The following is a 121,896-nucleotide window of genomic DNA, read 5'->3' as shown; positions in this document are numbered from 1 at the left end:
GATTGAAGTTTTGTTTTTGTCAAGTTGGGTTTATATAGCCTACCTGTTTTGCATTATCAAAATGAAAATATGGGCCTATTCCTTGTACTTTTCATGCTAGGTTAAGATACTTGTTTAAGTCTAATAGTTTTTACAATATAAACCATTGGATTTGTACCACTAATGCTATTAAAATATAAATGCAACTCCTGTAACCTATTAATGTGAAGTTCCAGGATGTACGGTGTTTGTGTCCATGTTTTTCTTCACACTGAACTGAGGACACTTCCTTCAGCCTTTCTCTTTAATCAACTCCTTTGGAGTTTATTTTCCTGTTTTGAGTTTTGATACTGAGCTCACATAATAAGTTCTGGACATCAGCTCAACCTTCTAAGCAGACCGGAAGTGCCCAGGTGTTCCGGAGCTGCCATTTAATCAAATAATACAATCAAAATGCTCTCTAATAGCGGTATTGGTTTCAAACTGAACATCCTGTACTGAAACATGTAAACAAACATGAGGAGTGTTGGCTACATTTGTTTATATTCGAAAAGGCAGTTCATGTTACAGTTTTAATGCAGCATATAGCCTACTGTCAATATTGCATAAACTGATTTATTTAAGTACCCTATTTGTTGAGCACTGACATGACTAGGGACTAAAATATCCCTGAGGTCAAGATTTAAGATGCTCGGTTATGCAAACAACACTACCGGACAGAGCACGACTCCGCGCGGGGGTGGAGCGCGTTGTGCTATATGAGCGCGCGCTGAGAAATTCTACAGCATTCTTCACAGCTCTTCCATTAGATCGTTCATCATATACCACGTTCAGCGATGATAAGCAATGTGAGTACATTTTCTTTTGCTTCTACTTCTACTTCTCCCTTTTTTTGGTGTCATAATACTAAATTTACTTGCTATATCCTTTTTACTCATTATTTTGACGTTTCAGTTGTTGTTTTATTGCTTTATATATTTCATTTTATATCATACAATATATTGATGTAGTTATTTTTGTACTTTCTGTTAATATTATGTAGTTATGTAGTTATGTAATTTTATGTTTTGGCTGAATTTGATTGACTGCACATGCTATGTCATTACTTTCAACAATTGTTCTTACATCAGCAACAGTTCAAGAGACTAGTATGTGCAGTCTGTTACCTTTATAAAGCCTAACCTAACTGAATGAACAATAGCTGCATACTTCCACATGAATTCTGTGCAAATTTTTTAAATATCACTTTTAGTTTATTCCCGAGGTGTGACTCTGGAGGCATTTGAACTGCACACCTGCTTGTGAGCGTTATGTCAGGGGGCTGCAACAGACTGTGATTTATAACACCACTTATATCCTTATCAAAATTTAACTCACCAAGGGGCAGCTTTTTATAATCCAAATCGGCTGTCATAGAGCATTAGGAGTGTTTGAATGCTGTTCCACTGTGTTTGACAAATCCACTCAGTAAGTGTGATTTGGTGCTCTGTCACTGGCCTTGTGAGTGATGTGTTTGAATTATGTAAAGGTCAAGACTTGGCCCTCTGATGAATTACTGTTATATTGACAACAAATTCTCTCTCTCTCTCTCTCTCCCGCTATATATGTGTGTTTTTATGTAAATATATTTTATTGATTGTGTGGGTGCATTTTTCATATCTTTTTATAAATATGTCCTCTTTCTGATGGAGTAAAGTAACTGTTGATGCTTAAAGCAGCTATAGGGAAAATGGTAAGAAACAATCTGTCAGGATGAGCGCTGCTCACATTGAGTCAGTTTTTCATAACAAGCTCCCTACAGGATGTGACTTCTGACCTAATGTTCAGTGTCACGTCTGACAACCTGAAATAGAGACATCAAGAAAGATCAAAGATGGATGATTTCTGTCTCATTTATGTTCCTTTTCTGTACGTTTGTGTGTGTATACACATGTGCGTGTGTGTGCATGTGTCGGTATGTCCGTTTCTATTTTAGACCAGTTACTCTGGTGAATTGACATGAAGGGGTGCAATAATCAATAAACACCTCTCAGAGAATGAAAACAACCAGTGTCTTTAAATGCCACCAAAGCGCTTTAAAATCAATATGTCACTTGTAGGACTTTTGGGCATATATCCTGATTCACCCACGGTTTTGAGTCCAATAAGCTGTGATTTCATGGTTTAAAAAGATTAACAACAATGTGTATTCAGAGGAGATTTTAAAAAGCTTAATTTTAAGAAGAAGGGGATTTTAATGAAAAGACGTGACAAGATGCTCAGTACAAAACACTGAGAAACAAAGCAACAGAGCATATGATAGAAACTTATTGCTGAATATTTAATTTTTTCAGTTTGGTTCACTTTTTACAAATAAGCATATCCTTCCTGGAAAAAGTGATGTGCACAGCTCATCAGGCGGGCTGAATGTGGGAGACTTTAAGTCTGTATTAGTTTTTCTAACATTTCATCATATTTAGGTTTTTTGCGGTGCTTTCCAGATATAGCATGGTTGGTGAATAATATTATTTTCCATGTTCTAGCTTAGAATATATCTTGCAATAGCCTCAGTACTTCATAAAGATGCTTCATTGCCATTGTCTAAGTCTAGTCCTTGACCAAACATAATCTTGTTCAGTGATTCAATATTAAATATCCTCATATAGGCTAATACTGATTGTGCCTTACAGAAATTGTTTGATCAAGCATTTTCATTCTAGAGACACGTAATAATGGTTGTTTAAAAATTATAAACCTACAATAGAAATGTCCCATTTAAACAGCTGAGAGGAGAATGACATTTCCACTTAGGTTTATGAAAATATTTTGAGGCAAATACCTGGAACATTTCATGGATACATATATATTTTATGATTGACTGCATGGTGTCACTATGAGCAAACTATGTTTTCGTTACTCAATTCGTTACCTTAATATCAATTTGACATCAAATATTAAGACTCGATCAAGATGCAGTAACTTCATTTTAAATTCAGTTTGGAGAGCAGTGTCTTCTAGTGATAACTGGGTGAAAGCAGGAAGTTAATCCCACACTGAAATCTGTTTAATGTATATGGAGGCCAATATGTTTGATGTTCAATTAACCTCAAGTCAATGTCATGTTAAAACATTCTGACATCAGTTTCATTTGCATATTTTACCTGTTTTTTGACATCATATTTGACATCAGTTTTTATGTCAATTTGACTGGGAGGTGACTGGAATTCACTTGTGGTAACTAGCTGCAGACCTGTAGGTTGCCAGGTTGTGTGACTTCCAATAAAGCTATTGCATGGCCAGTCTTGCAGGGTGACTGCTCATTTACAATGAGACTCCTTCCAGGAAAAATCTGCTAAATTAATGTGAGAACTCCTAAGCAGGAACTACTAGGCTGTCATCGCCCTAAATGGAAATGGTAGCAAATGCATTAATAGGAAGGATGTTTACATATAGTTCCACCTCAGCACAGCAGGACACATTCATAGTGTTCTTGACTCTATGCTGACCTCCATTGTACCTACCTCTTGTCATGTAAGTGCAAAATGAAGAATAGCAGTGATTGGCCTGATCCACCATATCTGAGGGATTTCCTAGGTTCCCTAGGAAGGTCTTAATATTTCCTTTTCCCAATGTTTAGAGCAGACATTGCTGTCAGTAAAGATGCTGCATGTTCAAGCTGTATTGTGTATCTTAAGCATAATGTGTTGGTAAGGTTCTGTAATTTGTTTTTATGGAAAAGGTATACAGAAAAGATCCTGCTGCCTCAAATATATCACTGAAATATCTCCTATGAGATATCATGCTCAAGTTTTCATAAACAGTAAAATAAACAGTGTTGCAGGCTGGAAACATTTATATATATACAGTAATAGATAATTGCTTCCTCAGAACTTCAAGTTTATATCTAACAATTTTAAATGAACATATCACAGTTATGTGAGATTTAAGTTAACACATCTGAGACAAAGTCAGAATTTTGAGATTTTGGGAACTTGAAGAAATAAAATCAGAAATGTGGGGCATTGTCCAGCAGGCACCCTGAGATCAAGACTTGATAAAGATGCTGTAACATCATTTTAAGTTCAGTTTGGATGCCAATTTCTTCCTGTGGTAATTGGGTGAAAATAGGATGTTATTCCCAAACTGAAATTATTTTAATGTTTATGTACACCAATATGTTTGATGTTCAGTTTACATCAAATCAAAGTCATGTTAAGTTTTTGAGTCATATTTGACCTGTTTTTTGATGTTTTTTTGTTTTTTTTTTTAAGTTAGAATTGCGAGAAGTTAACTCAAAATTGTGATATAAACTTTCAATTTCTAGAAATAAAGTTAGAATTGTGAGATTTTTTTCATTTACAATGGGAAGCCTCTTGTTTTGTACGCCAGATATCAAGACTATGATAGATGAAATTGGAGTGGTTTTCATGAAATATTTTATATATGTTTGGGGTCCTTTTTGCAATTGCACTTATATTTTTATTGTATGTGTGTGTATGAATGAATGCATATTTGTGTATGTATGGAGGGATGTATATGAATATGTGTGCATGCGCATATCTTTTATTATTATTTGGTGTAGTATTTAATATGTTTTTAATATCTGTTTTTATATTTCTTGAATATTTTCTTGCAATTTTATCTTTCTCCAAATATTCAGTCTAATTCAGTATTGCTTAGCAGAAAAGTAAATAAACGTTTTTTTCTGCAATTTATCTCTATTCTTTAAACAGTTTTTACTTTAAAACATCAGATGTTGCTCGCAATGCTTCTGGACATTTCAAACAACATCTCTCTTTCTTTATAGCAGCATCATCTATCTAACACCACCTGTCATCAAACCATGAGTGGCCATTCAGTATATCAGGACATGAACTCCTCAGAGTGGCCCACACTTTCTCCAAACTCGTCTTTCAGTCACACAAACCACAGCGATGAGTCAAGCAGGTCCAAGTCAAGTGCTCCAGCCGCCTGTGAGCAGGTACACATTGCACCTGAGGTCTTCCTTACACTGGGCCTCATCAGCCTACTTGAAAACATCCTGGTCATCCTTGCCATTGTGAAGAACAAGAACCTCCACTCGCCCATGTACTTCTTTGTCTGCAGTCTAGCAGTGGCTGACATGTTAGTGAGCGTGTCCAACGCATGGGAAACAATAGTCATCCACCTGCTGGCAAACAGGAGCTTGGTGATTGAGGATCACTTCATCCGTCAGATGGATAACGTCTTCGATTCTCTTATCTGTATCTCTGTGGTGGCGTCTATGTGGAGCCTGTTAGCAATCGCAGTGGATCGCTATGTGACGATCTTCTATGCTCTGCGTTATCATAATATAATGACCGTATGGCGAGCTGGGATTCTCATCGGCAGCATCTGGATCTTCTCCACAGGTTGTGGGATCATCTTCATCATCTACTCTGACACGAAGCCTGTGGTGGTGTGCCTGGTGGCCATGTTCATTGCCATGCTGCTGCTAATGGCGTCGCTCTACAGCCACATGTTCCTGCTGGCCCGTTCGCATGTCAAACGCATGGCGGCATTGCCGGGTTATAACGCCAACATCAGGCAGAGAGCTAGCATGAAGGGGGCCGTCACCCTCACCATACTACTGGGCATCTTCATCGTGTGCTGGGCGCCATTTTTTCTCCATCTCATCCTCATGATCTCCTGCCCACGGAACATTTACTGCGTCTGCTTCATGTCACATTTTAACATGTACCTGATACTCATCATGTGTAACTCTGTGATTGACCCACTGATCTATGCGCTCAGGAGCCAAGAGATGAGAAAGACTTTTAAAGAGATCTTCTGCTGTGACGGACTACGCAGCCTCTGGAACCTGGTCAGCAAATATTGAACAGGATTCCTGGAAGAACCTGTAGGGATGGACTGATGGATGAATGTGTGTATAGATGGATGGATCGGTGCATAATTGCAGTGGAGGAGGGGTTGGAGGTAAAGAGCCTGAACCTCTTAATTAGGAACAGTATATATTATTTGTACACACATTTCCATGTACCTCATCATGTGAAATGTTTTGATGTTGCAGTGGATGTTTCATGTTGTGTTGTAAAATACTGAAGTGTTCATAATATGACAATTTGTTATACAGTATGTACTGTATTTATTATAAGAATTACATCTTCCTTAGCAGGAGAGAGTTGTCAGGTCAATGCATTTTGTGCACAAAAACAGCTTTAATATTAATATGTTGAATAGAAATGTGTTCATTTTCAGATATTTTCTTTTTTATGAAAAAAACCGAAACAGGACAGAAACACAACCATAAGCAGACATAACAAACAAAAACATAATTACGCAAATCTAATACATGTATGCAGTATAGAAACAGTATAGAAACATACAAACTGTTGTGAATAATATTGTAGTACATCTGGGAAACCATAAAAGTCTTACAATATATGTACCTCAGTGCTGTACATCAGTATGCATGCAAGATTTGTTAAAATAACTGTAATGAAATTAAATATTTCATTGTCATGCAAGCAGAGAATTATTATTTTGTATCATTGTGAGATAAAAGATTCCATTTATAAGTGTGTTGTGCAAATGTGCAATGAATGTAATATAAACATGTACCTGTAAATGGTTGAGATATTTTGTCTAGTCTTCTGATTTTTTATTGCAATTAAAAACCAGCTGGTAATTCTTCTTCGTACAGTTGTATGGGTATACTATGATTTCCAAGTATAGTATCTCATAATGAACTACTGTGTGTGTGGACAAATATATAATTTCCTCCATACGAAAAGATTTTGTTACACTTTATGATAATATTCAATTTATTAGCTTTAGATAATGCACTAAAACTCATGAACTAAAAAATAACAAGGGTCAGGTTTTTTATTTATTGATTTTTTTACTATTTTGGTGTACTTTTTTTCAGCAAGGATGGATGCATTAAATTGATCAAACATTATTTCTGTTTTTATTTAGTTTAACTTCAGGTACCAAAACTGAAACTGGAACTGTATTTAAAAATAATAAGGAAAAAAAAAATTAAAATGAAAGGCACAACAAAACTACTAAACTTTAATACTAAAATGGAAACAAAATATAAAAAAAGAATTCAAAGTTTTAAAACTATAACTATACTATAAACTATAGAAGCTCAGGTGCATAATATTAACAAACACCACTTTTGATTTTAATAATGTACTAGTATATTTATACATTAATATTAACTAAGATCAAAAATTAACTTAAAAGTATTTTTCATTATGTTGGTTTGTTTTAACTAATGCATTTAACTAATGTTAACAAATATTGTGAACTGTTACCCAAAATGTAATAACCTAGGTTTTATATTCATAGACTAATACATTTTAACAAGTTGAATTATAAATGATCACAGTTAAATGTACTGTGAACAAACATATTATTAAACAATTGATAACCAACACTGTTGTAATAAATGTTTATTGTTACCGTACTTATACCTAGGCTAGTGCATTAACTCAAGTTAATGATTGAGTAACAGAGTGTTACTGCACTGTTTGTTTTAAATACATGTTGTTGTGGTCTTTCAATACCTTTAAATTGAATCTTATATGCAGCCTCTTCATTTCCACTTGAAAAAGCAGTTCTGTAGACTTTTTTTATTCTTCAGTAGTGTGAAGCAAGTACTGCTGAGACACACGCGTCTCACTCAGACACATTCTTTAAAGATCCTTGAAGCTGAACACAGGAACATTTTCTTGTAGGTGTTGCGCAGCTCTGTGCTACGGAAAGCATAAATGGCTGGATCAATGACTGCGTGACTCACCAGTAGCACTACATGCAGCTGGAAGAGCGAGCGGTAGCACTCACAGTAGGGGTTCTCTGGACAAATCATCATAATCAGCAGATGAAGACAGAAAGGAGCCCAGCAGGCCACAAACACCCCAATCAAGATGGTGAGTGTCAGCGCCCCCCTCAAGCCACTTTGTCTCTGGCGCGCGTGAAGTCCTGGCATTGATGCAATCCTGTTGGCATGGTGGCGCGCTAACAGGAACATATGTACGTAGAGCAAGAGAATGAAGAGCAGAGCTGTGAAGAAGGGCACAACAAAGAAGATTTTCACTGTAGCGGCCTCGAAGAACCCGATCATGAGCACTCCGCTGGTGCCGCACAACACCCAGATGGTGGACAACATGACCACCACGCGACGCATGGTCATGAGCGTGTGATAGCGTAGCGCGTGGAATATGCTGATATATCGGTCCACGGCTATGGTGAGGATGCTGAAGATGGAGCCCAGGAAGCACATGCAGAGTAGAGAGTCCATGATGTCGTCTATATTTAGCTCAAAAAGACGGAGGGAGTTCAGGTGTCCGGCCTCTTTAAACAGCAGCAGGATGTTCTCCAAAGCCTTGAAGAGGCTGGAGATGGTGTTAAACACGGCCAGGTTGCAGATGAAGCAGTACATAGGGGAGTGAAGGTTCCTGTTTTTGATGACAGCTACGATCACCAAGATGTTCTCGCTCAGACTGGCCACGGCGATGGCCATGAACACCTGATTGGGGACCTGAACCTCAGCGCAGTCTGTGGGGTGTGTGGATAGAGCTTCAGTGCTTGAGTTCATGATCGATGGAGTACACTTGCTTGTTGGATTGTAGATAAGCTGAAGATCTGATGTGAAATGACCTGGGGGAAACATTTTTATTATTATTATTAAGATACAATGGATATAATTTGTTCACCTCTTTGGTCTATTTTTATTCAGCAAAAAGAGACAGTAAAGAAGCTTTCGATTTTCAAAAAATGTTGTTCTTTTGAACTTTCTATTTTTAATGGACATCAGTCAATCAGTCAATCAATCAATCAATAAAAGTATCACAGTTGCCACAAACATATTCTGCAGCACAACCATTTTCAACATTGATAATATTAAGAAATGTTTCTTGAACGTTTCTTGAGTAATGGCTGCTGAAAATTCTAATTTAAAATATACATTTATAAAGTACAAATATTTCAAAAATTACATTTAAAACATATTAATGTTGAAATGTGTTGAATTTAAAAAAGTGAAACAAAACAACAAAAAAACACAAACAGAGCTCCAGACAGACGGCCAACCACACACATCGGCGTCATCTCATATTAAAATATGAAACAGTTATTTAAATTGTATTAACATTTCAAAAATATTGCTGCTTTTGAAGCAGTACTGTATTTCTGATCAAATAAATGCAGCCTTGGTGAACATAAACACTATTTTCAAAATAGCATTATTATAGCCTAGCTTTTACTAACAGAAATAAAAGGAACACATTTTAAATACAAAAATGCAAAATTCTGTTATTTCAGTGAGCTGTCAAGTCAAACATCTCTCATTTTTTAGTTTAACTTGATGTACTAAAAAACTACAACAGAAATAAAAACAGTATAAACATAAAAATGACAAAACACACAACAAAAGTCCTGAAACTTAAGTTAAACCTAAAATGACAAATCTAAAAATAAAACATAATTTAAGATATCATTAAAAACTATGAAAGGATCCCAATGATACTAGAATAAAAGTTTCAAAAACATTAAGATCCATAGAGGTTTTCTATCATCTAATGCTCAAAGAACATGTAAAAGGTATTAATGGTGAGGGAGAGTGGAGAGCCACTGGATCATACATGAACCAGAAGAAAGAAAAGATAAAAAAGAATGAAAAGAAGCTGTTAGTGATAATGAGGCAGAGACACTGTGCCATGGGTCGCAATAATGAGCATTATATGAATCATTTCTCGGCCCCAAGGAGCATCAAATGTTCCTCTAAGAGTGTCACAAATATGATATATATTATGACAATGACAAAATATTATGACAAAATTATACATAAAAGGTTTCTAATAATGTTTTAGACTGCTTTTCCAACACTGAAGATTTAAAGAACATTTTAAAGTATTAAAATTATAAACCAACAAAAACAGTAGCCTATCCATGTTTTTTTTTTTTTTTTTTTTTTATAAAATTGTAAAAAATATAAGCCTAAAAAATTAAGCCTCTACACCTCTTGGAACATGACTGAACAACATTTCACACTGAGAATCCATTAGAAACATCAAACAAAAAAAGTTCATTTGTTTTGTTTGATCCATTATTTATTAATGTATTTCAACCATTAAATCTGCTGTACATTTTTCAGTTATGTAAGCTCAAAGGCAAGCGTAATTAGAACTTGAAAGCCCAGACCAGACAAGAACAGAGCCAGTGCTTAAAACCTCCCATGTCGACAAAAATCCCCCATTCCTGACAATTAAACTTCTATTCATCCATATCAAGCACATGCCCACTTTCAGACAGTTTAAGACCATCTGAAAACAGCTGGATTTGCAGACACCGATCACCAGGTTGAACTAATTTATCAAATTATTCAATATTTGTCACATTTACTTACTGTTTTTCTCAACAAACATCAAATTTTCCTCTGCTTCATGGAATATCTCAGAGACATCAGTCTGGTGGCACCGGAAAAGCTCTGTTCTGGCTGTTAATAGACAGCGTGTGGTCATGCCTGTGTATTTGTGTATCCTTGAATACTCAAGGCTGTGTGAACCATTTGTGTTTATGTTCCTTTTGACCACAAATAAAGCACAACGCAAGGCCTTTCCTCCCTAACACGCTTTATTTATCAAACCTTGTTACACATGTGTTGCATCTGTATTATCTGTTTCAATGATGGGTGAAGTGGCTTGTTGATTGTTTAACCTTGGTCTTTTTAAAGAGCAAAAAAGGAGTTCAGTTCAGATGTTCTGATTATAGTTTCCAATAAGTCTAAAATGAACGAGGTTAAAAACACAGAAACAGTTCCCCATGCATAACTTTTCAGTTTAAACACCCATTCTACTTGAAAAAATAAATAAAAAAATACATAAAATGAATGAATAAATAAACTTTTTGGGTTTTAGAGACTTTTCAAACTTTATTCTACCACATAATCATAATTAAAACCATTATAAAACAAGATGGAAACACTGAACAGGTAGTGAATGTATTGAACGAGAGTAATTGTTGAAGAGCAGTGAACTCTACACGAGCAGGTGGACTTTCTCTTTCAAGTGATGCACTACACTTGTAATTATGGTAAGTCGCCTACTGGATAAATGTTCATTAGTATGTATAATCGTGACAGAGGCGTATTTAATGAAAGTTTTTATTGCAATATATTTGCAATATGCCATTTCTTTCTAAGCTTTTGTGTGTGTGTGTGTGTGTGTGTGTTTGTGTGTGTGTGTGTGTGTGTGTGTGCGCGCGTGCGTGTGATTACGTTTAAGTGTAACAAGAGTTTCATTGTCCAAAAAAAGAATAAAACGAAAAAAAAAAAAAAAAAAAAAACTCAGTGTGAATGCTGCCACCAGCTGGAGAGACTTGGTAGTTGAGTGAGAAGCTGAGAAACTTGTGGAAAGTCTTGAGTGAGACTCTTCGTCGTCAGCAGCAGAGGTCACTAGAGTAGTAGGCTACTAAACCAGAAGGGTTTGGATGTATTACATTGACAAAGTGACTATAAAGACATGTTACAGAAAGGTTCTATTTCAATGAAATATTGTTCCTTTGAACTTTCTATTCAATTTAAAAAATCCTAAAAATGTATCACAGTTTCCACAAAAATAATAAGTAGACGAATTGTCAGAGTTGATGATAATATTATGTAGATAATAATATAAGATAATAAGTGTGAACAAGTAGTAGTATACTAACAATTTTATAAAAATATCCAGGTAAAATAAAATATATTCCAGACTTTTCAAGGGCCCTCTCTTCCTTCGGGGCCCTGGTAATTAGTACTGGTTTTACCCCCAGTCCGACGCCCCTGCACACACACACACACACACACACACACACACACACACACACACACACACACACACACTTATTTATTTATTTATTTATTTATTCTTTTATTTGTAAATTTTGTACATAGGAAAAATGTTTTTGCACATAGGATAATAATTGTTTTTAGAGTGGTAGACTGATTTTTGCACTGAATATGATTGCACACAATTTCGTTGTACTTTTGTATTATGACAATAAAGAATCTGATTCTGAAGTAATTTATGTATTGAAAAATCCAATATTATTTAGGCTAAGTAATTTTAATTTAGTTAGCGCAAGGTACGATAACAGTGCGTATTACTATTTACTGCATTTTTGGCGTATTTTGTATTTGGTTACCATGACAGTTTTTTGGTCAGAGAATGAACTCTGTGTTTCTATTGAGTGGCCAGTAGAGGGTGTTGCACAGTCCATCTGCATTGCCACGGCCCATGCTAGACGGGAGCGTTTCGTGGATCCTTGAACGCCTGCAAACATTTCCTGATCTAGGGATTCGGTAACTGTGAGTCACTATTTCCCGGACTGAGTTTTTGCTCAAACGTTTCATGTTATGCGGTGGTTACTCTAGTCCATAGCAACGGCATTTTGTGGGGTGTTTATAAATAGAAAGATTTGTATGTTCATTGTCAATGCATGACTCAACAGTTTTAACAACCAGTAATGTTACTCAAATATATCCTCGTTGATTCAAGGGAGTTCTCTTCTATAGACCTGATTTAGTCGTTTGGACTGCAATAGAAAGTGTAGGGTGTGTTATATAATATTGTGAATTAACGTTACAGGTACTAATGTCCTTTAATTAATTTGAATAATTCGAAATTTATATGAATGTTATGTAATTTTAAGAAGGTTTTAGTAGTGTAATGCCACCCAAGTGAGTGTGTCTGAATTCCATGTTGTGAAAACATTCTGGTTGGAACCTGTTATGTCTTGTAATTTGCTGCATGTGTCCTAAATCTCCACCCTTTGACCTCCCAGGACCACCACAAACGTTTTATAGGTTTACCCTAAAAACAAAGAAAAACCCTCCAAAGTCTGCAGATTATATCTAGTATACTTGTGTCATGACAACTCATGCCACTCAAGGTGGAGAGACATTTACCCCGGGGAATCTCATTGTTATGTTGGAATGCTGTGGTTGTGTGTAATAATGTGACATAATGCTCACCCTGCAGCGTTACACAGCTCTCTGTGTTTCAGCAGTCAGCGGTCTCTCATAGACTGTAGGTACTGGCATCTCTGGGACTTTTCCACTGATCCACTCATGCCCTTGTTCCAGGATTGTCTGCTTTTTTCATAGCTGTCTCTCCTGCCGTCTTCCCTCATGGTGCTGTTTCTAGAAGAGTTTTTGTACTCAAACAAACAGGGCCCTAAATTATTAGTTTATTTATTAGTTTACAAAATTATTATTTTGTCATATTTATTCCTTTTTTCTGTGTAGCCTTAATTTATATTTGTTTCAGTTTTGCTTTTAGTAATTCACTTTAAAACATATTTATTTTAGTTAGTTTAATTTGATCTAATATTAGTATTTTATTTCAGCTTTATTAACAAAATTATTTTAAATAGTTTTAGTTAACAACACTCTTAGAAAAAAAGGTACAAAGCTGTATCTAATGTATCTTTTTACCTTATTTACCCCTAAAGGTGCCTATAAATATACCATAAAGATGCATATTAGTACCTAAATGGTGCATATTAATAAAAGATATCGCCCCAGTGACAGATTTTGTACCTTTTTTTCTGAGAGTGAATAACACTGGTGTGCAGGTTTGATCCTGAATCCTAATATGCATCAGAGAGTTGATGGAAGGTGACTAGTTAGTGGTGTTTAAGGAATCGAAGCACAGCCTTCTTTCCCAGAAAGGATTCGTCTCATCCACTCCCTCTCCCTCCTTTTACCAAGACACCTGATTGGATAATTCATTTTTAGTATGTCCACCCCTCCGGAATAAATACCATGCAGAGTTTTTAATATAAGGCTGTTTTCTGCGACTTTCCCCTTTAAAGCTTCATGCAACAGCAAATGGATGTATTCTGGGTTTCTTGGATGGACGTACAGTATAAAGGATATTTTTCTTTGGCTCATATGTTTGGATGAGTAGATCTTCGGAGGACTCTTTGGACTAGCTTTAAATATGTGGAAATATTGATTCGATTTTTTTTTTCTTATTTAATTTTAAAATTATAATTGTTTTTCTATTTTTTTTTTGTTTTAGCTTGGGATCAGACATTATTTTATTTCTTTTTTTATTTTATTTTGTTTTGCTGTGGATAAGCCATTAGCATGGAAGTGAGTTCATTTACTGTCATTTCTCACAAGTTACAGATTAGGCCTATATAAAAAATGATAAGGCGAGACGATTCTGTGACAATGTGAAATACAGTAAAATCTGTATTCCCTTGTGTGGGCTTACTGAGTCAGACTTGACTAGCTCCGCCCTCCTTTCCTTCGCTTGCTCTTTTACTCCTGCTCCTCCTGCTCCTCCTCTCATTTCTTAGAGGCGTGAGTTTCTGCCAGAGACTAAGAGCGCGAGTCAGACCAGACACTCTCCCTGCAGAGTTTCAACGGGACACAGCAGCTGTAGAAGCCCTTAGTAACCCAAACTCTCTCTCAGCTTTACCAGGTCAGTGATTCAGGCATTTTGACTAGCAGTACTGCAAATTGTAAATGCTCAAAGCCCAAATCAATTTTTAATTAGTGTTTTTCATGGCTTTTTTCGTAGCATTGCACAGTAGTTACTCCTTGTTACTCCTGTAATTGAGTCAAGGGGGAGTGTCACATGTGCCGTCTCAGCTCATTGTAATGTTTGGAATTACTTCAACGTTCCAAAACAAACATGCAATCACAGCTCTTGTGGATGGGACTTTGGCTTGCATGTCTGTGCTGGTTGTGTTTAAAGTGTGTCAAAGTTTGTGTCGTATCCAAGAAAAGTTGCAGTGAATGCATTTTAAACCAGTCTGACAATTAGATCTGAACCAGCTTAGATTATTTGGAAGTGAACGTATTTTAGATTTCAGAAACAAGTTTGAGAAACGGAATGTTTATTCTTGGAAGTTTGTTGCTGAACGTACTTGGATGTGATCAGAGGTTGGGCGTGGCGGAAACAGTAAGACACAAAGTGAGGGAGAGGGATGGTGGAAAGGGAGGGAAGGGACGGGAAGGAGGGCCAGAGTTTATAATTTGCATCTACTTATTTTTTTGTAACCATAAAGATATTGCATATCAGTTTAAAACTGTAAGATTGTGACCGTAAAAGATGCCTGAATGTATCTGCTGTGAAATATGTCTATTCTATTTCTCCCCATTCTATTCTATTCTATTCTATTCTATTCTATTCTATTCTATTCTATTCTATTCTATTCTATTCACTGTACAGTTTCAGGCTAACAGCACCAAATCCAGTCAGCTATGGAGACTCCAGGTCAGAAACGAAGCTCCCGCGGAGGGACGACCACCGTCCTGTCCCCTACCCGCATCACTCGGCTGCAGGAGAAAGAGGATCTGTGCAACCTGAACGACCGTCTGGCGATCTACATCGATAAGGTGCGCTCTCTAGAGACAGAGAACGCAGGTCTGCGTATGCGCATCACCGAGTCGGAGACGGAGATCAGCCGTGAGCTGAGCGGCATGAAAGCAGCATACGAGGCCGAGCTGACGGATGCCAGGAAGACGCTGGACTCGGTGGCCAAAGAACGAGCCCGACTGCAACTGGAGCTCAGCAAGGTGCGCGAGGACTACAAGGAGCTGAAGGCCAGGTATGTGTGCAGACCATGGATGTTATTCCATGACTTAATTAGCTTTTTTAAGTTTAAAAGTAAAATTTTTGAGATGAACAAGTCCTTTAAAACTGCAAACCAGTGCTATTCCAGTAAGTGGATCCATGTCTGGAGTCAGCAGTAGCAATTACCATGACTCATTCCACCCAGGAGCTTAAAAAAATTCCACTAGTTTTAGTTTCTGAATGGTGCAGGTTACGGATCATAAATCAGGGACGCAGAAGAGCTGCAGACAGTGGCTGATATTAGGGCTCTTTTCCTGTAATTCCTTTCAAACATCCAAAAGATAAGTTTAACCCTAAAGTGTAGAATGGTGCCGACCCCTGGGCTCTTAGCCTAGTCCTCAGCTAAATTTAGCTGAAACATGAAGGCAGTTATCTGCAGTTAACATCTGCTTATTGCTCTTGTCACTAAGGCTGACAGCTCAGTGTTTAGTCTGTTTGATGCATTTTAAAATTCAATTTAAATTGAATTTAATTATAATAATTAATTCAAACAGAAAAAAACAATGCTCCTTTTAGACTTGCACTCTATTTACTAACAGCTTGTTTTCTTAAAAAAAAAAAGAAACTTACACTAGCTTCTCTAATCTTTTTGGATTCTATCTATTTGTTTTCTTTTTTATTTATTATTCAGTTAACAAAAGCAAAAAAAGGCCTCTAACACTAGCTTGCTCTATTCCTTTCCTAGTCTATCTTTTTTTATTTATTTATTTATTTATTACATGATTTAAAAAACCTACGTGTACTGCATTAAGGTAACTGAGACTTGTTATAGCACTTGCATATCATTACTCTTTTATTGATTTTGATTGCTTCCATTGTCATCATTTGTAAGTCTGCTAAATGACTAAATGTAAATGTAAAACAAATCTGCATTGTACAGTAAGTATCATGGTTTGGGGTCGGTGAGTATCTTTGTGCTCATCAAAGCTGAATTGGTTTCAACAAAAATAAAGCGAAAACAGTAATACTGTGAAATGTTTAAAAAAATTGTTTTAATAATAATTGTTCTTTTAAATCATTTTAAATTCAAATTTAAACTATTTAAAATGACTTTTTTCTATTTGAATATATTTTAAAATGTAATTTATTCCTGTGACTACAAAGTGTGTGACGTGTGTGGCATGATCCTTCAGAATTCTCAAGTATCATTCTCAAGAAACATTTATTATTTTTATCAGTTTTTAAAACAGAATCCATAATACACTTTATTTCAGGATTCTTTGATGAATAAAAAAAGTTTAAAAGAACAGTGTTTATTAAAAAAATTACATTATTTACTGTCACTTTCCATCAATTTTATGCATATTTGCTCAGTAAATGTATTCAAAAATGAAATCTTGCTGATCCCAGGTTTTGAAACAGTAGTGTACACACACACACACACCGTCACACACACACACACACACACACACACACACACACCCCGTCTCTGGCTCAGTCTGTTCTACAAGTGTGCTGTAGCTCAGGTATGTGAGGTGTGAATGTGGGAGTGTTGCATCTGCTTGGGAAATGGCTGTTGGATTGGCCACCACACCCTTTACAACAGGTTTATTGTGTCTGTTTCTAGTTTGAATTCACATGACATTTTATACTTCCTGTCTTCTGCGGAAATGCTGCTGCTTGTGTAAAGTTTTACACTGATTAAAGTAAACAGATACAATCATTGTTATATGTAGGTTTAGCCTTTAAGCCAGTGGACTTATATATTTTTTTTTTTTGCACTGCAGTGTGTAGATTAATGATTCATTTGACTAAAGTGTGTCTTTGAAAAAACCTCCCTCCCATAGAATGTCAGATATCTACAACATAGCGATGTGAATTAGGGACGCATGATTGCTCTTCAAATTTTATAATATTTGGTCAAAAAAAAAAAAAAAAAGACAAAATCCAATAAATAAATGAAGTATGTATACAGTATGAAAAATGAATATTCCTTTTGAGATATGCTGAAGATTGCATTATTAAATTAAGCAGTAGATGACAGAAGTGATCGAAGTAATCTAAAAATAATATTTAGTAAATTTTAAATGCTGTATTTAGTTTGACAATAACTTATTGCATTACGTAAGAGAAAAGATTCTCCAAATAAAACTAAGACGCAACTACGCATCATAAAATCTAGTACGCATTCGACCTTTGCACTTGAACTCTCTCATATCAGTGTACTTTAAAGATAATCCAAACTCCACAGAGAAACAATCTCAAACTTTAGTTTATTTTAAGTTTATTAAGAAGCATTGTGATGTAGTTGTCATTGAGTCACAGTGATTCTTATTATAATATGTTGTTTATCTTGCTGTCTCTATGGTAGCAGACTGAGTCAGTGCTAGATTTAAGCAAGAGGTGTGTTGATCCCAAAAGGGTGTGGTTCAAAGACAAATACACATCAAGGCTGAAGATGTGCCGTCACTGTATGATGCCAGACAAGTTGAGAGTTTAGTGAAAGCCATTATGAGTCATGTTCATTCATTTCATAAGGTTTGTGGTTATATACATAAGGGAAGTCAGCAGAACTTCTGGGTTACAGTAGCACTCATGAGTTCCTGTAATCCTCCATCACTCGGTTTATGCAGATGGACTTGTATACTCATTGACGCCGAGCTGTTTGGAAGTATTTGGTTTCCACAGCTACCATGAGGCCTTGCCAGGGTGTGTGAGAGGTTCTGACTGGACTGAGTGGTGACTCATGAGCTTTAAGTAACTGTGGGGAAAGCAATGTTTACTCGCTCTTTAACCCCTCACCTCAGAAAGAAAGCCCTGTGTCCATGTTGGAACAGTAGCCTTATTTTATTCCTGTGAGTTTGATACATTTGTGTTACACTTATGTGCTTAGCAGATGTTTTCTTACTGAAGCAACTTAGAACGCTCCATAAAAGGTTCCAGTTAGAACAAGAATAGGGTTTTACAGCCCTATTGACACAGGAAAAGTTCTACAAAAACTTTTTTTTTTTTTGCATAGTAAAGGATTCTCCATGACACTCCCTCCAGAGCTATGTGAAGTTGCTTGTTTGAAAATGATCCCTCATATACTTTGACCTTAGTTATTGTTTAGGAAGCTTAAGGGTCAGACAAGTTCTTGAATGGGGAGTCGTGTCAGGTCATGCAGTGGAGAGAGATCTCAGTTTTGGCTCACAGGAGCTATGTGAGCACATGCTGTGGTTGTACATGTGCTTGTGGCTGCTGTTTCATTTGGAGCATTTGGCTTCTGGGGTCATTATCAGGTAGAAGAATATATCCAGTGTTTATTCTGTGTGTGTGTCGCTGTCTGAACTCTGTTGACAGGTGCAGTGTAGGAGTGTGTGACTGATATGTGGAAAAACTACAGCTGGAAACTGAGCAGATGAAATGCATCTTTCAATTCATACTGAAAGAGCAGTATGTCATCACTCACCTTTCATTTAAAATGCTGCGAATCCCCTCTGTGTTTGCTTAGACAATACAATGAAACTGTACTTGGTTACGGTCTAGAAAGTGGGGAACTTGATGAGTTTGTTTTTCTCTAAATGATTCAAAATGCTAACTCTAACCCACTTTTTAGTTGCATATCTTCTGACACTACATGCATTTCCAGGTATTTCCTGAGCCCCCATTGATATAATTAATTTTCTGGCCCACGTGTAAGCAGTAGTCAGGACATGTTTGCAAAAAATTAGTCATCTTAGTCTTAGTCATTCCATTATTCCAGCATATGGGGATGAGGAAGTGTGTCCATTAAAAGATTAGAGCATTGATCTTACATACAAGAATCTTTGTCAGTTTTATCATTGCAAAAAATTAACCAGTCTATTAGTCATGTGCTCTTGATGACTGAGATTGTAAGTTTATTCTTGCCTTATCACTTTTACTTTCACAGTGATAAGGCTTTGAGTATAGTGAGGCACATCCTTTCCAGTTATCTCTGGGTCTGGCTCAGGGTCAAGAGTACAAAATAAACTGTAAACCTAAAAGCATCTAAAACATAGCAAAATATAATAATAAAAGCATAATAAAAAGTTTTAATGTGATCTTCATATAACACATTTTTAATAAGAATTTAAAAAAGACCCTTACATTTGAATCACTGTGCCCTCATTCTGTAAACGTTGAGTTTTTTAAAAAATAAAATGATTCCCTTGTTGAGAATGTTTGCATTTATGAACAGTTTTATCAGTTCAACGCTCACTGGCTTTGTGGTCTGCATTTTGTTAAGCTATGTTCATAGCTTAAGGGCAAACGAAATTATATTGGCAGCTTTCAGATGTAAAAACATACTCCAGTGACTCATTTCCCGCCCCTCCTTTACCATCCTGTATGTTTTACATTGAATGGCTTATCTGGTGCCACTTACCCTCACCGGTGCTTATATTATTAGTCTAGTTATGGATATCCAAAAAAGACACTCCACCCGGCCAAAACATGGGTTTTTAATTGCCTATGTACATTCGGCTTTAGAAATTGTAATATTAACTCATGTTAATTTATATAATAAATTGGCTAAAGAGTACAACATGCACAGTGATATTTTTCAGGTACATTGCCTTGTAATATAATGAAAATAACATGGTTCATGAATATGGTAAACACTTAAAATTAACATTTTAAGGTTCATTTACTAGTGTTGTTGCATCCTGTTGGTCTGTTTATGCAAAGTATTTTCTCTCCATCGTCTGGTTTTTACATTATCAGAATAAACACATGGCAATGAACAGTTATCATGCAGTATGCTGCTGATATGTTTCCTGCAAAAGTCATATTTAAAATAGACAGTCCCTCTGTGGTTATGTCATTGTGTCTAACAAGAAAATTACACTTAATGAGTAGATTTTTGAGTGTTATTCTTTAGGTGATAGTTGACAATGAGAAAAAGCTTGATCGTGCAGAGAGAAACACCCTGATTATTAAAGTGTTTCATTGTTTAGTTGAGGGCTGTTCTACCTAAAAAGGAATGAAATGAGATTTTCCTTGATTAGGTTGTTCTATTACTTCTGTCATTTTAACTTTCTATTAAATCTACAGTGAATCAACTTCAGCAGGCACCTGTGTATTCAAACAGTTTAGGACAGAACAAATAGTTCAGTGTTGTTCAGCACAACATATGCATCTGAATAGAGAGCCGTCTCTCCTTTTCCTGTGTAGATCTCTTTCATTATGAGTGGAGTCGGCTCGTTCTCTCTCTTTCCCTCTCTGTTTCTTTTCTTTTTTGTGATGTGATGACTGCCGCAGGGCATTTCTGTTTTCCCTGCTGTCCTGATGACCTCACTAAAGATCAACTGTCCCAACTGTCTAATGTTACAGTAAATAGGGGAATTCAGTGAGGATGCTTTACCATCATTTTGTTTCTTCTTTTAAAAGAACGTACTGTACTATTGTAAGTCACTTTTTTTCTGGCACATAAAAAGCTCTCAAACATGTGGTGTTTGTGAATGATATACTGGCACAAATATTTTTTTTTTTGTTGTTGTTGCTAGAATATGATGCTGCTAGCAGGGGTACACAAATGTTTTAGATTAGGGATATTCAGTTAAGAGATCCAGTCCCTACATTTCTTTCCAAGTTATGGTCCAGAGTCAGACAGTTATTTACTTGCTATGCAATGTGCAGGAATACTGTATTTCTCACTAATTTTTGCAACATTATTTATAAATCAAAACATAATAAATTTAATAGACTATCTCTAAAAAGTAAAAATTGCAGGTATTTTCCTTTAAAAGGTATTTGTAATGTATAAATAATTTTTATTTTGCTGATTTTTTAAAAAGACGTTCATTGGTTTTAAATGTTTCTTTGGACAGATTAAATAAAGATTAAAATAAAGTGGCACAGCACATAATAAAAAGCTGATAGAACATGGTTATGGGTTTGATTTCCAGGAAACACTCATACTGGCAAATACACAAGTTGCTTTAGATAAAAGTGTTTGCCAAATGTGTTAAATGTCATTTGAAGCGTGTGCTTGCATTGTACACAACTTCATTGATTATTCCATGACAACTAGCAGAACTAATTTTTTTCAGAACTCCCGCTGTTTATGTTTGTTAATAATTACATTCATTTATGAGAAATAATTCTCAGTCCAGAATAGGATCTTTGTACTAGATTATTTTACATGGACATTCTGGGGAAAAAAAAAAAAAATATTTTGTTTGATGTTGTGACAATAATAAATAACACACTGTGATGAGTGATTCAAGATGCATTTTATTTGTTTCAGCCTTTGCTTTCTCGGGTACTGAGTAGTATGTGTGTCCAGTTTTGTTACTACTTATTTAAACCTCTCATCCGAAAAGAAAACATCCTAATTTTTGGAGGGATGCTGAAGCTTCTATATTGACCAGAGTAGAATATCACATAGCTGTGATAATCATGTAAAAAGATCTTTAACCACCCAAAGAGCTGCTCCGTGCTACACTGGAGTGTGTGTGTGTTTGAAGAGCTTTGAGTCATAAATAGGGATGCACCGAAAAGAACATTCTGGGCCGGAAACTGAAACTGAAAATTCTGGATGCACTTGGCCCGAAACTGAAACCGAAAATTCTGGATGCCCTTGGCCGGAAACTGAAACCAAAACCGAAAATGCTTTGTAATGATTATTTATTATTTTATTAAATACCACAAAGTAATTTTGCAAGACTTTTTAATTTAACTCAATTTTAATGATACTGAATTAAAAAAAACAACAACATACTTTTTACTGAAAGTAAATATAAAATTGGACAGAATTTATATTAATATTTACACATTACAATAATGTTCATTAGTTAACAATAGTTAACTAATTTAGTTGACATGAATGAATAAACAATACTTCTTCAGCATTTATTTGTCTGAGTTCATGTTAATTTCAACATTTGCTAATGCATTATTAAAATTGTTAACAGTTAATGCACTAATGAACTAACAACTGAATTCTCATTAACTATCATTAGGAAAGATGAATAAACACTGTAATAAATGTATTGTTAATAGGCTATGTTAACTAACACTAACTAATGGATCCTTATTGTTAAAGTGTTACCTTAATATTAAATATCAATGTATTATATTTATATTCAGTTCCATGCAACAGAATCTTAATTTTAAACTAATTATCCAAATAATGTATAATCCTTCAAAGCTATTATTATCAGAGCATGTAAGCAGAGCGTCATTTTACCAGCATTGCCATGTTTCAGCACAGTAGTGCTATTGCAGACAGGAACAGATATACTACAAAGAAATATCCTGTCGGTGCGTTATTTGAGCGGACTTTGCTTTTCCTGTGAGTTTAATTTCAAATTAAATTATAAATCATTTTAAAATAGTGGGCATATAAGATGTCTCTAGTGTGCTCGCCTAGACACGCATACATATTTGGTTAGACTCACACCCACTTCTTTTGGCTTTTTCAGCTCCATATTACAATCCTTTTGTTCTTAAAATGTCAAATGTAAGATGTGGACACACCACACACACTCCCCTACACTTCATCCCAAATGCAGTGGTGCTTCATTTGGTTGTGGTTGGATCTGGAAAAGCTTTGGATGGACTGACTCATTCGCTCTCTTATATAATCACCATCCCCAGACTCTAAACTATATCAAACATGTTTTTCATTTGCAAGTGATTTGTTGAGAATTCAGAGTGAACTTGTGTGCAGAGGTGCTTCCACGTAAAACAAAAGAGTGAAGTTCGGTTAGGCGCCAAACTGTTACTGAAAGACAAATTTAGTTTAAGTTCATTTACGTATAAACAAAGCCTTGAATGTGTTTTTGATTCATTTGAACAGTATGAATATGAATCAGGAATGTTAAAGATAAACTCAAGATGCCAAACTTTTGTACTTAAAGAAATTAGCTGTTTATTTAATAAAAAAATGATGTACACTAACGTGAGATGACTTCAGTCACATTAGCTTAATAAAAGCTATTTTATTTTTGTTTAGTCGAAACACTACTTTCCTACTCATGTGAATACATTTAACATGCACTTTGCATTGAAACACATTTTTTTATACAGTAAATTACCAGCTGTATTTTCTGCATAAAACTGTTCAATAAATCGATGTTACTGAAAGAGAAGGAATTGTCACGTGGCAGTGCCATGTGACTCATAGGCTGAACTGATGTTTGTTTTTTGCCAAACCACTTGTAATGGGGAACACTAGCAGAGTAGTACTGCATGACACACATGTGCACACACACATACAAACACACACACACACCATCTCCATCCCATTCTTAACTGAAGGCAGCTGCAAACAGGCGAATGTTATATTTGGAGAACCGGAGATGACAGTGGAATCTCGTTATGTTTGTTCCGTGGAAAAATCAGTTGAAAACCGTTTATATTGTAAGACTGGAGACCCTCTAACATGCAGATTATGTTAGACTGGGCTTGTATAAAGACAAGGACGAAAGAGGGTAACTGTAATTGTAACTTTTCTGATGGCGTGTATGGGCCACGGGTGTAAGGGAGAGAGTGAGTCATCATCGGCGCCTAAACACAGAGCTGCCACGCTGGCAGAGCCTCGGTCTATCCTCCCTGTTGCAGAGTATGAAACAAAACACATATTTATGCATATTGATAAATGTAGGTCGATTTTAAGTAGGCGTTTATAATCATATGTGACCCTACACACACATTCATGCATGCAGAGATGGAGAGTGGAGGCTACATCTCAGCTCTCCATCACTGTTCTCTCTCAGAAATACTTTTTCATTTGAATTGACATTAAAGACTGTACTCATTTGTGCCAGACTAGACAGAAGGATCAGATAAATCATGTAATGCTATTTCACTCCGAGGGAAATAGTTTTAGCATCTGTCATGTGCTAATGAATCAGGGAGGAGGAATAATGTTGTCTTTGTATTGGGTGTTCAAATTCAGCCGCGGTTACAGGATCTGGTATGATTATAGGACCACACCCTTCAAAACCTCCATTAGGATTTAGTAGAATCATAACTTTTTTTTATTAATAATTTTCCTCAGGCTACCTTTACCATGTCTTAAAAAAAAATCAATATAAGCTGTAATTTTCTTGCTTTTATGTGTCTTTGTTTATTTTTTTGTTTTCAGAAAATATTTAGTTTTAGTTTTCTTTTTATATCTTTTTCTTTTCATTTCAAGATAAATGCTTAAGTGCATTTAAATGCTTATAAGCATAAACCTATTTTATATTATATTATTAACCTATTTTAAAAGACTTAAGCCTAAAATATGGAAAATATAATTGTATATATAAAATGTATGTTACAATATTGAGGTTTATTCTTAAAGCAAGCAAAACTACTTGCCAGTGTGGTAGGAAAAAATAAGCATGAACACATCCAAGAAATAATGTCTTATGCAGTTTTGCCTGTCACAAAATCTGAAGATTTCAATCTTTTTATAGACAGCAAAATTAAAAAAAGACAAAATAATTGGAAAATTACAGTTTCAGAGGTGGGCTAAAACTTAAAAAAAAGAGCTGAAAATATGGACGTTAATGTATCTACAGTATGTTTAACATTTATTGTAATGTTAATAAAAGAAGAATAAATGTAGATTGCTTAAGATGTATTAGATAAGCAAATATAAGCCAGGCACGTCATAATCGTCCGTTGAGACAAACCACTGGGTATCTGCACCAACCTGCTCATGCTTTGATGATTTAGATATGATTTGAATTTAAAATTGGCGACATAAAGTCCTTTAACAGATCAGCTACCTGTATATATCAAATATCAGGTAGTGTTCGAGGAAAGCTTAACTGCAGGAAATAATTTAGACATATTCCTCAGTTAAAATAAAAACTAAATAAAAACAAATACATGAATCTTTAGTAGTTTATGCTTATTCAGTTTTTTCCTTGCTGGTTTAAGACTCTGTAAAGATTTATGTCTTTAATGTTTCAGTGTTATTTTCATATTTCAAGCCATTATAGTTGGCCAGTTCACATTTTGCATTGGTCTATTTTGAGTCATTGTTTATAATAGAGCATATTATACAACTCAGTCACCATCTTTTTTTCTTCTGCCTATACGTTTTTCCTTCTGTATGTTTGACTCGGTCTCCATGGAGGCCTCATGGTGGGCCTGCAGCCAGCGAAAGTGAGTCAGAATCACCTCGAGAATAAAAAAGGAAACGTTTATTCATAGTACAGTGGGAAAATGGGGAACCCCTGTATGAGACGTTTCTGTTTTAAGATCAAGTCACGTGGCCAGCCACTCCACCCGTATAGTAGAAGTGGAAAGTAGAAGTCACATTTACGTCAAAAGCAGTGCATCGTGTATTGTGGAGCTGAATGGAGGGTGAGGAGGTAGCTCTTGAGCTTTTAGTGATAAAGAGTTGAATTGCACCAATATGTTTCAACCCAGTAAAATTTATCGATGCCCTGGAAGACTTATAGACTATATTTCAACATGCTGAAATAGAATGAAAATAAATTATTGTTGTCAGGTTAGAATATGGCAGGATATTGAGGAAAAATGTGAATATTGAAACATTAAACCGATTCCCCAACGGTTTCCTTGATGCTTACACAGACATACAAGCATGAACTTTGCCCAGTTATAAAACAATAAAATGGTCATAAAACACTCGACTGAAGATACTATGGATTTCCATATCTAACATTTGGTATTCTGTGCAAATATATTGAAACTTAGCAAATACAGATTGTAGTAATTAGCTAAAAGAGATTTGATTTGACAGGCTCTAGTCCTTCATCATATTGATGAAGCGTTGTGTCAGACTGTGCGGTTTTACTATATTCTTTTTATGGCTTTACAAGTGCTTTGGTGAATGCCTGCAGTCATTTTTCCTCTCAAAACCTCCAGCTGTTGCAGGTGACGGCTGTCATATGGTGCTTTTTGTAAAGCTTGCAGTTTTAGCAGTAAATATAGTGTTCGATAGACCAAAATTCAGAGGATGCACTCATACACAAGACTATTTTTTCCCTGCCTGAGGGTGTATGTGTGATAGTCCACAGCTTTTTATGAGGTTTATGACTATTAATATATGTCTATCAGTTTTATTTACACTTATTCAATGGAAAATATGTATCTGCTTTTGACTTCAGCCTTTAAAATGGATGGTTTGGCTCCACTGGGTTTTTTTTTTTATGTTGGGGAAACCCTGTTCGTGGTCAACCTTTTCTCAGAGATGGCCACATGTGAAAAGTTTCCATGGCACTTTGGCATGGTAACACGGCAAAACATTCAGAGGGTTTTAGTTTGTGGGTTTCTTTTTCGTCACAAAAGAGGACAAAGATAGCTGTGATTCATAGAGGGGCTGGAGGCCGACCTGGTACATTCCTCTCCTCCTCTATCTCTTTCTTTCTCTCCCTCAACTGGCTCTTTTTGTGCCTGAAATGTTTCCACTGGATCAAAGATGCCAAGCCAAACCCTTTTCCCTTTTCCTTCTCTCACACACATACAACTCTGCACACAAAGTACACACTTTTAATGAAAACTTACGGGAACTGATGCTTTTATAGTTTTTTTTTTTTCTCAATTTAATAAAAACTCAAGTTTTTCAAATGCTTTTTACTATAACACACTTTATAATCCAGTTAGTTTCCATCACTTTAATCTGGATTCATTCAAAGTTGACCATTTGCAGTCAACAAGGACATTGTGACCTGGAACAGAGGTGACGATAACACGTGTTCTTCTATTGTCTGGTAGGTTTGACTTCCTGTGGGTAGATCCCGGAGATGTTGGGAACTAAAACAGCAAAACAAATACAGTAGCAGAAAAAAATGAATGCCAAATCTAAAAAAAATAATAGAACAAATAACAAACGTTAGACCACACGAGGCTCTTAAACTTTTATTGTTTCTTCCAAATGTGGCTTGCTCCACTGCGAGTGTCGTTTTTAAAGCAAAAATAATTATAGAACAAAAAAGTCAATTTCGTGAGCTGACAGGAACAAGCTGGTTTTTAATTACCAAATGTCCTAACCAGAAGAGGTTATGTTTCTGGGTGTGTGTTTACCATTGGCTTAGCACAGATATGCCCACCTGCTATTTACACACCTTTATTGTAACCCACCTACTGTCTGTGTCCATTAAAAGTTTTAATGAGCAGATTTAGGCTAGTTTTTCCACATAAACACTATATTTCGCTAAGGGTCAATGCTTGGTTTTATTTCTGTAGCCTGAACAGCTAAAATACATAGATTTCTAGTTGCACTGTTCCTCAGAAATAGTGATGAATGTCACCTCAAAGGCCTCTCTGCAAAAGCTCTGTCATATTTTCCCTGCAAAAAAAATATATATATATTTTAATATTTTTGAATTTCAGTAACCTGAAATTCAAAAACTGTCAAACCTTCAAAACCTTGAAGTCAAAAACGATAAGAAGTCTAATGACCTTGTTCATTTATGAATAGTTATTGAGTGAGTAATAATGCATATTACTTCTCTAGAAGCCTTTATCTAAGTCAGGGAGGATAACTTTCATGCATCTAACATTTTTTTTTTATGTCCTCAGCCTCTTGAAGCTTTTTAGTGAAGGAATGTGGCTGTAAAGTGAAGAATGTTGACCTAACAGAACCTCTGTTGTTTTGAATGGGAAGTTGGTTTGAGGTACTTTTCTCAGGAAGGAGTCCTGATGGAATGCTCCACTGAACAGAGAAAATAAACTCTAGAAGTTAGTAGGTTTAGTCAGTTGGTTGAGTTTTTAGTTTGTAGTCTGAGTGTACTTCGGTTTGGAAGGAGTTTTGTGTGTGGGAAAGGTGCCTTAGGGACTGAAGTGTGGCAGAGTTTTAATTGTTTCAAGCCATGTTTGGCCATCAGTCACATGACTAATTTTGGAGCAGCTATTTTACAGGCCTTGTGAAATCTGATCTTGGAATGCAGAGAGAAGAACTCTAAACCTAAACACTTGATTTGAGAGAGAACCGATACGAGTGTTGATAAATTGTACTCTCATTTCAGACTGTTATTATCCTCCTATGTTTTAAAACTGCAAACCTGAACCTCACTTTGCCTTAATTCGTTTGATGCCATAAGAAAACCACCAGTCATCTTTTATTTATTGAAGTGTTTACCGTTCTGTGTTTTTATTAGGGTATGTATGGTTCCTTTCTGCAATTTCAAAATGAACAGCACTGCAGTCACACACATATGGTTTAAATTCACTGTTGGAGGCTCTGTTTCAGAGAGAGGGTTATAGTTTACAGATTTTAAAAGGTCCTTGGTTTTGGTATGAAATCCCAGGCAAAATTGTGGGCAGTCTGGTGTTCATTTGCTCTGAACTGATTATTCCAGCTTTCCTACTTTGCAAACATGTTCAGTCAAGCTTATGGATCCAAATCAGATGCATATTTTACAGTCTTAGATCAGTTCTGACAGCCGAAAAGATCTGATCCGCTCCTGGGGTGCTTTACTCCAGCCATGGTGCCACGCTAGTATAGTTGCTCACAATTTTTTGATACAGGGGACTTTCTACTCAAACCATAACATGCATGAATGAATATAATAATCTGACTGTTCAGAATCTAATTGAGATAATTGTATTCCTCTGTGTGCAAAGAGGAAGTAAACGCTCTAATGTCTTTTTTGTATTTTTATAACTGTAGGAATAGTAAGAAAGAGGCAGATCTGGAATCAGCTCTGGCCAGACTGAAGGATCTGGAAGCTCTGCTGAACTCGAAGGACGCGTCTCTCTCCACAGCACTGGGGGAGAAGAGATCACTGGAGGTCGAAGTCAGAGATCTGAAAGCCCAGCTGGCCAAGGTGATGACTCTATAAAAAGCTGCATGTCTAAGTGTTTGGGTGGTCTGGTGCTTTGGTTAAAAATCGGTGTTAGTTACCAAAAGGTTGTAGTTTGTGCCATTATCACGTACATGTGCAGGGTACTTTAGGTTGCTCTGAAGTGACTAATTGCTTGCTTAAGCCAGGGAATATGATTTAGCACTATTTTTGCCAATAATATATTGGGAATATGATAGAGCTAAATCATATTCACATAGGATATTTATACAGGCATGAATTATTATTCTTTTCATATTTATATATTAGTTAAGCTTTCTTAGGAAAAAAAAATGGCAAAATTAAATGAATACTTTTTTTTCTTGAGTACATTTATCTGGTTTAGATCAGTGGTTCTTGACTAGGGAACCCCACTAGCTGCTAAAATGTAATTACATTAATATTATATTAATATAAAAATAATAATAAAAAAAAAAAATAAATATGAAAAAGCGTTAAACTCGTATTAATGTTTTTATTTATTAATTATAAACTTGTGTTTTTTTTTTATTATTGCAATATAAATATCAGAAGTTTAGATAGGGGGCTTTTCTATTATTGTCTACAAAGAGGGGGCTTGGAGTCTAAAAGATTAAATGTTTGGATATATTTTTAAGAAAAAAAAACATAAGTATTTTGCATAGTATGTAGCTTTTAACTTTGAATTTATATCGAATTTATTTAATTGAATATGTGTGTTGCAGCTGGAGGGCAGTCTGAATGATGCTAAGAAGCAGCTACAGGATGAAATGCTACGACGTGTGGATGCTGAGAACCGGATCCAGACCCTGAAAGAGGAGCTGGAATTCCAGAAAAACATCTACAATGAGGTCTCACAAACACATCTATTTATGCTGAGCTCTCCTATGCATATATAGTAAAAAAAAAAAAAAAAAGCTCAACATGAAGACTGAAACAAAGACAGGCAGGACTTTCTCTGTTACTCTAACCTGTTGTCTTTTTTCCAGGAGCTCCGTGAATCTAAGCGCAGGCATGAGTCACGTGTGGTGGAAATCGACAGCGGCCGCCAGGATTATGATAGTAAACTGTCCGAGGCTTTGACTGAACTTCGCAACCAACACGAAGAGCAGCTTCGCATCTACAAGGATGAAATTGAAAAGACCTACAACTCCAAGGTTATACAACAATCAAAGAGCAAACTGTCAAATGTGGTGTCTTTGAGGATCCACATCTCTGTATCTCCCCAGGGGCGGCTTGTTAAACCGGGCCCGCCCTGTATATACATATTTGCTGACTGATCTGTTGCCAGTCGTATTTGTTAAAAAAATTCATATATAAAGACATGCAGCATATCTGTCAGTTAAATGTCATCCTGTGTTATCTGTGTGTAGCTGGAGAATGCTCGTCAGTCGGCTGACAGGAACAGCCATTTGGTGGGAACCGCCCATGAGGAACTGCAGCAGACACGTTTGAGGCTGGAGGGTGTGTCCTCTCAGCTCACTCAGCTACAGAAACAGGTACACACATACATACAAGTAATTATTTCAGTGCTGGCAAGGCGGCAACGTGTTGAAATTCCTCGTACCTGTACATGTGTACAACAATGCTCCTACAATAGAATAACTTGCAATAGAACTACCCGCAAATGACTTTTTTTAACTCCACCCTCAGAAATTATGTTGGTAAAACATAACAAGAAATTCATCCATTAGTTCTATTGTTTTCTAGTGTACTGGAATATTCCTACAAACTTATTATTTTAAATTATTTTAACACAATTTGAATTTTAGTTTGAAAATCAGGCCCATTGCATTTCTTTACATTATTTAAATTGCACGATTGGGCTCTCTTCATTAGTTGTCTGCTCGTGAGGCGAAGATCCGTGAACTGGAGGAGGCTCTATCCAGAGAGAGGGACATGATGCGCCGTCGTATGGATGACAAGGAGAAAGAGATGGCCGAAATGAGGCATCGCATGCAGCAACAGTTGGACGAGTATCAGGAGCTGCTGGACATTAAGCTCGCACTCGACATGGAGATCAGTGCCTACCGGAAGCTTCTGGAGGGCGAGGAAGAGAGGTGAGCAGTGGGATATTGCTTGTTGCACAAATGCAAATGTTGCTACTAGTAAATAATAGAGCTGTCAATTGCTTTAAAAATTGTAATCACATTAATTGCATGATATTTTTTTAAAATTACCAGCAACAGTATTTGCTGAATAAGTTTTGAAAAGTTGTTTAAATTACATTTTTAATATTTATTTTATAATTTATTTAATAAAATATTTATTTAATTTTTATTAAAAATAGATTACATTTTTGCTTGTTGGATTTTTTTCCAGATGCTTTTAATATTAAAGTTAGATAAGAAATATTAATTTAAAAATGATTAATTAATGTCATAATTTTTTGTTAATGTTTTTATTACATTTAGAAAAAATCGAAACAAATTTGAGATAAATTAACATCAATAAAACATACACAAAAGACTGTTTTTAGTTTTAGTATTTTTAATACAGCATTAATGATTCTGATTAATTCTTTTATAAAATGTCTAAATAAAAGCCAAAAAAAAGTGTATTAATAAAACAATTTTAAATTTGAATCATTTTAAATCTAAGAGCAAAAGCATTAATGATGCTCTGATTAATTAATTGCATATATCAATATTTGCTAAGTAAAGCCCTCAAATGAAGATGATTATACTATTTACAATAGGACTTGTGGTGAATATCAGCCTCATGCATTTACTCAAAAACTGTTCTCACATCCTTTGTCCCGCTATCCCTGTTTAGGCTGCGTCTCTCCCCGAGTCCTCCTCCTGTCCGTGGGGTGACTGTAACCCGCTCCTCGGGGTCGGGAACTCATACACGTGTGGTCCAGAGCAGCACCGGTCGTACCTCTTCAGGCAGTGCTAAAAAACGTCGCTTGAATGATAACGACAGCGATGCCTCCAGCGTGGTCGGTGGAACTGTTACACGCACACGAGTCGCCCAGCAGGCCTCTGCCAGTGGTCGCGTGACCGTGGACGAAGTGGACATGGAAGGCAAATATGTACGGCTCAGTAACAAGTCTGACCAGGTGAGAAGGAAAAGGAGCTTTGCCGACCAATAAAAAGAAATTAATTATTATTTAGTTTTTATTAAATGAATCTTCTTCCTCCAGGATCAAACTATGGGTCACTGGCAGGTGAAGAGGCAGATTGGTTCCAGCACTCCCATCGTCTACAAGTTCCCACCAAAATTTACTCTGAAGGCAGGGCAGACTGTCACAGTACGTATCGATTTACCACATTATAGTCGCCTTTAGTTGCTTTTGAATTCCTGACTTATTTCAATGTCTCTCTGCTGTCAGATTTGGGCCTCTGGAGCTGGAGGAATGCACAACCCTCCTTCTGACCTGGTGTGGAAGACCCAGAACTCTTGGGGCAGTGGAGATCTGTTCCAGACCACCCTCATCAGCTCCAGTGGGGAGGTGGGATAATGTTAAATCAAACCAGTCAGCTTTTTTTTTTTTGAAGGTTTTATTTGATTTTTATGGTAACCAAGTGACTCATTCACTTCCCTTTTTTTTTTATTTATTTGTGTTTCTCCAGGAAATGGCCATGAGGAAGGTCACACGCACTCTATACCAGGATGAGGATGATGATGATATGGTATGCAAGCACTAGCATGTCTCAAAAAGTTAATGTAGTAATCTTTTAATGTGCATGCAAACACATTTTCTGTACAGAATAAAGTGTATAATGTGTTACATAACCACATGTTAATGTTAATGGCTGTTTGTTGGGTTTGTTTGGGTGTAGCCTTCTTATAGTGAATCAGAGCACTATAATGAACTGAGAGCAGGCAGAATTCATCTCTTTAATAAGATCCATTACCGTTCTCAGTCTCAGTTGTTCTCGGTTTACTGTCTCCCCCTGCAGGCCGCCCATAGCACATGCGGGGATAGTGAGTATAACCTCCGCAGCCGTACAGTGGTGTGTGGCTCGTGCGGGCAGCCGTCAGATAAAAACAGCAGCTGTGTGACGGCCAGCTCTGGAGTGTCCAGTGCATCTCGCTCGTTTTGCAGCGGAGGGGGGCTGCCTGAAGCATTTGTCTCTCCCTCACACTTTATTGTGAGCAATGACAAATGCAGACAGGTTTGTATTCTTTATTTACAGTAGAGTTGCACCAGTATTTAAACAATTTCTATCACTTTATTTTGAACTTTCAAATATTTTGTGTTAGATGACATACTAAAAATGTAAATAAAAAAGTTTTTTTTAATTGCATGTAGTCATATATATATATATATATATATATATGTGTGTGTGTGTGTATGTATTTATTGTATATTATAATTTTATTTTAATTTTTTTAACAAATATTTAGAACATACCTTTAAGAGTGAATTATTAATAAAAAAATCATATATCCATGTAACCTTATTTTGTCTTAATTAAAAAAATAAAAACAATTTTAATGAATCTGATTTTTGTTACTAAAAAAAGAACATTAAAACTTTTTAAATCAATGAACAAATCAGTGTTATTTTAAGTTAATTAAATATATATAATAATAAATTAATATAAATTAAATCTGAAAAACTTAGTAGCAACGTTTTAATGTATTTTAAAAATCAAATTTTACGATTAAAAAGATTACCAAAAAATCTGAAAAAATGAAGTTGCGATAAACTTTTAATCGATTTGATTCATTCTTTGCTACTTTGATATTATTTAGATTTTTTTGTTAGCACATTAAATTATGATTTAATGTTTTGTGAGGAATTTATTAGCAGTAAAACAGAAGCACTGTAATAAACAAAGGTTTGCAGCAGTTTTACATTCATTTCTCTCTCTCATTCTCTCTCTTAGGCTGGACCCAAACTAGACAACTGCTCTATTATGTAGGCAAGCTGTAGACGGCCCTGACCATCTGTCCTTTCACATAAACCAAGAGGAGTTCATCCAACAATCAGTTTCTTTTTGGATTATGTGTCTTATAACATGATATATTTTGTACTTCAATTTTTGTTTTGTATTTCATAATCTGTGGGGTATATTTTTGGCTTTTGTATGGCATAAGGCTTCATACGCTGGCAGCTTGTAGGCTGTAGTTTGCGATTATTATGTACAGTGTTACTCTGATATATTTGCATGGTGGCCTGGCAGCAGCTTCAATATAATCGTACTGTACTCAGGGAGAGAGGCGAACAGAGCACTTCACACTCACACCATAAGCTCTCAACAGGAATGCTGTCGGAACGCAACACGCACAGTTAATACACTTTCTCCATGACTAAACTCAGATTTTAGCACAGACTGGCTATCTAGCTTATATACGAGGACAAACAGTGAGCATCAGTTAATGTAAGACCATTCGTTATTGTCCCAAACTTTGTCAGTATGGTTTTTTTTCATGCTACCTCTTGCAGTTATGTGATCGAGATGATGTGCTACAAAAGGAAAAGGAAAGTGAGTAATTCTATGCAGTTTTGTTACAATAAAACTCTGGAATAGAAATACAGATGTTCTGGATGTAAAACTGCTTTGTGCCTTGATACAATTGCACAGTTGAATAGGCACTTTGTGTCTTTTGGCAGTGCGTGTACAAGCTCTGACTAGACTGCAGTATGTTGTGTCTTGCGTAATAAGTGTTATGGGATGTTTCTGAAAGACTTGAAGCAACTATAAAACTAATCCAAAGAAAAGCTCCTTAGCAATTTGCATTTGCCAAGACGTTGTCAACATGTTAAACAAAAGCTTACTGATTGTTTTAGAAGGAAAACATTTGAAGTTTACTTGCAGAGAAAGACATATCTGATGTATTATGTTACCGGAGAATCATGTTGTGTTTAAAGTACTAAACTACTGCCGGTTTGAAGAGATGTATTTTTGTTTCAAAGCTTAGAGGCAGAATAATTAAATATGCAAAATGACCACCGTCATTCCCAACTTTAATGCTCTATAATTTTTACAGTTTTTTTTTTTTATGATGACACTTGAACTGTTTGAGTTTTATGAAAAACTCAAATTTACATGTATGCTAAAACATTTGTATTTCTCTATGGGACTGAGTGTTGATTTGCTCTTGTCACTCCTCTCTTGCAGTAGATGATCCAGTTCCTCACCTGGACCGCTGTAAGGCTCCAGTAATCTGAGCAGTCTGTCTTTCCCTTCACTGCACACATGTCCAGTCTGTTTAGGGCAATTTGAAAATCAAATTCAAGACTTAAAACAAAAAAAATTGTTTCAGAAAGTTGGAACGGCTTTAATCATAGGAAATTAAGAACATAACCGAGCCTCCCACAGCTCTCCAGACAGAGGAATGGATATTGCTGACATTATGGCTTTGCAAAGCTTTGGGTTTCTAAAGGAGAATTTTGGGATAGTGTATCTATTTTTTCTATATATACTTAAGAATTGTGGTTTTGTATTTCCACTTAAATAGCCATTGACATTATTGTAATAAGCCCATGTATTTTCGTTTTTGAAACTGATAATGGATTTCAGTTGTTTATTTTTTGGCATCTTTGGCAATGTTACCTTATGCAAAGAAAGACCTACTGATAACCAGATATAGACTGGTAAAATAATAATTTTTCCCTTTATTTTGAAATGTTGTTTTTAGTTAGATGGCTAATTTCATGAAGGCTTTGTATAAAAGAATCAAACAGACTGCAGGGCAATGCAGGGATTTTTTTTATTTTATTTTTTTATTTTTTGGTCTTGGTCTTGGTCTTTATAATTATCATTTACTGTTTTGTGAGAAATTTGAGAATTGTTGTGAAACCTTGTTATAAACTCTGCCTTGAGTTTTTTTTTTCTCAGTTGTAACAAATAAAGCCTTTCTGACTTTTTCATTTGCTCTCTGTGTGTGTCAGTGGTATTGCCTCGCAAACAATATTTGACTCTTTACTGTTGAAGATGTTTTATTGAAACTCTATTTTATTTAATAATTTATTTTTTATATAATTTAGGATATTTTATTCTAAAGTCTTGTTTTAGTACCATCAACGTTAAAAATGGAAGGAGTTTAAATAAGAAGCCTGATTTTATGTATTGCTTGATGAAAGGTTACATGTTTAGGCCTTTATCTACCGATTACAATTTATTAGGAATTACGATTTATGAATTATAAAACGCGCATACATCACGTTTCAAAACGTGCTGACGTTTACCTCAAGCGTGCGCTTACGAACGCGCGGTTAACGGTTACCCGGAAGCGGTTTATTGTGTAAGAAGTTTAACATATTACTAGTGTTTTTCTCACAAACACCTTATAGTTTCGCTTCAGAAAACATTGGTTCATCAACTGCAGCCGTATGGATAAGAGTTGTGTTCGTTTGTCCTGTGTTTTAAGCGTCAACTTGGAAGACCCTTCTATGTACAATAAATAAATCAGAAATAAACTCCGAGATGGATTATTTTTCTACAAGTCTCATCTGGGTCCCCATGAAGGTGAGTAACTTATATTACAAAATGTTCATTTTTGGTTGGAGCATCTCTTAAGGCACAGACAACGAGATTTATGACAAGTTGTGCTTGAGAACTTTGATTTTATTTACACTATTTACAGTTCTTATTGGTTGAACTCAATTGACATTCATAGCAAAATGTTCCCAATATTGGATATTACAAACACGAAAACTGGTTCTGTAGCTGTTAAAAATTATATTATTTACAACCTTATTACCAGATTAGATAAGAAACATGAATAGCATTTAAAACAGAAAAATATGTAGCATTTAACCCATTAATGCCCAGATCGGATTTTCTATCAATGTCTTTTCTCGCACATCTTTTATCTGAGCATATGTGCCGTTCTTTTGCAGTTTTTCACATAAGATTTAATACAGCAACTTGTGATAGGTGAAAAGATTTTTGTATTGAAGCTCCAACATGTCATCACGTGACATCCAGCAAGTTGTCAAAATCTCTTTCTAAGGTTGTATTTTTGTATGCCAGTTGTTTAGCCACCCAAAAATACTGTCGGAAGAAAATGAATAACAAAGTCCTTGGCAACATCCACAGGCCTGAATGGGTTAAATGCCAGTAAATGTGATCTTTTTCTCCATGAACGGTCAATGGTTGTCAGTGTTGTCCAGCAGATGGCAGTATTGCGCAGTTTTGGTGGCATCCATCCATTCATCTGTGGTGGGCAGTATTTCATTATCCAGTTTGTAAAGCAGACTCTGTGTTTGTCAGTGATTTTTGGGAAGAAACAAAGTCTGTAAGGAGATCAGTGGGGCAGTCTTCGTGGCGATGGAGAGGGTGGTCTCCGCACTGGGGGCAGATCATAATGCCCCGGAATGTGGCTGTTGATGGGCAGATCATAATGGTTCTGAGGTTCCTGTTCCACAGCGTTGCCAAGGGAACAGTGTTCTGAAATACAGTGAACAAAGATATTTTAAGTGCTGTACTGGACAACACTCCAAAGCCATCATGTTGTCATGTACCCTTATGGCAAAAAAAAAAAAATTACATTTAAAATCATGTATTTCATATTAACATATGTTTGGTCTTTTTTTATATGTCAATATTTGTATTGTCAAAAATATACATGAAAAAGGCATTTTGCATCTGGCCCTCTGAAGTAAATTTTGTCATGTATTTTGGCATTTGAAAGTTTAAAAAAATATATATTCAATTAAAAAAAAAATTCTCAAAAGCTGTGTTTACAGCATATATATTTTATATTAATATTAATTAATATTTGAATATAATTATATATATATATATATATATATAATATATATATAAGTTTTTTATACTTTGTATGTTTCAAAATATGTAAGGAATTCCAAAATATTGTAATATATAGCCTATATATATATATATATATATATATATATATATATATATATATATATATATATATATATATATATATACTAATTGTAGACATTTTAGTTACTAAAATATATTTTCTGTCAACATTCTAACATCACAAAGCAATACCAAATTCCTTTTAATATAACTACCTCTGTATGACAGAGTGGAGGGAGTCATAACCGGTGGGCTGATTTCAGTGTAGGATCTTTCACGAGGCACTGCAGACTTCATCTCCATGTAGCTGCTCTCCGGAGGACAAGGTGGCAGGCCAGGCAGATCTTTGATGGTGGCATATGGGTTCTCACTGTTGAGAGAGCTGCTGCTCACTGCCACACATGAATCCTTCAACTCTGCAACCACAACAGCATGTTAGACACAACGAAGATATATAGAAGAACATATAGAAGAAGAATATCTGGGGGACTTTTACCTTTGTTGTAGTGCTTTCCAAGAGTGGCACTATAGCTGTAACTTCGATCGATGCCAAAAGCCCCTGCAAACACAGTAAGACCATATTCAATTTACTTGGACAGAACAAACTAAAAATATAGTGTAGTCAAACGGTGAAGCTGTTTCCCATTACCTGGATCTTTAGGTGGCTCCTGGTGTTTCCAGCCTGGAGGAAGAGTTGCATTAGTGTCAGCCACAAACAGACCTCTCCTCTCCCTCTCCATGTTCTTCAGTCTGCAGAACAGCTGGTTGTTGGTGTTCTGTCAAAGCGTGAGACATAAAAGAAAGTTGTGTTTGTTATATGTGCAAAATTCTGCTTTTGTAATCAATACTGCACGGCCCACTACTGCTGACAGAGATAACTGATTAGAGGGTTCTGCATAAATAATTTTATAAATTAAGAAATAACCTATTCTTATGGACGTCAACTTCTGTAGAAGTGCATTTCCACCACATGCTTTGGTAGATCACGTCAAATTCATAATTATAATATTAAAAAGTAGAAATTATGACATACCAAGTCTTAAGAAGAGATATATTATGAATTATGAGATTTTTTTTATTTTTTATGAGAAGTCAATAATGACATAAACAATATTTGGTTTCCCTTTATTTTAAGGTGTCATTGTAACAGTGTAATTATACATTTAAGTACTGTGTAATATTAATAAACTACATGTACTTACTGTATGGTTAGGGTTAGGATTATGGTTCATCTTAGTGTTTCTTGCATGTAATTATGCATAATAATTATTATTAAAATAGTAAGTACATGTAACGTGTAACAAGGACACCTTAAAATAAAGTGATACCAAATATTTTTTGTACTAATGACTTTTTAATCTCATCAATTAGAATTTTACCTCAATTTTAAATTGTACACTTTTTATCTCATGAATTCATTACATTTGAGATGGAAGGTTGAGTTAAATAGACTGCATTCTGTGATACACTGAACCTTTAACTTTTAGCTTTTATCCAAAGTGACTTACATATGAGTAACATTTGAAGCAATTTGTGACAGAGCTAACAAAATTCATAGTGTACAGGTTGGCTAATGACAATTTACATACTGTGCACAATATTCATATAGTAAGAGTGAAATGCTAGTATGCTACTCCGAACATGGTATATAGCATGTTATTATACATATATATAATACCATAGTATTACTCACCTTGATGGCTCGGTCCTGGTTGTTGGGCAGGTGTGGCAGTGGAGGTCTGTTCTGAGACAGTGTGTGGTAACTTGGGTTTGAGTAATAGTGATGGTAACTGTGTGGAACATCTACAAGAAATAAGCAAATACAAAATAAAATACTGTTTATAAATACATCAGATTTTCAGTATTACAATTCCATATCATCTAATTTGTGCGAATGAAATGAGGCACTACTGAAAGTATCAAAAACTCCCGTGGCTCATACCTGGCACAACATACTCTGAACTGACGGTGCGGGTTGAAGAGAAGGACACAACGGGTGTGTTGCTCTGCTTGTCCTGCTGTCTGCGCCGATACAACAACAAAACAGCCAACAGGAGCACAACCAGAATCACCAGCACCACAATTCCTGCGATCGCACCCCACGAGTCCTTCTCCACCGGAGACACGGGCACCATCATACTCAGCTCTTGCTCTGAAAAACATTACACACACTGACAGCCATTAACATTTCAGTGTTTAACATACAGAAAATCAAATGTTTTTAGGCTGCTTTTAATACCTGGTTTGCAGTCCTCGCCTGGTCCAGGTACACACACACAGTCTCCAGTGTGAGGGTCGCAGGAATGGTTGGGGGGACACGAGCAGGTCTGAGCACAGTTAGTGCCGAACGTTCCAGTCTGACACACTGCAAAGACAGACATTTGGCAAATGTTTGATGAACTGGTAGAGTGACAGACATATTGAGCCTGATCCAGGAATAAAAATGTATTTTCAGCTGAGAAGTACAGTATGACTTATTTATTCCGAAACCACATCCAGGAAATCTGGCATACAGTCTTTTCTAAGAAAAACAACTCTTAATATTCGACTTAAGCTTAAAGTCATTTTCTTACAGTACAAATGTAAACATTCTTCAACCTTAGATGCACAATGTTTTGTTTTCTGAGAAATTTCTCAAAATTAAGTGTGGTTTTTGGTTCAAAAAAAAAAATATCGGGGTAAGTAGTGAGTTAACCAAAATCAAGTTTATTTTTCTAACCGCATTGGCAGACATTTTTCTTGTTTTACCTAATTTCATTTTGATTAATTTCTCCAAAAATTAAATGCAACATCTTTGAATGAGATATAAAACAAAGCTAGTGAAATCAAATATTTTCTCATAGACAAGGTCTGTTGTCCAAAAACTCACATGAAGAGCAGTCTGGTCCAGTCCATCCGGCGGGACAGAGGCACAAACCATCCTGGTGATGACATGTCGTATTGTTGGTGCACATGCACACATTGCTACAATGGAGTCCATACCGACCCATTGGGCAGGCTAGAAGTCAAACAAAAACAGCACTTAGAGGATTATACTGTAGATTTGCTGCTATGGAAGTTATAGGTTTAAAGAGATAATTCACACAAAAATGAAAATTCTGACATAACTTCATGTTGTTTCAAACTTGTATGCTGTTATTTTTCAGTGAATAATGACTTAAATGGTCAACTTTTATGGTGTTTTTAGCCTTTTATTTTGGTCTTTGACAGATGTGGTCACTATGAACAATCATTTAAGTCTTTGCATGTGTGTATCTAACCTTGTTCACACAGGTGTCCGGTATATCCAGGCAGACACAGACAATTGCCTGTTATGTGATGACAGGAGGAGGCATGTACACATTGTGGACAGTGAAGGCTGCACTTCTCTCCAAATAGACCAGCACTACACACTATAGAGAAGAGAAGAGAGCACTGTCTAAACCAGCTCTAATGTGACCTGAGCTCTCAGAGATGCTGATGGATGCACGCACAGGTATATATATATATATATATATTATATATACTCACTGTGTTGACACTGAGCTCCCCAGAATCCGGGTTTGCACAGGCAGGTTCCTGTATGTGCCTGACAGGTGGCGCCGTTGAGGCAGGAGCAGGTCTGGTTGCACTGAAGGCCCCACGTTCCCTCTGGACACTGCTGTGTACAGCGCAGACCTGCAGAAGAAATTGGATGAGTTGCCTAAACTGTCAGGTGCTGTTTGAGGTCTAGTGCCTTATTCTTACTTTAAACTTTTTTTATTTTCATCAGATTCAATATATACCATATACTGGATTTTTCTAGTTTTTTAACGATTTTAAACAAGATATCTCCCAGCCTCAGATATGTATTTTTATGACTCTCTGACAGGTGTACATACTGTAGAGATTTCAAAATTACCATTATTATATTTACATATGCATCACTTGAATCTCAAACATAAAAATCAGGGTCAAGCTCAGCTCAATATAATAATAAATATAGGGTTTAATATTAATAATATATTAATATAATAGTATAATAAAGATCTACACTGCATTATGGGTGATATCAATGGAGAGGAATAATTAAATATGCACAGAAGGTCACACTACTCATACTATCTTTGTAGTATGCAATATCTGAAACATTCACAGTATGCACATTTTCTGTAGATATGCAAACTTTACATACACATTTGCTGATATAGACCAGTGCATACTGCACAGAATACTGTATCCCATAATGCAATACGCTTGGCTTTTCCTTTTATTTCCTGAGTGACTGAGTGCTTCACTCATTATTTAATCAGCCAGAAACTGCTTCTGCTTTAAACATTTATCACTGCATACTGTATACTGTTTTTGCATATTGAATAAAGTCCTACCTGTCCAGCCAGGTAAACACAGACACTGGCCTGTAACACTCTCACATCCTTCATCATGCAGACAGTCACATTTGTGTTGACAGCCTGGGCCGAATGTCCCGATCTGTTTGAACCAGAATGGAAATATTGATTCAGAACGATCGAATAACTCTGACTCTTCCCAGTGAAATTATACAGCTCTAACATAATAACTACTTTAATTTGAATGATGGCCATGCAACATGTACTCTAAGCAAAAGAGCGTTATGCATTTGTCATCAGGTTAATAACTTTTGCTGATGGCGTAAAATTACTGCAGATGATTTAGGAGACAGATATGCTGAACAGACAATGACACAGAAGTCAAATTCAGTTCATAGGAGAAAAAAGTGTGACTAAAAATGAATGACCTGCATCTTCTGAACTGGTTTTTGTAAATCAAATACATGTGCACTGTAGATATTTGACGTACTGGACAGGGCTCGTCACAGGAAGCTCCTCTCCACCCTGCGGTGCACTTGCAAGAACCATCAGCAGAGTTGCAGTATGCTTTATTTGCACACTGACATGTGAAGTTGCAGCCAGGACCCCATGTGCCCTCTGAACATGCAATAGAGCAGTCAAGTCCTCTCCACCCTAAACACACACACACACATACACACACACACACACACACACACACACACACACACACACACACACACATAAAAACACTGTTGGGGTGGCATAGATGGATTCATTCTTTCTTTTAATGTGTACCAGAACTTACCTTCCTTACAAAAACATGTTCCATCGATAGGAGAGCAGGCTTTAGAGTTTACACAGATACAGGGAGACAAGCAGCCCTTCCCGTAGAAACCATCCTCACAAATCTCCTCGCAGTGTAGTCCCTAAACACACACACAGGAATATTAATGTGGAATATTATGTGGTATTGAGGAAGTTATTCTGTTTGTGATGGTATCTGTCCACTCACTGTGTATCCAGGAGAACAATGGCACTGGCCCGTCACCGTGTCACACACCCCTCCATTCACACAGAGACAGGGCTCCAGGCATCCGTTACCATAATAACCATCTGCACAGGTTTCATTACAATATAGCCCCGCCCACCCAGGCTGACAGGTACACTCCCCCTTCAGAGGATGACAGCTGTAATATCCATGACATAATCAATATATACAATTACTCAAGCTAATCTTTTTTGTTATCAAACAGCATTTGGTTAATAGAATGATCATCTGATTGGCCAACCCAAATAGTTTGTCTTTGTTCTCAGTGTGTGTTGTTATCATTAACTACACCTATTAAATACATAGAAAATTATAAATATTAAAACTAAAAAGATTAATAAGTTTGTTAAGGGAAATAAAGCTGAAATAAAATAAAATATAAATATCAGGGATAGTTCAACCAAAAATGAAAATTCTGTCATTAATTACTCACCCTCATGTCGTTCCACACCCATAAAACCTTCGTTCATCTTCGGAACACAAATTAAGATATTTTTGATGAAATCTGAGAGCTCTGTGACCCTCCCATAGACAGCAAAGCAACAGAAATGTTCCCAGGTCCAGAAACGTAGTAAGGACATCGGGAAAACAGTCCAGTTTGATGAAAAAATATCTTAATTTGTGTTCCGAAGATGAATGAAGGTCTTACAGGATTGGAACGACATGATGATGAGTAATTAATGACAGAATTTTCATTTTGGGGGTGAACTATCCCTTTAAATTAAAAATAGAAAATTTGTTGCCTCTGCAATGAACTGAAATAAGATTAAGTACTAATATTGCTAACTGAAAATTAAACTGTATTAAAAATAAATTAAAACTGTACAGGAAAACGACAAATTATTAAACTAAAATGAAAATAAAAGCTAATTAAAATTTTTAATAGAAACTATAATACTACATAAATAATACTAAAGTAACACTGGTTCTGAGAACAAAATGCATGTAATTTTCTCTTGAGTTCTTGAAGTTGTAGTTGTGTTCACACTGTGGCAAATCAAAGTTAGTGATCCTCAGTAACAGAGATGGAAGCACACAGTACCTGAGAGTGTTTTGTGAGTTGCAGAGGCAGCGGTGTTCGCAGTGCATGCCGTAGGTCCCGTCAGGACACATCCTGTGATCACAGCGTGGACCCTTAAACCCCGGCTCACACAGACACCCACCGTGGATGTTATAGCACCGGGCTCCGTTAGCACAGTCACACACACCCTTACAGTCCTCACCGTATGAACCCACCGGACAGTCCTCGTTACACTTCACAAGAGACACATGCTCACTCAAGAGGGAATCATACAGTATAACCATGCCTCTCAAATAACTATCAGAGGCTTTACTGTGGATTTCAGACTTTTTACATACCCATAATTACATTATGGCCAACTACAAAGAAGAAGTTGTCACACATAAGCAAATAGTTTCTTAACTGGTGGGTTGTGACCCGAAAACAAGTGTCAAGTCTGTTCTGATAGGACTGCAGATAGTTGAGAAAAATAAAGCAAAATGCAAATCTTAAAATTATGCAGACCTTTCTCCCGTGTAGCCTGCATCACACTGACATTGGCCTTTTTCTGGATCACAGTGGCCTCCGTTATGGCACAAACATTCATTAGCACATTTTGGACCAAAACGGCCTAGAGGACACCGCTCAGTACACACTGCACCCTGAAACAGAGAGAGAGAGAGGCTAAAAATGAATGTTCAACAAAGAATAATAATAATAATAAAAATTAAAAAAACAGCCAATACACAGATTTCTCACCATCCAGCCAGGAGGACACACACACACCCCTCTCCCCTGGCAGATGCCTCCATTCTGACATGGGCAGCGTGGAGGACAGCGCTTTGGTCGCATACATGGCTCCTCGCACCTGAGCGACAAAGACATGTGGGGTGCACAGTGAAAATCTGATTCATAATTCAATTCAAACATGGACAGACAATGATAATGTTTTAGGACTGTAAAAATGTAAAACATATGGTGTAAAAAATATGGTGTAAAATGATTAAGGAATATTTCAGGTGTACAATTTTTTTGGCCACTAACCAAATAAGTACATTGTGAACTCCTTTGTACAAAATGTAAAATTCTGAAGATTTCTGAAATACATTTTTCAATATTCAGTCTGAATATTAATTGCGAAATTAACACATGAAATAACATATATATATATATATATATATATATATATATTTTTTTTTTTTTTTTTTTTTTTTCAACAGTGTTATTGTTAACCAAAAAACACTTTTAGTATTTGGAATAAAATAAAATGTAAAAATGTTATATGAAAAACTTAAAAACCATACAAATTTGAAACGTTATCTTGGCAGCTAAGTGAAATGCATGCATTTAAGATGAAGTACTATAAGATTACTAAAACTAAAATGGAAATAAAACTGAACCAAAATATAAAAAAATCAAAAACTAAGTACATACCCAAATTACTAAAACTTAAACAAAAATAAAAATTCTAAAAACAAATGTCAAAACACTGATTAATACTATAATAGCATATAAATAATACCAAAATAACAGTTTTCCAGTACTAAGACACTCAAGTTTCCTTAGACTGGGTTTTTGAAATAAATGCAGCAAAGATGTACACATGCGTGACACAACATACTGTACTGTATATAATATCAGCAAAATGCTTTAGTGAGGTATGTAAAAATATACATAGGCATATGTAACAAGAGTAAATTTAGCATTTGAAATCCTTCCATAATATACAGAGAGCTGTAAGAAACCACATTATAATTCTTAGGTACTTCCTGTACTCACAGAGTTCCAGTAAATCCATCTCTGCACACGCATTCTCCAGTGGTTTTATTGCAGAATCCTCCTGTTCCACACCGGCACTGCTGCAGACAACCCTGACCGAATGACTTTTCAGGACAGGGGTCCTGACAGGAAGAAAACAGTTTGAATTAAAATAATTAAACTTTGAATATACAGTAATCTGTAATATATTGTAACTTTATCGTAATGACATCATAAATTAATAAAAGCAGGTAATTTACATGCTACCAGCTCAATAAAGAGGCTGTTATTGTGGTTATACCTGGCAGTGTTCACCAGTGTATCCGGCTGGGCACTGGCAGCTTCCTTTAATAACGTCACACTCTCCCCCACTCTGGCATTCGCAGCGCTGCCTGCAGCCTGGACCCCAATGCTGGGCATCACATGCTAAACAGAGATATCGGCAAACACATATTATAAAGTCTGTTCAGATGCATTTACAAGAAGCTTTTCTTTGGATTAAAGTGGTTTTCTTATTGGTCTGACTGTGTTTGGTTATTTGAGCAAATCAGTGCTAAAGGATTCCTAAATACTTCAGAGATTCTGTTGAGCATCCCTGGCATTTAGAGCATGACAAATTGATGGCGTGATTGACCAGAGAATTTGTACGGAGCTCAACAGAAGGAATGAGTTTCAAATGGGAAATTTTACAGATGGAGTTTGGCCGGACCTCAGAGAGAGCTCAGGCCAGCGCTCACACAGGGATTGGATTTCGGTCATGACACAACCTTAACTGATGACACGTACCCTTTAGGGGTTAAGAAGAGGAATCCATCACAGAAACAGACACATACACACACTCATGAAGAGCAAGTCAGGATGAAGAGCTCATTACCAAGAAAGCTTCTCTGGAGAGATCATTAATCAGTGAGGATCTGAGCTCATTTGGCTTCTACGATACTAGTTAACTTCTTTATTCCAGTCTATTGAATGGTTTCTTTCTGTTTTGATATGAAAAAATATACAGTATAAAAATTATATCTGTATATTTTTTAAAATTTTGTTTATACTATCATTTAAAAGTTTACGGTCAGTAAGATTTTTTTCATGTTTTTGAAGAATTTATTTGGTCAAAATTCAGTAAAAACAGTAACATTGTGAGATATTGTTACAATTTAAAAGAACTGTTTTCTATTTTAATATATTTTAAAATGTAACTTATTACTGTGCTGGCAAAGTTAAAATTTCAGCAGCCATTACTCCAGTCTTCAGTGTCACATGATCCTTCAGAAATCATTCTAAGGGTACAATACACATACAGTTGACAACATTATCAAAACAATCCCACACGAAAAAGACTAAAACTGCTGTATATGCATTCAGTAGTTGGCGATGTCTCTTTGAAAAGAAACACTACGCACCTGCTCACATACTGTATCTATAGATTTAACTTGCAATACAAATGCGCATGACGTCACTGTTTTTACAAATTTTTATATATTCTGCAGACTTTGGTTTATTCTACACTATCTTCTACTTCAGGACAGAGTTTTAGGCTATATGATTACACAGGTACAATTTCATTTAAAACACATAACTTTTGCTCTGGTTACGCCCGTTGTTTACACTACTCCAGCATTTTTGGCACCTTGAAAATGGAGACTTTCGAAAATGCCATGCAGACCCCATTTTCGTTTGAAGATTCTGGGGTTGCGTTTCAGTGTAAACAGACCACAATGGAGACTTTTGAAAATGATGGCATGGCTGCTCACATTTGCTCTGTGTGTACGTGCATATATGCTCATGTGACATGCGTTTTCACTTGTGCAGTGTGGACGGAGATCTGAAAACGAGGATCATTATGCACTAGTGCAAACAGGGCCTAAGAGTCCTGGGCTCTGACACTCAGACAGCAGGGGAGGTGAATGATTTCATCACCCAATGTTCACATGTAAGGCTTTAGGAAGTGGAGCTCAACAGCTGTCTCGATTCAAACACTGAGCTGACATACAACCAGTTCTCAAAGCAAATTCATACCACTTTAAACAGACAAGTGGAAACATCAGAACTTGATGGATTTTCCACTCAAGGCTGCTTGCTTGATCATGAACTACATTATAAGTCCAGTATTCTGTTCCCAAGCCCTTCTGCCCTAATGTCCCTCAGGATTAATCAGCATGATCTGAAAAGACAAACTTGTGATGGAATATTATAAACAATGAATATGAAGTGGATCATTTACACTCTCTTTGTTCATGTGAGTCACATGTTTATACTGTCTGAAGATGAAAACGAATCATATATAAGTAGTTTTATCAAACAGCACGTTTCCAGTATATGGAATGTCTTTTTTCAATGTGGGAAAATTCCTCTCTAGGAATAGTCTTAAAAGGCACTTTCCCAGAAGACCTTACTTAAATAGTTAGCCGTGAATCTCTTTCTAATGCGAAAATGCTGACTATTATGAACATCCAACTCTAAATGCTGTTTTTGCTTTGTGCAGCATGCCCAGTACCTTTTAGTTTATTCTGCAGGCATTTTATATATATATATATATATATATATATATATATATATATATATATATATATATATATATAATATATATATATATATATATATATATAATAATGATCTTATTTGTATAATTTAAACTGACAAGAATTTGTATAGCAGTTTGAAAGAGCTTGGCCTTTGGTCTTTCAGGACAGAGTGGGAGAAATGTGTATTTAAAACCTCAAACCTCTCTAATTTCCCACAAACCTCCCAACACACAGACATTCAGGAAGTGTCAAGCCTCCTCCTGCCAATGCGAGCTAATAATGGGGTTTCACAGTCCAACCAAACAAAAAGCAGGACCAAATTAGAGAGAAAGGTCTTCTGCCTAGAGCCAGAGCCTTGAGTTTCCATTACATTTATGTAAACACCACTTAGGAGCCTGCAAGGCATTGTGCCCTTCTGAAACCACAGTTTTACAAATCATATCCGTATTACAGACCAAGATACTACAGTAAACACTGGACGCTCATGTATACAACAAAAGTCTATAACAAAGTTGCAGAAGATCATGGGTTGATTAATTAGTTTAATTAAAAGTGTTTTTTTTTTGTCTGTTTTTTTTTTTTTTTTTTTTTTTTGCCTTTTATGTTATAGTATGTTTTCATAGAACATCAAACATTAAGAAAATCAAGAGAAATTTCCTGATATGAGTCATGCAACTTATTCAGTTATAATAACCCAAAATGATATGGCTGCATCAGAAATCGTGTTTGTTAATTTAAAAAAAAAAAAAATAGATCATAGCTCATAACAAAATTACTAAAAATAAAATGAAAACGGAATATATAAAAATAAAAGTTAATTCAAAATATCTAAAAAATACTATAATAGTATGTAAATAATATTAAAATAACACAGGACTGCATTATTTGTATGTGGAGAAATGTGTAAAATCAGCTGAGAAAAATGGAGATGCTTTAGAAACTATAGCTGTGAAAACTCTTATATTCATTTTTATGATTCATACACATATAAACGAAAAAAAAGGAAAAGAGTTAAGCAGAGAGCAGATGCAGAAAGAGGAGAAGGGGAAAAGAAAACAAGAGGAAAAAGAACAGGGCCTATAAATGGGGCCCAATAAAAATATGCACAGCAACACTAACAAATGACAACACGTTCAAAAATGAAGCCAGAACACCCAATGAAATGAGACAGAAAGTGCAGTTTCAGGTATTAGACGAATTATAAGTATACTTATTATAATCAACATTGCTTTTCCTCTGTCCACCATCTTAGATCGATTTTTAACATAGCTTGTGGCAAAGCATTATGCATTAGAATTTAACATAAAAAGGTATCTTAGAAGAAAGCGAAGAAGTTCCCCACTTTTTCAAACAGCTTTCATGTCAGCTTTTGCATTTAATGGTTTTAAATGCTGCACTTTTCGGTTGTTTTTGCATGTCAGAAAGAGAAGGAGAAAAAGTGTGACGCATTACTCACAGCTGGAACAGTCTTCTCCACGCCAGCCGCTCTCACATTGGCAGCGATCAGGTGCTACGCAGCGGCCATGGACACACTCCTTAGTGCAACGTGCTACACACACACACACACACGCATAGAGCAGGAAGCGAAAAACAAACACACAGAGAGATGAAAATACAAAAACAAAACGTTCAAAACCATTAAGGTAGAAGTTAAACGTCAATTTAATACTCACGAACACATTTATTTCTGCTCTCATAGAAACCACGGCAGCACTGATACCTCCTCCGATAGTCCATTTTCACCACCTGCCTATAAAGTGTTTTATAGGTGATCCTGGAGAGTGAATGAGAGAAACTTAACCATGGAAAAATAAATAATTCAAGACCACACAATAGTCCTAATTTCATTATAACAACTCAGCTGTACTTGCACATAAAGACTTCTGACTCAGTAGTTGTCTTGGATCAGCTTTTGGCACCTTCTTTACAGAAAAGTATAATATTTGGAAATGTATTAAACATTCGGTACCCCCTTCCCATTCGCCTTATTTCAGATTAACCTTAAAAAGGCCTTTGGGAACCGCCGTAAGACTGGTAGGGAGAGTGAGACTGCATGCCAGTATTGTAATAAAGGGAGCATTTATGAACGCCAGCATCACAATTACTTGGATTTTAAAGCAATTTTAAGATTGCACTGCCAAACCAAACAATCCCTCCAGTGACCAAAGCTGAAGGCTGAAAAGCTCTGCAGCATGAAAGAATTCATGCTGCGTTTAGTCTAAGTCAGCTCAGTGTAACTGTGAGTAAATGCATGAGTGCGTGTGTGTGTTTGTCAGTGTGTGTCACCTGTGCCGGGTGCATTTGTTAGCGTTCCAGGGTTCAAAGCAGTTCTCTTCATACTTCACTTGGTCGAAAGGTTGAGCATATGATTCCTTCACTGAAGTGGTGAAACTAGAAAGGAACAAAGATTCTGTCATGTTCACCGGTCACTTGTTTTTTGCATCATCCGACATGATGTACAACACAATTGCTGGAACTGTCCCCATAGAGTGTTTTGCTCATGGTTGTAGTGTTTTATTCCCTCAGGAATTTATAATGGGCTTTTGGAATGACAGATTTAGATTTATGAGTACAAATAGGTCTGTGGTTAAAATGACTTGAAAAGGCTGTCACATTATTTTCCTACATCATAAATGGGCCTTTCTCAAAAATGTAAACTTTCTAATTAAAAAAAAAAAAGTTTCAATTTCAATCTGTAAAAAATTCCCATCCATCCATAGCCAAACAGCTGGTCTTTTATGGTCGGATGAATTTGTTTTATGTAATTTTATTTTATTTTATGAATTAAGTAAATCATAGCTCAAACTGTAAACTTTCTGATTTCAAAAAAAGTTTAAGTTTCAAAGTTTGTTTAAGTTTGAAAAATGAAGTAAATCATAACACAAACATGAATTTTGAAACCATTGTGTAAAAGAAACTTTCTAAAGAATATTTTTGGAGTACAAATTACTCATTACCAAAAAAGTAGTTTAACACAAGGTAATTAAACACAAAGTAAATTTTAAATATAAGCTCCCTGAAACAAATTCTTAATAATTATATGGTTAGTTTATTAATATTGAAGGCTATATACTTGATATGTAGCTCTGCTTGACATATTTTGAATCAGGGGGTCTGCTCCATGTCTCTATCTCCAAAGGGATCCTTGCCCTGAAAAATGCTGTATACCAACGGTTTAACATCTAGCAACTTACACATTTATACTTATTGCTTGAAACAGGTCTTGATATAATAAGCAATTTTGCTACTTGTTTTAACATTTCCTTTATACTGAGACATTTTGCCAGGATTTTGGTTGTGGTGTTGTTGTTTGACTTGCAGACATTGATCTACAACAGCAGGTTTGGTTGCCAGCACGCATTGGAGCAGATCATCTCAATTTGGCATTGGCTTTCTGAGCTCTGTAGTGGAGCAGATGATTCTTACCTTTCCCATAAGCTGCAAACATTTGGATCTCGGGGGTCCAAAGACAATGACAGTTCACACACACAGCCCAAGACAAACAGGACCACACAGATCGTCTTCATCCTGCTGTAAAGAGAAAAACAGTCAACTAACTTATAAAACTCTGCCCCTCAGAACTGTTGATGTGACACTGCAAGGCCTATGCAAAACTCTCCTTCCATTTAAAGACATATTGAAGCCATCTGGTTTTATTTATGAGGATGCTTTAGGCACTCCGTAGGAAAGGGACAGACAAGTCTCCCATGCTGAGGATTTCTGAGACTAACCGTAGCTTTATGAGCACATGCTCTCACACACACAAACACGGGACACACACACACAGTCTTCAGAACAATATCAGGATACACACTGGCTCTATAAGGAGTCTTTTCCTCCAGTATAGGAAAACTGCAAAACCTGAAGTGTCACAGTGTTAACCTTCCCTGTCTGGACACCTAGTGGAATTACTATTGTGTCTTAGAAGCTTAGCAAACATCACGTGAAATGAAAACATGGCGTTCTGTCTTATAAATTAAGTACTATATTAAACAAACATAAAGAGGAATGTAATTCCAAAATATAAAACTATTTTGTAGTTCTGTGTCTGAGAAAGGGTTTGAAGGGATTTTTTTTTTATTAAATATAATTTATATTATATTTATACTATATTTATATGGGTTGCTCCTAAGGGGAACATCATATTTGGAAATCTGTGGCGTTAAAAATTATTATAACCCCTGGTCTAGTATACTTTATGAGTGAAGGTAACTCTTTAAAGTGAATCACAAATCATCAATGCCTGTTTGGTTTGAAAATGAACAAAAGAAACAACTTTCGCACAATAACACTGAAACTTCTGAAAAAGTCATTTGAAAGGTCAGTTCATCATCATCATCACACGCAAATCCTAAATCAAACTTGACACAAACAGAACAAAAGAGACCCGAATGTTGTGGGTAGATGTCAGGTTTTCATTAAGAGCTATAGGATTTTATAGGTCCCCTTACTGGGGTGGAGTATATTATCCCTGTTCTTTCTTTTTCTTTTTCTTTTTTTTTCAGGACTTCATTAGAAAAAGTGTTCGAGACCACATTAGGATTCCTGTGAGCTGAGAAACTAGGAGCATGTTTAATGAGCAGTGCACCGCGACAGAGAGTCTGTGACAAACAAGTGGTTTAAATCTACTCTGAACCTGAGGCTGCATTAATTGCATTTACGTCTAAGAAAACAACCGTTTTATGCAGGAGCAGATGGATTTTTTGGAAATTGTGTACTTGTCTCTAGCGGGATATTTGGCATGTGTAAGGATGCTGGCTGTTCAAGTGCTACCTCAATACAAAATCCATCACATAAATTTATGACACAAGCACTATTAATGCCAAGTTCTGTAATGGTGCAGGTTGATGGGTCCTTAATGTAAACTGATAATATTCACCGCATTAAACGTCTTGGCACAAGCTGATTGGTTCATGTTGCATACGCAACCAATGAGCTTACTGCTTTACATTTAAATGGCTGGTTATTATTCACTTGAGCATTTTGCAGTTCCTCTGAAACCCTTCACCTTCCCCAGCTCCACCTGTATAGATCTGCTACAGGTTATTTTATATGCTATTTGTGCAGCAGCAGTAAATACTCACAGCACTCTATCGGCTTATATATTGGCATTAGCAAGCTCCTGTACTTGCTTGCAGCAGCAGCAATAGCAATAATCTACAACTACAGCAATAACCAACAGCAGCAGCAATTCAGCAGTAGTTTAGAAGATCTACTGCCAAGGCCAAATACATTAACATTATCATATCAATTGCCATGCTAAAATCTTCAGAGCACTGTCATGATAGAAAGCAGGTGTTATATGTCCATCTAGGAGGAGAATGTGACAAGAAGTATGAAAACATCTAGAACTGGTCTTACTCCCAAAATAAGTTTTCTGTACAGTTTATAATCTTTACATTTATATTCTTAATTAGAAGAATATAAAATGTTTTTTTAGAATACTATTTATTGATATATGTAACAAAACACAATCAGTAAATTTACGGATACAAGTCTCACAAATACATCACAGTAATGGTTTCCTGACTCTGACATCACAAAAAAAAGGGACTTTTTGTTGTGACCTTAGTAATGTTTCACTGACTGATTTAACCTGCTAATTAACAAGTGAATATATTACAAGTAACCAGTTCATAAGAGTCATTTGTACACAAATCAGTCTTGCACTGTTCGTTCATTGCTGCTTGCAGGAAAAACAAGTTTAACTAACTTTTTAGATTTTAATTTTTTTTTTTTGTGTGTGTGTGTAGCATTGTCCACTTGAGTCATAGCCTGGAGTTCCAAGTAAGATTCAAGTAAGTTTGATCACTTGCTAAACTGTTGCAGGGCTGCAGGGCTTTGAAAGGTGCAGTATTAAACCATGAGTTGATTTTAATGAGCCGAACAGATGCCATGCCTGCACTCGACTGCTTTCATGTGGACAAATTATGGGGAGGACGCATTACATGGCACAAACAAGAAGGGAGAGAGAGTGAGGGATTTCTTTCATCAACATTTTGTTTGCATCTGACACCAAGGATTGGTTCCACATTAAAAATGAGTACCATACGGCACGATATTTTTAGGGACACACTCTCAAATGTCAAACGTTCTGCATCCGAGTAGCAGCATGAGTGAGAGCGCTCTGATCACCCAAACCAAAGATGTTCTGTCATTTAAAAGGCTCCACAATGCTGCTCCTGGGTGAAGATAAGGGCAGAATGGAAAACGAATGAAAACACATGTAGTCATCTGTTTCTGGCTGGGTCAGTAAAGCGCAGAGTAAATGCACATGATAATCATTCACACAGATATGAGCTTTTCATGCAGTCGGATATTGCGATTGAATTTCCATGGTTTTAACTGTTTTATCTTATATGATAATAATTTTAAATCAAGACAACTGGGAAGACTTTGCGTGCATCAGTATCTCATTAGAGTGTCCGCGTGTTTGCTACGAAACTAATCATGTGACATGATACCCAAAAATGACTGTCATGAACTAGTTTTATTTAACAAGATTCATGAAACAGCCTTAAACTTACTCATGGGTTTGAATCAGACTCATTCAGTTAGTGAAACGTTCAGAGCCATCACAGATTTCACAATTCAATTCCGGTCAATGTCCCAAGAGTCATTTGTCTGTTACGTCCGATTTGACATGAACTTAATTGTTTCTGGTTCTATACTTTAGGTTCAAGTCTGTTTATTGATGGCTGGATTCAGGAAGAGCATATCTAGTGCTATTAATATTTTTGCCATCTGTATTCTTTCTTTCCTTCTTTTTTTCCAAACAGAGAGCATTATTCTTAGATAACAGAGTATATTTGCTACAAATAGAGATTCAGTAGCAAATTGCTTCAAGAACAACAATTTATATACCTTAAAACATTGTGAGTTTTAAGAAACTGTCAAGGTTAAAATAGTCCAAATTAAAAAAAAAAAAAAGTCTCTTGAGATACCTTTATTCTGATCTATCTTTTATGATGAGCCCGCTGAAATGTGTCTGACTAGGTCAGATAGGTGTGAAACTAGCCTAAGAGTACCTAGTACACTATTTGCAAACTACTTTTGGAACAAAAAAGAACATGCAGTCACAGTTTCTCGTAAGTGTATTTCAGCTTTGATTGGAGTGAATTAAATTTGGATTAAAAAGGGTTTAGGTTTTAATGCTGGTGCATGGGGTTATTATACACATGGCATTGATCAGATTTCCTTATTTCCTTTCCTGTCCCTCTCTTGAACTGCTTTGGGCTGCATGCTAATTTAAGGAGAAAATATTAGTCATTATTTGGAACGGAGGGACACAGTGAAAGAGAGCCATTTAGTGACGTGACGTGACATTCAGCCAAGTATGGTGACCCATACTCAGAATTCGTGCTCTGCATTTAACCCATCCGTAGTGCACACACACAGAGCAGTGAACACACACACACACTGTGAACACACACCCGGAGCAGTGGGCAGCCATTTTTATGCTGCGGCGCCCGGGGAGCAGTTGGGGGTTCGGTGCCTTGTTCAAGGGCACCTTAGTCATGGTATTGAAGGTGGAGAGAGAACTGTACATGCACTCCCCCCACCCACAATTCCTGCCGCCCGAGACTCGAACTCACAACCCTTCGATTGGGAGTCCGACTCTCTAACCATTAGGCCACGACTTCCCACAGAAGTAAAAAAGAAGGAAAAAGAAGGAAAAAATAAGAAAAGAAAAATGAGCCATCAAAAAAGACAGCCAGAAAGAGAGGGAAACAAAAAAGGAGAGTGAGAGGGGGAGAAAAGTTGCATAATAGCTCTGGACCCTATGGACCCGCATGCATAAATAGTCTCTCTTATAACATCTCATATAATCATTCCAGTTCTCCTCCAATTCCACAGACCACTGACAAATGTAGCAAAGAGCAGATATCCTGGCAGGATATAACTAACACGTGCTCGTTCATGCACAGAAACACATATACTGAGACTGCCAAACCTGCTATGAAGTATATTGGGGAAAGGCTGGAAAATGAGAAAAATAAACTCTTAAACAGTCAACATGTCTTTCTAATTCTGCTGTTGTATAAAGTCCACTTCAACAAAGAATGACATTTGTGTATTATTTGAAAAAATAACACATAAACCTCTACGCCCCTCAAGAGAGTCCAAAGCTGACATCAGGACTTGGAAGATGCAGGACTGAACACAAATTCATGGCCACAAGGAAAATGAGTGAAATACAGCTGGAAAGCCAGTGTATTTGGCCCTTCCGTTTTAAGAAAGATATAGTGACAACACAACAGTAACCAGATCTTTGGGAACACAGCCAGCTGAAGCTTATCTGTGAGTGAGGTCATACTGTATGCTTGCTTCTCAAAGCGTCTGTTCATACACACAATTTATTGTTGCAGTTTATTTGAGATTGCAATTTTTACATTTCATTAGATTTAATTCGTAATGGTTTGTTGTACTCAAGCAGAGCAGTTTATTCCTCTCTGGAATAATTAATAGGTCAATTTCATACACTAAAAATGAGTAGGATTTACTTTGAAACTATTTTCACTCGGAAATTGCTAGTAATTATTATTTAATTTTTTTTAACAAAGAATTACAAAGAAACTGCAACACATTAAATTAAATGTGAATTTTTGAAATAGAAAGACTGAAATAGTATTTTCAGATAAAAAAAATACCCCAATTATCTTTGTTTTATTTACGACTTCAAAAAATTACAGTATATAATAATGACCAGTAAACTTTATACTTTACACTGTAAAAAGTGAGTGCGATGTTAACAGTAAAAGACTGTAAAAATGCTGCAGTAAAAACCTGTTAATTGGTTAACAGTAAGTCTCTGTACTGTATACGGTGAATAATTGCAATTACAGTTAATGTAATTTTACAGTAAAATACAAAAAAAAACCAGGGTAATATTTTACTTAAAGCCTTTATGTATGATGCATTATAAAGGGTTATTAAAGGCTATAATGCATTATAATTATTCATAATGTGTGTTGTAATATGTTATATCTTGTCCTTAATAATTATAACCAAATTTAAAATGCATAGTGTAATGAACTGATGAATTTGAGAATGCATTATACAAGGCTTTAAGTAAAGTGTTACCAAAAACAGATTTTGGAAGTGAAAAAGAACAAGTCATTGTATAATTTACAGTCAAAACCTGTAAATTGATATTCCCAGAATTCCCTGCATTGATGTTTATCAGTATATTATAAATTACAAAACATATCAGTACTTCATTAGAAATATGAAATATGTTTTTTTATTTGTATTTTATTTATTTATTTATTTTTTTGTGTGTGTGAATTTAAATTCAGACTGTAAAACCAAAAATGTTGCTACCATATTTTTTACGATAAAGTTCTGGTATCTGTCTGTATTTTACCAAAGAAATTCTAAATAAAGTAATAATAATAATATAATAATATACAGTAATAGTCGTTATTTGTAAATGAATAAAAAGTAGGATATTCAGTAGGATATATAGTAATTGTAGGATAGCCTGTCATTATCAAAAAATCATTATATGATAATTTATGTGTTTGTTAATGTATTTTTCTTTGTATTTTTGTGGTTTTTGAAGTAAAGAAACTCACATTTTCAGAGATGCAGGTCCCACACTCCCACACTTACAATAATGAAATGCTTCTCCAAGCATTATCTTTCTTATCAATGTTGCTGCTAACCCAGCAATTCCATCTGGAACAGACATGAATACTCTGAGACAAGCAATATTAACTTCTTCTCTGTTGTTGTTTCGGTGTAGTACAGGTAGGATATGACAGTTGGTCAGTGTGGTATTTGCCCCGCCCCTCCACCACTGCGATTAGACAGCTGGATAAAAAGTGACAGTGACAAGTGATGAATTTTCCACAAAGTTTAAAGTTTTCTACTCTTGGTACACAGAAAAATTGTTTCCATTGAAAACAATCCATGCATTATCTCTTACATGATCACCTGACTTTACATTATTGTAGGATTACAACTATTGTTGTTTGAGCTAGTATGCATTAATCTTCAAAGCTGAAAGGAGACAGAGTTCATGACTGCAGTAACCACTCAAACCAAAGTCAAACTCAGTTTCAATCACATTCAGGCTCTGCGAAAACAACCTCATAAAAACATCTCAACTGACTGAGAGTGAGCGAAGGGTTACTATAGTCTATTATAACAATGATCTGCTACAGACCCGCTCCTGTTCTGGCAGTACAGATGCCACACTGTTGTTTACCTTGCCAGAAAGAGCAAAGAAATGAGGTAAAGGAATAATACAGAGCTGACTGTCATCTGACCAAAATCCCAGTTCTGGCTCAGATACACTAACTCCAGTTAACCCAGTAAATCTAAGTAACGGTAAACTGGCATAAAAGCCCCATAATATAAAACATCTGGGGCTGAATTTCAAAACACACTCTCAGCCTCCGCACCACAGAGTGTTTAGCTGGCTGTGGTCTGGGTTCAGTGTAGCGCCACATAGTGTGGGTCTATGATTCTTCAAGTGTGGGGGTGGGGGGTAGTGAACCCCCTCATCAATAAACCAGGGGTTAGTGAGTCAGTGCAATATTGAACCCCACCCGTTTTTCCATGTTTAATGCTACACTAATCTCAAAGGCAGTGGCGATGTGTATTTCTATGGTAAATGCTTGAGTTTGGCAAACCCAATGACTCACTATAAGTATTTTGTGTTGCAGATTCACACTGTAAAATCATATGTTTATGTCTCTGCTAGAAAAATAATTCTCACACCAAATGCTTCTCGATTTGAGCTGGCTGGTTTTATGCAGCTTGGTGCAATTTTGTTTACGTACATTACCTACCTCATAAAAAAAGATTAGAGCCACACAAAAACAGCAGAGTTTGGTGGGATTGTGGGAAGGCGTCATATAGGGACCGGGTCTAAACCGCCAGAATATCCATTTACAGGCCATACAAGCCATAATTACAATGGAAAATCACATAAACGGGCAGCTAGAGTCTGTTCTGATGCATCTCAAGTGTCAGTGGATACATTTCAGTTGGAATGCGACTTTTCAAAGTCAATTCATTTAGATAGGTTCAGATATATAAATATATTTTTTTTTATTTTGAGAAAAGTGAAAATAGTATTTTACATTAATGATGTTCTTTTCAAAAACAAATAATTTCAAAGCTGGAATGTTGACCTCTGACCTTTGAGGCCTTATTAGACACTGTTCAGTTTTCACCAACACCAATTTCTCCCCAAAGCTTTGTCTCTTTCTGCAAACAGCAACACATTTCTGTTTTTACTTTTAACCGAAAGACAAAACACAGAGCTTCGAGGGGAATGGCCATTCACAGCACAGATGGATTTGTAATACTGTTCTTCACAGTATGAGTAACAGAGGTCTCAAACCCAAACACTCTTAGTAGATGAAGTGACATGTTGGCTGCTGTCTGCCAGCCCTTAAGCTAAAACACCCTATACCAGCTTTCACATGCTGTTACCCAAGAAATTGTGATGGAAACCATATAAACACCGCTGTAAAGAACTGCCTGAGAAAGAAAATCTGAATGACTAAACATGCCTCCTAAAATAACCATCAAGTGCTATTTGTGTATTACATTTTAAATTATTTTATGTATTTTCTATTTATAGTGTTTTTATTACATTTTATTTAAGGAATATAACATGCAAATGCAAACATAATGTATTTTGTCTATATAAAGTGTGTGTGTGTGTGTGTGTGTGTGTGTGTGTGTGTGTGTGTGTGTGTGTGTGTGTGTGTGTGTGTGTGTTTGTGAAATGCATGTAATCATTTTTGTTATTGATTTATTCCTTTAGTACAATGACAAATAAAAGGTAATATTTTAATTAAATAACATTTTGTCTTCATATGATACTTACTATTACACACAGTATAAAAATGTCTGTACACATGAAACATAGCTGCCTTAATATTTTTGAAAAGGAGTCTTAATATACAAGGGGATCATACTATTTGGGGGTTCTTGGCAGGGGCTTCACTAGACCCTTTTTATTTCATTTTGTGAAATACCACTGTGCCGCAGTAAAACATTACTGATTAAAACTTATATGTCAATAGAGACTTTTGTATACCGACTTGAGAATAATTTTTGCTAATTATATTTATAAAATTAAATAATGTGTTTTCAGTTATCGATCAGTTCAGTCCTGCTCTGAATCATTTCAGAGGCTTCTCACATCAAAATAATATAAGGGTATTTTATAAGACATAAAACAAAAGAGCACTTGTTGAGGAGAATATTTCAATCACTAAACAGCGCGACAAAATGTTGTAAAAAACACTTAAAGTGCCTTAATGTATTTAAAACAGTGATATTAAGAGAGCAGATTCAGTACACATGTGATTGATTATGCCTACTTTATACAGACAGGCAGATGAGCCCAGAATATGAACGTAATGCTCTAAATGGTTCCGTGTTTTTTTTTATAATGGTTTTCTATGGGAAACCATTTAATGTGAAACTTTACGTGCTACATTTATATTCTGGTTCATCTGCTTGCCTGTGCAAAGTATGCATCATCAGTAATGTGTATACTTAATTTCGCCTTTTAATATCAGTGTTTTCTACATTACAACTTAATGCAAACTGTGTAAAAATAACTGGCGGTCAGTGGAGCAAAGCCTTATTTTGCCCTCTAGGTGGGAACAATCAAGTGATAGTGACAGGAAGTGAAGTGGGAGAGAGAGTGGGGGATCAGTAAAGGTCTGCAAGGCCACGAAGCTATCTATGCCAACAGATCACACTTTTTTGATGGGGGTTTGTGAGATAGTACTGATGAAAAGCTAGAAGCAATCCTGGTCCTTGGCATAAAAAAAGTTTTAAAATCTCTGTTCTGAAACTATATAATATCTTTGAGAGGAAGAGACCCACATTCTGATGTTAATTGTGCAATCTTATGATGCTTTTATGATGCCTTTGTGTTCTTTTATAAAGCTCTAGTCCCATCGTATTTTCTGAGAAAAGCACAAATTTCCTCCTTTTGCGCTTGAAAGAAGAAATCCAAACAGGTTTACAAAGACATAGAGGAACATGATTGAAAAATCAACATCTATAATCAACATCATAATTAATAGTTAAAAGTTTCAGATCTAGCTGTAGGAGACTTACAGTGGGCTTGGGTTTGGCAATGGAACAGAAGCTTATGTCATGCTCGGTCTGTAGCTCTTCTAAAAAGAGAAAAACAGGATACGTGGGGGCCCTTCCTCCTTTATCGCTCTCTCTTAACACCCGCCATCTCTCTGGGGTCAGACAGCACTCGCACGGGCTGCAGAGACAGAGCTGACCGCTCCACACATCAAAAAGAGCTTGATTCCAGATATCCATTAGCAACCACACCCCTGCGTCCGCTTCATGTATCTTGGAGGCAAACTTGACCTTGTGTGTTTGTGTTGGTGAGCGGTAACCGATTCTAGTCCCTAGGCGGTTTTGTGCCCAGCTGGCTTATGTCATACCCGCTATATCCGCATGACCTCACGCCTGGAGGAAACTACAGTCACACAGACACTACGATAAGGCCGCTGTCATCACAACAGTTGTGTTGTGGTCATGCTGATGTATGTTTTTAAGAGTCAGAAAAGACAACAGTCTCCTATAAACAGAAAAACTTTCTCATCAAGGGTGTGTTAGTGATTCAAGGCGTTTTAAAGCGGCATAGTCCGTGCGACCAAAAATGGACAGATGAGTCTTTATTTTTATCTTTGTCTGTTGTGATATTTCAGCAGGAGTGTTTTAAGTGGTGTTAAGTTTTCTGCCATTTAAAGGCATGGAGCTGAGAGCTCCTGAGGCCTTGTGGGGGACCTCACAGTTTGACAGCTGGTTCCTGCTAGACATTGTCGACCATATAACCACAGACTGCATGACTGTGGCTTCCCTGGGCCTGAGACACGTGGTGGCCAAACAAACAAAACACATTTCTATTCAAACACAGTTTTTTATTTTTTCAAGTATAGGTGCACACAACCGCACAAAATGAAATTATATTCATATAAATGCACACATACTCACGTTCACGAACTTTGGTGAGTGTCGCCACGCTAAACCAAACCCTCAGAGGCAGAGAAGTTAAAGAGATGGGCACTTCTGAGGTTTGAGCTCTTTAAAGACATGACCGAGCACCACCATAATTACAAGGGCCATAATTTATACGGCCCAGAACATGTAGAGGCAAAAACCAAAGCAGAAAAAACTAACTTTTTGTTTTAAATTTAATTTTAATGTAAATTTTATAATTTGAAACGGTTGATAACTGTTATTATTGCCTGTATATTTAAGTGTAAAGTAAATCTAACATCCACCTTCATGACTCAAAACTATGACATCTGAAGGATTTATTCCAGATATGAATGTTTTTCCAAACAGGAATTTGACAATAATTCCAATGGAATGTTAATTAACACAACATTCATTCCATGACTCTTCACATCCTTATCTAACCGGAAATGTTTCCTAGCTTACCTCTTCCTCCTACTCACTTCTTCCTCTACTCCTCCTCTTCCTCTCTGCTTCCAGTGTGGTTTGGGATGCCCACCCACTGTTATCAAGACAGACGCACTCAAGTATATGAGTGACTCATTTAACCTGTATATACTGCAGAATCATTGTTCAAGAACCACTTTACTATGAACTCATCATAAGCTGATATTATTTTCAATAGATGGTCTTTAGAAGAATTTTCAGTTCTAAAACCAAACAGTAGGTTTACAGATTTGGTTTTTAAAATGTTTATTCATTATCTTTAATTATATTTTTTTCCAGTCTAGCTTTCTAATAATCCTGACATTTAATATATGAAATTTAATTAAATTTCATTAGGAGTACTAATTGTGCACAATACACATTTCTTAATATTAAGCCTAAAATGTGTGTTAACCCCTTACCAGTAACCCCCCATTTTCAGCATAGAGACAGAAATGACATACCCAAAATAAAAAGGTTTCTGCTCATGATTCTTTCTGATTAGATACATAATCAACATTATGGTTCACAAAGCTGACACTTCAAAGTTGTTTACTGTTTCAGGAATCAGAATTATTCCTCAGACTGTTATGATAATAAAGATATATAAACTCAAACATAAAACAAAAATAGAAATATGAAAAACATATTTTTTAAATGTATTTAAAAATTGTTGATGTAGGATAATGTGTTTAGAAACATAGTGTAGCTAAAGCCACAAGTCTACCAATGCTTCCTTTGAAATTTCATAATATATCTGTAAAACTGTGAATTTTATGAAATATTTTCTAAGGCCATGTCGTGTGTTTTTATAGAAGGCTACTCGGATTGATTTATGAACCCTGTCATCTTCTGTAAACTCACATGTAAAGCTCTCATTTATGCTTTCTCATGTTTATTTGGCTCTGAACGATCCTCCATTCATGATTCTAGTTGTTCTCACGAAACGATCCTTTCACACCTCCGCCAGTATGACACATTATCCGCATTATTCTTTTATCATTATTCTTTTGTTTTTATTCCCGCCATTATTTAGCCTTTGTTGTGTGTATTTTAAGGTCTACAAAAGACACAAGTCTTCAGTTCCCAGTATTCATTTGCCCCACTTTTATTAAAAGCCTTACTATAAAATACAACAAAACATTTTCTTACGACCTTACGTGAATTATTATGAAAAAATGCATTATGAAGAAGAACCGCACCTGTTTATCTAGCAGCATTAGAGCTAACGTTAGCAGCAAACTATATCAGACTATTTATGAAATTATTAGTACACTTTTACTCAAACTCACTTTAAACCCCGATCGAGTGTTTGTAATAACTTCCTTTGCGAGCACAAGTGGAATTTGGTCGTTTACTGTTTGTAAAAATATGCTATTTATAGCCTTTTACATCGCTGCACAAGTTAGCATTTCAGATGTACATTTCAATATTTTCTATAAAAATGCCCCCCAAATCTCAAAGAACATCGCATACCAAGCTTTTACTATCGTAATCGCGTGTTTATTGTTTGGATATGTCGTGGGTACAGAGGTGTATCTGTGTTGTTGTGGTCAGATATCAATGCGGAAGTGTACATGAAGCATGTGGACACGATGTGACGTTGTCTTGTTATGGACTCTAAGATTGACAAGGCGAAGGACGAATCAGAGTCTGTGTGAAGACACACAGCGCGTGCACGAAGCTCGGCACACACACATACAGCGCTGGGAGAGGCTATTTATCATCAGATCGCGTAAATCAGTGGAAAATGAATAGAAATGATTATTCTGTCTGAAGAAATATGAAGTAAACATCAGTAAATATATCAATATATCTCCGTAGATATGCATCTTTGGTCTATAAACCCTTTTTGACGCTGTTCAGTGAGTCTATGTGAACACAAATAAACCACTGCTGACGTGACTGAATATGAATGAGTGGCAGAGTCGGCGTCAGAGCAGATCTACTGGAGGGGCATTGGATCATCGGCGGGGGGGCACTGTCGTTTGATAAATATTTTTTTTGACGCATTGGCAACATCATAGTAGCATGGAAATCCAGACCTAAATCTGAAAGATCTATATAGAATGACAATGAACAATTTTAGACTTGGGTTTTTATCTAAAAGAGGAACAGAAGACAGCGCTGAAATTTGTTGTTTTGCCGACCGGATAAGGGCAAGAGTCAGTTAGCTCCACATGATCTATAGAATGACATTCTACCCTAGAATGTTAGCTCCAATGATCTATCTATATAGAATTGTGACGAGTGGGGCGGGGGCCGAGAGCCGTGGGAACGGAGCGAGGCCGGTGGAGTGATTGGGAAATGAGCGACACCTGCTCCACTCACCCGGTCTCCGAGTCCCACGGAGGAGATTGGGAGGATACAAAAGAGGAGCGACGACAGTGAAGGACGAGAGAGGACCAGGCCTGTGCTTTATTTTGTGTTTGGTTTTTGTTTGTGCGTGGCAGTCGACCGTGAGGGGCTGTCGCGCTGTTTTATCTTTATTTGGTTATTAAAGTTTTATTTGAATGTTCGCCGTTGGTTCCGCCTCCCTTCTTCCCGTGACTATGGAGTTTTTTATTATTACAAGAATGTCATTAAATATTTTTTTTTTTTTTTTTTTTTTTTTTACCTGTCTTGATTCCTAATAACACAACAGATGACGATTGTTAGTTAAAGCGTTCAGAATACGATTCCATATAAGGTTAGTATAGCCTAGTTCAGCACTTTGCGATGGAACAGCGACTCAAGTAGCAGTAGCCTATTCTCGAGTTCTACGAGTTCATGTAGCCTACATTTTTGGGAAACGTCGCGAGGATTGCGGCTAATGTTTATAGCCTAAACAACAGAACAGGACAGAAAATAATAATATAAATATAATATAGGCTAAATAAAAAACATAAATAGGCCTACAATAAATAGCAATTTATTTTTTATACTTAAATAATTAACAAATTACGACGACAAAAATAAAACACTGAATCAGTTTTGAAGCTTTGAAAAACCGCAAAAAAAAATGTCCCCATCAGTTTTTTCGTATCGATGTTTCTGAAAACTTAAGGCTTTTTTTTCATTCATAAAACGAGTTGGACATCATCACACAAAATGTCTGCGTATTAAATCTATTTGGCGGTTGTCCGGAGCTAGCATTTGCAGAAGAAGCGCCAGCTCGGCTCTCATAGACCGTGGTACTGGTGGTCGTGGCCGGAGTATCTAAGTCTGCTGATTGACGAGTCTGCGGAGGTCTAAACCATGTTTCGTAAATCCATTTTTTTTTTTTTTAGAAATTTTTTTTAATTAGCTGCTAACAACTGTCCTATAATATAGACGGACAAACTGTTCTTCAAACTTGAAATGGATTTTGCGCGCGCTGTGCTGCAAATCAAATGTAACAAGTTTACTTCGCGGCGAACCAATAAGCATTCACCATGACGAAGCCTAGTAACGTGCCATGAACAACCAAAATTATGCATTTTCCCCCATTCTTTTTATTTTATTTTATTTAAGTTACAGTTTGAACATTTAAAATATAAATAATAACTAAAAGGGATATTTTTTTGGGGCCATGGCCTGTAGGAGGGGCATCAATGACCGCTAGGGGGGGCACGGCCCTCGAATGCCCCACCACAGCGCCGGCGCTGATGAGTGGTGAATTTCTATTCAAAATTTGGCATAATACGGATTTATTATTTTGCACTCCTGACATAAATTAATAAATAACTGTCACTGCAACAATGTTTTATCAAAACAGTGGTCAAATATCGAAGCTAGAGTCTTTATAACTTTCATCTGATGCACAGTTTCTCCAGATCAAGTAAGAGAGTGATGTTTAACGTGCTGTGAAAGTGAAACAATAATAATCTGGGGCCGTCAGCGATCTTTGACGGCTAAGGGGTTAATGTCACTACTGACAAGGATTGTGTGATCTTTGAATAATATCAGTCTTTAAATGCAAGATATTTCAAGTGTACCTAAAGTATATTTGCAATAGTTCTACTTTAGCACAATCGAATATATAGAACTTCAGTATATATTTAGTTGGACCTCAGCACTACTTCTATGCAGTTAAAGTGCATTTAGTACAAAATTAGTTTAATTTAGCAAAATGTAAGTATACTAAAAGTATTTATAATAAGTACATAGATATGTAAATGAATTTGTAGTATGGTTAGCATCAAATAAATGTATTTTAGTATACTTATTTGTGGTATTTCTACCTGATTTAACCCATAACAATTAGGTTTGCTGGTATAAATCAATTTATATATTTTGGTTCAGTGAGTTTTGACTTAAACCAGTTAATTTAGATGTCACCATTTTAGGTCACCTTTTGTATTCAATGTATTGGATAAAAGTATCTGCTAAATGGATAAATGTAAATATTATTATTTCACACATAAACCCTCACCTAAATCCCTGCAAAATTTACTGTGCAATTTACAAAAGGTTTATTTGGTAGTTCTTCATCAGCTGTCCTTAATCAAAACACCATGAGCTCCGAAGTGTTGTAAGTTTTAGTGTTAAGATATGTTAGCAATTTTAAATCTAAAGGGCATGAGAAACTAATTATGACAGTCTGTGATTTTAGGTTCTGTAAACAGCTTTTGTTTAAGAAAGAGGCTTCGAGAGGAATTACAAGGATGTTATTTAGTTTTTGTTTCTTCCCAAAGGGACAGATGAGGTTACCCTCTTAATTTCAGTGACACAGCCAAACATGACATCATGACCGTTCCTTCAACATGATTTATCTTCCTTGTTTTTCAATACTCACAGCATAAACAAGTGGACACTATTCTTTGATTGCATGCATACATGGAAAACGGGATACTCTAAAAATCTAGGCTCTTATAATCTTCTGCTTATTGCACTTGGGACTGTGACCCAGTTTAGGTAATTGCTCTCTGAAACTTCTGTCACAATGATTGTTGCCGAAGACTGATAGGAAGAAGACTGAGTTCAATTTTAGCTCCAGCAGTGCCGGCACGTCAATCACAATTTCATGAATGATTGGCCATTAGATTATGGGACAAAGATGAGCTGCATTTCCTCTGTTAGTTCAACAAAGTGTACAGTATGTCATCCACAGAGAGGATATGCTGAACAAATGTGTATGTGTGTAAAGAAACAGCCAAGTCAATCGTCACAAGCCCACATGAGCGTACTTGAACTCCACGTGTACGTATGCATGCCTATATACACAGCTCTCTTAAAATGGGGGGTCTTTTGTGGTGTGGCGCCCCTCTCTTGTTGTGTATATTTTTTGCAGATTTCCATGAGCGCAGAGCTGGCTTGTGTATGTGCGTGTGAGGCCCTCAGGAGTCCGGGCGTACAGTCAGAACACATGCGAGAGAAAGAAAGGAGGAGAAAAAGAGTGCCGCGGTCCCAATAGGACCCAAAGGAACATCACTCCATGCAGGCTGGAGACCCAGAATCACAGCTGCGGAGTCAGCTGAGCAACCTCTCCTGAAAGTACTTCTGTCAGCACCATCAACGTAACAACTGTGGAATCGTGCAGTGAAATAATAGAAATAGGAGCTTAAATCCAGAATTTTAGAAGTGACATCAAACATCAAAACATGAAATTTACAATAGACAACATGAGTTTAAGTGATTAGTTGTTCAGACGGGGTTCCCAAAAACCCCTGACCAATGAATTTCCATCCCTTTTCCAATCATTCTTAGAAATTTGTAAACAAATAATTTTATAGAGATATTAAAAAAAAAAACAATTTTAAGATTTAAAGAATACATTCCGTTGTGCTGGTTAGGTATGTTTTGAACCATGGCAGGTATAGTTTGAGCTGGTTTCAGCTGGTCCTGAGCAGGAGTTAGTTGCTAGGACCAGCACATGACAATTTTAAATTTGATCAAGGTAAGGATAAGGTAAGGATTAAATTAGATCAGATTATACTTTAATTCAGATGAGATGCTTTGATTCATAAATATACATAATCAGAATGTATTGTATTTTTCAGCAGGGATATTTTGGGACTATCACTCTTAAAAATAAAGGTGCTTAAAAAGCGATGCCATAGAAGAACCATTTTAGTTTCCACAATTACTATTCAGTCAAAAGTTCTTTAAAGAACCGTTACTTTCTTAGCTTTTTGTAACCTGAAGAACCTTATTTTGCCACAAAGAACTTTTGTGAATCAGAAAGGTCCTTCAGTTGTTAAAGGTTCTTTATGGAACCATTTTGACAAAAAAGGTTCTTCTATGGCATCGTGAAGCACTTTTATTTTTAAGAGTAAAACTTCTGCTTTAACCGTTTAAAAAATTCCCTAATATTTCCAGATTTTTCATGACAGTGAGAACTCTGGTTTGAGATCTGGCATAAAATTTTTACACTTAATTTATATATATATATATATATATATATAGATATATAGATATATATATATATATATATATTCGTTTCCAGTTCCTACACATTTTCCATTTCAAAATTCAGTACTTTTCTAGATTTAAATTTGCAAGCTTCTCTGTTTTTCAGACCATGTTTAACATCTGATGAAGACAGATTTTCTTATGGTAAAGTTTTGCATAATGAAAATATGTACATTAAAATCATTAAGTCGTGTTAAAATGATCACTAAAGATAGCACTTTGACACTTTGCTTGTATGATATTTATATTTAGAAATTCTGTTTTTTTTTTTCAGATCTAAAAATTACTAAAATCAATTTCCATAATTTTTCATACTGCATAGGAACCCTGCTTTAATATAGGCCTAGATAGATTAATAAATATATTTAAAAAATAGCAGTGATATGGTCAATCTAACAATATAATCAATTTAGTCTTTTAGACGAAACAAACAGTTAAACTCTTTTGCTTCACTATTCAGGGACAAGTTGATTTAATTATGTACAATATATTTCATTCATTTAATTACAATTAGCTATGTTGACAGCTGCTCAGACAGTCCTCATCATCTCCACGCGAGAGGCATCATATATCACCAGTAACACTGAAGTCCTCTCACTGTGTTTTGAGTATCACAATTTCATTTTCCTCTGGTTTAATGAACTGCCACAAGACTGAAGAGAGGTAACATCCTTCAATCCCCCCCGACTGGTCTAAATCAACATGCTGTTGGCTGGCAAATTTATTTGCAAACACTAAAACTAAATTAAAAAAAAATTTATTCGAATATATATATTTTTTTTCTCATTGGACCCAAAAAAGGACAATGATTTCAGATATTGCCATCTTTGTGGGGACATTTTGTTCACATAAAATAGGGCTTACCTGAACCACACACACACACAGACAGACACACACCCTTACAAAATAGTGGTTATCATCTTAGATAAATCACTTTAATTGTAACAATAATTCATTGCATTTGGTTATCCCTAAATTGCAATCACGTTCTATAGAAAAACTATATATCTATTGAATCTATATCTATGCACCAAATGATTCACTGATTAACCATTTAGATGAGTTAGATTCAATAACAGACAAATGCATTAGACAAACTGAATGAGAAGTCATGCAAATGAAAAGTTTGATAGTAATAGCTTTGTGAAAGGCAGTTACTGTGAATGAAACATTTATATAGATGAAACACTTATTTTGTGTAGTGAAAAGGATATTTTGGGGTAGTGTGCATTGTACTAACACAATTGAAAATATGCTGAAATGTTTGAAATACAGTGCTCTTTTGATGATCTGGGATACTAGTACTATAGAGTTTTGAAAATTTACCAATTGCTTGTGAAAATTGCAAAAAAAAAAAAAAAAAAAAAAAAACTGTAAGGACCTTTTCATATGTGTGCTTTTTCCCCTTGTCTGTGGTGTTTTATGGGCAGTACTGGATGTCCTGGGTATAGTAAAGCTGTCCCACACAGGAATTTACCTTAAGAGGCCCATTTATTTATGAGACAGAATAACAAACATTTGGATCAGAAAAAGGTGGCCGCTATGCCTGTGCAGACAGATGGAGGAACTGCAGCAGGTTGTACTGATGGTAATGCTAATGCTGTGATGAATGAATTCATGTCCATATTTTAACACTTTTAATTATTCATATTTTTCCCAATTTTATTTATAACATTTTCAGAGATTTGGATCAGGCCTGGATCTATTCAAGCGAGTGTGACATACAACACTGAGCCTCCCCTAAGTGCAAAGAGGAGTGCAGCACTCAGAAAAGGCATTAGGACTGAATCCAGGTGCATGATGAAACCAAAGCCTTTATAGTTTTCCAGCAAAGTATCTTTGCAAAGCAACGCTAAAATATTTTTCTGTTTGCCAGCTTCAAGATCTGCTCTTTCTCTTATAGCTTTTGATAAAATGTGTGCATGTGGATAATGCTGAGATAACGTTTAAATGAGGGAATTCAGGGATTTGGTACCACACAATATCACTGCATCACCCATTTGCCATCATTTATCTCCCCAGAGGAAGTCCATTCGCTGCCAGTACATTCCTCCTAAAGCTTTCTGATTTACTCAACTGGCCATCGCTGCAGAGCCCTTCTGGAGCACGAGGAAGAAGCCTGCTCCTTATTAAAACAGTCTTTTTATCGGCTTTTTACAGCTGAAAAAATAACCAGATGTTTCTGAATCTGAGCATTTGAAAGTAAAGAGGTTTTCACCAGAGAAAAAGAAACGCATCGCTCTCTGTCTGACCTGAAGGTGACTCTATGGAAATACTTTTAGATTCTCCTCCTCCTCTCACTCCCGTCACAACGAAGACAATATTTTAACCCCAACCCAGAGGTTCCCCAAATGTTAAAGAGTCCCTTGCCATACTGACCAAATGCATTTTCAAAACTCTGATTGGGATTTAAACTTTAAACGTGCTGCATGTAGGATTGACACAGAGTGGATGAACTAGGTATTGCAGTCCAAATTAAAAATGTTGGAGAGGGTTTTTTTCACCCGGCTCCTCAGACTTGAGGCACATGCAGGTTGGCAGATTGATCGAACGAGCACACTTGACGATGAATGAACCCAGGGTGCCAAAATACAATTGGGTAAACTGGCAGTCGGTGGGGTTTCACAAACCAAAACAGAGACCGACATTCCGGCCCAGAACGCACATTTTCAAAGCAGAATAACTGCATTGTGTAGCATTGTTTTTCAGATAAACAAGTATGTTAACTTAAATATCTGCAAACATATTATGTTATTTTTATTCTTTAGTAGAGTCAAAAACTTACATACAGCACCCCTAAAGGTTAGTTAATTTTTTTAGTTTTGTACAGTTTATTTTAAAAGGAACTTATGCTCACCAAAGCTGTGATGTAGTTGATCAAAAATACAGTAAGGACAGAAATAATGTGTAATATTATTACAATTTGCAATAAATGTTTTCTAATTTAGTATATTGTAAAATGTAGTTTATTCCTATGATGAATAAAGCTGAATTTTCAGCAGCCATCACTTGTCTTTAGCGTCACATGCTCCTTAGGAAATCATTCTAATATGCTGCATTTCTTATCAATGTTGTGCTACTTAATATTTATGTGGGGACTGTGATACATATTTTTTTAAAGTTTCTTTTATGAATAGAAAGTTCAAAAGAACAGAATTTATTTTAGATATTTTTTTTTTTTTGTTGTTTGTTGGTTTTTTTGATGCATTGTTGATTATTATTATTATTATAAAAAATTTTTGTGTCTGAGAATTACTTCATACTTTTTACTATGTTATTAATATATTCTGCAGGCATAATATTTTTTCTGTATTTTTTGATGAATAGATTAAAAAACACAATTAATTTGAACTAAGGAAACTTTAGTAACATTATAAATGGCTTACTGTCACTTTTTAACAGTTCATTGTTTCCTCACTTAAAGTATTTATTTCTTAAAAATCTGTACTGACCCCAAACTTTTGAATAGTAGTGCGGGTTATTAAGATATTTATATATCATAACTAATTGGCTGATTTTAAATGCATCTAAAGACTATGAACCTGATATGTGTCGCATTAGTCGTATATAAAAACAGGATGAGAGTGAGAAGGAGAGACAGAAAAAGATGGCAAATATTTGCCAGATGCTGGTCTCAGGATGTCCTGGGCACAAGAGAAGACACAGAGAGAGTAACAGAGGAAACACAGGGGCAATTTCCTGTGCTGCCAACAAAATCTGAAACCAAATGAAATAAAAAATTTTCCATGCAAATCTTTCTTCCATTTGCATTGGATGTGCTTGTGCTTGAGGATCCATTACTTAATGTAATGGTGTTTACAATTCATTGTCTGTAAGATAAATAAAAATATCCGAGTCCTCAGGTCTCTACTGTACCCCCCTCTCATTCTGAAGAACGCCAGGGAGTTTACCAGAAACAAACAAAAGGAAACATCTTGATAGAAATGACAGGTCGGTCATCCAGTGACCATTTCCTTTTGCTACACACCACTGCACACTCACAATACACATGTATACAAGTCATATTTCATATTTCATATTTCTGTGTGTCTCCCACATACATATAAAAGACTGTTTGTCCTGACCTCATATTTTACCACAATGAATTTTCCGACTGGATCTCATGGGGCAAACTTCAGCACAGTGCCAGTATACCTTTTCCATAATTCTAAAGCAAAGGGAAAAGATGAGGAGGGTTATTATTTTCCCCCTGTCGTCTACCTGACTTAAAATACAACCCTGAGACAGCAGAAGGACAGCGGCAGAATCAATGGCTGCAAGTTCAAATGTCAATTCCAAACATGAAGGACTGGATTTTTACACAACAATGGCTTTGTTTTGACTGAAGGGAATGACAGATATAACTGTTGTAAATCATAGCCCTTTTCTGTACCTCAGCAATCACAAAATGAGTTTACTGCCAGCTGTCATGATCATTTTTCAAGAGTTCTCCACTTAAACACTTGTATGAGATTTACAAACACAACAATGTTTCTATATTTCACCCTAGATGGGTTGTTTGTCTTTTCTTCTGTGCAAAACAACATCAGAGTCACTTTCCCCTCTCCTAATGACTACCAGCTTCAATTCTCTTCAAGACCGACCGACTTTCAGATCAGAGATCTTCTCACTGACTCTACAATTCTGTGGTGGTTCCGCAGTGAAAATAAACAGGGATGTGCAAACAAAAGCAAACAAAAATGCAAAATGAATGAACAAAATGGACAAATAAAGAAATGGGAACAGCTTTAGGCAGAAGCCCACAGATCCAAAACCCTCCTTAGGTCTCTGCCTGCAAAAAGCATGAGTTAGAGAGGCTTATGGAAGCATGTGGTGGAAATATTACCCACCGTCTTCATCTGTTAACACAACACCCCCATCTCATCACCACTGACCCCTGTATGTTCTTTTCTCTGTACTATCTCTGTAACTCATATAAAGTCCATTTTTTACATGTAGAAGGTTACGGTTAAGAATTTAAACATAAAAAGACAGTTTAAAGATTTACAAATCTTAAAATCACACATCAAATTCCCCTTTTTTTTTTTTTTTTTTTTATGTTTACATATTAGATTGCTTTACAGAAAACAATTCCGGTTTAATAGCTGCTAATTTACAATTAATTTCATGACATAAATTATCTCATAACACAAACAGCTGTGAACTACTGAACCAAGACCCCCTGGCGTAATCCGAAGAATTTCAGTTAAAGAGTCTGTGCCAACCCAGTGCTCATGACCCAACAAAGAAATCATATCCCGCAGATGTTTTTTATGAGGACCTCAGTATGCTGCTGTCAAGGTGAAACGTTTCTCCTGTGGAAATCAATTAGAGTCTCTGCTCTCCAGATGTGGAACCATTGGCAGGTACAAGTGATTTTTTTCTGAGCTCCTATTCATAAGTCTGACCTGTTTTAGGGTATATTATGGTCTGGAATAAAAAAGATGGCAAAACAGGTAGTGGACTCATTTTAATGGCCTGGAATAATCTAGAAACAAGGTCAAGATCAGCATCTCCTGGATCTAATGTACTTTTGGTCAGTTGTTGTTTTGCAAGGCTGGGGTTTGTTTGTATCTGCAAGTCCTTGACACTCTAGAATGTTGTAGGGAAGAAATTCTCAACTGGCATGCAATGCTAAAAAAATTTGTTAAATCAACAACAAATGAACAGCAGAGCATCTGATATGACTCACAAAAAGATAAAATGTGTGTCATTCCACCATTCTCCTTCAAATAACACAGCCGTGACTCAGATATTTGTATTATGACAGGCATCACATACAAAATACATGTAATTTTTAAACATAGGCTACTGTTTGCTGTTTTGTTATGCAAATGATAAAAAATGTAATTTTGATGGAAAAAAACATAAGATGGATAAAGAAGCACCTGCTTCAGATGCTTCACATCTGTGTCTGATTTGGTCTAAAAAAAAAGTCGATGCACATCTATGTTTCTGCAGCCAAACTGCACCTTCATTTAACAGGAAATCCACTATTTTTCAGATATTTACTTAGGTTTTTTTTTTTTTTTTTTTTTTTTTTTTTTTACAGTTATTGTGTGAGCTAATTAAATAAATTTATATACTGATATGAAGTGTAAATTTACATTAAATACTATTAATTATAAAATTTTGGTTTGAACGATATGGTTTGTTTGAAAATTGTACTAAATTTGAGAGTGAACCCTAAGAAAAAGCAATCACACAATCTCATCAAAACCAGGCTTCAAGAAGTAGGTCAGGACAGAAGATGGAAACTTCAAAAAAAAAAAAAAAAAAAAAAAAAAAAAAATCAGGACAAAGATGTGAAGAAAAGTAGGCTATACAAAAACTGAACCTAATCAAGAAATCAGTCATGTACTTTGCGGTATGAAAAGTCTTTAACATTGCATTGAGTCGTATTGTGAGTATAGCATAAACTTTCTTACCTTACTGAAGAAGTGGCTTTGGACTTTACTGAGCGAAGTTCAGGAGTGCTCCTTCCCGAGGACAATCAATATATTCTTACAGATGTACGTCCTTTTGTAAACTTCTTTGGAAGTTGTGTCCTGCTTCTAAAGTGATCGCTAACCCGGTGTGTGCTAAATCAATCTCTGCAGGCTATCTATGCGCTGGAGAGCGCGCGTTCAGTGACAGAACCTCAAGACAATCGAGTTGCGAGCGTGCGAGGAGTGGGCAAGCGCTTACGCCTACTGTATTCTCTCCCTCCCACTGTTTATTTTTTCTAAGTATAGTTTAGTGTATAAGTATAGTACAGTTTGGTATAAAACTGTCATTACAAAACATAATACAATACAATCTTAACAAATGGATGTCTTAAATAGATGCATGTTTATATACATTCATACATTATAGGTTACACTAAATATTTATGTGTTAACCCTTATGTTCTATTGAGATTTACTTACAATGATGTGCTAAAATAATAATAATAATTACGTAATGAACCTATTAATATTTTTCTTTCAAGCTGTTTTACATTACATTTATTTTACCTTTCATAAAACTCACTTGACAAATGTTATTCAAATATTATAGTTTTTCCCATAATTGTACCACAAATCATTAGTAGAAATGCGACTATCCCTTGTAGTTTATGTAAAGGGTCAAACATAGCAAAAAAAAAAAAAAAAAAAAAAGAAAAAAAAGAAAAAGAAAAAAAAAGAAAAAATAATTAACTTGGAGTTTTTTTTTACTTTTTTTTATAGATACAGTAGTTAATTAATCCCTCATTACATAACGCCATAGCAGTAAGCACATATTAAAATCATTCACAAGGGATTTTACACCACTGTCTTTAGATTTAGGTTTGGAGATTAAATTAAAAAAATACATATAACAAACTGAAACACAATGATTGTCTGTTTTAGGATGGTCTGGAAATTAAATAAAGGATTTGGTAATAATGGGGGAGTAAAATGTAAAATTCAGGATCTGGGACATCAAAGCAGCCCTCTTTTTAAATTACTATTCGAATGTCTGTTCAAAAATAGCTGGCCAAAAGAAGGCTTTAACAACTATGATTGGTAAGCCATTGCACTGAAGGGTCCGTGAGAATGGTTTCCTGCTGGCTTTAATGATAAGTGATGCTCCAGGACATATTACCCCTCCATGCATTGTATTAACAGATAACACACTATAATTAAGGAAATAATCGAGAATGAAGGAAAACAGGGTTTCCGTTTCAATGAAACACTCAGCAAACGATAGGCTGAGTCAGTTTTGGCATTAGCTTATCATCTGAAACAGGAACTTCACGTACACATTGTACTAGGTCTCGAAATTCCCCAGGTGATGTGTTTCTCTGTGTAACTTCTTGTTCTGAGAAAATCTTTAAATAAGTGCATTTTTGATTTTACTTTTCACATTTCTAAAGAGGTATGATGCATCCCAAATATATTTTATACAACAACGACAAGCACTGTTGGGGAAGTTACTTATAAAAGTAATGCAATACAGTATTTCGTTGCTCCCTTGAAAAGTAACTAATTTTGTTAAATTGTTACTATTATTATATAAATTGTGTTACATTAATTTTGTGCTACTTTTCATTACTTTTTCCCATCTGGGCTGGGCTTGTTTAATTGTTTTTAATATAAAAAGTTTTATTATTGGCAAATAAAAAAAGTGCTTTCACACCAAAAGTGAAATGAATAAGCCTCAGGCTGAAGAAAATGTAAATTCATGTTTCGTACTGTATAGGGCGCAGCTCAAACAAACCTTTCAGCTGTGTTGCCATTCTGGATTGGATGAAAAATAGGATGCAGGAGAACAAAGCACAGCAGAAAGAAAGAAAGAAAGAAAGAAAGAAAGAAAGAAAGAAAGAAAGAAAGAAAGAAAGAAAGAAAGAAAGAAAGAAAGAAAGAAAGAAAGAAAGAAAGAAAAAGAAAGAAAGAAAAACACAAATGTTATGTTTATCTAAAATCATTTTTGCTTATCAGTATGGTTAAATTAGACAATTGAAGGTCAGCAGCGAAGACATTGGTTAATAAAATGGGATTAAATACATAAAGGATATTTGTGTTATTTAATTATTGCAAGTTTGCTTCATATTCCGAGTTTGCATTTCACTGTTTTTATTAATTTGAAGGAATACTAAATCTGTGCAAGTGAGATTTAAGAACTAGGTCTACAGTAACCATCATGTTTACATAGTACACATAACGCCTCTACACTTACACCCGATTTCTCTCAATATGATGCCAGGTGAGCTGTCAGTCAAACGTGTAGTTTATTTATTTGAAAAAGTAAATGTTTAAAAATTATGTGTTACTTTACTAGTTACATAAAAAAGTCATCTGATTCCGTTACTTGAATACCTATCCCTCAACACTGGCGATATGAGCATGTCATTGAATCACTCACTCAGTCATCTCATTCAAAACGGATTCATTCAAGAAGAAAACATCACTATACTTGAGACGAGTACTTGTCTAAAATGACTTATTCAGTAGTATGCTATCTTTTGTTATATCAAAGCATTATTTCACTGCTGAATATCAAAGGTCTGTTTAAGAGCTTATCTTAGTCATAACAAAAGTACTCTTGCTATTGTGATATTTCTTAAATATTATTATGGTATATATTTTGTCTGATCTAATGTCTATCCAGTCTCAAAATCTCGAAAAAGCAACTTCTTGCCAGGCCAAAGCCTCTTTGTATCTAATAAGATGTGTCTGTATATATAATGGTGACACCTAGTGCTAAAATAAATCACTGCATACCTTCCCCCACCTTTGACTTATGATCTTTAAACACTTTATTGATTTTCATAAACTAGCCGTGTCTAAAAGATTAAATGATTACAGCGTAATAAACCCATGTGCTGGTGCACCACGCGACCGGAGGCAAGTTATACCAAGTGAAGGCCTTGTACCAGTGCACTGAATTTATCAAACGCGCTCTGCCAGAAGAACGGTGTTTTTGTGGACCTTCAGGCGATCCATACATCTGCTTCTCGCGCAGCGGGGCCAACTTCAACATTCACGCGTCTCTAGTCTCCGCTGACACGAGTCAAAATGCGTTTACCTCGGTCTATCATCTGTCTGGTACTGACTGTGTGGTGTGCGGAGGGCAGCGATGTGCTCGAGCTCGGAGACTCTGACTTTGACCGGAGCGCAGCCATGCATGAGACTCTGCTGGTGGAGTTCTTCGCACCTTGGTATGTCCCAGATAAGATGTATTTGTTATAATTGCATAAGAGTATAATTCCATCTGAAGACAGGTTGTAGTATGGTAGTAATTAACTATTTGTACAGCGACCAGAGCGTAAGTTGGGGTTTTCTTGTTTATATCTGGACTATGTGGAGAATGACAATGGTTGTTAATGCATGTAAGTTAGTGCATAAATCTAAATTATGATGCATGGAGGTGCATGAACCTAAATTATGATGCAAAATCACAATTCTCTCATCTAAACAATATTATTAGGGATTTTCTCCGTAAGATCTATCTGAAGCTGAAACTGCCATTGCAGTTAAATAATACAATGCCTTCATGTATCATTAATATCCCTGGTATGATGTTACCAAAGGTGTGGTCATTGTCAGCAGCTTGCTCCGGAATACGAGGCTGCTGCCACAAAGCTGAAAGGGACACTGCCTCTGGCAAAGGTGAGGAGTGATGGACACACCAGTTCCTAGTAACATTACCCAGCAGCACAAATCTTTAGCCTCCTTTATGTTAAGCAGGTGACTCAATCTGCAAGATTATGAATGTGTGTCTTTCCTGATGTTTGATCAGGTTGATTGCACCGTGAACTCAGAGACGTGTGAGCGTTTTGGAGTGAATGGGTATCCCACCCTTAAAATCTTCCGCAATGGAGACGAAGCTGGATCTTATGATGGCCCCAGAACTGCAGGTTGATATTTTGTGTCCATACATACAGTACTGTTCAAAAAACAAATATCTCATAACAATAATTTATTTCTGTAAGGGCAAAGCTGAATTTTCAACAGCCATTACTCCAGTGTTCAGTATCACACGTTCCTTCAGAAATCATTTGCTGATTTGGTGCTCAAGAAACATTTCTTGTTGAAAACTTTAGTTTTTCTGCTTGATGGTTACTTTTTCTTTGAATCCTGTAACATCATGCATTAGTCTTTACTGTAACTTTTGCCAATCTAAATGTATTAATTTCTTTTAAAAAATCGTACTGATCCCAAACCTTTCAATGGCAATATTGTTAATATTTTTTGGCTGTAATTATTTTTGTGTCTTACGTACCTATAACTTGATCTGAAACAGATGGCATTGTGAGCTACATGAAAAAACAAGCAGGTCCAAGTTCTGTGTCTCTGCTCAGTGAGGCGGATTTGGATTCTTTTGTCGACAGCTATGAGGCCAGTGTGGTGGGTGAGTTGAATTCGTAAAACCTTGCCAAAACATCTTAAATCGCTTCTGCAACAGAAGCTCAAAACAAATCATATTTGACTTCTGTATTCATTTTAATCTCTCTTGAAACTTAAGGAGGCTTAAGTTCTCTCCTTTCAAGTTTTGTCCTCTTGTGTCTTTGTTCATGGTTTTGCTCAGGCTTCTTCTCTGGGGAAGACAGTACACAGCTTGCAGAGTTTCTGAAGGTCTCCAGTGCCCTGAGGGACAGCTATCGATTTGCTCATTCCACCGATGTGGGAACAGGCCTGAAATACGGTGTAGATGGAGAGTATGTATGACACAGAGCATGAACGAAGTGACTACTATGACCAGTATTTATTTGCTGTCAGATGTAGTGCTTACTAAAAAAAGGACCAAACTCAAAAATGTTATAGGCAGAAATATTTCTGAAATAATATTATGTTATATGTGATAGCTTAGGTACTTTTAAGGTAAGCTATCCGAAGATGAACAGGTGTGAGGGTTGTGCACACATCATATAGGCTATGAAATGTTAATATTGGGTATATCAAGATGAACTGTCCATTTTTAAATGTCTCAAAGATTGAGCATTTTCTTCTCTTTGTCTTTTTCATTCAGGTGTGTTCTGCTGTTTCGTCCTCCTCGTTTAAACAGCAAGTTTGAGGAAAATGTGGTGAAATACACAGAATCCATTTCTTATTCCTCTCTCCGTACATTCATCAGAGACAATGTGTAGGTTTCTTTTATGCTTGTATATGGGTGATCGGTCAAACAGTTGGAACTCCATTTAAAAATGCAAACTGATTTATTGTGGTTATGATTCTTGGTCTTGTTGTTTTCATTTCACTCTGCTTTTAGATTTGGTCTCTGTCCACATTTGACCTCAGAAAATAAGGACATTCTGAGAGGAAGTGATCTGCTTACAGCATATTACAATGTAGATTACTTACGGAATCTCAAAGGCACAAACTACTGGAGGAACAGGTGAGCACCCAATCATAGGAATATCAGTATATCTGTTCTTTTTATATCTGTAAATTTCTCATTGCCTCTTTCAGAATAATGAAGGTGGCGACACAGTTCCAGGATCGAGGTCTGAGTTTTGCTGTGGCAGACCGACAGGAGTTCCAGGATGAGCTTGAGGAGGAGTTCGGTGTGGGTTCGTCTGAGGGAGGAGACATTCCTCTTGTCACAATCCGGACGAGAGAGGGACACAAGTATTCCATGCAGGAAGAGTTCACGTGAGTTTTACAAATCACTAGTCTCTACCCACAGTGCTTTTCTGTTTACATCCAGTAAGAAATGATCAATAGATTTGAGAAAAGGCTTTAGAAGCTCGTTCTGTGTTTGTTTCTGTAGGCGAGATGGCAAGTCCTTGGAGAGGTTTCTGGAGGATTACTTTGCTAAAAGATTGAAGCGATATGTGAAATCTGAGCCTGTTCCAGAGTCCAATGATGACCCTGTCAAGGTAAGTGGACCCACAGAGATGTTTTTTAATTTTAATTTAATTTTATTATTATTATTATTATTTTAAGTTTTCTGCTATTCATTGTGCATGTGGTTCCACAGGTTGTTGTTGCTGACACATTTGACGAGATTGTGAATGATCCAGAGAAGGATGTGTTGGTTGAATTTTACGCTCCCTGGTGCGGCCATTGCAAGAACCTGGAGCCCATATACAAGGAGCTTGGAGAAAAGGTTTGTTAACACAATGTATATATATTATAAAACATTTTTCATCAGAGGCTGGGGTTTTAGAATCAGTACGATTTTTTTTAATGTTCATGAAAGTAAGTCACCAATGCTATATTTGTTTGATCAAAAATATGGTAAAATGAATAATAATGTGAAATATTATTACAATTTAAAATAACTTTTATATTTTAATACATTTATTCCTGCGATGGCAAAGCTGAATTTCCAGCAGTCATTACTCCAGTCACAAGTGTCACATGATCCTTCAGAAATCATTCTAATATGCTGATTTGGTGCTCAAGAAACATTTATTATTATCAGAGTTATTGTATTGTGTATGTATTTTTCCAGGACTTTTTGCTGAATAGAAAGTTCAAAAGAACAGCATTTATTTGAAATACATTTTTTTTAACAACATTACAAATGTCTTAACTCAATGCATCTTGCTGAATGAAAACGTAAAAAAAAAATTTTTACTGACCCCAAACAGTAGTATATGGCAAAAATAATGCCACTGTAGGCCCACAATGCTCATGATTTGGATTTTATTTTGTTTTTGTCTTAGCTTTCTGGGGACCCCAACATTGTAATTGCTAAAATGGACGCCACTGCTAATGATGTGCCCCCAAATTATGATGTCCAAGGGTAACCATCTGTCTCTCTTTATGTCTCTGATCTATCTATAGTTAATTACAACAAACATTCTGTGACATTCAGCTGTTTTTCTTCTTGATTCATCACCTGTTTTGCCTAAACTGCAGATTTCCAACCATTTACTTTGTGCCCTCTGGACAAAAAGACCAGCCACAGCGATATGAGGTGAATATCATCACACACACACACACACACACACACACACACACACACACACACACAAAGAGACAAACTGCTACAATGTTACTTAAACGTTTTTGTCCCACAGGGTGGTCGTGAGGTTAGTGACTTCATCACCTTCCTGAAGAAAGAGGCCACAAATCCGCTCATCTTAGACGAATCAAGGGATGAACTATAAACAGGTGGAGAAATGCACAAACCCACTTCAGCCAAATATGTCACTCGCAGCTGTTCATGGCATCAATCGGGATCATCGAAGCACATGATAAAATGCATCACTTGTAAAATGTTAGTCAATACACTACTGCACACATGATAAAGAATGTAGTTTATAGTTAAAATACTGTTTTCACATCAGTTATTCAACAATCTGCTGCCAAGTTGCCTCTTTATTCTCTGTCTTTTATAACAAAATGCACTGCATATGTGAAATATGCTGATTTCCTGTCTCTTTATTTAAAGAGAGACTGTGTTTATAGGTCACTTATCACAAACATGTTACTGTAGCATCCTGAAGTGTTCCACTGGCTGAATGCTTTTAAGTTAAGAAGTTTGTACCTCACTCCTTACTGCTGGCTTAGTTTACAAAATGTTAAAATTTGTTACTGCATTGTTACATTAAAATTACACTATCTCTTCATAGTCCATTCAGATGTCACTATAAAACTTTGTTTGAAGTCTACAGGATGTGTTAGAAATTCTGTATGCAGTTGATGACTGCAGTAACAGTTTATGAAAAGAATTGGGGTACCTCTACTACCTCCTAATGTCTGTCATGTCAAATTAAACATCTGTAAGGGTCTTGGATCGCGTCCTCCATCCATACATGTGAGGATGTGAGACGTTAACATCTGCTCCCAGGATGGAAATTTTTTAGAAGTTTCACACTTCTTGAACTGTTTATGTCATCAAAAAGGGGAGTGTTTTGTGTTTGCAGTCATAATAAAGAAATGGACAGACACCTGATTGTGTGTGTATTGTAGCATAATTTTTGTTGTATATTTGTAGTACTGTTTGTAAGGTTGCATAGTAAGATGAGCTTCTTTTTTTTTTGTATTTCAATTTTAAACAAAAGGAGCTGTATTTAAAATAATGTTTTAAATATATTAAAAATAAAATAGTATTTTAGAATAAATACAGACAAATATAGATAGTCTTACTTCAAAAACAATTTGTTATATTTTTATTAATACTATTATTAATAAAAGTAGTTTTATTTATTAGTTTATACCGAAGTTTCAGTCCTTTAATTTTAATATTACCTTATATGGTAATTTAACCTGGTTAACCATTTCAGAGTTTTTACTGTAATGTTTTATTCATTTTTTTGATTAAAAAATATTTTACAGTGTAGACGTGAGGCGTTGGCATAAATTTGGATATATATTTATTCCTTAGATTTTGTTTTAATATAAACTATATAGATAATAATTTTGATAATATAAAATAGTATACTGTTTTACAAAATGTAGATTTAGCTTTTTTGGATGTAAATCTAAAACTAAGCGTTTAATTACTTGTAAGTCAAATTTAAGTTTTTATCTCGGAAATCTTCATCCTGACATGATTCTTTCGAGAACTTTTCAGTTCTGCTCCGGTCTACACGCACCCACAAGCGTCACTGAGCTTTCTTTGATTGGTGGAGATATGTGTATGTCAAAGGGTTCTCGGTTGCTCATTGGTCCGCTGTGTCGCTGAATCCCCAGCCACGCCTCGTGCATCCTCTCCTCTTACCGTTGTGCGCGTTGTCTGGTACCGGTGATCTAAACCACGCCGCAAATATGATGGGCCGACCGGTTCTCGTGCTTAGTGAGTGCTTATTTCATTATTCCTTCTGAAAATGCACAAGTGTAGCTTTCATACGAGCCGCTTAAGGACTCGGTAACGGCGTGAATAAGTTTTATTCATGCATTGGTGCTAGAATGCTAAGCTAACTAGTGTGGCACGGGGGCCTCGCGTGTCTGATAAGCTCATGTCAGATTAGTCATTGTGTTAGCCTCATAGCCAACATTGCTTATTAATAATAATATGGTTTAAGCCATTGCATTACAAGTTGCACAGTCAATAATAAAGCCTGCGCTACTCAGTTCTTAGCCATTTGTTGGCTTTATGGGGTAACCGTTAGTTGGTTCTTTCTAACGAAGGGTTTAAAGTAATGAATTTGTTAGCACAAGGCTAACGGCACAGAGGGTGTGCTGACCAGAGCTGCACCCTGTTTCATATGCATAGACACATAACATTATTGATATTCTCTGCATGTCAGATATTTAATTTGTGTTAGATTTTAAATCATTGTGTTTTAGAATTTTTATTTTCTGAACGAAGAAAATAATTAATGTTCAAACTGATTTAACCACACTGGTTCGGTTTCTGCTCATGACAGGTCAGAACATCAAGAGAGAGTCTGGACGAAAGGTCCAGATAGGAAACATCTCTGCGACTAAGGTGGTCTGTTTTATTTATTGTTTTTTTTTTTGAAAGACATGTCAGATGAAACAAAACCACTAACCTGCTGCTTCATCCTCCTTTCAGACCATAGCAGATGTCATCCGGACATGTCTGGGACCAAGGGCTATGATGAAGGTGTGTTTCTGGTGTTTAGTCCACACTTACATTTTGGTGCATTGTTTATTGTAAGAAGAAATGTATGATACTGCTCTAAAGAGATGTTTGATGAAGTGTTTGTTCTTTGTACGCAGATGCTTCTGGATCCCATGGGTGGAATCGTCATGACCAATGATGGCAATGCCATTCTGAGAGAGGTGATTATGAATACCACTCCATAAATTTGTAAAACAAAATGTAGGTTTTCGTATTTATTGAATGTTAATAAAATGTTCTCTTTTTTTTGTGGCATTCAGATCCAGGTCCAGCACCCTGCTGCCAAGTCCATGATTGAGATCAGCCGCACACAGGATGAGGAGGTTGGAGATGGGACCACCTCTGTAATTATTCTGGGTGAGGGTCAATAGTGTTTTCTCTGTCAGTTCACAAAGTCTGTGAAATTGAATGATGTAGGTGTTTGATTAAATGCAATCTTGAATAATAACTTTTCTAGTTTAGTTACACACAAATAATTCACTATATTATTATTAATAATAATAATTATTGGGAAAAAAGAATTGTAAGAAGTTGGCAACTAACAATTAAATGAATGTTTATTTGTTAATATTTAATTTGTTCGATAGCAATTGAAGTGCTCAAATCCTAACGTCACATTCTGTGTACAGCGGGTGAGATGCTGTCGGTGGCTGAGCAGTTTTTGGAACAGCAGATGCATCCTACCGTGGTGATCGGTGCATACAGACAAGCTCTGGATGACATGTTGAACATACTCAAAGATGTCAGGTAATCAAACATACAACCAGTTTAATTGTTCTGTATGAGCTCTCAATTAGTTCACAGAAAATGAAAATTTACTGAGAAATTACTCAACCTCAGATTATTTAAGATGTACATGAGTATTTGTTCATCAGAACATATTTGGAGCATTACATCACTTATTCTCCAATGGATCCTCTCCAGTCAATGGGTGCCGTGAGAATGAAGTACAACTCCAGATAATCAGTATAAATTTTATGAAGTGAAATCCATCGAGACATTTTGAACTTCAAACCGTTTCTTCCCGCTAAAGTCGTCTATCCATAATATTCCTTTCTTCAGTGAAAAAGTTATTTAGTCTGAATCAGAAGAGAAATATGCACAGATCAAGCACTAATTACAGGTGGAAACAGTTCTAAACAAATGTCAGTGGATTTGATGTGAGAGGACAACAGTGGATGAACTTTTTCACTGGAGGAAATGTTGTTTACTTTATGGATTGAATCATATTTTGCATCGGTTTAAAGTTAAAATGCCTTAATTATGGATTTGTTTCTTACAAACATGCAGCTTTTCACTGCATAAGACGTTAAATTGATGGACTGGAGTCATGTGGATTATTGTGATGTTTTTATCAGCTGTTTGAATTTATTCTGACGGCACCCATTCACTACATTTTATCAAATCTGATGAAGAAACAAACTTATCTACATCTTTGATGGACTTAGGGTGAGTACATTTTCAGGAAATTCTTATTTTGGCTAAACCATTCTTTTAAGCTGCTGAGTTTTATCAGTGGATTGGTAAGGGGTATGTTTGGCTAAAGTGGGCTGAAATGTTTCAGTGCTCTGGACTCTGATAGTTTTGCTACTTCTTCCTCCCCCTCATAGCACTCCAGTAGATGTGAATAATCGTGACATGATGTTGAAGATAATAAACTCTGCCATCAACACCAAAGCACTCAGCCGCTGGTCCACCATGGCCTGCAACATCGCTCTAGATGCGGTCCGTACTGTTGAGCTGGAGGAAAACGGACGCAAGGAGATCGACATTAAGAAGTATGCCAAAGTTGAGAAGGTAGGACACAGCCTAAAGAAATATACCTAAAGAGCATATTGTTACTTAGTTTTACTGTATATGTTCACAATTTTGATCTTGAATGTAATCACAGAATGTTTTTGTCAACAGAAAATTTTAATCAAAATAAAATAACTTGCTCTTTTCTGATGTCTGTTGGATAATCTGAACCAAGAGGCAAATCTAGCGATAAAACCAGTACATGATCCAGTTTGTTCTCAATGGATAAAATTAGCATAGGATCTGCAATTCATATTGACTACAAAAACAAAGATTAAATGTCAAGCAATGTGTAAATATACCTAATTGCAGTTTTGGTGTGAATAGGTGCCTGGTGGCATCATTGACGACTCATGTGTGCTGAGGGGGGTGATGGTAAATAAGGATGTAACTCATCCCCGTATGCGAAGACTCATCAAGAACCCGAGAATTGTTCTGCTGGACTGCTCTCTGGAGTACAAGAAGGGCGAGAGTCAGGTGAGAAGTTGTCTGAATCCACAATCTTCCTCTGAATGCCTAGCATCTAAAACACTGACCTTTTGGCCTCTCGCTCCTCTCAGACTGATATCGAGATCACTCGTGAGGAAGACTTCGCCCGCATTCTGCAGATGGAGGAAGAGTACATCCAGCAGATCTGTGAAGATATTATTCGTCTCAAACCTGACCTGATCTTCACTGAAAAGGGCATCTCTGGTACATATGAGCATTCATGCAGTCATGTGTTTGTGAGAAGCAATGGTGGTCTTTTATTTTTTATATATTTTTTTTTAAGATCATGAGAGTTGTTAATTTATCATCTCTGTAGATCTGGCTCAGCACTATCTGATGAAAGCGAACATCACTGCGATCCGGCGTGTCAGAAAGACGGACAACAACCGTATTGCAAGGTGCTTTTGTCAATACATTTTCATTTTTATTGTGTAATTCATTGCATCAATGATTATTTTGCCAGACATGCATGCACAAAATGTAAAGCAAATCATAATTTCTTAGTTCCATTGGCAAACCTGGAAATAACTGAAAATTTAAAAATCAAAAATTTTGAAAATTAATATTTAAGTGTTAATCATGGCAATGTATTTAGTGGATATACGTTGTATTTATATATGCCTAGTGGAGTCATTTAGATATTGCTTGTGTAGAGCATTGATGTCTCATTTGTGAGTGACAATCATTTTAAGAATGATTTGATTCTATTTAATGAATTTGGCAAAATGGTTTACAATATGGCATGAATGTATTAGCAAATGGTAAAATAGTATTATTTTAGTATGTACAATTGTAGTTTTTATTAATGAATTTTAAATTAGCTTTTAGGTTTCTTTTCATTTTCCATTTTAATGATCTTCGTTTAAGTTGTAGTAGATTTATGTGCTTGCTATTTTCCCCTCTATTTTGGTTTTAAACAATTAGTTTTAATAAGTTTAAAACTATTTGAGTCTTAAACATTTCAACTAATAATTTATGAAACATTTTATTCATTTTTTTTTTTGTAGTTAATAACAATACTGATGGTTCTTAAAAATCCTTAACCAATAATTTGTCTGGCAAAAATGTAAGTGTGGCAACACTTTAACTCTACTTCTGCTTGTCTGTCTCAGAGCATGTGGTGCACGTATTGCCAGCAGAACAGATGAGCTCCGTGAAGAGGATGTGGGTACAGGTGCTGGTCTATTTGAAGTGAAGAAGATCGGCGATGAGTATTTCACCTTTGTGACAGAGTGTAAAGACCCCAAAGCCTGCACCATTCTCCTCAGGGGAGCCAGCAAGGAGATCTTAGCGGTGAGAAAAGACGGAAAAAGGGAACCAACGAAATGAGGAGACTGGGGGCCACTGTTAAAAATTCATGAACTATGCAATGCTCAGAGGAAGATTAATGAGGATGTTTTTTAATCGTTATAGAGAGTCTCACAAAGGTCTCTATTGTGAGAGCAGCCCTCAGGAAGAAGTGCTTAGATAATTCAACAGGCCATTTGTTGAATATTTGATCAGCTCAGCTAGAGTATCAGGGGATTTTGCACAGGTTAATTGACTTGTCGCTGTTTGACTGATGATCTGTCTCAGGAAGTGGAGCGGAACCTGCAGGATGCCATGCAGGTCTGTCGTAACGTCCTGTTGGACCCGCATCTGTTGCCAGGCGGTGGAGCAGTGGAGATGGAGGTGTCCCATCGGCTGACGGAGCGCTCGCGAGCGCTGACCGGTGTAGAGCAGTGGCCATACCGTGCTGTGGCTCAGGCCCTGGAGGTCATCCCACGTACACTCATTCAGAACTGTGGAGCCTCAGCAATACGAGTGCTAACTTCCCTTAGGGTAAGTGGAATCGAAAGCACCATTTTTTTTTATTTCAGTATGTTGCTGCTTCTCTTGAGTAACTCGCATTTCAGTTGCCGTTAAAGCATTTCTCATCTCTTTTCCAGGCCAAGCACACTCAGGAGGGCAACTCTTCATGGGGCATCAATGGAGAGACAGGAACTCTTGCTGATATGGAGCAGCTGGGGATCTGGGAACCGCTGGCAGTTAAAGCCCAGACATACAAAACTGCAGTTGAGGTAAAACGGCACATACTCTGAGAAAAACTGCTTTAGATTCCAGGAGGAAGGTAGAGGTGATTTTTCTTATGACTGTTAATGGATTTTCTTGTTTTCCTCTTAGACGGCCATCCTGTTGCTGCGCATTGATGACATTGTTTCTGGTCACAAAAAGAAGGGAGAAGACCAGGCGGGTGGTGCACCGATGGAGGACAAAGAGTAAAGGAAGAGGAAATACAGATGATGAAGGAACAAGAGTTCAGAAAGGACAGTAATGCAGCAAATGAAGACCATTTGTACACAAGCATTTATTTGTGCAAAACTCCATTCTCCAACACAATGTTCTCATTAGAAAGCCATTTGCACTGTTGCTTTGTATTGTCATTAGGCCAGAAGCTCTTCTTCCCTCAATTGTTTTATTTCCTCTGGAAATGAAACAACTCTGGATTGGATTAGGATGTTTGTGCTAGTATCTCTGTGCTTCACTTTGCTGGTATTGTTACTTTGTATTTCCTACCAGTGATAAATTTCAATATCAGACCATGTTGTTTAGTTTTTCCTGAGCTGAACCCCCTTAAATTGAATATAAATTAAGGTACTTTTTCACACCTTGGTAGTTTACTGTGATTATGCAATTACATTTTTTCACAACCCCCCCAGTCACACAGAACACTTCACATATTAAAATTTATTTGACAGTTTTAAAAAAAGTTTACATGCGTCCCTTTTTCCCAAATGCAACACTTAATAAGGTTCCGGTAGTTAACATTAATGCATTAATGTTCATACATATATTAACACAAATATCAATGAATTTAGTATATGCAAAAATGATCATTAAAAGCCAACATAAAACGGTGACCAAAACTTTGCTGTAAATCTTGGTTAGTGCAGAGACCCTTATTGTAAAGTTACTAGCTGTTTTTGTATTAAATATTTAATTCAGATAATTTGTCAACAAATGTCATATTAAGGCACCAGGCATTAACAGAAAACATGCCAAAGACATGTAAGGATGTGCCGTCAAACACAGCATTTTACAAAAAATATATTTAAAAAGATGAAAGAAAAAAAAAACGGTACAGTAGAATTGTTTCTTTCTAAAGCATCACCCTTAGATGGTCTTCTTGTATTTTTTGTTTCATCATCATGCACTGATAAAGTATGAGAGCATACTCGAGTCCAATAGAAGTGTTTAGATCAGGGTGCCCAACCCTGTTCCTGGAGCTCTACCTTCCTGCAGAGTTTAGCTCCAACCCTGATCAAACACACATGAACCAACTAATTAGCACTTGATAATTACAGACAGGCGTGTTTGATCAGGGTTGGAACTGAACTCTGCAGGAAGGTAGATCTCCAGCACCAGGGTTGAGCATCCCTGGTTTAGATTTACCAAGCATCAAAGAATCTATAAGGGATGACCACCCATAAATTACATGATGAGAAGTTTATCTGCAAGTCTGTACAGGTTTATTGTCATTTGACAATAATTTGGATGCTAAGACGATTCAGTATTTGCATTTCAGCACCACCAAACAAGTTCCATCTGCAGTTTTGGCTGTGCTGAATGGCACTCAAGACCTAATCTGTCATCATCAAGCATTGAATCTGTCTGCGGTCCTTGCCTAGAGACAAAATACATTCAAATTTACCCAGATTATCAGTCATGGGTTGCAATATCCTGCATTCGATATGCCACAGATTTGTGACATCACCCCTGGGCTCTCTCTCCTGTCTCTGGGTCCACTCCACTGTCCAAATCTAACATAAAAACAGAACAACGCACCAAAAATAATCATTTACAAAATGTGTATCAGGCATATAAAAGGATCACTTGACATCACAGGCAGAACCAAGGTCTACTTCTCTTACACATGACAGTATCACTGGAGGACAGGCGGCGCTGCTGGTTAATGAGGCTTAAGTTGGAAGGTCCTGGAGGATGTGATACAGCAAAACCCGAACCAGTTGGTGGATCCATATCTGTGTCCATGGCTGTTCAAATGGAAGGGGAACAAAAGATTTAATAATAATAACAATCATAATAACAGTTATTTACAATAATATACAGGCATTGCAATAATTCACAATGTGCCATCACACTTGAAAGATTCCCTGTCAGACTGACGCTGACCTGAGAACTCTTCTTGCACGTCGGCATCATACTGAGGGGGTCTGGAGAAGGTCTCGACGCTGACGGATCTGTTTATCCCGCAGTTTGACCCAGGTGGGGTTTCTAATGTTCTCCTTTGGCCTCCAGTGGGCACGAGCGTGCTCCTCGAGTCTGTGCAATGTGGTTGATAAAACAAGTGGTGTTACATAACTCGATTTGCAACTTCCGACAAACAGCTGGCACAACCAATTACTCTAAACAATTCAGTAAAACACAACTTGCACTAATGGGTCGGTTAGGGCAATTTTAACACTTGACGGGGGTAAACGAACACTAGATTAACGATAAATGTTTTACATACAACAATAACATTATCTCTGCAAGAACATCGTGCGTATGTAATTTCAAATGTGTCAGGAATTATTTGAAAACTTTGTGGGTTTTAATTGCTGCATGAATTAAATAACTTGGTAATAAATCAAGTTATGTCATCGGTCTTACCATTGCACACGTTTCTCCTCAGCTGTCGAAACGGACAGTTCTCCCTCATTCGAAACAGACACGCGCTGTGTTTCCTTCGGCCTTGAGATGTCATTCTTCCTCAGAGCCAGACTTTTACAGTATATGAATCAAAAGTATTATTATTATTATTAATACCGCTGGAGGTTTGCCGTCAACTTTCCATGTACTCCAGCTATCAAATGACAGCAGGTAGTAGGAAATACTTTTTTGCCCTCCGACAAAAAAAACACTAAACGCCAATTTGACCTTGTCAAACACCGCCATCGTATAGAATGAACTGTGTTTTTACATTTAAATTATGCACAAAAACAACCATTCACAAAATATTGTATTTGTACAAAATGTTTATGAAAATATAATACACAAATTACTTTCAGCTTAATACATTCATTTGCACTAGGCTACATAGTTTTCTTATATCTCTGCAGCTTTGTTAGTTAATAGATATCTGGAGTTATATCTGTACCTTTTTACAAATTTGAAAAAAAAAAAAATTAATAATAATAAAAATTAAATAATATATATATGTGTGTGTGTGTCTACACTTTGCACAGAGTAAATGTCACATTGCCCTTAAATTACCAAAGGGAGTGGTTGTGGAAAACTACAAGTTTGGGCAGGCCTCTAACTTCACACACCACATAGTATAGTCTTGAATAAGAAAACAAGCATGACCCCCCCCCCCCCAAAAAAAAAACAAAAAACCTGGTGAAATAAATATTTGGAATTTTGTTATACATTCTCATTTTAAAGTAGATGAGTTGAAACCAATTTATTTGGAGCCCTTTTGAGTGATGATGAATCTTCTGCATCTGTTTTGTGCTCATGTTTGGCTGCAATAAAAGGTTGCTAGCTCATTTTAATTTGTAGTTTAGTGTCTCAAGTTTCACTACACAACTTCTATTTATAAGTTAGTTCGAAAGAAAGAAAAAATAAACACCCTCCTCTCTTTCCTTTGACTGGATTTCTGGCAGGTTCAATCCACTGATCATGATATAAATGTACTCAGGAAAGCAAAGAACAGGAGAGGAAAATGAAATCACAGTTGAATTAAACGTTCTCAGACTCAAATTTCTTATAGTATAATTTAAGTTGGCTCTAAGCCTAAAGAGATCTGGTCTACATTTGGCAGTAGTAGAGGTGTCAGATGTGTTGTGTTTAGCCCCAGAACCGTTGTTTGGTTGAAGGAACAGGTGGTTCTGGGATGTCTGGGGCAAAGATGGAGCCTGCAGATTCAGAGAGGAAGATGAAGTAGAGGTTGGCCACCAGCATAACCAGCATTGGCAGAAATGAGAACCCAAAGCCAACACCTCTCAAACTGCTGTCACAAGCTGCCGCGACCCAGTACAGTAATCTGTGATGCACAAAGACACAAATTACAAGTCATTTTAAAAAGTACTGCTAGTTACACATTAAATATCTGGGATTCATAATCTAATTTAAACATAAATAAGGTTTATTATTTCAGAAAATAAAAAAAGAAACACAAATGGGAGGAAAAATGGAAACAAAACAAAACATGTAAAAGTAGTAAATTAATCACTTGGGTTGCACCAATATATCATGCCACAATATATCGCAATACAAAAATGCTACAATACGTATCGTGGACAGCGACAATATGCATTGTGTCTAGTTCACCCAATATAAAAAACATATTTAACTCAGGTTTTTATCCAGATATAATCATTGGTCAACACACATACAAAGAGCGCATTAAATATGGTAAACCCGGAAGCTAAAAATTGTTTTATATGTTTATATAATTTATTTCTTTTTTTTAATTTTGTTTATTATTTCCATTTTAGTTTTAGTTATTTTAGTATTTTAGGTTCAACTAAATTAAAATGTGGCCTTTTAAATAAATAGAATTCAGTTTTTTATATACATTTTATTTAGTTCATATTCTATTTTTATGTTATTTATATTCATGTAACGACAATGTTGTTTTTATGGTTTTAGGTAATTATAATAACCCTGCTTACAAATAATTTTTTTCCCCAGTAGTGTTTTTTTATATTCTCCAGTAATGTTTTTTTTGTAAGACTTTACATTTTAACTCTATTTTGGTCTTATCGTACTGAATTGTGTGTTTCATTATACTCCTATTAATTACTACCAATTTTGTGGCGCTTTCTAAATCAGAGATTTGGTCTTGCAAATTTAGGAGGGATTCTGTACCTGCCAAAGGCAAAAATGATGGTGAGAAGAGGAACTAGTTTAAGCAGATTCTGATTCAGGTAGGCAGCCATGACAGCCAGTTGGAGGAAGTAAAGCAGAAAGAGGGAGACTGAGTCCTCCACATAGCGCTGGTGAACTGCCACCTGCTTAACTTCCCTCTCCCCCTCAAACCGTGGCTTAAAGGATCGATACCACAGACGGGACACACCTAGTACCAACATACCTAAGAGTGGAGGAAAGAACAGAGTAACCATTTCCAAACAGCTCCCTTTGATTTATTTTTTCCGCAATGAAAGAACACAAAGATACAATGTTTATCAATGTTGAGTCATCTCAGAGTCAAAACAGACCCAGGAACTTCCTGCTCACCAAGGACAATAGGTATGACTGCAAAAACAGAGCAGCGCAGGGTGTAGACCAGCCGTAGTGGGGCGCTGTCGAGCAGAGGGGCATCAAAGGGCAGGAAGACGTAGCCGCCCCACACCAACAAGGGGAAGATCAGGGCAGAGGTGAACATGGATGCACCCAGTTTAAGAGCATCACGATTAGATCCACCAAAGCCACCTGAGAAACACAGAGAGACAGAGGTTTATTAAATATTACATTCAATAGTGTTATTAAATGTATGTTTTCAAGTTTTAGTGAGCAGAAGATAATGACAAATTTAATCTTAAATGCAAAAATTGGTGGAAAAGAGTATGCACAATTACATAACCAAAATTATTTTTTTACATTTACATTTATGCATTTGGTAGACGCTTTTATATAAAGTGGCTTACATTCCATTCAAGTACATATTCATCAGTGGGAACTGATCCCATGATCCTGGTAGCGCCATCCTCTACTGTTTTAGCTACAGGACTGTGTATCCGCCTATACCAATAAATTCTCTCATTTCTACTATCAGTTCATAATATTGTACACATATATAGTGTATTAAAAGTTACAAAACACATAATGATTTAATCTGATCTTACAGCAACGTGATTTGGGTGTGATGGGCCAGTCGTTGTAATACTCTTCTAGTGGTGTTCCATGTGTCCCGTGTGTCCCCAGGAAGGGGCTCCTCTCTTCTTCTTCTTCATCTCTCCAGTGGTCTGCAGCCTCCTGCTGGCTGGTGGAGTGCAGGATGGTGATGCTGGGGCTGAAGACTCGGGCTGCGTTCTCTGGCATGATGTTCACCTCCTCTACCTCTATCTCCGAGCAGGTTCTTTTCACTCTGTTTCTCAGCTCAGTCTCAGAAACTCTTTCTTTCCCTGTTTCCATCCTCCTCCATCTCTCACCTGTATTCTCCGTCTCTCTCAGCCCAAATTCCTCCCTCTCGCTCTCTGTCCGGCTCACTCCACCAACCCGGAGTGAGATGCAATCTGATTTAACGCTGGTGCTCACTCCATCCTTGACTGGCAGAATCTGTGGTTCGGGTTTATTCTCAGGCCACGGTAGGGTACTGGGTTCCATATTTGCAGATTTGATCTTTTCCGCTTCTTCCTCAGTGCTGTTCACATCCTTTGTTACCTTGTCCACGTCTGCTACCCACTGAGGCGTTTGGGGCACCGCTGCTGGCCCAGGAGGGCCTGTGTCCACTGTCCCTAGGAATCAAAACAGAAATTCTGGCAATGAAAAATTTGGAAAATCTGGCAAAAGTTTGTCTGAGTAATTTTGTAAGAGGTTTACATTTTGTGAAAGGACATCTTCTGGAGCCAATATGTAATAAATTAGAAGAAGAATAAATTATAAATCAAAGTATAGCAAGAACCTGATTATCAAATAAAAAGCTAATATCACCCTAAAAATTTACTTATAATACTTAGTTAAATGGTTCTATTTTAAGCTAGATTTAATTATATCATTAACATAGTCAAACTAAATTAACTTTGACTTCTATAAAACAAACTTCATGGCAGTTGTCATGAAAAATAGGTAACAATATAAAAAGTACTAACTACTGTAAATGATTCTGGCTGTAAAAGAAAACTGATTTACCCAATCTATCAATATTGTGAATATTTATGTAGCACGAAACTACGACATTTAGTCTTAATAGTGTCAAAATACTTAGCTCGATCAGCTCGCAGACGAATAACATTAACTGAATGCGAACGAGGCCGCAACACAACTTGGACAGATAATCACATCAACGGAGCGAGTTCAGAAGAACCACATAGTGCGACAGAACTTATTCTCAAACTTCTTGTCTACAAGACACATTTAATCTTTATTGTGTTCAACGGGCCTTATTTTAGTAATACGAAGAAGATTCCTTAACCAGGCCTACGTCTTTTGATATGTAAAAAAGCTAAAACTCTCTGAGCGACACAGGTTGAAAAACATGTAACAACACCTCAAGTAAACAGATAAAACTTTCCAGTGTTTCGTTACTCACCCATATTTCAGCACAGGATGTTGTTTTTTCGGTATTGTTTTTCCTCTAGTAACTTATATTGAAACTCCCGTAGTGGAAGTTCAGGTGTGTCCAGGTTAAGTTTGTTAAAGGGACAGTCTCTTAAAGGGGAGGTTTGTTTGTCTCTGCTTGTCATTTGCGCTGTAGCACTGTAGGTGCCGCTTATACACTCTTAATTTATTTAATGTTTTAGTTCGTGCCAAAAATGAAAATTTTGTAATTTATAAATTAAAACAATGTGGTTAGATATGTGTTAAAGCTCCGTTTGTCTTTGGAGCACAATTTAAGATATTTTGGATTAAAACCTGGAGGCCTGTGACTGTCCCATAGACTGCCAAGTAAATAACAGTGTCAAGGTCCATAAAATGTATGAAAGTCGTCATCAGAATACTCCATTTGCCATCAGACGTGCAATCTGGGTTATATGAAGCGATGAGGACACTATTTGTAAGTGAAGAAAACAAAAATAATTACTTTTTTCAATAATTCCTTTGTCAACAGTCTCTTCTGTGTCTCTCACCGTATGCTGCGTATGCTGTTCTGTATCATCTGCGCCACAAGGATTCGCTTTTTTTATTTCAAATCAAAGCTAAATACACGGCATTCTTGTGGCGCGGATGATACAGAAGAGCATACACAGCTGGAGAGACACAGAGGAGACCGTTGTTCTCATTGCTTCATATAACCCAGATTGCATGTCTGATGGCAGATGGAGTATTCTGAAGACGACTTTCATGTCTTTTATGGACCTAGACACCCTTATTTATTTGGCAGTCTATGGGACAGTCTAAAGCCTCCAGGTTTTCATCCAAAATTTCTTAAATTGTGTTCTGGAGACAAATGGAGCTTTTACGCGTTTGGAACGACATGGGGGTAAGTGATTAATGACAAAATTTTCATTTTGGAGTGGAGTATCCCTTTAAAGCCCAAGGAAGACCTAAGAAGGCATGGATTATTATTATTTTTCTTTCTTGTTTTCTTTTTATCACAACTTATATTTTCTTGTGATCTCAACATAACTAAAGTTGTTTTCTTGTTATCTTGACATAATAAAAGTTGTTTTCTCAGTATCGCTACTTCATATTTTCTTGTGATCTCGACAAACAAAATGTTTTTTTTTTTATCACGATTTAATTATCTTGTGATCTCAAAATCAAAATTTGTTTTCTCATTATCACGACTTCTCTTGTGATCTTGACATAAAATTTGTTTTCTCGTTATCACGACTTAATTATCATCTCGTGATCTATAAATTACACAATTGCGCCAACAGGTGGCAGTTTAGACCTGAAAATTGACAGGTGTTGTACTGTATCAGTGTTGTCAAGTCTGCCGTTTCCCGCGGAATTGGGATACTTTATCACTGTTTCAGTGAATTGAAGCGACCCCAATAACGTGATTTAGCACCTAAAATGCGAATTTTACCAGGGGAACCCCACCAAAAAATATGTATTTTATCCCCTAGAGTGACCCCCTTGAAACGCGATTGGGCTAGTTTTGGGTAATATTTGAACGGGTTTTGTAGTTAAAATCTGGCAACCCTGGCGACTCTTCTGTCATCTCTTGCGATCTCTTCTTTCTGGAGAAAATGACTGCAGAAAGCATTGACTTGATATTGTAGAGACACTGCTTCAAATGCTGGTGTGTGCATGTTTTTGTGTAAATGTGGGTTAGGTTTAGGACAAACAGGACAATATTTGGCCGAGATATAAATATTTGAAAATCTGAAATCTGAGGTCGCAAAAAAATCTAAATATTGAGAAAATCGCCTTTAAAGTTGTCCAAAATGAAGTTATTAGCAATGCATTTTACTAATCAAAATTAAGTTTTGATATATTTACAGTAAGAAATTTACAAAATATCTTCATGGAACATGATCTTTAGATAATATCCTAATGTTTTTTGGCATAAAAGAAAAATCAATAATTTTGACCCATACAATGTATTTTTGGCAATTGCTACAAATATACCCCAGCGATTTAAGACTGCTTTTGTGTTCCAGGGTCACATATGAAATCAAGAAAATTTCAGTTCTGCATCTTCACTCTCTAAATTTTTGAGCTCAGTCTGAAAAATATAATCCTGAAGAACTTAAGTACTTTGTACTGTCAGAATGTGTTAATAGAGGCATGATGGATTATTTTGGTATTTTTTTTTTTTTGCATGTCTACTGTGGATGTTCTGACATAGTAACAGAAAAATAAGTCTAAGACTCAGTGAACAATCAAATCTTTAAAGTCTGGAGCAAGAATCAAGAAGTTGTGTGGTACGCTTTAGTAAATCAAAATTTTCTAATAGTACTGATAGCTGTGTATTTTGTGTTTCAGCACTGGGTCATTCAGAGTATGGGTCATCATACTTGGCTGTATGTCACTTCACTTTCACTTTCAGACTTCATGGGTCTTTGGGTCAGAACATTGCAGTCTGTTTTCAGACACTAATTATATAATTCTAGACTATTGTGGAAAGTTGATGAAATGTGATGAAAAGGTGGTTCTTGGAGGTTTAAGCTGGTTTAGCTGGGCAGCTATAGCTGAAACGTGCACCCAGATCCCTTCAAAACCATGAAAACCTTAAAACCATGACCACCTTAAACTTGTTTATACAAGTTTTTCAGAAGATACTTATAGAACTATATTGATTTCCAGTAAAAAGTCCATCTAGAGAATCAAATATGGAAGGTAATGGAGATTTACATTTTTAGACCTGATTTCTTTGACATTTTTAGAGGTTATCATTTATAGGTACTATGTCCATATCAGTACATCACAGCTTCGTTGCAGTAGTATGTTTGTTGTCATCTACAAATTAAGGAAAACGTCACAACAATACAATACTTGTATCCAAAGCATAAGGCACATTGGTAATCTTTTGGCATGAATCCGAGAACATGAATGTAAATATAAATTATATGATACTTCAAAAACAAATGATGCTGAACAATATAGCACAAGATTGATTCAGTTCTGCACCGTTACACCGTTGCAATGAGAACATAATGTCAATGAAAGCTATGACCATAAATAGCACAACATGTAGTTTGATGAAGTAGTGCTCCCCTTCTCTACATTACATGTCTCATTACCTTTCCCTCTACAATAGGCCTGATTCATTTTGAACTTCAGTATGTTGTTCTGAGCTCAAAGAGCCCCTGTGGAATGTGGCACTGTAAAATGGAGCTGTCACTGCTTTCCTGAGGTTGAGTGAAAGCACATCTGTACACAGTGGCATGAGAAGATGAAGACAGATGACTTTGAGATGTTTTCTCGCTGCACACTCCTTCCTGTGAAAGCTGCTGCCAGCATGTGTGCCTGCTGTTAGCATAATGCTAATGAAGGGGTTAAGGCTGTTTGCATGCTGTTCTGGAGGGTCGATCCGGTGTCTTTCTCAACAGGAGGAGATGTTTTCAGACCAAAAAGAATCAAGAGTGAAGGGATGAGTGTCCCCTGCCATCTGATCAGGCCTGCTGATGAATTGTATTATTATGATGTTATATGTGTGGTTTGTGGAGTTGGTAACTAGATTTCATGAAAAGTGGAACAGCATTACATCAATCAGTAATTGAAAAAAACCTTTTTCATGCATCTGAATTCTAAACTGAAGAATTTCAATTTACAATGAATTAATGAGTGTGAATTTGAATTTGAAGTTGAATTGGAATGACAGAATTGCAGCTCAGAAACTCAACACAGCAAATGCCTCATAGAAAATGAAGTGTTCTTTCATCCTGGTCCACAAAAGTTAATTATGAAATATGATACAATTTATAAACTAAATACCAATTTCTATAGGTGGCATTTCAAATCTATATATTCGTAGTCTATTAACCTTTCAAGATTTTTAAAACTACTTATAACATTTAGGATTTCTAGTTAAAAATCAGTAAATTTTAATTCTGCTTTTACATTCATATTTGAATTCAATTCTGCATCTAGTTTGCTAGAAGGTGGTGCAATGGAATTTAAAAGTATATCTATATATATATATATATATATATATATATATATATATATATATATATATATTCCTCACCTCGCAGATAGACATACATACATACATACATGCATACATACATATAAATGTAATTCCAAATGGTGCACAACCCTTTCATGCATGTTTTTATTGAAAGTTTAGTGTAGTTTTATGTATTAAGACACTAGGGTGAGATGTAAACATATCTTTTTTTTTTTATTTGGAAACAAATATAAAAGCACATTAAAATGCAAAAGCCACTTGTAAACTACATGGCACATTTTCTCTTTGAATAAAATCACCAGCATCTCTCTGCATTTTAAAGGCCCAAAAATACTGGACACGCCACTCAGCTAAGACACAATGTGCATTGTGAGAACCACATCAGTGTTGTGGAGAAATAACACCGCCGTATCACTGACTTGAAAGCGATAGATAAGTTGCACCTAAATGGCAATATTGACCTCCTCTGCACGCAAGACACATATTGGACCTGTTTATTTCAGCTTCATTTCTATTAAACATGTAAGTCAAGCAAATCACAGGTGAACCAGACTTTGATAAGAAAAAAACCATAGCCTGGGCAGAATGGCAAACGTTTGATAGAACAGTCCATTTCAACATCAGCAAATACTGAAGAACAACAGAGAGGAAATCAGACTCATCCTATTAAGAACACCGTAGAGAGAGGAAGGAAAGGACCTGGCAAATCAAACATTCAGTTTGCCCACAGAGGCTGGTAGGTCAGTACATTGATTGACATTTAGCTGAATAACAGCAAGGCCAGTTTCTCTGGCTGTTCTGTAAACACACGGATTTATAAGGCGCAAGCTCAAGAGTCCCAAACCGAGGCGCTCAGAGGATTTAATCATCCTTAAACCAATGCACTGTGCTTTTATGATAAGTGTGGAATGATTCATTGAGAAATGGATTAACCTAATTTTCCCGCCAATTACAGAACTGTGAATTTGTCGTTTCCTTGGACATAGAAAATAATTAACCATATTGTTCGTCAATAATAAAGCTATTTGGCTGGTTTCTAACAAAGAAGATTCATCGCTAAGACTTGTCAGCCATGCTGAACGTGACATCAGTGGTGGAAGCTATGAGTTGAAAAACCCTGTCAAAACACGTGAGACATGAAAGTGTGTTTAAGTGCAGTCTTCAAATGGAAAAACCAGACCCACAAGTACACAAAACCACCATCACGAAACAACAACACTTGAGGGATACAGCTGGCTCTGAGGTGGTGGAGGAGGTGTGGTGGTGGTTGTGTGTCGGCTTTTGCGTGTGTGTGTGTGTGTGCGCACATGTGAGGTAATCATCGCATGTCTTCTAGCCTAAAATCTGGCTAGCAGCTCAGGCAATGCGGTAGTCGAACGTGTCTTTTTCCATATAGTCTGTCCATGTGGAACTCGGCATGCTGCTGTATGGATCCAAAAGGATTCGGAAGCAGCGCACGATAAGCAGCCCCAGAAAGATGAAGAGTAGAAGGACGAAGACGAAGGCAGCCTTCTGTTCCAGTGTGAGGAAAGGGATTGGGTGGGGGGCCCCAGATGCAGACAGTGTGTTGCCGTGGAGATGCTCGGCCATCCTCTCCAGTTTGTCGGGATGGGTCAGGGGCACACGGCCATTTTCACGATCAACAGGTTTTTGTTTAGAGCCATTCTGGAAACACATAAGATGATAAGAAAAAAATCACCAGAGAACAAGTAGATTTTAAATGCATTTTAACCTGAAATATCATAAATATCACATCACCTAACAACATTTTTGAGGATTCACAACAACAACAACTTCACTGCCAGTGTGGCGCAGGCCTCACGTTTAAAGGCACACACTACAATGTTATATAAGATTACTGTGTACATGTTTTACAGCATTAAATCCAGCTCACAGTGCACATCAGTGAAATGATTCATCGTGCTGAGGACAGTAAGTAGCCTTGAGTGAATTATCTCTCTCATCTTAAGGCGAACAAATCCATTTCCGACTGGCTTTTCATGCCCCCTGATTCATTGTCTCAAAGCGCCGGTTTCTGTGATAGTCTCTGACCCTTTAATGGTTCGGTTCTTTGATGCCAGCGCTTACGATCAGCCCTGGCACTCCCTGTAAAGCCTGGCTCGATTTCCACAAATGCGAAGAATTTCTCTTGAATAACCTGAAGTCATACGCACGAGATGTCAACGTGTTGCTCGAAATCCAGCCGCATGAGTATTGGGTACTTGGGGTTTGGATTACAAAAACGAGGAGCACGACACTAACCCCTCTCCATTTGTGATTTTTTTTTATCAAATGTCCGTGTAAATATCCAACCGAGCCCTCCTAGATTCGGCCAAATTGCAATGTCGCCGCTCTGACAGTTGAAGCAGGTATGTCTGTGAACATACACAGGGCTGCGAATGCAATGAAAGCATTAGTTTCTCACCTGTTGTTACTGAAGAGGATTCATCAGTGGGAGGGTGATGGAGATCCAAAATAAGCAGGGAGAGAGACAGCTTCCATCACGGCTGTCCGCCCAGAGACAGATGGTTGTCAGAACTTTTTCAACCCAGCTCGTCGATTTGTTCAGCAATCCAAATAAAATCAGCGGCTCTCTGCTTCCATTCCTCTCCTCTGTGGTCCAACTCCCTCTTTCCCCTCACAAAGATGAGCATGTAGTGGTGTCACATCACCCATAGCAACCAGTTGCCATAGCAATCCCTCCAAGTGTGTTCAGTAAAGCCGAGCTGGTGAGAGACAAGTGTGATCCAACCAAAGCGCAGTGTAAACGTGTGTTTGTGTGAAGGCGGAGGATTTAATACAGACCCACTGATGTGTGATAACAACAGCAGCTAAAAATAGTGGCCGCTTTTAACTTTGCAGGATTAACATGTTTTAATACGGTGTCTACTACAAGCTGCTCATGAATGTCAGCCAATCAGCTTACATGGAGAATTGTCATGCTTTCAGACATGCTGCTGTCATCTGATACGTCTGAGACAGCACAGTGTATGCATCCAGTCTCAGTATCTTCAGCGCTGTCATTGCAAAACCAGTCTGTACGTGCAGTTCTAGAAATGTAGGTGTATGTGCTGGATATATTTAAACACTACTGACAGATCAGCTGACTGACTGGTTTATACATTTCTGGTGTGATTGATGGCCGTGGCGAAATAACAGTGAAGTCTGGATAATATTCAGCCCTGAATGGTGCAGGAAGGATTCTCCATCATAGTGAAATAATCTTAAAAAAAAAAAAAAAAATCCAACATCTTAAATGCCTTGGATGCACGTAAGATGTAACTGGATGCACAAAATAAATAAATTTAAATATTAGGCAGTGTTTGTAAATAATACATAGGGTTTAAAGCAATGGAGGAAGATAGGGCCGGACTATTATTGTTATTGTTTTGCAGATAATTCATAGATGCATTCTCTTTTTTATCATAGTCGTCATAGCTTATTCAATTAGAGTGAACTTCATAATTAGGCACAATTTTTACTATTTTAGCTGCTGACCAAAACATTTTCAATTTACAGCTATATAATGAATATGGACTTAAAGTGCACACGCTAAGCTTTAATTCGAGGGTGTTCTCATCACAATTGAAGGAAAGGTTAAAGGGGTCATATGATGCGATTTCAAGTTTTCCTTTCTCTTTGGAATGTTACAAGCTCTTGGTGCATAAAGAAAATCTTTAAAGTTGCAAAGACTAAAGTCTCAAATCCAAAGAGATATTCTTTATAAAAGTCACTTTTATAAAACGGCTCGTTCTAACCTACCCCATATCTCTATGTCACTATGTGGGAAGATTTGCATAATGCTGCCCAGAAGTTCACACAAAGAAAGAAGGTATAGTATTGTTGTTGCCGCCGCCATGTCCAATAGACGCTGTGTGTTTCACTGTGAAAGCGAAACTACTTTGTTTGGCCTTCCAAAAGAGGATATCCGCTTCATCATGCCTGAGGCTAACCTGTGCTGGTCGCTGAGGAAATACATCAACTTTGCACTGTGGATCGCCGGATCAGCTTTCACCGTGGATGAAGCGGAGTCCAACCCGGGGTCGTCGTGGTTGCTGCAAGCACAAGGTACGCTCTTTCGTAGAATCCACCTGCTGCACCGTCCTCAAGCCGCCCTTCCTCTGCTCACTCAAGCCGGCCGCGGCTCACTCTAGGCCTCCGGCCTTCACTCACTCAAGGCCGTGGTGTGTGACGCTGTTTCATTGAGAAAGTGAAACTACTTTGTTTGGCCTTCCAAAAGAAGACACGACTAGAAATCATGTTTATATCATGTTTATAACTGGTTTTATGTTTATGTCATGTCCCTCCGGCCGAACAAGGCATCACAATATGTTAAGGGGCGTAACATTTTTGTCACACGCTTGAGGCGTTCGGCCAATCACAACGCACTGGATAGCTGGCCAATCCCAGCACACCTCGCTTTTCAGAGCGATGAGCCTTGTAAAAATCGACGTGTTTCAGAAGGCGGGGCATAGAGGAGACACAATAATGTACAGTATGTATAAAATAATGTGTTTTTTAACCTTAAACTGCATTAACACATTTCATTACACCAAATACACAAAATAATGTTCTTTTTAGCGGCATCATATGACCCCTTTAAGGAATTACAGTTCTTTAATATGTACCACTCCCCTTTTTCAAGGGACCACAAGTAATTGGACAGTTGACTCAAAAGCCATTTCATGGAGAGATGTGGGCTATTCCTTCGTTATTTCTACATCAGTTAAGCAGGTAAAATGTCTGGACTTGATTCTAAGTGTGCCATTTGCAGTTGGAAGCTCTTGCTGTGAACCCACATCATGCAGTCAAAGGGTCTCTCCCTAATGAAACGGACAATTGTATTGTACAATTGACTTCACAAGAACAAATACAGAGGGCTCACCACAAGGTGCAGGATTAATTAAGGATTAGACTTTGCAAAAAAAAAAAAAAAAAACATCTAAAAAACAACAAAAACAACAACAACAAAAAAAACGTATGGCTGAAATTAAAATCAACCTGTACCAGAATGACAGGAAGAAAAAAAGTATGGAGAAGGCTTGATCCAAAGCATACAACATCATCTGAGAACCATGGTGGAAAACGAAACCCAGTCTCTGGTGATGTCCATGAGTTCCAGACTTAAGGCAGTCATTGCCTGCAAAGGATTCTCAACAAAATATTAAAAATGAATGTTATATTTTTGTTCAACCCCTTGAATAGAAGCTTAAAATCTGCTCTTCAGTTTCATCAGGGTTGTTTCATTTTACTTCTTGAATTAAAGCTTAAAATCTGCACTTCAATTTTATCTTTATTGTTTCATTTTAATTCTATTCTGGTGGCATACAGAGCCAAAATTATGAAAATTGTTTCAGTGTCCAAATATATATGGACCTAACTGTATACAGTATATAAACAATATCACATGAGTAGCACCTTATTTTCTGCGTAAAACTGTGGCAATGTCTCTAAGATGCTTCAAGACCTACCTGCAAATCCTAAAAACTATGCGCAAGTGCACCTAGGTCAAAAGCTGCTTTAAATGCAAAGGATGGTCACACCAAATGTTGATTTAATTTAGTTAATAGAAGTTAAATGACAAAGAAAATCTATTTATGACATTCTTTTTAAAAGCATCCTCATTTTACAGCATTTTTGCACAAGTGCCTAAAACTTATAACAGTACTGTAGCTTTGCAGGTAGGTTTCTTGAAGCATCTTGGAGACGTTGCCACAGATCTTCTGGATTTAGACTCAGTTTGCTCTGTTTATAAGAGGCTTTTATAATGAAGCATGGAGACCATTACATGAATTTTCTATTTCTGGCCGCTGGGTGGCAGCAGGGTACCACCTTTGTCGCTTCTTTTCCCTTCATTGTTTCATAAAAGTAGATATGTAGATGGCGCTCTATATCTCCGGATTACTTTTGTGCCAGGATCGTGTTCCAAAGACAAAAGGAAAACAACTACATGAAAACAAGCCTGTAATACAGACCCGCAATCTATGTGTTAGCATACAGTTTGTGTCTCTACAAGAACAAGTATGCTGAAAACTGTCTAGTGTAGTAAACTGTATTTAGTTGGAATTACATTAAGTTGCACCTAGCTAGGTTTTTGACCTAATATAACAACAAACACACAATACCCATTCAGTGTACCCAGTGAGTAAGAGTTCTACAAATTCTAATTCTTCAACAAGTAACCACTAACCACCATGAATCAACATAGACCTACTCACATTCTGCCCATTCAAAAACAACATAAACAAAACCACTAAGCTTTCAGTCTTTGCTTTCTCAAGCTCCTTTGTTCTAAACTATGAGCACACAGCAAGACACTGCTGCTGTACATCCTCAGCAGAAATATTACAGTAATGAAACATTTGACTGATTCATTCCCATTTATACTAATATGAATGCAAATGGCAGAAAAGCGTGGGTAGCTCACAGATATGTGATCATATATTCCAAAGATTAATGATCTTATCGATCGTTATTATTCAGCTGAGAGTGCTGTTTGAATTAATGAGGTGTGAGGCATTCAATGTGGAATGCTAAAATGAAAACAGAAGAAAGGAACATTTAACACCATAATGTGCCGCATTTGAAGACCTGAATTAATCTTTAAGTGCTATAATGCATAGTATTTTTGTGGTCTTTTTACCCACAACCAAATGCCCATGTGTGACATGCCTGCAGTGACCTTTCCTCAGAAAGCTCATGAAGGTGATGAAAGAAAAAAATAATTGCTTCTTTTCCAAATGTTTCAAGCTTAAACCCATTTGATGCTTGACACTTGTGTTCATTGCAATCAACTGTCCTAAACACGTCTCCCTCGCCATCAAAGCGCTGGACAAATGATGTGTTTATAGAGGAGAACTCAAATGCAGCTCCAGCTGAACAAAAGTGTGTGAGCCACTTTGAAATATTTTAGCTTCATTTCATCAGAGTCAAATCTTTTTAAAGAGGAAAGAGAAAGAAAGCGGCAGACGGAGAGACGGGGAAATCATCTCTGCGCTCTTGTGCTGACTGCAATGACCCTCGGGCCATTTTTTCTGTCCTCCGTTTTGAGACAAGTGATTTAATTGAAAAAAGAGGAAAGAAATGATACTTGTGGAAGATTGTGGTTCCGAGTCGTTAGCTGCGGGGAGGTGCGCTGGTTAAGGGGACTAATTGAATGTCAGCATGAGCCATTGAGAAAGAGCTCAGGTGCAGCGTCAGCAAAACAAGGTGGGCGGGTGAGGGCGAAAAAGTTACGAAAATAAAGGATTTAATCTTATTAAAGAAATAGTTGGCACAAAAAATCATGACTTTATTTATTCTTATTTATTTATTTATTCTTTGTAGAATGAACTCTTTTTATGAACACAATGAAAGTCCAAATACAAGTTTGGAACCAAAAAAAGTAGTAGGCCCAAATGATAACAGAATGCTCTCTCTTTGGCTTAACTGTGTCTCACAGTTCTTCAAACATGTGTATTTTTGTGGTTGCAAGATTACAAAACTTTATGTTAGACCATGTGCAGCTTCAAACGCAAGAACAATGTTTACAAGAGGAGGTGTGAACTATTGCTCCCTCACACACCACATTATCTCACTCTGTCTGGACCTTCTTCCTCATTCACAGGAAATCCAGCCTGCATTGTCCACAGATAAGGAAAGGGAGTCTCAGAGCAGTATCTTCTCTGCTTTGTGTCTTCCCTGCGCTATGTTTTTTGGCACTCTTCCACCATTACACACACACAGCAGGAAGAAAACTCTCCTCCAGATGCTCTCCATCTTTCACTGATAGTCGCAATTCATATTCAAGAATGTGCAACCAGATTGTTCCATTTTTAGCCTGTTAGAATTTCAAGATAATTGGGTGCAAAAGCGAAAGAACCCTAGAAAGTCTTTTGCTGCTTCTGGATTACTTCAGTCTGTGGAGTCCAGGCACCTGGTTGTTTTTCGAAGCCTCCTCAACTGGGTCCGCCTCAGGGACCACCACACTGCAGACCGCCTCTAAAAGCCTGCGATAGGAACATTCAATCTGTCTGCTCTCGTTTCATCAGATCACTCTTTTATTTCCACCCCCTCCTCCAGTCTGAGCTGTAATGGGAATGAGGAGAGAGGCAAACAGTGATTACAGGTATCAGGAGTTAACGCCGGATCTGGGGTATGAGATAGGACCCTGCGAGACCAACAACAACTTGGCACAGAGGCCATTACTCACTGCTTGTTTGGACTCTGAACTGATACTGTTCTTTTTTTCCAATTCAATTAGTCTTTCTAAGCACTTATTAATTAAATCTCACCACAATCAATATAGTAGGGGGGAGTGGGCTAAGTTGTGCTACCCTGTTTTGATTATGACTTCTTCAAAATACAGCCATCTGTGATGAAGTGATAACCATGTTTTATGTTTATGAATTTGGTGTCAAAGCAATTTTTCCTCCAAACAAAGGAACTGCTATTAATATTATATTTGAGCATTTATAATGGTTAACATGTATATTTATTAGCTTATATATATATATATATATATATATATATATATATATATATATATATATATATATATTAGGGGTGGCACGGTTCAACTTAAATCTGACAAAGCATCTGTAATATGGTTTGCTATAAATAGCACGTAAAACAAACAAGGTTCAGCTAATATATGTTTCTGTTGATGCATGCGCATTCTGGAATCCCAGACATTATAACAACAGCGATGAGAGAGAAAAAAAAACCCTGGACAAATCATTCACTCTTGTTCAACGCGAATGCTGTATGCTGGAATATGAGCAGTCATTTATTCCGTCATCACCCGGGTGCTGATAGCGCGCCCTCACAGATGAGACCTGAACAGCACATGTTGATATCTGTGTTTAAACTAAACTCATTTAAGCCTTGCGAGTTTAAACATGTAAGAGCCAAAAGACGCGAGCTCGCGCGCGCAGTGAGAGAAATTGTGTATGCGCTCACCCGAAGCGCGCAAACCCATATATTTTGCATATATTGCTTATGCAAATATAAGATCTCTCTGAAGTATTGTGTTTAAATTGACAAATTCAGACAAAAATTATGTCAAAATGCCCGTTTTGGTAAGTATCCTATAGCAGACATAACCGGCTGAACGTAGGCCTTCTGGATCAGTGCATTCTCTTAAAGTGACAGTCTTTATATTAATCGAACAGCAACAACAAAGAAATCACTCACTGCTCTTGATTAAAAAGCTTTTGTAACTTTAATGAGGAATAATCTTTAATTTATACAGTCCAATATGCAATGCGGTTTTACATTTGATTACTTTATTCAATTTCTGTACCTAAAAACTTATTAAAAAGTATAGTTTTTCCATAAACAGCACATACCGAACTGAACCGAAAACCGTCACTCTAAAACCGTGAAACAAACCGAACCTTGAAAAAGTTGAACCGTGCCACCCCTAATATATATATACCACTTTTTTTTGTTGTTTTACAAGTCATATTTATGTAACCCCATGCTTTCACAATTCCTCAATTCAATTCCTCAACTGCAATTTGCCCTTGTCGAGTAACCAGCAAAATCCTGGAAGTGGCACATTCCATGGATGAGAATCCATAAAACGCATTATTAGACCTTTTTCCCGAGGCTGCAAAAATCATAATAAAGCATAATGCTATTGAGAATTCACAAATGGTACGATTCAATTAAATAAATGTACTGTACTGACCAGAATATAAGACGACCCTAATTATAAGACGACCCCCCTTTTTCAAGATGTAGGCCTACCTTTTGGAAAAAGCCTTTTTGAAAACCATATCTTGTGTTTAACTTAGAAAGAAAAAAAATATTTTTTCTTAAATTATTTTCATATTCCATATTTTTCCTATTTTAATTTTTGTTTTGAAAGTATGGTAAATAATGGTAAAATGTACCAACAATCACATTTTAAAATGATTGCACTTTTAGGTAGCCCATCTGATTTATAGGGCTATAACATTTAGTTTATCCATCTCATAGTAGCCTACCAAAAATTTTTAAATATTATTGTAGTCTTCAAATCTGGGTACTGTCTTACGTTTTGAAATCACTTACAGAGGAAGTTTGTTCCCATCACGCTAACATGACAGTCACAACTCATGCCGCTGTAAGCTTTTCTTTTTCTTTTGTTTTCACTTGCGATCTTTACAACATGTATTTCTTTGCAAAATAATTTTAATTGTATTTGGCGATATCTATTGTTGTGGTTGTATTACTGACATGTCAAAGTATAGACCCTGAATAGAAGACAACTGCGTTTTTTCAGATGTAGTTCCAAGAAAAAAACATTGTCTTATATTCGGGTCAATACGGTATATGTGATGCAGGTTTAATGTATGTGCTCTAATTACATGTGTGCAGATTACGGATATGCGTCTTATAGCATCTCAGTTCACAGTAAATGCTGCTCCAAACAAACAGTTATCATTTACACGTGAGAAGCTTCTCAAACTCCATCTCTGCATATTATAACGTTCATCTGGGAATTCAGCATTCGCCATTTCATCAGATTTGTAAGGTAAATTTTTATAAACCTAAGCAAACACAGGAGAATACACCTTTATCAATATGCTAACTGTTCATCGCGATTTCAAAATAAAAGTTTAAATCCTCACTCTGAGTTTACACGTTTTGATGTCCACATATTCAAGAAATTACAGTGGCTGTAGCATTTCTGTCTTAAAGATATGGCCAAGTATTAAAGATTAAGTGGACATTTGAATTAAATGTTGTTTAGTCAATATAAAACAAGGATTAGATCATTCAGTAATGTTTAAAAACAGTTACCATTGGCGCCCTCTACAGGGATTTGATACAACACATTATGTACATTAATTCTATTGTTTATAATACATTATGTATTTTCAGTTTTGTTCAAGAAAACTATATAATTAATTGTTTTTGATACTTAATTTGAACCAGTTATTATTGCCTCATCGCTATTATATGTATTCTAAGTAATTTTAAAGGCTATTGTTAGCATAGGGCTGTTTTTTAATTATAATTATTCAATTAGTCGATTAATCACCAGAATAATCGGCTGTTTACTCAATTACCAAAATAATTATTGTCAGCTCTAACTTTCTAGTTTCAGGTGATAAACATCCTGAAAGAAAATTAGGAATATTAGTTGTGCAATTTACCCATCTCTGCCAAATAACCAAGACTTTGTATTACTTAAACCTAAAAAATCACCGGCATCAGGTGACAGAACAGATGTCCTGTGACAGCTGCTAATGTACGTGAGTTCTGCAGAAGTTGTTTAGATTGTCTGGTGCTGTGATGGATGCCAGTCTGCGGCAAGCTGTGAGTGTGTGTGTTGGTTGGGATGGGGGTCATGCTTTGTAGGTTAATTAGGAGTGGGTAGAGAGATGAAGAATGTGTATATATGTGTGTGTGGGCTGAGTTTATGTCTAATTAGGATGGGAATCATTCAAGCTTCTGGGGGACAGATGCAGGGTGTACATGGTGAGCAGGCTGGAGCAAGTAGGCAGGGAAAGCTGCCAATTTAGTGTGAGATGGTCAGGGAGAGTATATATGTGTGTGTGAGTGTGACAGGCAGAAGCAGGTGTGTTACTGTGTCTCTATGTAAAAGTGCTGCGTAAAGGCATCAGGGCACCAGAAAAAACTGGATGAAACCAGTCTTGACAGTAATGGGGTGTGTGCCATGGCTGTCTGGCATACTGGACATCCCAGACATATCACATAATTCTCCACTGACCTTACAGTTACTGTACTACTGCCTGGGACTTCCCCACACAACACACAATCAAGTGTTGGCTTCACTATATTAGTAAAGACATCTCATAGACATAATGGTTTTTATACAGAGGTCATGCTATTTGCTGAACTCTAAAGCTAATTTCGACTTTGCCAGTTTATGAGCCTTTCAAAAAGGGATGCACTGATATTAAAATAATTAAGCGGATAGTTAATTTTTGCGTTATGGCTTAGGAGTCATAACTGATAAATTATTTATACTAAAATCGTATCCTACACTGAAAAATTTTCTCTCAAATATGGCTAGTAAATATCAAATAATTACAAAAAATAGAGAGTAACACATTTAAATAAACATGACATCAACATTTTGAAGTAGAAAGATATTTTCTTATAAATCATAATCCAATAATTGTGATAAAGTGAATTTTGAAATCTAATATCAGTTGTGAATTCATGTTTCACATAATAATGTACAGTATGAAAAATTTACATTTATTTTAAGACTGGTTAACGATTACATTTAAAAGTGTTATTAAATTGGTGTTTTCAAAGATTAACTTTATGAGTGTAAGATGACAGCAAAAGTAATCTGAATGTAAAAATAGAGGAAAAGGCATGATAATTAAATATCCAATATTTACTGATACTGATAAAAAAAAAAAAAAATTCTAATAACAGACGATAACCGACAATTTAACCCAAAAAATGTAACTGAAATTTTTATACATATATATCATGCTTTAGAACTACTGAATCACTAATGTTCTGATTTTAACATGATTTACACAGGCAGGTTCCTGGATCAGCATTCTTGTTGGTTTTGTCAATCGGATTTACTGTACAGTTAAGAGCAACTTTTATATCAACCCAACATTTCCCTCTGCTGATAAGGGCAGGTTACGGCTATGCCTTGACTTAAGGCTTATGGTTTAATAGAAATGTTGTTAAAGGACCAGTAAAGAATGTTGATTCAGGAACATGTTCTACTTGTGCAACTCCTCTAGTCACTCAGTCCTGAAATCCCTTAGTTCTGGTTGAGATCCATCTGGCTTTTACAGAGTAACTCAGAATCCCTAAGCATCACTGCAGAGATGCCAGAGGTGTTATAGAGGGCAAAGAAAAGCATTTGTTGATTTTAAGAAAACTTTCCTCAGCCATGTTTGTCCATATGTCTATGGACAGAGGACATAGTGGGAAAAGGTTACCAAGCCATAAGAAGAAAATATGCTGTGGTGCTCCATCTTTGGGGGACGTCCACTCATGAGGTTATTTACTCTGTCAGATGCATATGTAATTTATCTTCATTCAAAACTTCACTCGAACTATTAAAATATAAATGAGGCAAACAGCCAGCAGTGAGCAGAGAGTCTTATAACACCATAATGTAACTGCAATTCTGAAGGACACAGTCCACTGGCTGTCTGTCTCCTAGCACACTTATGGAGCCATGTGGTTCTCTTTAGTTTATGGTTTGTATAAATGTATCCAAATGCTGTGTGGTTTGCGGTGCTGTTCCATGTGAAAAGTCTCTGTGAGAGGGAAGCCAGACCGAGAATCTGCTAAAACACTCAGAAATGATACAGATTCTTACACTGTTACATTAAATATAATGTAACAGTGTAAGAATCTGTATCATAAATATAATGCGGACCACTTACAGTATGTGCACCCCTGAATATAAGTTTGAACACAGACCAGTGCTGTGCATTTTACACTTCTAGAGTACAGTGCACTTCAACTGGCAGTGCACTTCAACAAACCATAAGTGTACACATATTACAGCAAAATAAATTATTGTCGTTACTTAAAAAAATAATGTTTTGAATAAATTGGTTGAGTAAATGATTCAGCGAATCATTCATAAAGACAGTTATTTCTTGCCAGAATGAATCACTCTGTTTCAAAACGGGGAAAATCGGCCAGTGAAGGGCACTTCAGAGTGAGAACAATCATGGCTGCTATACAGAAGGTTAATTCCAAGCCAAAGTGCTAAAAACTGGCCACTTCAAAGGGCCCTTTGGAATGAAGCATTTTGTGTGCAGGTTTATTGATGCCGTATGTAATTTCTTCACTGTACTTAAGTATAAAAATACCATCATATGTTTGCTAATATTTGCATAATAATATGTTATGCTAAGTTCACATACTTGTTTCTTTGAAAAACAATGCTACAGCCAATTATTCTACTTTGAAATGTGGGTTCTGTGTCAGAATGTGTGTGTGTGTGTTTTGTGTCAGAATAAGTCTGTGTGATTCTGACCACTGATTTACCCAGTAGTATTTTGACAGCCCAGGTTGCCAGGTTGCAGAAAACACGGTGTATTGCAGCCATGGAAGCCACCAAATGGACTGGGCCAGAGACTGCAGATTCTACCTGACCTAAAATACCTTGGCATTCACCCAAAAAGTTGTATGAACAGAATCATAATAAAAAGTTGAAAAATCAACTCATAAACTTAAAGTAGGCCCGGATTGGCTAATTGGGAGCAGCGGGATGATTTTTCAGGGGGGCAGGGTTTCATATTTTATTGAAGTTTCCCCGGGCGCCGCCATTGATTAGCGGACCCCCACCTGCTGTTAGCATTCCATTGACTCCCATTCATTTTGGCGTCACTTTGACAGCGAATAACTTTACATCTGAGGCGTTTAAAGACCCCATTAGTCCATTAATTATTTCTAAAGAAACACGAAAATGTATAAAAGGCTCCATTACCTTGTATCTTATGTTATGGCCCCGTAGAAGCAGTTTTTGTAAAAATAGGCTAACGATTGCGTCATAACCTACGACTCTCTGTCGCACAGTAGAGAAATTACCGTATGGACAGGAGGAGAAGCTCGCAGGCAATCTTTTACTGTCGTAATCGGGGGGGATTGTGATTATGCAAAATGACAAAATAATTAATCAGAATACTTACCAAAATTTGCTCCTGTTCACGCTCACCGTCTCTACAAGATTCGGTGGGTAATTCAGATTTCTCTTGGCACAGCTATTAGAAGACTTACAATTGTCAGACAGGTTGCTCACGTCACATCTACGTCATCAAGCTCAGTTTGAGTCTGTGCAGTACGCTTAACCCCCAGGAAGTGTGTGCTTCTAATTGACTTCACTTGTCTCCATTGAATCCAACGGGGTCGCTGTGTCCATTTCTTTTACTGTCTATGTGATTTTTCCAGTTTCTATTTCCTGTTTGGGTGAATGCAACTTATTGATCATGAGCCCAACATTTAGAAAGGCAGGAAAACATTCAATCTACCTGAAGGAAAACGTATTTCATTGTAAGTTAATGCTGTTAAATAGAGAGAGAGAAAAAATACATTAAAAAAAAAATTAAAAACTTCTAGTGTATTCTTAAACTTGGACACCATTATATTGAAGTACATATCCAAGCACCAGAAGCAGCCCACACTCTCTAAGTTTTCTTTCATTGAAAAGTATGCATTTTCATTCATTCACAGGTTATATGGTTAAAATAATATTTTAGTCCAAAACTTTAAGTGCCATTTTTAAAGGGGTCATCAGATGCCACATAAATGTTAATGAGCCTTGCTGACCCCGCCCCTCTCTTCCAAGCCACACTCTGAGCGACTGTTTACTTAAGATGCATTCATCATGAAACTTGCTAATTAGCACATTATTAGGAAAGTCGATTTGCAAAGATTCAATTAAAAAAAACCCTTATACTCACTTCTTCTGTTGGTGAAGCTGGATAACAAATGATTCACGCGAACATAGGCGCATTTCTGTTGCGTGTCCTCAATCTGGCAACATGTGTGAGCATCAGATCTGAGAAGGAGGGGCGGGAGAAACAAGTCTTTCCAGTATTTTTGAATTTGGACTGCAGTACCCATTTGAATTGCTAGCTGTCAATGTTACATACGGCACCCTTAACTGCGATGATGTCTCCTTTCTAATTGGCTCGGCAAGATGAGAAACTTTTGTCTGAGGGTAGACCCTTTGAAGGGTGTAGGGCATTGCAAGAGTCCTTCAGTCCTTAATGCAGCGAAAGGGTTATTTAATGAATTGGATAAGTATACTGTATAACTTCTTTCGCTCCTGACTGAATCAGTGTTGTCGAATGAATTCAGTGACCAGTTCATACAGACTGTTAGTTGTTACATTCCTGAACAATTTTTGAATGAATCAGTTGAGTGATTTAGTACTGTATATTCAATGATGTACCCTGATGTATAAACTGATAACCACTTATAAGGGGAACATTATTGTTTTTAACTTCACCTCAGTCTGGGGAAACACAAATACTTAATATCTGATATCAGTCTATGGAAGGCCTCAGCAATAATATATTGCCTGACTAAAATAGCAAGTTCGGTTTCATAAAGCACAAGGAGTATTTTTAACGTTCTTCATTTACAGTAAACACCATGCATCAACATGAATGATACAACCCACATTCTCAGAAGAAAACAATAACAAACAATAAATGAGAAGATTTTTTAATATCAGAACCATCCATCTCTTTGTAATAAAAATAATGCAAATGAAGGAGTGTAGCATCGTATATTATGCCAAACACGGCAGCAATATCATAACCATGACTATCAGCTAAATCCTTCAAGATGATCTCACAGATATGAGAAAACGACAACAGCAAAAGAGAGCATACAGAGAAAGAGAAGGGGAAAAAAACTCTTTACAAGAGAGACTTGAAAGCAAACGAGAATGTTTCTAAGCATAGCAGGGATTTACTGGTGATGCCTTAAATTAAGATACCAAGGTTAGAAATGAAGCAATAATGCCAGAGAAAAGTAACAAGAAAAGACATGCAAAAAATTTAGTTTTATATTCAATATTAGTTTTGTAATATTCAAGCCCCTTTCTGGTCTTGGCACATATAATATCACATAAAACATCTGTTGATGTTGAGTTAATTTTACCGGTAAGAGGTAATAAATTCTCAATCCTATTATTTAGATTGAGAAATTATGTCAGGAATTTATTTATGTATTTGACATCAGATTTTATATACGGTTAGAAAAAAGCCCTCTTAACAATAAACAATACACCTGGCACATATTGGGAAATTTAATTTTATCCATCAACAGCTACATAGCACCGCATATCACACAATGAGTCTATGAGAGCACACACACACACACACACACACAAACATATGTCGTCAGCAGAGTTGCATGTTGCAATGTCAGCAGTGTCTTTTGTCATGCAATTTTCTGTATACATCCTTTCAGCTGTGTTATTGTGAAACAAACAAACAAAAATACAGACCATACACTGACAAACAAACTCAAGCAGCTGAATATATCACTATAAACCACTACAGCATTTTCACAGAAACCTTTCTGGGTTGAGTGAACAGAAGATGTTGGGCAGGCTCAGGGTCTTCACTACAGTTCACAGGGCCCCGGATGAAATTTTTGTGGGCCCCCTTTTTCTTCAGATCCAATGAACAGTCTATATATCATAGCTGTTCTCCACCAGCGATGATGAAATTCTGTATATCGAACATCAAAATGCATGCGATTTTATCTACAGAAAGGTTGGGCTGCTCTTGACAGTTCTAAGATGAAAACCATTCATTCCATTTCCCAGAATACATCTCTCTAATGCCCTCTCGCTCTCAGAGCACTGACAGCCAGGCAGAGAAACACAGCCAACTAGTGAAAGCAAGAGAGAGCGAAATAAAATGATGGAGGGAGAACCAGGAGACGTGAATGTGATGATTTTCATGGGGTGATATCAGGTAGTAGCTCTCTTGATGACACCTGATGAGTACTGAACTAAGAACTGTGGGTAATAGCTGAGACTGTTCGGCTCCACCTGTCAGACAACCTGTAGTTAGTGTCCGCTGAATCTGGAGCCACTTACCTCCACCAGTCTTTATGGATAGGACGTGGGGAAGTGAGCACCTCATAAAATAGTATGATAGAAAATCATAACTTGTTGCAAAATTACCTAATACGACAAATCTGTGGATAAATAAAGTCTGGTGTGAGATTTTGAGTGCCTATAACACTGTTTTCTAGGGAAACTCAATTCCCAAGTAACTGTGGGAAACCCAACAGTTTCTGCCTTGCTTACTTTGGCTGGACGGGTATGAGCAGTTGCTTTTGGACCAGTGAAACAATGATTCTGGTGAGCTTTCATTAATCTTTTACAGACACAGGAATGATTTAAAGTGAAGATAAGCACTAATGTTACCAATATGTGGCACTGTAGAGCTAAAACAATCAACAATAGAGCAAATAACAACAGATTTACAGTGAAAGCAAGTTCATTTTGTGCTGTTCGCCTTCAGAACTTCCTTTAGATCTGTAGCCAGCAGAACCTTTGAACAGGGAAGGCAGCAGAATTGAATCTTTTGAACAAGAACAGAGAACCAGGCACCATTTAAACAAGGTGCACCGACTCATGGATCAAGATCATGCTCTTTATTTTCTCTCAGAGTGGAGCTTGTCTCTCATATTGAAAAAGCAGTAGTGAAACGGTAAAAATCTTGAATTTGAAAGTAAAGCACACAGACTCTTGCATGCAGTGAAATGTAACAGGCATGTGCATATTCAAGTGGAGAAGCAGAACCCTCATCTTTAACTTTTTCCACTAATTGTATTGTAGAACTGTGCTGTAAACTTGTAACCATTGTAAAAGCATAAATTCCATGCACTTCCGATTTGGCTAGAGAGCCATAGACGTCACTTTTAATATATATTCACCTTCAATTCAAGGGCCCAGAGGAACTAATTGGCTATTAAGTCATTTTTGGCCCTTGAGCGGTATGGTAAACATCATCCATTGCATCCTTATAATAGTGCAGCTGCGGTTGGCCAACAACACCAGAATCAGCTGTATTTTTTCATCATGAGAGCTGGGAGACCTTGACTACAACCAAATGTGTTTTTTTTTTTGCTGCTGCTGCTGCATACCATGCATAAGCCATCTGAAAAGTGCCAGATAATAAGGAAAACATACAAACTTTGCAAAATGATCAATCAGTAAAACAATATGCATGTTATGATCTTTCATTTATTTCTGTTATAAGGAAAATACAACAGTATTCCATAAAAGCAGAGGTGGAGAATCCATAGGGCTTTGCCCAATAGTAATCATTAACAGAGCACTGAATCCTGGGAAACTCCAGGACTGTATTTACACTGTGCAATAACAGAAACCTCGATGGTTAAAGCAGATAAAACAGACACACGCAGTTCCCTTTCCATCATAATATCTTTAGAAAGAAATTCAAAGAAACTACACCAGTCTCTTTCCACTCAGTCTCCTCACTCTGGATTTTCGTCGAGGACGGTGCAGGGATTCAACCCTCAGTCCATTTTCCACCTGGGATGCATATTATGTGGTAGCAGTCTATTAAAATGTGACATTGCATTTGGTTTTGTGAGGGGAAACAGAGCACACAGTTACAGGCAGCCAATCTGAAAGGTTCACTCAAGTGTACATGATAAAAACTGTATCTCAGACCAGCACCAAAAATTTATGCAAACGCCGACACATCATAGAGTCTCAAGACAGACTGAAGAAGAAGATGAAGATGACTTTGAGCAGAGGAACTGTTCTGAGTTACTCTGCCAGACTGAAGTACTGGGGAAAAGCAAAGGGAGGTATGCGTTTGAACTACAGCCAACTGATATGGACTCCTCGTAAAGTGCGTGCACGCACACACACACACACACCCACCCACACACATACACACAGAAGTCTCTCCTCTAAACAGAGTGCAAAGCCTAAGAAGTCTTGCTCTCGCCATTTAACATAAGATCTGAAGATACGCTGCAGTTTAGAAGTTCACGTATCTTACATCTTACACATTTCAGAACAAACCTGTCAGTAAAGACACAGGTTTCTTAAACTAATGCTGAGTTCAACATGAAAGCAAGAAAAAGAGATAAAACATAAAACAATACATAGAAAAACAGACAGGATAGACAGAGTGATAGAAAGAATAATCGATAGAATGATCGATAGATAGATAGATGAAAGACAGACAAAGAAATACACAGAGCAATAGATAGGACACATTTTTTCAATAGAAAGAATGATGGAATAATAGATAGAACAATCGACAGAATGATAGAATGACAGATAAAATGACAGAGTGGTAGAACGATAGCTATACAGAACAAAAGATAGAATGATAGAACGATAGATAGAATGATAGATAGAACGATAGAACGACAGATACTGTAGATAGATAGATATGTCTCTTTGGAGGGAAAAATATGTAGATGCTGTTCCGAATTGCAAAGCGTCACACAGCCTGGGGATATCAAAAGTATCTAGAAATATATATCTACAACAGTTATGACATACGGACAACCAAGCTTAAAAAAAAATACAAATATTAAAAATAAAAAGATAAATGACGGCCTCTCTGCCCTTTTCTTATGTCCCCTCTCCCACTCTGCCGCCACCCCCCCCCCAACACATCATATTAAATAAGGCACAAATTTACACAAACAACTAAAATTTGGCTAGTTATTGTTCATCTATTTACACAAAACTGTTTTAGTGTTAATATCGATACATTTTCACATAATATAGGAATAACTCAGGACAAAAGTAAGAAATCTTTTTGTTCTGGACTCTTATGCCGTGTCCTATCCAGGTGCAACCTGTTTCAGTGTGACAAACTGCTTCATGGCAGAGCCAATGATGATTATGGAGCAGAAGTTTAGACCAATCAGATGTCACTGTGGGCGGGGCTACATATAATAGAACACATAAAGTTGTCACAGATGGTTCAAGACAAAAACTTAAGATTTACATATAAGAGATAGTTTTATCGGTTTATCACGCATGGATAGGACACAGTGTTTGATGTTTCCACTGAAAAGAGATTACAAATTTGGATTCACTTTCACCAATTAAATGATTTTAACAGAGGAGACAAAGGGTAAATACTGGAGCACCTCACACTGATTCTGCAGCGTATAGACAAAGAATACATTCTTCTTAGATATATACATACATCTCCTTTATAACACTAAGACTGATTCACCTCACTTGGGCCCGAGCGTTCAGATGTAACTGTTTCTCTAGCCATATGTAATCATCTGAATTTGAACTTTATTGAGTTTGAGTTGTTATAACTGCATTACACTGGAGTGGACAGAATGGGGGGGAGATTATTGCTTATGGATTTTACAGAGATCACTTCAAGTTGTGTGGGCATTTCAACAGCACATCTGCTTTCAAAATAAGGCGAAGGAACTTGAGGGGGCTAAACCATTTCAGTAATCCAGATACATACACTGGGTATGTATATACACACACACACACACACACA

The 121,896-nt window shown here is 36.6% G+C and overlaps 9 protein-coding genes and 1 long non-coding RNA gene across 21 annotated transcripts in view; 5 read left to right on the top strand and 5 right to left on the bottom strand.

Moving 5' to 3' along the window:
- The first annotated feature begins 616 nt into the window (after positions 1 to 616).
- On the top strand, positions 617 to 6,625 carry mc5rb (melanocortin 5b receptor). 2 transcript variants are annotated; one of them, XM_019123806.2, is made up of 2 exons: positions 617 to 827; positions 4,769 to 6,625. In XM_019123806.2, exons 1-2 carry the CDS (start codon positions 816 to 818, stop codon positions 5,813 to 5,815), a joined length of 1,059 nt encoding a protein of 352 aa, XP_018979351.1. In that variant the 5' UTR covers positions 617 to 815; the 3' UTR covers positions 5,816 to 6,625. The 2 variants fall into 2 exon arrangements, with proteins under 2 accessions (XP_018979351.1, XP_018979343.1); XM_019123798.2 differs by having other exon boundaries at positions 4,766 to 6,625.
- A 757-nt stretch (positions 6,626 to 7,382) lies between these two features.
- Positions 7,383 to 13,251, bottom strand: mc2r (melanocortin 2 receptor). Of its 2 annotated transcripts, none has more exons than XM_042741186.1 (2): positions 12,956 to 13,251; positions 7,383 to 8,604 (listed from the first exon to the last, which is right to left on the bottom strand). In XM_042741186.1, exon 2 carries the CDS (start codon positions 8,540 to 8,542, stop codon positions 7,628 to 7,630), a length of 915 nt encoding a protein of 304 aa, XP_042597120.1. In that variant the 5' UTR covers positions 8,543 to 8,604; positions 12,956 to 13,251; the 3' UTR covers positions 7,383 to 7,627. The 2 variants fall into 2 exon arrangements, with proteins under 2 accessions (XP_042597120.1, XP_018979335.1); XM_019123790.2 differs by lacking the exon at positions 12,956 to 13,251 and adding an exon at positions 10,352 to 10,475.
- LOC109094578 (lamin-A-like) lies at positions 12,152 to 36,071 on the top strand. 3 transcript variants are annotated; one of them, XM_019108287.2, is made up of 14 exons: positions 12,152 to 12,289; positions 14,290 to 14,414; positions 15,168 to 15,546; positions 29,095 to 29,251; positions 29,971 to 30,096; positions 30,235 to 30,402; positions 30,619 to 30,744; positions 31,085 to 31,305; positions 32,021 to 32,306; positions 32,391 to 32,498; positions 32,580 to 32,699; positions 32,821 to 32,880; positions 33,151 to 33,366; positions 34,084 to 36,071. In XM_019108287.2, exons 3-14 carry the CDS (start codon positions 15,200 to 15,202, stop codon positions 34,117 to 34,119), a joined length of 1,971 nt encoding a protein of 656 aa, XP_018963832.1. In that variant the 5' UTR covers positions 12,152 to 12,289; positions 14,290 to 14,414; positions 15,168 to 15,199; the 3' UTR covers positions 34,120 to 36,071. The 3 variants fall into 3 exon arrangements, with proteins under 3 accessions (XP_018963832.1, XP_042597119.1, XP_042597118.1); XM_042741185.1 differs by lacking the exon at positions 14,290 to 14,414 and having other exon boundaries at positions 12,193 to 12,289; XM_042741184.1 differs by lacking the exon at positions 12,152 to 12,289 and having other exon boundaries at positions 14,119 to 14,414.
- Positions 36,072 to 36,265: 194 nt separating this feature from the next.
- LOC122139994 lies at positions 36,266 to 42,348 on the top strand. The gene is made up of 2 exons (XR_006156718.1): positions 36,266 to 36,669; positions 41,251 to 42,348. It is a non-coding gene; the product is annotated as an uncharacterized LOC122139994 (long non-coding RNA).
- Positions 36,748 to 76,125, bottom strand: pear1 (platelet endothelial aggregation receptor 1). The gene is made up of 24 exons (XM_042741180.1): positions 75,840 to 76,125; positions 52,021 to 52,125; positions 50,881 to 50,985; positions 50,268 to 50,368; positions 50,051 to 50,143; positions 46,374 to 46,498; positions 46,094 to 46,215; positions 45,074 to 45,182; positions 44,840 to 44,976; positions 44,357 to 44,569; positions 43,279 to 43,453; positions 43,072 to 43,192; positions 42,775 to 42,938; positions 42,324 to 42,426; positions 41,488 to 41,634; positions 41,238 to 41,369; positions 40,847 to 40,975; positions 40,217 to 40,342; positions 39,920 to 40,129; positions 39,671 to 39,780; positions 38,627 to 38,753; positions 38,474 to 38,536; positions 38,193 to 38,393; positions 36,748 to 37,593 (listed from the first exon to the last, which is right to left on the bottom strand). Exons 2-24 carry the CDS (start codon positions 52,119 to 52,121, stop codon positions 37,451 to 37,453), a joined length of 3,057 nt encoding a protein of 1,018 aa, XP_042597114.1. The 5' UTR covers positions 52,122 to 52,125; positions 75,840 to 76,125; the 3' UTR covers positions 36,748 to 37,450.
- A 2,627-nt stretch (positions 76,126 to 78,752) lies between these two features.
- On the top strand, positions 78,753 to 83,760 carry pdia7 (protein disulfide isomerase family A, member 7). The gene is made up of 13 exons (XM_019118048.2): positions 78,753 to 79,072; positions 79,445 to 79,523; positions 79,654 to 79,771; positions 80,158 to 80,265; positions 80,443 to 80,572; positions 80,884 to 80,997; positions 81,124 to 81,249; positions 81,324 to 81,506; positions 81,625 to 81,733; positions 81,835 to 81,963; positions 82,526 to 82,605; positions 82,722 to 82,779; positions 82,883 to 83,760. The coding sequence occupies exons 1-13, from the start codon at positions 78,930 to 78,932 to the stop codon at positions 82,970 to 82,972; spliced, it is 1,467 nt and encodes a 488-aa protein (XP_018973593.1). The 5' UTR covers positions 78,753 to 78,929; the 3' UTR covers positions 82,973 to 83,760.
- Positions 83,761 to 84,470: 710 nt separating this feature from the next.
- cct3 (chaperonin containing TCP1, subunit 3 (gamma)) lies at positions 84,471 to 90,260 on the top strand. The gene is made up of 14 exons (XM_042741181.1): positions 84,471 to 84,603; positions 85,178 to 85,239; positions 85,327 to 85,377; positions 85,494 to 85,556; positions 85,656 to 85,752; positions 86,025 to 86,142; positions 87,006 to 87,192; positions 87,520 to 87,669; positions 87,753 to 87,885; positions 87,998 to 88,079; positions 88,794 to 88,974; positions 89,257 to 89,502; positions 89,610 to 89,741; positions 89,845 to 90,260. Exons 1-14 carry the CDS (start codon positions 84,576 to 84,578, stop codon positions 89,941 to 89,943), a joined length of 1,629 nt encoding a protein of 542 aa, XP_042597115.1. The 5' UTR covers positions 84,471 to 84,575; the 3' UTR covers positions 89,944 to 90,260.
- Positions 90,261 to 92,665: 2,405 nt separating this feature from the next.
- tmem79b (transmembrane protein 79b) lies at positions 92,666 to 97,064 on the bottom strand. Of its 2 annotated transcripts, none has more exons than XM_042741182.1 (5): positions 96,920 to 97,064; positions 95,514 to 96,125; positions 94,906 to 95,100; positions 94,537 to 94,759; positions 92,666 to 93,709 (listed from the first exon to the last, which is right to left on the bottom strand). In XM_042741182.1, the coding sequence occupies exons 1-5, from the start codon at positions 96,921 to 96,923 to the stop codon at positions 93,514 to 93,516; spliced, it is 1,230 nt and encodes a 409-aa protein (XP_042597116.1). In that variant the 5' UTR covers positions 96,924 to 97,064; the 3' UTR covers positions 92,666 to 93,513. The 2 variants fall into 2 exon arrangements, with proteins under 2 accessions (XP_042597116.1, XP_018973595.2); XM_019118050.2 differs by having other exon boundaries at positions 95,514 to 96,119.
- A 4,035-nt stretch (positions 97,065 to 101,099) lies between these two features.
- Positions 101,100 to 103,321, bottom strand: LOC122139993 (cortexin-3). Its single transcript, XM_042741179.1, has 2 exons — positions 102,807 to 103,321; positions 101,100 to 102,577 (listed from the first exon to the last, which is right to left on the bottom strand). The coding sequence occupies exons 1-2, from the start codon at positions 102,813 to 102,815 to the stop codon at positions 102,269 to 102,271; spliced, it is 318 nt and encodes a 105-aa protein (XP_042597113.1). The 5' UTR covers positions 102,816 to 103,321; the 3' UTR covers positions 101,100 to 102,268.
- A 16,277-nt stretch (positions 103,322 to 119,598) lies between these two features.
- The window catches only part of sema6e (sema domain, transmembrane domain (TM), and cytoplasmic domain, (semaphorin) 6E), a 141,968-nt gene continuing 139,670 nt past the window's right edge, over positions 119,599 to 121,896 (bottom strand). For all 7 annotated transcript variants that reach the window (XM_042741175.1, XM_042741173.1, XM_042741174.1 and 4 more), the window contains one exon: positions 119,599 to 121,896. This exon is cut by the window's right edge and continues 1,789 nt beyond it. The gene's annotated coding sequence lies outside the window, so the exon portion shown is untranslated.

This window comes from Cyprinus carpio, chromosome B16, assembly GCF_018340385.1.
Source record: "Cyprinus carpio isolate SPL01 chromosome B16, ASM1834038v1, whole genome shotgun sequence".
Classification (NCBI taxonomy): Eukaryota; Metazoa; Chordata; class Actinopteri; order Cypriniformes; family Cyprinidae; genus Cyprinus; species Cyprinus carpio.
This window is presented reverse-complemented; position numbering and strand designations above follow the sequence as displayed.

Coding starts and splice junctions, on each gene's coding strand:
- mc2r (XM_019123790.2), bottom strand. CDS start 10,466: ATGACCACACGCTGTCTATTAACAGCCAGAACAGAGCTTTTCCGGTGC. Junction 8,605..10,351: donor GATGTTTGTTGAGAAAAACA/GTAAGTAAATGT, acceptor TGTTTCCCCCAG/GTCATTTCACATCAGATCTT.
- LOC109094578 (XM_019108287.2), top strand. CDS start 15,200: ATGGAGACTCCAGGTCAGAAACGAAGCTCCCGCGGAGGGACGACCACC. Junction 30,097..30,234: donor AGAAAAACATCTACAATGAG/GTCTCACAAACA, acceptor TCTTTTTTCCAG/GAGCTCCGTGAATCTAAGCG. Junction 30,745..31,084: donor TCACTCAGCTACAGAAACAG/GTACACACATAC, acceptor TCTCTTCATTAG/TTGTCTGCTCGTGAGGCGAA.
- pear1 (XM_042741180.1), bottom strand. CDS start 52,121: ATGAAGACGATCTGTGTGGTCCTGTTTGTCTTGGGCTGTGTGTGTGAA. Junction 50,986..52,020: donor GTTTGCAGCTTATGGGAAAG/GTAAGAATCATC, acceptor GTTCCTTTCTAG/TTTCACCACTTCAGTGAAGG. Junction 37,594..38,192: donor CTCCACTCTGTCATACAGAG/GTAGTTATATTA, acceptor ACTGTATTTCAG/AACACTGTTCCCTTGGCAAC.
- pdia7 (XM_019118048.2), top strand. CDS start 78,930: ATGCGTTTACCTCGGTCTATCATCTGTCTGGTACTGACTGTGTGGTGT. Junction 80,266..80,442: donor CTATGAGGCCAGTGTGGTGG/GTGAGTTGAATT, acceptor GGTTTTGCTCAG/GCTTCTTCTCTGGGGAAGAC. Junction 81,964..82,525: donor ACAAGGAGCTTGGAGAAAAG/GTTTGTTAACAC, acceptor TTTTTGTCTTAG/CTTTCTGGGGACCCCAACAT.
- cct3 (XM_042741181.1), top strand. CDS start 84,576: ATGATGGGCCGACCGGTTCTCGTGCTTA. Junction 89,503..89,609: donor GAGTGCTAACTTCCCTTAGG/GTAAGTGGAATC, acceptor TCTCTTTTCCAG/GCCAAGCACACTCAGGAGGG. Junction 89,742..89,844: donor CATACAAAACTGCAGTTGAG/GTAAAACGGCAC, acceptor TTTTCCTCTTAG/ACGGCCATCCTGTTGCTGCG.
- tmem79b (XM_042741182.1), bottom strand. Junction 95,101..95,513: donor CACACCCAAATCACGTTGCT/GTAAGATCAGAT, acceptor TGTGTTTCTCAG/GTGGCTTTGGTGGATCTAAT. Junction 94,760..94,905: donor AGTCATACCTATTGTCCTTG/GTGAGCAGGAAG, acceptor CTCCACTCTTAG/GTATGTTGGTACTAGGTGTG.